This window comes from Pseudophryne corroboree, chromosome 3, assembly GCF_028390025.1.
Source record: "Pseudophryne corroboree isolate aPseCor3 chromosome 3, aPseCor3.hap2, whole genome shotgun sequence".
In the NCBI taxonomy this organism is placed as follows: domain Eukaryota; kingdom Metazoa; phylum Chordata; class Amphibia; order Anura; family Myobatrachidae; genus Pseudophryne; species Pseudophryne corroboree.
Window position 1 is genome coordinate 76,246,441 of NC_086446.1, and position 144,179 is coordinate 76,390,619.

A 144,179-nucleotide genomic window follows, 5' to 3' on the forward strand; every position below is an offset into this window, starting at 1 on the left:
CTCCCGCAACTGGGGGTGCGAGGAAAAGGCTCAGAATTCCGAGCCCACCCGCTGGCGGTGATGCAGGGCAGTCTGGAGCGACTGCTGATGCTGACATCTGGTCCTGACTGAAGGACCTGACAACGATTACGGACATGTCGTCTACTGTCACTGCATATGATTCTCTCCCCATTGAAAGAATGGTGGAGGATTATATGAGTGACCGCATCCAAGTAGGCACGTCACACAGTCCGTACTTATACTGGCAGGAAAAAGAGGCAATTTGGAGGCCCTTGCACAAACTGGCTTTATTCTACCTAAGTTGCCCTCCCACAAGTGTGTACTCCGAAAGAGTGTTTAGTGCCGCCGCTCACCTTGTCAGCAATCGGCGTACGAGGTTACATCCAGAAAATGTGGAGAAGATGATGTTCATTAAAATGAATTATAATCAATTCCTCCGCGGAGACATTGACCAGCAGCAATTGCCTCCACAAAGTACACAGGGAGCTGAGATGGTGGATTCCAGTGGGGACGAATTGATAATCTGTGAGGAGGGGGATGTACACGGTGATATATCGGAGGATGATGATGAGGTGGACATCTTGCCTCTGTAGAGCCAGTTTGTGCAAGGAGAGATTAATTGCTTCTTTTTTGGGGGGGGGTCCAAACCAACCCGTCATATCAGTCACAGTCGTGTGGCAGACCCTGTCACTGAAATGATGGGTTGGTTAAAGTGTGCATGTCCTGTTTATACAACATAAGGGTGGGTGGGAGGGCCCAAGGACAATTCCATCTTGCACCTCTTTTTTCTTTTATTTTTCTTTGCGTCATGTGCTGTTTGGGGAGGGTTTTTTGGAAGGGCCATCCTGCGTGACACTGCAGTGCCACTCCTAGATGGGCCCGGTGTTTGTGTCGGCCACTAGGGTCGCTTATCTTACTCACACAGTCAGCTACCTCATTGCGCCTCTTTTTTTCTTTGCGTCATGTGCTGTTTGGGGAGGGTTTTTTGGAAGGGACATCCTGCGTGACACTGCAGTGCCACTCCTAGATGGGCCCGGTGTTTGTGTCGGCCACTAGGGTCGCTTATCTTACTCACACAGTCAGCTACCTCATTGCGCCTCTTTTTTTCTTTGCGTCATGTGCTGTTTGGGGAGGGTTTTTTGGAAGGGCCATCCTGCGTGACACTGCAGTGCCACTCCTAGATGGGCCCGGTGTTTGTGTCGGCCACTAGGGTCGCTTATATTACTCACACAGTCAGCTACCTCATTGCGCCTCTTTTTTTCTTTGCGTCATGTGCTGTTTGGGGAGGGTTTTTTGGAAGGGACATCCTGCGTGACACTGCAGTGCCACTCCTAGATGGGCCCGGTGTTTGTGTCGGCCACTAGGGTCGCTTATCTTACTCACACAGTCAGCTACCTCATTGCGCCTCTTTTTTTCTTTGCGTCATGTGCTGTTTGGGGAGGGTTTTTTGGAAGGGCCATCCTGCGTGACACTGCAGTGCCACTCCTAGATGGGCCCGGTGTTTGTGTCGGCCACTAGGGTCGCTTATCTTACTCACACAGTCAGCTACCTCATTGCGCCTCTTTTTTTCTTTGCGTCATGTGCTGTTTGGGGAGGGTTTTTTGGAAGGGGCATCCTGCGTGACACTGCAGTGCCACTCCTAGATGGGCCCGGTGTTTGTGTCGGCCACTAGGGTCGCTTATCTTACTCACACAGTCAGCTACCTCATTGCGCCTCTTTTTTTCTTTGCGTCATGTGCTGTTTGGGGAGGGTTTTTTGGAAGGGCCATCCTGCGTGACACTGCAGTGCCACTCCTAGATGGGCCCGGTGTTTGTGTCGGCCACTAGGGTCGCTTATCTTACTCACACAGTCAGCTACCTCATTGCGCCTCTTTTTTTCTTTGCGTCATGTGCTGTTTGGGGAGGGTTTTTTGGAAGGGCCATCCTGCGTGACACTGCAGTGCCACTCCTAGATGGGCCCGGTGTTTGTGTCGGCCACTAGGGTCGCTTATCTTACTCACACAGTCAGCTACCTCATTGCGCCTCTTTTTTTCTTTGCGTCATGTGCTGTTTGGGGAGGGTTTTTTGGAAGGGACATCCTGCGTGACACTGCAGTGCCACTCCTAGATGGGCCCGGTGTTTGTGTCGGCCACTAGGGTCGCTTATCTTACTCACACAGTCAGCTACCTCATTGCGCCTCTTTTTTTCTTTGCGTCATGTGCTGTTTGGGGAGGGTTTTTTGGAAGGGCCATCCTGCGTGACACTGCAGTGCCACTCCTAGATGGGCCCGGTGTTTGTGTCGGCCACTAGGGTCGCTTATCTTACTCACACAGTCAGCTACCTCATTGCGCCTCTTTTTTTCTTTGCGTCATGTGCTGTTTGGGGAGGGTTTTTTGGAAGGGACATCCTGCGTGACACTGCAGTGCCACTCCTAGATGGGCCCGGTGTTTGTGTCGGCCACTAGGGTCGCTTCTCTTACTCACACAGTCAGCTACCTCATTGCGCCTCTTTTTTTCTTTGCGTCATGTGCTGTTTGGGGAGGGTTTTTTGGAAGGGCCATCCTGCGTGACACTGCAGTGCCACTCCTAGATGGGCCCGGTGTTTGTGTCGGCCACTAGGGTCGCTTATATTACTCACACAGTCAGCTACCTCATTGCGCCTCTTTTTTTCTTTGCGTCATGTGCTGTTTGGGGAGGGTTTTTTGGAAGGGACATCCTGCGTGACACTGCAGTGCCACTCCTAGATGGGCCCGGTGTTTGTGTCGGCCACTAGGGTCGCTTATCTTACTCACACAGTCAGCTACCTCATTGCGCCTCTTTTTTTCTTTGCGTCATGTGCTGTTTGGGGAGGGTTTTTTGGAAGGGCCATCCTGCGTGACACTGCAGTGCCACTCCTAGATGGGCCCGGTGTTTGTGTCGGCCACTAGGGTCGCTTATCTTACTCACACAGTCAGCTACCTCATTGCGCCTCTTTTTTTCTTTGCGTCATGTGCTGTTTGGGGAGGGTTTTTTGGAAGGGGCATCCTGCGTGACACTGCAGTGCCACTCCTAGATGGGCCCGGTGTTTGTGTCGGCCACTAGGGTCGCTTATCTTACTCACACAGTCAGCTACCTCATTGCGCCTCTTTTTTTCTTTGCGTCATGTGCTGTTTGGGGAGGGTTTTTTGGAAGGGCCATCCTGCGTGACACTACAGTGCCACTCCTAGATGGGCCCGGTGTTTGTGTCGGCCACTAGGGTCGCTTATCTTACTCACACAGTCAGCTACCTCATTGCGCCTCTTTTTTTCTTTGCGTCATGTGCTGTTTGGGGAGGGTTTTTTGGAAGGGCCATCCTGCGTGACACTGCAGTGCCACTCCTAGATGGGCCCGGTGTTTGTGTCGGCCACTAGGGTCGCTTATCTTACTCACACAGTCAGCTACCTCATTGCGCCTCTTTTTTTCTTTGCGTCATGTGCTGTTTGGGGAGGGTTTTTTGGAAGGGACATCCTGCGTGACACTGCAGTGCCACTCCTAGATGGGCCCGGTGTTTGTGTCGGCCACTAGGGTCGCTTATCTTACTCACACAGTCAGCTACCTCATTGCGCCTCTTTTTTTCTTTGCGTCATGTGCTGTTTGGGGAGGGTTTTTTGGAAGGGACATCCTGCGTGACACTGCAGTGACACTCCTAGATGGGCCCGGTGTTTGTGTCGGCCACTAGGGTCGCTTATCTTACTCACACAGTCAGCTACCTCATTGCGCCTCTTTTTTTCTTTGCGTCATGTGCTGTTTGGGAAGGGTTTTTTGGAAGGGACATCCTGCGTGACACTGCAGTGACACTCCTAGATGGGCCCGGTGTTTGTGTCGGCCACTAGGGTCGCTTATCTTACTCACACAGTCAGCTACCTCATTGCGCCTCTTTTTTTCTTTGCGTCATGTGCTGTTTGGGGAGGGTTTTTTGGAAGGGACATCCTGCGTGACACTGCAGTGCCACTCCTAGATGGGCCCGGTGTTTGTGTCGGCCACTAGGGTCGCTAATCTTACTCACACAGCTACCTCATTGCGCCTCTTTTTTTCTTTGCGTCATGTGCGGTTTGGGGAGGGTTTTTTGGAAGGGACATCCTGCGTGACACTGCAGTGCCACTCCTAGATGGGCCCGGTGTTTGTGTCGGCCACTAGGGTCGCTTATCTTACTCACACAGCGACCTCGGTGCAAATTTTAGGACTAAAAATAATATTGTGAGGTGTGAGGTATTCAGAATAGACTGAAAATGAGTGGAAATTATGGTTTTTGAGGTTAATAATACTTTGGGATCAAAATGACCCCCAAATTCTATGATTTAAGCTGTTTTTTAGGGTTTTTTGAAAAAAACACCCGAATCCAAAACACACCCGAATCCGACAAAAAAAATTCGGTGAGGTTTTGCCAAAACGCGGTCGAACCCAAAACACGGCCGCGGAACCGAACCCAAAACCAAAACACAAAACCCGAAAAATTTCAGGCGCTCATCTCTAGTGTCATATCAAATAACCAACATTTCGAGGCCTGTAGCTCCTTTGTTCACGCTTTGACAAAGGGGCTACAGGCCCAGAAACGTTGGTTATTTGATGTGACACCCAAATATATTTTTTTATACATAGAAAGCAAACACCTGGACAAAGGGGCATTTGGCCCCGAAACGTTGGTGTATTGTATGCTTTTTTAATACATTTTTGACCTGGCTAAGTCTCTTGAGTGCCGCTGCTTTTTCTATGTACTTGTACTTGGCTATTTTCCATTGAGGGCACTGGAGCAACTGTATTTATCTAGAGGAAGTGCCGGTCCAATATCGTATATACATATATATATATACACAAATCCAGAGTGAATCGCACACACTTTCCTAATATCAGATGGGTGCCCGGTGAAACAATCATGTATAGGCAAATGCGGAGTTCCCACATAGACCAGCACACCAAAACATAGCAGCAAGTTGAGTTAGTACTTTTTAATCCATTTTAATCCATCAGAACTCCATATAAAGTGCAATGTGCAAGCATAGCCATAGGCAATAAAAAGAATTGGTACTTAGCAGTTCAGCATATCAGCATCTCAGAACGAGTGGCAGCTCCTACAGCTGTTTCGGTGCCGTAGCACCTTCATCATGGGAAAAAGCCATCGGCGTATCATGCCACAGCCAACCATCACATATAAATACCATGCAAATAATCAGCAAATTACATACACCTGTACCATTAGAAAAAGTGCTCACCAATCAGTCATAGGAGAGAGGATCCCCCACTCCTCCCCCATCATCAGCCACGCCATCTCTGCCTGGCTTTCCGGGTGGCACGCGCCGTCGACCGGCACTCACTTCCGGTGTCTGGAACAAAAACACAGGTCAGGATCTCAGGGACAGTATTGCGGGCCGCCCACTCGGAAGTGACTCGGACTCCGCTCCTCCGTCCACTGCGTCATCTCCCGTGTGATTGTAGACACACTGGAGTTGCCAGGCAAACGCTAACGCCCCCACCCTTGCCTGCCGGCCAATGGCGCGGCTCAAACAGGCCGGATGGGTTGGCACATCCTGTCTCCCATGGCAACAATAAACATAGCGACGCGCTAAACAAGCGCATCACATAATCCATAACCTAATAAGTAAGTGACATACCAGGTGAAACAACAATTAAAATAGAGTGGACCATAGGATCACACCCAATAAGGACTTAAGCATCATGTTATAAACCACAGGGAATTAAATTAGATCCCTGCTGTCATATTGTTTTACATGAGTATACTAGATCACTGGGGGGCCCATCAGATAAACCAGCTAAGTAAGTTGTCAAATCAGATAAATGAGTGGAATGACAGTTCCTCATTTAACCCCTGAGGGGCCATTGCTTGTAGATTATATATCCATTTGCATTCTCTCTGTAATAGGTGTCTGTTCCTATCACCTCCCCTACGCGAGGGCGGTACCTGTTCAATTGGCATCACCTTCAGATCCTTCATGGTATGCTTTGCTGCTGCAAAATGGCGTGCTACTGGTGGTGTGCTGGTATCTGTTTTAAGTAATGCTTTTTTTATTGAACTGTGATGCATCGCCACTCGTTCTTTTAGCATTCTCTGGGTCTTTCCAACATATATCAAATTACAAGGGCACCAAATCACATATACGACGTATTTTGTGTCACACGACATCCGTTGTTTTATTTGGTAGTTTTTATTTGTAATAGGATTTAGGAAATGAGTCCCAGTCTGAAGAAAGCCACAGTTCGCACATCCTGTGCACTTATATACACCTTTCTGAGGTTGCAGCCATCCTGTACCAGTCATGACCCTGGGGCTGATATCTGAGTAGACCAATTGGTCCCTCAAGTTATTGTTTCTTTTATAACAAAAGAGTGTTTTTTCCTTACAGAACTGGTTAAGTACCGGGTCACTCTGAATGATGTGCCAATGTGACAAGATGGCCCGTCTGACCGCTCCCGATGATATGGAATAAGTATTGGACAGTAGCATCCTCCCACTTTCAACTTTTTTCTCTTTGGGGATTAGGAGTTCCTTTCTGTCCAGTAATAAACACCTTTGTATGGCCTCATTAACCTCATTCTTATCGTAACCACGTTGTAAGACTTTGGTTCCCATCTGATATAATGCCTCAGGAAGTTTGTGAGGATCCGAAGTCGCCCTGACCACCCTAATCAACAGCAGGCCTTTCTTCAGAGGTTGTGGGTGGAAACTGTCAAACTGCAACAATGTATTTTTATCCGTCGGTTTACGGAATATTTCAGTAGAAAACTGACTATCCTGAATGCTAACCTTCACATCCAGAAACTCAATGCTGGTAGAACTGCTGGTATATGTAAATCTGATGGACCCCTCAGTGCTATTGAGCTTAGCAACAAAAGTGTCTAACAATTCGCTCCCCCCTGTCCATATCAGAAATAAATCATCTATGAAACGGGTGTAAAATTTCACATATTTGGAAAATGTGGGGTCACCATGTATGTGTACTGCTTCATGTTCATGCATGAACAGGTTAGCGTATGATGGGGCCATGTTGGACCCCATCACTGTACCCCGTAACTGTAAATAAAGTGCATTGTTGAACATGAAGTAGTGTTTATGGAGTACTATCTCCATAAGGAGCACCAGAAATTCCACTGGTGGGCCTTTGTACCGTGTATTTCAAGAGATTACTGCTCTGACCGCATCCATTCCTTCCTGGTGACCTATGTTAGTGTATAGGCTATTAACATCAAGTGTCACCAGCAGACAGCCTTTTGGAGGTGTACCAAATGATTGTAATTTATTGATAAAATCAGTGGTATCTCGTATGTACGAAGGATTACTTTGAACAACAGGTTGTAGATAAATGTCTACAAATTGAGACAGTGGCTGACCTAAAGAACCTCTAGAAGAGATTATAGGCCTGCCCGGGGGTTTTGTCTTTGATTTATGTACCTTGGGTAGTATGTATAGGATGGGTACCTTGCGAAATTCCTGAGTTAAAAACCCAGCAGTGTCTTCATCAATCCACCCATTAACAACACCCTTGGAAATGATGGCATCAATCTCATGTTTGTAAGATCCTGTAGGATCAAATGTGAGCTTCTTGTAACATAAAGTGTCATTCAATTGGGACATAACCTCAGTAATATAATCCAGGCGGTCCAGGAGGACAATCCCCCCTCCCTTATCTGCAGGGCGTATGATCACTTGACTATTATTGCGCAGTTCACACGCTGTCTTTGCCTCCTGTATACTCATATTCTGATGTTTTTTCTTCATAGAGTTAATAATGGGTAATGTGTCCCTCCTGACCAATCTAACAAAAGTCTCTATAGACGCATTATTACTTGGGGGATCAAAGGTCCTCCTTGGTTTAAACACCCGTTCCTTTGTGGCCGTTGTTTCATGTTTACTGAAAAAATCCCTCAGGCTAAATTGCCTGTAAAAGCGATATAACTCAGTTTCCCATTGGAACGCTGTCTGCTTAAACGTGGGCACAAATGTTAACCCCTTAGATAGTACCGCCATTTCCACTGGTGTGAGAGTGTGATTGGATAAATTAAAGACCACTATCTCTTGTTCCCCTTTGTGTGTGTCCTCTCTTGCTCTCTTTCGATGTTTAATCCCCCCTCTCCTACAAGGTCTCTGCCTCCCTTGTGTTGACTTCTCGTGTACACGCGCTTCCGAAAAAAAGGCCGTCTGCTGGTGGAGGGTTGATCAGAATCACTAGGAGAAGTTTGGGAATCTAAGTCGGTGTAAGTCCTATCTCCCCTCCTCCTACCCCTATTAACTTGACCGCCTCTCCACACCTGTCTCACCCCTGGATTGGTGAGCCACGGGTAGACCCTAAGCTCCCTATAATCCTCTTTCACTTTTCTGAACTTATTTTTCTTAAATGACAGCAGGTCAGACCTAAAACTGGCAACACTAGCTTCCAATTTCGTGAGCCAATCTCCACCTACATCAGATTGTAAAACTGAAAGCCCTGTGGATTCACAAACAGCCAATTCCTTATTGAGTGCTTCAATTTCAGTATTAACCTGTTGAATGACTAAGATCATAAGACACCATTGCCTACAAAATTCTGTATTATTGCGCCCTATAGTGGGCTGGTTTCTGATACGGAATCCCCTGGGTATATATTTGTCTTTGTGATACTGCGATAACGTAAGTCCATGAAGTTCTAATTCAGTACGTCTTTTCTTGAGCTTTAACAAATCAGTATAAACCTCATTTGGACTGTCGGTATCAAATGCCAGTTCATCCGTAGCTGGAAACAACATTTTGAAAATGTCCTTTTCAAGGAAACGTTTGGTGCCTATCAGGTCGCCAACATCTAGATCCATGGTCTCACAGGTGAATGTGCAAATAGCATAAATGTGCAAATAGCATAAATGTCTCCACAATTTTCATATATCAAAATCTTCATTCATTTACTTGGTGGTGCAATTCATGTACCCAATCAAAGGCAAATAGACAAATCCAGAGTGAATCGCACACACTTTCCTAATATCAGATGGGTGCCCGGTGAAACAATCATGTATAGGCAAATGCGGAGTTCCCACATAGACCAGCACACCAAAACATAGCAGCAAGTTGAGTTAGTACATTTTAATCCATTTTAATCCATCAGAACTCCATATAAAGTGCAATGTGCAAGCATAGCCATAGGCAATAAAAAGAATTGGTACTTAGCAGTTCAGCATATCAGCATCTCAGAACGAGTGGCAGCTCCTACAGCTGTTTCGGTGCCGTAGCACCTTCATCATGGGAAAAAGCCATCAGTGTATCATGCCACAGCCAACCATCACATATAAATACCATGCAAATAATCAGCAAATTACATACACCTGTACCATTAGAAAAAGTGCTCACCAATCAGTCATAGGAGAGAGGATCCCCCACTCCTCCCCCATAACTTGAGGGACCAATTGGTCTACTCAGATATCAGTCCCAGGGTCATGACTGGTACAGGATGGCTGCAACCTCAGAAAGGTGTATATAAGTGCACAGGATGTGCGAACTGTGGCTTTCTTCAGACTGGGACTCATTTCCTAAATCCTATTACAAATAAAAACTACCAAATAAAACAACGGATGTCGTGTGACACAAAATATGTCGTATATGTGATTTGGTGCCCTTGTAATTTGACATATGTTGGAAAGACCCAGAGAATGCTAAAAGAACGAGTGGCAATGCATCGCAGTTCAATAAAAAAAGCATTACTTAAAACAGATACCAGCACACCACCAGTAGCACGCCATTTTGCAGCAGCAAAGCATACCATGAAGGATCTGAAGGTGATGCCAATTGAACAGGTACCGCCCTCGCGTAGAGGAGGTGATAGGAACAGACACCTATTACAGAGAGAATGCAAATGGGTATATAATCTACAAGCAATGGCCCCTCAGGGGTTAAATGAGGAACTGTCATTCCACTCATTTATCTGACTTGACAACTTACTTAGCTGGTTTATCTGATGGGCCCCCCAGTGATCTAGTATACTCATGTAAAACAATATGACAGCAGGGATCTAATTTAATTCCCTGTGGTTTATAACATGATGCTTAAGTCCTTATTGGGTGTGATCCTATGGTCCACTCTATTTTAATTGTTATTTCACCTGGTATATCACTTACTTATTAGGTTATGGATTATGTGATGCGCTTGTTTAGCGCGTCGCTATGTTTATTGTTGCCATGGGAGACAGGATGTGCCAACCCCTCCGGCCTGTTTGAGCCGCGCCATTGGCCGGCAGACAAGGGTGGGGGCGTTAGCGGTTGCCTGGCAACTCCAGTGTGTCTACAATCACACGGGAGATGACGCAGTGGACGGAGGAGTGGAGTCTGCGTCACTTCCGGGTGGCGCGGCCCGCAATACTGTCCCCGAGAGCCTGACCTGTGTTTTTGTTCCGGACACCGGAAGTGAGTGCCGGTCGATGGCGCGTACCACCTGGAAAGCCAGGCAGAGATGGCATGGCTGATGATGGGGGAGGAGTGGGGGATCCTCTCTCCTATGACTGATTGGTGAGCACTTTTTCTAATGGTACAGGTGTATGTAATTTGCTGATTATTTGCATGGTATTTATATGTGATGGTTGGCTGTGGCATGATACGCCGATGGCTTTTTCCCATGATGAAGGTGCTACGGCACCGAAACAGCTGTAGGAGCTGCCACTCGTTCTGAGATGCTGATATGCTGAACTGCTAAGTACCAATTCTTTTTATTGCCTATGGCTATGCTTGCACATTGCACTTTATATGGAGTTCTGATGGATTAAAATGGATTAAAATGTACTAACTCAACTTGCTGCTATGTTTTGGTGTGCTGGTCTATGTGGGAACTCCGCATTTGCCTATATATATATATATATATATATATATATATATTGTGACAAGAACACTGGGATAGTGTTTCAGGGCAGGTATTTTGTCCCAGGTTCTTGTCTTACATGTTTTGTTAGAACCTTTTCAGTTTGCTGGAAAAGCTGGATAAGGGCCCTGAGAGAGATAGGGCGAGTTCCAGACATTGGGCCCAGTTCGGATCTTTGGCCTCACAGAGGGCTAATCAGGGCTTTCAGCTGTGCAAGAGTCTTATAGGGCTTCTAGCCTGATTAATGTGTGCAGACTGCCTGGGAAGACTGCAGGATCTCTGTGAGAGAAACACGCTTCCTAATACAAGTGAGCTATACAGTGTTTACTGGAGAACTCTGTGTTTTTGTTTAGTGATAGTTAGGAACATCTTGTGTTTAGTTAGTGCCGGACAGGCAAGGTATTTTCTTTTGCTGTTTGTTTTATTTTCTGTATAATAAAACTGGCTGGGGCCAGTTGTACCAGAAACTGGACTTGTGTGGTTCCTCAGCTGCTGCATGCTGCCATTTATCCCAGGAAACGGCACCTTGTACCCTTACAGTGTTACAACATGGTGGAGAATGCGAGCATGCTGTTCTGCGCATAAGTGAAAGCAGCAGCTTTGTGAGGCCTGCAGAAAACGGTTGTTTATGCAGATACAGCCCAGTGTGAAGTTACTGAGACTCGCCCTGAGGATTTGATATATGTCCTGGGTGAAAGCATCTACAAAGCCGCCTGAAAAATCTGTCGACATGGAGTAACTGCTTAAAGCTTTGCTGCAAGCTACAGCGGCTCAGCAGGAGGCCAACAGACAGCAGCAGGTGGCAATGGAGGAAAATTGGAGACAGCAGCAGGTGGCAATGGAGGAAAATAGGAGACAACAGCAGGCAGCTGTTTATGAACTTTACAGGCAACAGCGTCAGGATAGAGAGGCCTTAACAGAAGTGGTGCAGAGCCTTGCAGCCCGGATTGGAGATGTTGCCGTCAGTGCTCCGACCAGCTCTAGTTCTATACGGGCCAATCACTTCCTGCAGAAAATGACAGAGGCTGATGATGTGGAGGCCTACCTGACCACGTTTGAAAGGACTGCCGAGCGTGAGAACTGGCCGAAAGCACAGTGGGCCAGTCTGCTGGCACCTTTTCTGTCAGGTGAGCCCCAAAAAGTGTACTTTGATTTAAGCCCTGCTGAGGCTCGGGACTATGATAAACTAAAGAATGAGATCCTGACCCGCCTGGGAGTCACGCTGTCAGTACGAGCACAACGGGTGCACCGTTGGGTGTACGCCATGGAGAAGCCTCCTCGCTCCCAGATGCACGACCTTATTCAGCTAACAAAAAAATGGTTACAGCCAGAGACATTAACTGGTCCCCAGATGGTTGAAAGAGTCGTCATGGACCGCTACTTGAGATCTTTGCCCATGGTCCTGCGCAAGTGGGTGAGCCATGGAAACCCGGGTACTGCTGACCAATTAATGGACATGGTAGAGAGGTATTTGGCAGCAGAGGAACTACTGATGACCACCCAACAACCCATAGATCCTCGACAGCGCCCTTCAGTAAAGACTGGTAAGACTGTTCCGTGGGAAAATGTTGCTGGGCGGTTAAGAGAACGCAAGGCTGGAGAGACTGTAAACACTGGCCCTGGAGACAGGCCAATGGGGCTAGAACGGTCTATGCTGCCCAAACGGGTTGATAATCGTGTGGTTAAATGTTTTAGGTGTGGTATGCCAGGTCATGTTATTGCCAATTGCCCAGTCACGCAAGAAACCATGCAATGTGATGCTGCCTTTGAATGTCGCAGAATGTCTTTCTTTGCTAGGTTAGCCTGTACTGTGGTACCTTCACCTGAGCTGGAAAAACAAATGTGTGATGTGTTCTTAGAGGGTAACCCGGTAGAGGCCTTGCTAGATTCAGGAAGTTTAGTTACCCTCGTGAAAGCGGGGTTAATGAACCCCTTAAAGGTCCAGCAAATACCTATTGGGGTAACTTGCATACATGGGGATACCCAACATTATGTCACTGTTGAAGTGAATATAGAAACTTGTTGTGGGTCAGCAAGTGTTAAAGTAGGACTGGTCCCCACCTTGGTGCATGTGGCCATAATAGGGAGGGATTTTCCTCATTTTTGGAAACTGTGGGAATCACGTTTATCAACAGATGTGAGAAGTAAAGAGCCAGTTGATAATACCGGTGATTTCATGGATGTACGTGTGTCTTCGGAACTTTCTGACCCTTTGCCTTTTGCTAGTTTGGTTGGGGAAGGGACAGATGGGGAATACAGTGAAGACCCTCTTGCTGGGAACAGAGACATAGTAGTTAGAACTGAAAGCGTGCCTGACCTGGAGGTAAAGAAGGATCTGTTTGCGTCTGAACAGTTAAAGGATCCTACCTTGATAAAGGCTAGAGAGAATGTTAAGATTGTTAATGGGGAACCTGTGGTACCAGGTGACAGGGTTACGTATCCCCACATGGCCATCTGTAATGAGCTTTTGTACCACATTGTCAAAAGGGGTGAGGATGTGGTGGAACAGCTGGTAGTTCCCCAGCCTTATCGGAAAACGGTACTAGATTTAGCTCATAGTCACGTTACTGCAGGACATTTAGGGGCATAAAAAACCACTGAAAGAGTTTTACAAAGGTTCTTTTGGCCAGGGGTTTATAAAGAAGTGTCTGAATATTGTTCTTCCTGTCCTGAATGCCAGTATCATGCCCCTAGACCCCATTTCAGGAGCCCACTAGTTCCCATGCCTATTATAGAGGTCCCGTTTGACAGAATAGCCATAGATTTCGTGGGGCCCTTGTTAAAGTCTGCTTGGGGCCATCAGTATATCCTGGTAATTATGGACTATGCCACTCGATATCCTGAGGCTGTCCCTTTACGCACTTTCACAACCAAGGCGATAGCTAGGGAGCTGGTGCAGGTTTTTAGTAGAGTGGGAATACCAAAAGAAATGTTGACTGACCAAGGTACTCCATTTATGTCAAGGATCATGAAAGAATTGTGCAAATTATTTAAGGTCACTCACCTCAGGATGTCCATCTACCATCCCCAAACTGACGGGTTGGTGGAAAGGTTTAATAAAACATTAAAAAGTATGTTAAAAAAGGTTGTTGAGAGAGATGGGAAAAACTGGGATTGTTTGTTGCCCTACTTGTTAATGGCCATCAAAGAAGTTCCTCAGTCCTCTACAGGGTTTTCTCCATTTGATTTGTTGTATGGTAGACACCCCAGAGGGCTGTTGGACATTGCCAAAGAGACGTGGGAAGGACAGTCCACTCCTTATAGAAGCGTTATTGAACATGTAACACAAATGCAGGATAGGATTGCAGCCGTGGTACCTATTGTCAGAGAGCACATGGAACAGGCCCAAAGTGCTCAAATTCCCGTAACCGGAGTGCCAAGATACGGGAATTTGCTCCTGGAGATAGAGTTCTTGTTTTGGTACCCACTGTGGAAAGCAAATTCCTAGCTAAATGGCAGGGTCCATTTGAGATTAGGGAAAAAGTGAATGAGGTTAATTACAAAGTATACCAGCCGGGAAAGAGAAAACCCGAACAAATCTACCATGTTAACTTAATCAAACCCTGGAAAGATAGGTTGTCACTGTCAGCGGAGCCTTGCCCTTCGGTGTCTTCACCTCGGTTGCTTCCCGCAGTAAAGGTGTCAGAGACATTATCAGCTGATCAGAATAATCAGGTTAAAGAATATCTCATCCAAAATAGGGAGATATTTTCAGAGCTGCCTGGCCGAACGACTATAATAAAACATGACATTGTCACAGAACCAGGGGTCAGGGTTCATTTAAAGCTATATAGGATTCCTGAAGCACAGCGAGAAGCTGTTTCTAAAGAAGTTAAAACCATGTTAGAACTTGGAGTCATAGAGGAATCTAACAGTCCCAGTCCCATAGTTCTCATCCCGAAGCCCGACGGTAGCATACGCTTCTGTAATGACTTTCGTAAGTTAAATGAGGTGTCCAAGTTTGACGCATACCCCATGCCCCGTGTGGATGAGCTTATAGAAAGGCTGGAAACAGCCAGGTTTCTCACCACGTTGGACCTGACCAAAGGTTACTGGCAAATACCTTTATCTGATAGCGCAAAAGAAAAAACAGCCTTTTCGGTTCCGGAGGGGCTGTACCAGTATAAGATGTTACCCTTTGGGTTGCATGGGGCTCCAGCAACCTTTCAACGGGCGATGGATAAAATTTTGAGGCCCTATAGAAAATATGCAGCTGCCTATTTGGATGATGTGGTAATTCACAGTACAGACTGGGGGTCCCACTTGGTTAAAGTACAAGCAGTACTGGACTCAATCAGAGAGGCAGGGTTTACTGCTAACCCAAAGAAGTGCTGCCTCGCAATGGAGGAGGTCAAATACTTGGGCTTCACCATAGGCAGAGGTCTGATTAGGCCCCAATTGAATAAAATTGATGCTATTCAAAACTGGCCTCGTCCAGTGAATAAAAAACAGCTAAGGGCTTTTTTGGGAATTACTGGGTACTATAGACGGTTTATTCCCAATTTTTCAGCCACAGCGGTGCCGTTGTCAGACCTTACCAAAGGGAAGCAGTCAAATATGGTGAAATGGAACCCTGATGCAGAAAAAGCATTCCAAGCGTTAAAAGTGGCTTTGTGTTCACAACCGGTATTGATAACACCAGATTTTTCAAAAGAATTTGTGGTACAGACAGATGCCTCAGAGGTAGGGATAGGGGCTGTGTTGTCCCAAACCAGAGATGGGGACGAACACCCTATCATTTATTTGAGTAGGAAACTCAATGAGCATGAAAAAAGGTATGCCATTGTGGAAAAGGAGGCTTTGGCCATTAAGTGGGCACTAGATACCTTGAGATATTACCTCTTGGGTAGACAATTCAGACTAGTGACAGATCATGCCCCTTTAAAATGGATGTATGTAAATAGAGGCAAGAATGCTCGTGTAACTAGATGGTTTCTAGCGTTGCAGGATTTTAAGTTTACTGTCGAACATAGACCGGGTACACAATTGGCCAACGCAGATGCATTGTCCCGCATCTTCTGTCTGGGGGCTACAAGTGTTCCGGCCCCTAGGTCGAAACAGGGGAGGGGGATATGTGACAAGAACACTGGGATAGTGTTTGAGGGCAGGTATGTTTGTCCCAGGTTCTTGTCTTACATGTTTTGTTAGAACCTTTTCAGTTTGCTGGAAAAGCTGGATAAGGGCCCTGAGAGAGCGATAGGGCGAGTTCCAGACATTGGGCCCAGTTCGGATCTTTGGCCTCACAGATGGCTAATCAGGGCTTTCAGCTGTGCAAGAGTCTTATAGGGCTTCTAGCCTGATTAATGTGTGCAGACTGCCTGGGAAGACTGCAGGATCTCTGTAAGAGAAACACGCTTCCTAATACAAGTGAGCTATACAGTGTTTACTGGAGAACTCTGTGTTTTTGTTTAGTGATAGTTAGGAACATCTTGTGTTTAGTTAGTGCCGGACAGGCAAGGTATTTTCTTTTGCTGTTTGTTTTATTTTCTGTATAATAAAACTGGCTGGGTCCAGTTGTACCGGAAACTGGACTTGTGTGGTTCCTCAGCTGCTGCATGCTGCCATTTATCCCAGGAAACAGCACCTTGTACTCTTACAGTGTTACAACATATATATATATATATATATATGTGGGGCTTACCAGGCGATTCCTGTTCCACATGAGCTGTCATCTCCGACTTCACCCGGTACAGGTGTCCTGATGGATCGGTCGCTGTAGCTGGTGCGGTGCGTGGTCCCAGATCCAGGTGCAGCGGGCTGCAGCTGTTGCCTCGTGGTTTTACTTTTCATGTGATACACAGCCCACAGAGTGGGCTATCAGGGTACGAGTCCACTGCTATTCATTTGCCCTAACCTGTGTATATATGTGGTTTATGAATTAAATTGATTTGCATTATGAGCGCATTCTCCTTCTTTTGCTATTTCCATATATATATATATATATATATATATATATTGTGACAAGAACACTGGGATAGTGTTTAAGGGCAGGTATGTTTGTCCCAGGTTCTTGTCTTACATGTTTTAGAAAATGAAAACTTCTAGGAAAAATGCTTTTGTTTTGTCAGAACCTTTTCAGTTTGCTGTAAAAACTGGGTAAAGGCTCTGAGAGAGAGATAAGGCGAGTTCTAGACATTGGGCCCAGTTCGGGTCTTTGGCCTCACAGAGGGCTAATCAGGGTTTCAGCTGTGTAAGAGTGTTATAGGGCTGCTAGCCTGATTAGTATGGGCAGACTGCCTGGGAAGACTGGAGGGATCTGTGTGAGAGAAACACGCTTCTGGATACAAGTGAGCTATACAGTGTTTACTGGAGAACCCTGTGTTTTTGTTTAGTGATAGTTAGGAACATCTTGTGTTTAGTTAGTGCCGGACAGGCAAGGTATTTTCTTTTGGTGTTTGTTTTATTTTCTGTTTCAATAAAACTGGCCGGGGCCAGTTGTACCAAAAACTGGACTTGTGTTGTTTCTCAGCTGCTGCGTGCTGCCATATTCCCCAGGAAGAGGCGCCTTGCACCCCTACAGTGTTTCAATTTGGTGGAGAATGCGAGCATGCCGCTCTGCGCATAAGTGAAAGCAGCAGCTTTCTGAGGCCTGCAGAACACGGTGGTTTATGCAGATTCAGCCCAGTGTGAAGTTGCTGAGACTCACCCCGAGGGTTTGATATATGTCCTGGGTGAAAGCAGCTACAAAGCCGCCTGAAAAATCTGTCGACATGGAGGAACTGCTTAAAGCCCTGCTGCAAGCTACAGCGGCACAGCAGGAGGCCATCAGACAGCAGCAGGTGGCAATGGAGGAAAATTGGAGGCAACAGCGTCAGGATAGAGAGGCCTTAGCAGAAGTGGTGCATAGACTTGCAGCTCGGGTTGGAGATGTGGCCGTCAGTGCTCCGACCAGCTCTAGTTCTATACGGGCCAGTCACTTCCTGCAGAAAATGACAGTGGCTGATGATGTGGAGGCCTACCTGACCACGTTTGAAAGGACTGCCGAGCGTGAGAACTGGCCGAAAGCGCAGTGGGCCAGTCTGCTGGCACCTTTTTTGTCAGGTGAGCCCCAAAAAGCGTACTTTGATTTAAGCCCTGCTGAGGCTCGGGACTATGATAAACTAAAGACTGAGATCCTGACCCGCCTGGGAGTCACGCTGTCAGTACGAGCACAACGGGTGCACCTTTGGGTGTACGCCATGGAGAAGCCTCCGCGCTCCCAGATGCACCACCTTATTCAGCTAACAAAAAAATGGCTACAGCCAGAGACATTAACTGGTCCCCAGATGGTTGAAAGAGTCGTCATGGACCGCTACTTGAGATCTTTGCCCATGGTCCTGCGCAAGTGGGTGAGCCATGGAAACCCGGGTACTGCTGACCAATTAGTGGACATGGTAGAGCGGTATTTGGCAGCAGAGGAACTACTGATGACCACCCAGCAACCCATAGATCCTCGACAGCGCCCTTCAGTAAAGACTGTTCCGTGGGAAAACGTTGCTGGGCGGTTAAGAGAACGCAAGGCTGGAGAGACTGTAAACACTGGCCCTGGAGACAGGCCAATGGGTCTAGAACGGTCTATGTTGCCCAAACGGGTTGATAATCGTGTGGTTAAATGTTTTAGATGTGGTATGCCAGGTCATGTTATTGCCAATTGCCCAGGCATGCAAGAACCCATGCAATGTGATGCTGCCTTTGAATGTCGCAGAATGTCTTTCTTTGCTAGGTTAGCCTGTACTGTGGTACCTTCACCTGAGCTGGAAAAACAAATGTGTGATGTGTTCTTAGAGGGTAACCGGGTAGAGGCCTTGCTAGATTCAGGAAGTTTAGTTACCCTCGTGAAAGCTGGGTTAATGAACCCCTTAAAGGTCCAGCAAATACCTATTGGGGTAACTTGCATACATGGGGATACCCAATATTATGTCACTGCTGAAGTGAATATAGAAACTTGTTGTGGGTCAGCAATGGTTAAAGTAGGACTGGTCCCCACCTTGGTGCATAAGGCCATAATAGGGAGGGATTTTCCTCATTTTTGGAAACTGTGGGAATCACGTTTATCAACAGATGTGAGAAGTGAAGAGCCAGTTGGTAATACCGGTGATTGTATGGATGTACGTGTGTCTTCGGAACTTTCTGACCCTTTGCCTTTTGCCAGTTTGGCTGGGGAAGTGACAGACGGGGAGTCCAGTGAGGACCCTCTTGCTGGGAACAGAGACATAGTGGTTAGAAACGAAAGTGTGCCTGACCTGGAGGTAAAAAAGGATCTGTTTGCATCTGAACAGTTAAAGGATCCTACCTTGATAAAGGCTAGAGAGAATGTTAAGATTGTTAATGGGGAGCCTGTGGTACCAGGTGACAGGGTTACGTATCCCCACATGGCCATCTGTAATGAGCTCTTGTACCACATTGTCAAAAAGGGTGAGGATGTGGTGGAACAGCTGGTAGTTCCCCAGCCTTATCGGAGAACGGTACTAGATTTAGCTCATAGTCACGTTACCGCAGGACATTTAGGGGCAGAAAAAACCACTGAAAGAGTTTTACAAAGGTTCTTTTGGCCAGGGGTTTATAAAGAAGTGTCTGAATATTGTTCTTCCTGTCCTGAATGCCAGTATCATGCCCCTAGACTAGAGATGAGCGGGTTCGGTTTCTCTGAATCCGAACCCGCCAGAACTTCATGTTTTTTTTCACGGGTCCGAGCGACTCGGATCTTCCCGCCTTGCTCGGTTAACCCGAGCGCGCCCGAACGTCATCATCACGCTGTCGGATTCTCGCGAGGCTCGGATTCTATCGCGAGACTCGGATTCTATATAAGGAGCCGCGCGTCGCCGCCATTTTCACACGTGCATTGAGATTGATAGGGAGAGGACGTGGCTGGCGTCCTCTCCGTTTAGACACTTGATTTACTAATTTTGGGGAGCATTAGGAGTACTCAGTAGTGTACAGTGCAGAGTTTTGCTGATAGTGACCAGTGACCACCACTTTTATTTATAATCCGTTCTCTGCCTGAAAAAAGCGATACACAGCACACAGTGACTCAGTCACATACCATATCTGTGTGCACTGCTCAGGCTCAGGCCAGTGTGCTGCATCATCTATTATCTATATATAATATTATATATCTGTCTGACTGCTCAGCTCACACAGCTTATAATTGTGGGGGAGACTGGGGAGCACTACTGCAGTGCCAGTTATAGGTTATAGCAGGAGCCAGGAGTACATAATATATTATATAGTGAGTGACCACCAGACACACAGTGCAGTTTATTTAATATATCCGTTCTCTGCCTGAAAAAAGCGATACACACAGTGACTCAGTCAGTCACATACCATATCTGTGTGCACTGCTCAGGCTCAGGCCAGTGTGCTGCATCATCTATATATATTATATATCTGTCTGACTGCTCAGCTCACACAGCTTATAATTGTGGGGGAGACTGGGGAGCACTACTGCAGTGCCAGTTATAGGTTATAGCAGGAGCCAGGAGTACATAATATTATATTAAAATTAAACAGTGCACACTTTTGCTGCAGGAGTGCCACTGCCAGTGTGACTAGTGACCAGTGACCTGACCACCAGTATATATAATATTAGTAGTATACTATCTCTTTATCAACCAGTCTATATTAGCAGCAGACACAGTACAGTGCGGTAGTTCACGGCTGTGGCTACCTCTGTGTCGGCACTCGGCAGCCCGTCCATAATTGTATATACCACCTAACCGTGGTTTTTTTTTCTTTCTTTATACATACATACTAGTTACGAGTATACTATCTCTTTATCAACCAGTCTATATATTAGCAGCAGACACAGTACAGTGCGGTAGTTCACGGCTGTGGCTACCTCTGTGTCGGCACTCGGCAGCCCGTCCATAATTGTATATACCACCTAACCGTGGTTTTTTTTTCTTTCTTTATACATACATACTAGTTACGAGTATACTATCTCTTTATCAACCAGTCTATATATTAGCAGCAGACACAGTACAGTGCGGTAGTTCACGGCTGTGGCTACCTCTGTGTCGGCACTCGGCAGCCCGTCCATAATTGTATATACCACCTAACCGTGGTTTTTTTTTCTTTCTTTATACATACATACTAGTTACGAGTATACTATCTCTTTATCAACCAGTCTATATATTAGCAGCAGACACAGTACAGTGCGGTAGTTCACGGCTGTGGCTACCTCTGTGTCGGCACTCGGCAGCCCGTCCATAATTGTATACTAGTATCCAATCCATCCATCTCCATTGTTTACCTGAGGTGCCTTTTAGTTGTGCCTATTAAAATATGGAGAACAAAAATGTTGAGGTTCCAAAATTAGGGAAAGATCAAGATCCACTTCCACCTCGTGCTGAAGCTGCTGCCACTAGTCATGGCCGAGACGATGAAATGCCAGCAACGTCGTCTGCCAAGGCCGATGCCCAATGGCATAGTACAGAGCATGTCAAAACCAAAACACCAAATATCAGTAAAAAAGGGACTCCAAAACCTAAAATAAAATTGTCGGAGGAGAAGCGTAAACTTGCCAATATGCCATTTACCACACGGAGTGGCAAGGAACGGCTGAGGCCCTGGCCTATGTTCATGGCTAGTGGTTCAGCTTCACATGAGGATGGAAGCACTCAGCCTCTCGCTAGAAAACTGAAAAGACTCAAGCTGGCAAAAGCACCGCAAAGAACTGTGCGTTCTTTGAAATCCCAAATCCACAAGGAGAGTCCAATTGTGTCGGTTGCGATGCCTGACCTTCCCAACACTGGACGTGAAGAGCATGCGCCTTCCACCATTTGCACGCCCCCTGCAAGTGCTGGAAGGAGCACCCGCAGTCCAGTTCCTGATAGTCAGATTGAAGATGTCAGTGTTGAAGTACACCAGGATGAGGAGGATATGGGTGTTGCTGGCGCTGGGGAGGAAATTGACCAGGAGGATTCTGATGGTGAGGTGGTTTGTTTAAGTCAGGCACCCGGGGAGACACCTGTTGTCCGTGGGAGGAATATGGCCGTTGACATGCCAGGTGAAAATACCAAAAAAATCAGCTCTTCGGTGTGGAGGTATTTCACCAGAAATGCGGACAACAGGTGTCAAGCCGTGTGTTCCCTTTGTCAAGCTGTAATAAGTAGGGGTAAGGACGTTAACCACCTCGGAACATCCTCCCTTATACGTCACCTGCAGCGCATTCATAATAAGTCAGTGACAAGTTCAAAAACTTTGGGTGACAGCGGAAGCAGTCCACTGACCAGTAAATCCCTTCCTCTTGTAACCAAGCTCACGCAAACCACCCCACCAACTCCCTCAGTGTCAATTTCCTCCTTCCCCAGGAATGCCAATAGTCCTGCAGGCCATGTCACTGGCAAGTCTGACGAGTCCTCTCCTGCCTGGGATTCCTCCGATGCATCCTTGCGTGTAACGCCTACTGCTGCTGGCGCTGCTGTTGTTGCCGCTGGGAGTCGATGGTCATCCCAGAGGGGAAGTCGTAAGCCCACTTGTACTACTTCCAGTAAGCAATTGACTGTTCAACAGTCCTTTGCGAGGAAGATGAAATATCACAGCAGTCATCCTACTGCAAAGCGGATAACTGAGTCCTTGACAACTATGTTGGTGTTAGACGTGCGTCCGGTATCCGCCGTTAGTTCACAGGGAACTAGACAATTTATTGAGGCAGTGTGCCCCCGTTACCAAATACCATCTAGGTTCCACTTCTGTAGGCAGGCGATACCGAGAATGTACACGGACGTCAGAAAAAGACTCACCAGTGTCCTAAAAAATGCAGTTGTACCCAATGTCCACTTAACCACGGACATGTGGACAAGTGGAGCAGGGCAGGGTCAGGACTATATGACTGTGACAGCCCACTGGGTAGATGTATGGACTCCCGCCGCAAGAACAGCAGCGGCGGCACCAGTAGCAGCATCTCGCAAACGCCAACTCTTTCCTAGGCAGGCTACGCTTTGTATCACCGCTTTCCAGAATACGCACACAGCTGAAAACCTCTTACGGCAACTGAGGAAGATCATCGCGGAATGGCTTACCCCAATTGGACTCTCCTGTGGATTTGTGGCATCGGACAACGCCAGCAATATTGTGTGTGCATTAAATATGGGCAAATTCCAGCACGTCCCATGTTTTGCACATACCTTGAATTTGGTGGTGCAGAATTTTTTAAAAAACGACAGGGGCGTGCAAGAGATGCTGTCGGTGGCCAGAAAAATTGCGGGACACTTTCGGCGTACAGGCACCACGTACAGAAGACTGGAGCACCACCAAAAACTACTGAACCTGCCCTGCCATCATCTGAAGCAAGAAGTGGTAACGAGGTGGAATTCAACCCTCTATATGCTTCAGAGGTTGGAGGAGCAGCAAAAGGCCATTCAAGCCTATACAATTGAGCACGATATAGGAGATGGAATGCACCTGTCTCAAGCGCAGTGGAGAATGATTTCAACGTTGTGCAAGGTTCTGATGCCCTTTGAACTTGCCACACGTGAAGTCAGTTCAGACACTGCCAGCCTGAGTCAGGTCATTCCCCTCATCAGGCTTTTGCAGAAGAAGCTGGAGGCATTGAAGAAGGAGCTAAAAGGGAGCGATTCCGCTAGGCATGTGGGACTTGTGGATGCAGCCCTTCATTCGCTTAACAAGGATTCACGGGTGGTCAATCTGTTGAAATCAGAGCACTACATTTTGGCCACCGTGCTCGATCCTAGATTTAAAGCCTACCTTGGATCTCTCTTTCCGGCAGACACAGGTCTGCTGGGGTTGAAAGACCTGCTGGTGACAAAATTGTCAAGTCAAGCGGAACGCGACCTGTCAACATCTCCTCCTTCACATTCTCCCGCAACTGGGGGTGCGAGGAAAAGGCTCAGAATTCCGAGCCCACCCGCTGGCGGTGATGCAGGGCAGTCTGGAGCGACTGCTGATGCTGACATCTGGTCCGGACTGAAGGACCTGACAACGATTACTGACATGTCGTCTACTGTCACTGCATATGATTCTCTCAACATTGATAGAATGGTGGAGGATTATATGAGTGACCGCATCCAAGTAGGCACGTCACACAGTCCGTACTTATACTGGCAGGAAAAAGAGGCAATTTGGAGGCCCTTGCACAAACTGGCTTTATTCTACCTAAGTTGCCCTCCCACAAGTGTGTACTCCGAAAGAGTGTTTAGTGCCGCCGCTCACCTTGTCAGCAATCGGCGTACGAGGTTACATCCAGAAAATGTGGAGAAGATGATGTTCATTAAAATGAATTATAATCAATTCCTCCGTGGAGACATTGATCAGCAGCAATTGCCTCCACAAAGTACACAGGGAGCTGAGATGGTGGATTCCAGTGGGGACGAATTGATAATCTGTGAGGAGGGGGATGTACACGGTGATATATCGGAGGGTGAAGATGAGGTGGACATCTTGCCTCTGTAGAGCCAGTTTGTGCAAGGAGAGATTAATTGCTTCTTTTTTGGGGGGGGTCCAAACCAACCCGTCATATCAGTCACAGTCGTGTGGCAGACCCTGTCACTGAAATGATGGGTTGGTTAAAGTGTGCATGTCCTGTTTTGTTTATACAACATAAGGGTGGGTGGGAGGGCCCAAGGACAATTCCATCTTGCACCTCTTTTTTCTTTTCTTTTTCTTTGCATCATGTGCTGATTGGGGAGGGTTTTTTTGGAAGGGACATCCTGCGTGACACTGCAGTGCCACTCCTAGATGGGCCCGGTGTTTGTGTCGGCCACTAGGGTCGCTAATCTTACTCACACAGTCAGCTACCTCATTGCGCCTCTTTTTTTCTTTGCGTCATGTGCTGTTTGGGGAGGGTTTTTTGGAAGGGCCATCCTGCGTGACACTGCAGTGCCACTCCTAGATGGGCCCGGTGTTTGTGTCGGCCACTAGGGTCGCTAATTTTACTCACACAGCTACCTCATTGCGCCTCTTTTTTTCTTTGCGTCATGTGCTGTTTGGGGAGGGTTTTTTGGAAGGGACATCCTGCGTGACACTGCAGTGCCACTCCTAGATGGGCCCGGTGTTTGTGTCGGCCACTAGGGTCGCTTATCTTACTCACACAGCGACCTCGGTGCAAATTTTAGGACTAAAAATAATATTGTGAGGTGTGAGGTATTCAGAATAGACTGAAAATGAGTGTAAATTATGGTTTTTGAGGTTAATAATACTTTGGGATCAAAATGACCCCCAAATTCTATGATTTAAGTTGTTTTTTAGTGTTTTTTGAAAAAAACACCCGAATCCAAAACACACCCGAATCCGACAAAAAAAATTCGGTGAGGTTTTGCCAAAACGCGTTCGAACCCAAAACACGGCCGCGGAACCGAACACAAAACCAAAACACAAAACCCGAAAAATTTCAGGCGCTCATCTCTACCCTAGACCCCATTTTAGGAGCCCACTAGTTCCCATGCCTATTATAGAGGTCCCGTTTGACAGAATAGCCATGGATCTCGTGGGGCCATGGTTAAAGTCTGCTCGGGGCCATCAGTATATCCTGGTAATTATGGACTATGCCACTCGATATCCTGAGGCTGTCCCTTTACGCACTCTCACAACCAAGGCGATAGCTAGGGAGCTGGTGCAGGTATTTAGTAGAGTGGGAATACCAAAAGAAATTTTGACTGACCAAGGTACTCCATTTATGTCAAGGACCATGAAAGAATTGTGCAAATTATTTAAGGTCACTCACCTCAGGACGTCCATCTACCATCCCCAAACTGACGGGTTGGTGGAAAGGTTTAATAAAACATTAAAAAGAATGTTAAAAAAGGTTGTTGAGAGAGATGGGAAAAACTGGGATTGTTTGTTGCCCTACTTGTTAATGGCCATCAGAGAAGTTCCTCAGTCCTCTACGGGGTTTTCTCCATTTGATTTGTTGTATGGTAGACACCCCAGAGGGCTGTTGGACATTGCCAAAGAGACGTGGGAAGGACAGCCCACTCCTTATAGGAGCGTTATTGAACATGTAACACAAATGCAGGATAGGATTGCAGCCGTGGTACCTGTTGTCAGAGAGCACATGGAACAGGCCCAAAGTGCTCAACAGAGGGTCTATAACCGGAGTGCCAAGATACGGGAATTTGCTCCTGGAGATAGAGTTCTTGTTTTGGTACCCACTGTGGAAAGCAAATTCCTAGCTAAATGGCAGGGTCCATTTGAGATTAGGGAAAAAGTGAATGAGGTTAATTACAAAGTATACCAGCCGGGAAAGAGAAAACCCGAACAGATCTACCATGTTAACTTAATCAAACCCTGGAAAGATAGGTTGTCTCTGTCAGCGGAGCCTTGCCCTTCGGTGTCTTCACCCCGGTTAATTCCCGCAGTGAAGGTGTCAGAGACATTATCAGCTGATCAGAACAATCAGGTTAAAGAATTTCTTATCCAAAATAGGGAGATATTTTCAGAGCTGCCTGGCCGAACGACCATAATAAAACATGACATTGTCACAGAACCAGGGGTCAGGGTTCATTTGAAGCCATATAGGATTCCTGAAGCTCAGCGAGAAGCTATTTCTAAAGAAGTTAAAACCATGTTAGAACTTGGAGTCATAGAGGAGTCTAACAGTGAGTGGTCCAGTCCCATAGTGCTCATCCCGAAGCCCGACGGTAGCATACGCTTCTGTAATGACTTTTGTAAGTTAAATGAGGTGTCCAAGTTTGACGCATACCCCATGCCCCGTGTGGATGAGCTTGTAGAAAGGCTGGGAACAGCCAGGTTTCTCACCACATTGGACCTGACCAAAGGTTACTGGCAAATACCTTTATCTGATAGCGCAAAAGAAAAAACAGCCTTCTCGGTTCCGGAGGGGCTGTACCAGTATAAGATGTTACCCTTTGGGTTGCATGGGGCTCCAGCAACCTTTCAACGGGCGATGGATAAAATTTTGAGGCCCCATAGAAAATATGCAGCTGCCTATTTGGATGATGTGGTAATTCACAGTACAGACTGGGGGTCCCACTTGGTTAAAGTACAAGCAGTACTGGACTCAATCAGAGAGGCAGGGTTAACTGCTAACCCAAAGAAGTGCTGCCTCGCAATGGAGGAGGTCAAATACTTGGGCTTCACCATAGGCAGAGGTCTGATTAGGCCCCAATTGAATAAAATTGATGCTATTCAAAACTGGCCTCGTCCAGTGAATAAAAAACAGGTAAGGGCTTTTTTGGGAATTGCTGGGTACTATAGACGGTTTATTCCCAATTTTGCGACCACAGCGGTGCCGTTGTCAGACATTACCAAAGGGAAGCAGTCAAATATGGTGAAATGGAACCCTGATGCAGAAAAAGCGTTCCAAGCGTTAAAAGTGGCTTTGTGTTCACAACCGGTGTTGATAACACCAGATTTTTCAAAAGAATTTGTGGTACAGACAGATGCCTCAGAGGTAGGGATAGGTGCTGTGCTGTCCCAAACCAGAGATGGGGACGAACACCCTATCATTTATTTGAGTAGGAAACTCAATGAGCATGAAAAAAGGTATGCCATTGTGGAAAAGGAGGCTTTAGCCATTAAGTGGGCACTAGATACCTTGAGATATTACCTCTTGGGTAGACAATTCAGACTAGTGACAGACCATGCCCTTTAAAATGGATGTATGTAAATAGAGGCAAGAATGCTCGTGTAACTAGATGGTTTCTAGCGTTGCAGGACTTTAAGTTTACGGTCGAACATAGAACATAGACCGGGAACACAATTGGCCAACGCAGATGCATTGTCTCGCATCTTCTGTTTGCTACAAGTGTTCCGGCCCCTAGGTCGAAACAGGGGAGGGGGATATGTGACAAGAACACTGGGATAGTGTTTGAGGGCAGGTATGTTTGTCCCAGGTTCTTGTCTTACATGTTTTAGAAAATGGAAACTTCTAGGAAAAATGCTTTTGTTTTGTCAGAACCTTTTCAGTTTGCTGTAAAAGCTGGGTAAAGGCTCTAAGAGAGAGATAAGGCGAGTTCTAGACATTGGGCCCAGTTCGGGTCTTTGGCCTCACAGAGGGCTAATCAGGGTTTCAGCTGTGTAAGAGTGTTATAGGGCTGCTAGCCTGATTAGTATGGGCAGACTGCCTGGGAAGACTGGAGGGATCTGTGTGAGAGAAACACGCTTCTGGATACAAGTGAGCTATACAGTGTTTACTGGAGAACCCTGTGTTTTTGTTTAGTGATAGTTAGGAACATCTTGTGTTTAGTTAGTGCCGGACAGGCAAGGTATTTTCTTTTGGTGTTTGTTTTATTTTCTGTTTCAATAAAACTGGCCGGGGCCAGTTGTACCAGAAACTGGACTTGTGTTGTTTCTCAGCTGCTGCGTGCTGCCATATTCCCCAGGAAGAGGCGCCTTGCACCCCTACAGTGTTACAATATATATATATATACACATATATACATATACACATATACACATATATACATATATAGATGGTTGGTGGGGGGGCCAGAGATATCAGTGTACAGGGTCCCAAAATTTCTGTTGCTAAAAGTTCAAAATTAACACCCCACAAACCTAAAAAAAAACTCATGTTGACCTTTCATGTGTAGACTATTTTCATGTCAACCTTTTTCTCATGTCAACCTTGTGCAAGTTGACCTTTTGGGGTCGACCTACAGATGTGTCCTTTTACATCCTTGCTGCAGGCTGTTCTAGTCACGTCATGCTGTATGACTTGTTAGCACCGAGCGTCTTTATGTGCAACTTTTTCCATTAAAATTCATCTTAGTTGCATTGCTATGTGAATAGGATGTACGAGCAGCTCATGCTGATTAAAATGGTGGGGGTAATTCCAAGTTGATCGCAGCAGGAATTTTGTTAGCAGTTGGGCAAAACCATGTGCACTGCAGGGGAGGCAGATATAACATGTGCAGAAAGAGTTAGATTTGGGTGGGTTATTTTATTTCTGTGCAGGGTAAATACTGGCTGCTTTATTTTTACACTGCAAATTAGATTGCAGATTGAACACACCACACCCAAATCTATCTCTCTCTGCACATGTTAAATCTGCCACCCCTGCAGTGCACATGGTTTTGCCCAACTGCTAACAAAATTCCTGCTGCGATCAACTTGGAATTACCCCCGATATGCGGCATGCCTATGAGGGTCATTCCCAGTTGTTCGCTCGTTGCCGATTTTCGCAACGGAGCGATTAAGGCAAAAATGCGACTGCGCATGGTTCGCAGTGCGCATGCGCTAAGTATTTTAGCACAAAACTTAGTAGTTTTACTCACGTCCGAACGAAGAATTTTCATCGTTGAAGTGATCGGAGTGTGATTGACAGGAAGTGGGTGTTTCTGGGCGGAAACTGGACGTTTTCTGGGAGTGTGCGGAAAAACGCGGGAGTGTCTGGAGAAACGGGAGAGTGGCTGGCCGATCACTGGGCGTGTGTGTGACGTCAAACCAGGAACGAAACGGCCTGAGCTGATCGCAATCTGTGAGTAGGTCTGGAGCTACTCAGAAACTGCTAAGAAATTTCTATTCGCAATTCTGCTAATCTTTCGTTCGCAATTCTGCTAAGGTAAGATACACTCCCAGAGGGCGGCGGCTTAGCGTGTGCAATGCTGCTAAAAGCAGCTAGCGAGCGAACAACTTGGAATGACCACCTATATTCTGTGTGTGACCGTGGCTGTATCTACATACAAAATGCTACGTTACAGTGATTTCCAGAAAAGCACTGTAATGTAGCATGTCGTATGCAGATACAGGCACGGTCACACACAGAATACAGGCATGCCGCATATGTGGTCAATTTTTTGCACATGGACCCCTAATTAGTGTACTGTGGCCCTCATTCCAAGTTGATCGCTCACTGACGATTTTCGCAGTGCAGCGATCAGGTAAAAAAAAACGGCAAAACTGCGCATGCGTATGCGCCGCAATGCCCATGCGCGTCGTACGGGTAAACATAGAAACATAGAATTTGACGGCAGATAAGAACCACTTGGCCCATCTAGTCTGCCCATTGCAATGGTTCTAGCGAAGAATCCATTCACATAGCCCATCGCAAGGAGATTGACAGGAAGAAGGCGTTTGTGGGTGTCAACTGACCGTTTTCTGGGAGTGGAAGGAAAAACGCAGGCGTGTCCAGGCGTTTGCAGGGCGGGTGTCTAACGTCAATTCCGGGACCTCCGTCGCTGGATTCATCGCACAGGATAAGTAACTACAGGGCTTTTGTTTTTGTACCGCTCGGCTGCAAAGGCATTCGCACACTTGCAAAGCGAACATACACTCCCCTGAGGGCGGCGACAATGCGTATACACGGCTGCTAAAAGTAGCTAGCGAGCGATTAACTCCGAAAGAGGGCCTGTATCCCCTTGCGTGGCTCACTTTGCTCGCCATGCTTCGGGCAAGGTGCTTTGCTCCACTACTGCTGCTCTCGGCACAGGTTACCAGTCCCAATCGTAGTCCACGTGGATGGTAAAATATGAAAAGGTTATAAAAGTGATAACAAATTGTGAAGAACTCATGTCGACTACATGCTGTGATGACCATTTTCTTGTCAACCTTTTAACCATGTCGACCTAATGCATTTTGATCCATAGCGGTGGGAATAAGATGCATTTTCGGCAATAAAAGACACCCAATGTTAGAAGGGCTGTCGGCTCACTCACGCCAGGCATCTCGCAGTGCATGGCGTATTGAGGCTAGTTGAATGAAGGCACATCTGTAGACACTGTTGACCTATATACTGCCGACCTACTGAACTATACCCATGGTAGTTACTGCTCTGTTACATTTCCACAGACACGCCTCCCTGCTGGAACACAAGCGTTTCCTGACCTGTGGAATACAAGCCTGCTGGTCTCCATGGCAACACAAGCCACGCCTCTAGGGTGGACGTCACACTGCTCTCTGATCAAAAGGGCAAAGTCTGCCTTGTCTATGGTACTGCATGCAGCTGTAGAGAATTTGCTTACAGTCATTGAGTGATTTTTTTACTTGTGATCCTGATGAAAAAGCAAAATACTGTATATGTACACAGAAAAACTTGGTGAGTAATCTAATTTCAATATTTAATACCTGATTAGTTCTGCTGCTTCTAATTAAGAGGCAAATAAAAGTGCAAGCAACGTTTACTAAGAGGCACTGCTCAATTAGGTTATAAACTAACAGACATTATCATAGTAAAGCAAAAAAATGTATTTATTAAAACATATATGTATGGCCAAGCAATAAAACAAAAATGATGATAATATATATATATATATATATATATATATATATATATATATATATATATTTATATATATAATTTTTTTTTTTAAATATGTATCAATGCAGTTGCTCTGGTTGTGAGTGTCCCAAGATCAGGGGCGGATTGGCCCACCAGGACACCATGACAGATTCCGATGGGCTGGTCCCACATCCCCCTCAGCCAGGCTGATTCACACTCAGGCTGGGCTGGCTCACACTGCTTCCAGTACTTGCGGTTCATTGGCACGCAATTCGTAAGTTAGGCTAGAAAGGACTTCCAGGTGCCGCTAGCCATAAAAAGTGGTGAAGCTGTTCTACCAACGGGGGGACCTGGAGAAAGTTAACCAGCGCAGCAGCATGCTCTCCCTGACCCCGGCCAAAGGTCTATTCAATGAGCCCGGCCCGGGAGCAGCAGCATAGCGATGGTCGGAGCCGGGTTCACTACACCCACAGAGACGTTATTTTTAATGACATTATTTGCATTATCATGTTGGTGTAAGGGTTAGGGCGACCCCGGTCACACTGTATGGTTTGGGGACTGAACAGAACCTTGTTCTCAGGATGTCATCTGATCAGGCAGCACTCACTGGCAGCCCTGGGACAATCTCTAATGCAACGTCCTTCAGCCCTATAGCTGCCCAATGTCTGTCCATGGTGATGGGACTATTTATGTAATGCAGTGGCTACATATGTAATGCAGTGGCTACATATGTAATGCAGTGACTACATATATAATGCAGTGGTTACGTATGTAATGCAGTGTCTACGTATGTAATGTGGTGCTATTTGTATAATGAGGTGCTCTTTGTATAATGCGGTGCTATACGTGTAGTGCGGTGCTATTCGTGTTATGTGGTGCTATTCGTGTTATGTGGTGATATTTTTGTAGTGCAGTGCTATACATGTAATGCAGTGCTATATGTGTGATGTGGCTATGTATATAATGTGGTGGCTATGTATATAATGTGGTGGCTATGTATGTAATCAGGGGCGGATTGGCCACTTGGACAGATTCTGATGTGCTAGTCCCGTGTTTGTGTTTCACTACTTGTGTGTGCTCCCTCCCTGTACTGTGCTGTATGTAGTGTGTGCACCCCCTCCCTGTACTGTGCTGTATGTAGTGTGTGCTCCCTCCCTGTACTGTGCTGTATGTAGTGTGAGCTCCCTCCCTGTACTGTGCTGTATGTAGTGTGTGCACCCCCTCCCTGTACTGTGCTGTATGTAGTGTGTGCTCCCCCTCCCTGTACTGTGCTGTATGTAGTGTGTGCACCACCTCCCTGTACTGTGCTGTATGTAGTGTGTGCTCCCCCTCCCTGTACTGTGCTGTATGTAGTGTGTGCTCCCCCTCCCTGTACTGTGCTGTATGTAGTGTGTGCTCCCTCCCTGTACTGTGCTGTATGTAGTGTGAGCTCCCTCCCTGTACTGTGCTGTATGTAGTGTGTGCTCCCTCCCTGTACTGTGCTGTATGTAGTGTGTGCTCCCCCTCCCTGTACTGTGCTGTATGTAGTGTGTGCTCCACCTCCCTGTACTGTGCTGTATGTAGTGTGTGCACCACCTCCCTATACTGTGCTGTATGTAGTGTGTGCTCCCTCCCTGTACTGCGCTGTATGTAGTGTGTGCTCCCCCTCCCTGTACTGTGCCGTATGTAGTGTGTGCTCCCTCCCTGTACTGTGCTGTATGTAGTGTGTGCACCACCTCCCTGTACTGTGCTGTATGTAGTGTGTGCACCCCCTCCCTGTACTGTGCTGTATTTAGTGTGTGCTCCCCCTCCCTGTACTGTGCTGTATGTAGTGTGTGCTCCCCCTCCCTGTACAGTGCTGTATGTAGTGGGTGCTCACCCTCCCTGTACTGTGCTGTATGTAGTGTGTGCTCCCTCCCTGTACTGTGCTGTATGTAGTGTGTGCTCCCCCTCCCTGTACTGTGCTGTATGTAGTGTGTGCTCCCCCTCCCTGTACTGTGCTGTATGTAGTGTGTGCTCCTCCTCCCTGTACTGTGCTGTATGTAGTGTGTACTCCCTCCCTGTACTGTGCTGTATGTAGTGTGTGCTCCCTCCCTGTACTGTGCTGTATGTAGTGTGTGCTCCCCCTCCCTGTACTGTGCTTTATGTAGTGTGTGCTCCCTCCCTGTACTGCGCTGTATTATCTTTTTTCAATGAAATATATGTTTTAAAACTCTTTCAATTATATAGTATATATCTAAAATTAAAATTTTGTCCCTGAAGAGGTTAAGGAACATTTAGGGGTATTTATCAAAGAGAGGTAAAATTGTGAGATTACATGCGCAAATGCAGGAGTTTTAGAGGGGGGGTTCAAAAAGCAATCCACAATCTCCCGCTCTGCATAACATTGAAGCAAGTGCCGGAGTCTGGTGGAGTGGTTGAAGAATCTAATACAGACCTTGAACATACATATATTTCTCTGACGTCCTAGTGGATGCTGGGTACTCCGTAAGGACCATGGGGGTATAGACGGGCTCCGCAGGAGACTGGGCACTCTTAAAAGAAAGATTAGGTACTATATCTGGTGTGCACTGGCTCCTCCCTCTATGCCCCTCCTCCAGACCTCAGTTAGAATCTGTGCCCGGCCAGAGCTGCATGCACCCTAGGGGCTCTCCTGAGCTTCCTAGAAAAGAAAGTATTTGTTAGGTTTTTTATTTTCAGTGAGATCTGCTGGCAACAGACTCACTGCTACGTGGGACTGAGGGGAGAGAAGCGAACCTACCTGCTTGCAGCTAGCTTGGGCTTCTAAGGCTACTGGACACCATTAGCTCCAGAGGGATCGAACACAGGCCCAGTCCTCGGTCGTCCGGTCCCGGAGCCGCGCCGCCGTCCCCCTTGCAGAGCCAGAAGAACGAAGAGAAGTTGAAAATCGGCGGCTGAAGACTCCGGTCTTCATTAAGGTAGCGCACAGCACTGCAGCTGTGCGCCATTGCTCCCTTAGCACACCACACACTCCGGTCACTGATGGGTGCAGGGCGCTGGGGGGGGCGCCCTGGGCAGCAATTAGATTACCTTACTTGGCGAAAAGCACATAATACAGTCTGATAAACTGTATATGTACAGTAACCCCCGCCATTAAAGTACATAAAAGGACAGAAGCCCGCCGCTGAGGGGGCCGGGCCTTCTTCCTCAGCACACCGGCGCCATTTTCTCTTCACAGCTCAGCTGGAAGGAAGCTCCCCAGGCTCTCCCCTGCAGTATCCTGGTACACAAAGGGTAAAAAAGAGAGGGGGGCACATAAATTTAGGCGCAAAACTGTGTATATAAGCTGCTATAGGGGAAAAATCACTCAGTATAGTGTACATCCCTGTATTATATAGCGCTGTGGTGTGTGCTGGCATACTCTCTCTCTGTCTCTCCAAAGGGCCTGGTGGGGGAACTGTCTTCAAATAGAGCATCCCCTGTGTGTGTGGTGTGTTGGTACGTGTGTGTCGACATGTCTGAGGTAAAAGGCTCCTCTAAGGAGGTGATAGAGCGGATATGTGTGTGGGAGGGTGTCTCCGTCGACAACGCCGACACCTGTTTGGATATGTGTAAGTGCTGAGGTAAAATTATTGCACAAAAGGTTAGGGAACAGAAAGGAAATCTACCCTGGTCTGTCCCTATGTCACAGAGTCCTTCAGAGTCTCTCTATGTTCACTATCCAAAATAACAAAGTATCGACACGGAGTTTAACTCCACTGTCGACTACGATAATGCAAAGTTACAGCCAAGAGGGCTAAAAGATATTCAATATATGATTATTGGAATAAAATATGAATTGCATATCACTGATGACTCATCTGTCCCTGACACGAGAGTACACATGTTAAGGGGAAGAATGCTGAGGTAAATTTCCCTCCTCTCATGAGGAAAAAGAGCGGGAATCTCCAGACAAGAGACGGCAGCTTCCCACAAGAGAATTCTCAGGTTGTATCCTTTCCCCACTAGGGCCAGGATGTGTTGAGAATCTTCCCCTTGGGTGTCCTGTTTGCACTAGCTATTCTCAGGGATCCTGCAGATAGTGTGCACATTCTAGTATACTACCCAGACCGGCGATTGTGTCGGCATGGGTTTATAGCGCTGTGGCAGCGTGGACAGGTACCTTATCAGCAGAGATTGAGACCCTAGTATGCATATAAATATTTTAAGATGCTGTCTTAAGTGATAGATATATAATTATAAAGCATGCCCAAAGGGACATGAGTATACTGGGTCCTAGAGACAAAATCTATGTTGATTTCTGCTTGACGTGTCCTGTAGAATATACATTGGACAGATGATGCCGACTTAAGAGGCATATGGAAGGCTGAGGATTGTGTGGAGAAAGGTTCTCGGGCCTGGTCTCCACAGCTATAGCTGGTAATTCTGATATTTTGCCTTATATTCCTGCACAGCCTAGGAAAGCACGACATTATTAAATACAGCTTTTCGAATAAAGAAACAAGAAAGTCTGAGGTGCGTCCTTTCTTGTCAGAGCCGGGGGCAGAGGAAAGAAGCTGTACAACACAGCTAGTCCCCAGGAACAGAAGTCCTCCCCGGCCTCTACAAAAATCCACCGCATGTCGCTGGGGCTCCACAGGCGGAGCTAGGCCCGGTGGGGACACGCCTTCGTAAGTTCAGCCACAAGTGGGTTCACTCCCTGTTAGATCCCTGGGCAATAGAAATTGTATCGCAGGGATACAGGCTGGACTGTGAGAAGATGCCCCCTCACCGAGAACCCGGCGGGCTTCCCCCCAAGAGAGAGAGCCAGTGTTAACTGCAATTCGTAAATTGTATCTTCAACAGGTGGTGGTCAAGGGTCCCCTCCTTCAACAAGAGGGTGTTATTATTCGACCATGTTATAATCCCGAAACCAGACGGTTCGGTTAGACCCATATTGTATTAAAATCCCTGAACATATACCTGAAAAGGTTCAGGTTCAAGATGGAATCGCTAAGAGCGGTCATTGCAAGCCTGAAATGAATCGGGACATAAGGGATGCATACCTTCGTGTCCCCATTTATCCACCTCATCAGGCGTACCTCAGAATTGCGGTACGGGATTGTCATTACCAATTTCACCAAGGTAATGGCGGATATGATGGTGCTCCTGCGGAAGCAAGGTGTGACTATTATCACATACTTGGATGATCTCCTCATAAAAGCGAGATCAAGAGAGCAGTTGCTGGACAGCATATCACCTTCTCTGGAAGTGAAACGGCAACACGACTGGATTCTATATATTCCGAAGTCGCAGTTGGTTCCTACAGCTCATCTGCCTCGCCTAGGCATGATCCTAGACACAGACCAGAAGAGGGTTTATCTCCCGATAGAGAGAGCTCAGGAGCTCATGACACTGGTCAGGAATCCATTGAAAACCAAAACAGGTGTCAGTGCATCACTGCACTCGAGTCCTGGGAAGGATGATGGCATCATACGAGGCCATCCCCTTCGGCTGGTTCCATGCAAGGACAATGGAACTTACTGGACAAGTGGTCCGGATCACATCTTCAGATGCATCGGTTAATCACCCTATCCCCCAGGGCCAGGGTGTCTCTCCTGTGGTGGCTGCGGAGTGCTCACCTTCTCGAGGGCCGCAGATTCGGCATTCAGGACTGGGTCCTGGTGACCACGGATGCAAGCCTCCGAGGGTGGGGGGCAGTTACACAGGGAAGAAAATTCCAAGGTTTGTGGTCAAGCCAACAGACTTGCCTTCACATCAATATCCTGGAACAAAGGGCAATATACAACGCCCTAAGTCAAGCGGAGTTCCTGCTTCGCGACCAACCGGTTCTGATCCAGTCAGACCGCAGGGGCTCATGTAAACCGCCAGGGCGGCACAAGGAGCAGGGTGGCGAGGGTAGAAGCCACCAGAATTCTTCGCTGGGCGGAGAATCAAGTAAGCGCACTGTCAGCAGTGTTCATTCCGGGAGTGGACACGACCTCCACCCGGGAAAGTGGTGACTTCATCAGGAAGTCGTCACGCAGTTTTGCAAATTGATGGAAACTGCCTCAGGTGGACTACATGGCGTCCCACCTCAATAAAAAGATAAAAAAGGTTTTACGCTGGGTCAAGGGACTCTCAGGCGATAGCTGTGGTCGCACTAGTAACACCGTGGGTGTTCCAGTCGGTCTATATATTCCCTCCTCTTCCTCTCAGACCCAAGGGCTGAGAATTGTAATAAACGGAGGAGTGTGAACAATATTCTTTGCTCCGGATTGGCCAAGAAGGACTCGGTACCCGGAACTGCAAGAAATGCTCTCAGAGGACCCATGGCCTCTGCCTCTCAGTTGGGACATGTTGCAACAGGGACCCTGTCTGATCCAAGACTTACCGTGGCTGCGTTGGACGGCATGGCGGTTGAACGCCAGATCCTAGCAGAAAAGGGCATTCCGGATGCAGTTATTCCTACGCTGATAAAGGCTAGGAAAGACGTGACAGCAAGACTTTTTCACTGTATATGGCGAAAATAGGTTGCTTGGTGTGTGGCCGAGAAGGCCCTACAGAGGAATTCCAGAGGGGTCGATTCCTGCACTTCCTACAGTCAGGAGTGACTATGGGCCTAAAATTAGGATCCATAAAGGCCAAGATTTCGGCCCTATCCCTTTTTCTCTCAAAAAGAACTGGCTTCACTGCCTGAAGTTCGGACGTTGTTACAGGGGTGCTGCATATTCAGCCCCTTTTGTGCCTCCAGTGGCACCTTGGGATCTTAACGTGTGTTGGATTCCTAAAATCCCACTGGTTTGAGCCACTTAAGACCGTGGAGCTAAAATATCTCACGTGGAAAGTGGTCATGCTTTTGGCCTTAGCTTGGACTAGGCGTGTGTCAGAATTGGCGGCTTTGTCATGTAAAAGCCCATATCTGATCTTCCATATGGAAAGGGCAGAATGGAGGACTCGTCCCCAATTTCTCCCTAAGGTGGTATCATCGTTTCATTTGAACCAACCTATTGTGGTGCCTGCGGCTACTAGGGACTTGGAGGATTCCAAGTTGCTGGACGTAGTCCGGGCCCTGAAACTTTTTGTTTCCAGGACGGCTAGAGTCAGAAAAACTGACTCGCTATTTATCCTGCATGCACCCAACAAGCTGGGTGCTCCTGCTTCAAAGCAGACTATTGCTCGCTGGATCTGTAGCACGATTCAGCTTGCACATTCTGCGGCTGGACTGCCGCATCCTAAATCAGTAAAAGCCCATTCCACGAGGAAGGTGGGCTCTTCTTGGGCGGCTGCCCGAGGGGTCTCGGCTTTACAACTTTGCCGAGCTGCTACTTGGTCGGGTTCAAACACTTTTGCAAAATTCTACAAGTTTGATACCCTGGCTGAGGAGGACCTTGAGTTTGCTCATTCGGTGCTGCAGAGTCATCCGCACTCTCCCGCCCGTTTGGGAGCTTTGGTATAATCCCCATGGTCCTTACGGAGTACCCAGCATCCACTAGGACGTCAGAGAAAATAAGAATTTACTCACCGGTAATTCTATTTCTCGTAGTCCGTAGTGGATGCTGGGAGCCCGTCCCAAGTGCGGACTCTCTGCAATACATGTATATAGTTATTGCTTAACTAAAGGGTTATTGTATGAGCCATCTGTTGAGAGAGGCTCAGTTATTGTTCATACTGTTAACTGGGTATAGTTATCACGAGTTGTACGGTGTGATTGGTGTGGCTGGTAAGAGTCTTACCCTGGATTCCAAATCCTTTCCTAGTAATGTCAGCTCTTCCGGGCACAGTTTCCCTAACTGAGGTCTGGAGGAGGGGCATAGAGGGAGGAGCCAGTGCACACCAGATATAGTACCTAATCTTTCTTTTAAGAGTGCCCAGTCTCCTGCGGAGCCCGTCTATACCCCCATGGTCCTTACGGAGTACCCAGCATCCACTACGGACTACGATAAATAGAATTACCGGTGAGTAAATTCTTATTATATACACACACATTGGTCCTTTTGTACAATGGCTGTTGTATGGAATACAGTATTAATAATTAACACTATAGATGGTCTGTACTATAGGCTGTATAAAACATATTTAAGACATATAATTAACATAAGTGGTCAGGGAAAGTTTAAACATCCCATAATAAATTAATTCACTCATACACAAACATAGTAGAACCAGTAGAAGACAGAACTGCACTTTCTAAGTACACATTCTCCCACCTCATGGTAAGGCTCCTGTCTCTTCTTCTTGGTAGCTACTCTCTGGTCCAGTGCACTGATTGAGCACTCAGATCCACACACACAGCAAACTTGATAGAAGAAGCTGCTACCACTGGGCATGTACAGCAGCTCTGCTCTGTCCCTTATACTGCATGTTATGTCGGCAGCTCTAGTAATCGGATTATTTACTATTGCTATTGTGGTTATAATTTGAGCTGCAGGCTAAGTGGAGGAGGGTTTCCGGGCAACTGGAAACCACCGCTGTGTTTGCCCATGGATAAAGTACCAGTCAATCCACTCCTAATTTACATGTTACAGACTGTGTTTGAAAAATGACAGTCAGGAGCTGATTAATGTCTATCTGAATATATCATTGCAGCTCATGCATACACAGTGATTGCTGGTCTTATATGTCATGCTAATTACATTTCTTGCATGTAAAGAATAACTCTGTGCCAGATAAATGCACAAAATATGTATATTCCCCTAACACAAAACACAGCAATCTTCCTGGAAAAACTGCATTTGGTAGAATTATGAGTCTGTGAATGTTCTGTGTAATTGAGTAATGTACCTAGAAACTTGCAATGAGATTATCTGTTACAATTTATATATATGCCATGAGCGTGATATAAGGAGAGTTTTAATAGTATTAGCATCAGAAAGATTTTCCTGTAACAATAGTAACACTGGCTATGAGGCTGTTATAAGAAAAGGCTGCATCGTTATACCCGATTGCCTACATCTGAATGCAGTTTGATGGGTTCGGTATGAATGACCGTCAGACGGGATGCTGGTGGTCAAAATACTGACGCTGGCATCCCGATGTACAGTATGTTATCCCAACAGGGTGGAGTTTACTAATTTTATCCCTGTCCCCTACCCCCTAACCCTCCCTTTCCACAGCCTAACCCTAACCTCTCCCCAGTGGTGCCTAACCCTAAACACCTCCTGTCCCGCAGCCTAACCCAACCACTCCCCGGTGGTGCTTAACCCTAGCCACCTCCTGTTCCACAGCCTAAACCTAACCTCCCCCCTTAGAGCCTACGCCTAACCTCCCTGTGTTGGTGCCTAACCCTAACCCCCCTGTCCGCAGCCTAACCCTAGCCACCCCCCCCCCCCCCACCCCCCACCCCCCCCGGTGGTGCCTAACCCTAACCTCACCCCTGGTGGTGCCTAACCCTAACCTCCCCCTGGTGCTGCCTAACCCTAACCACCTCCTGTCCCACATCCTAACCCTGACCCTCCCCACATAGTGCCTAACCCTAACCCCAGGGCCGGCTCTACCATTAGGCAGCTTTAGGCGGCTGCCTAGGGGGTGCCAGTCACTGGAGGGCACCACTGAATTCATCTACCAAAAAACTGAAGGATGTGTCTGTATGCGGGTTAGTAATGAACTTGCAGATGTGGGGTTGGAACACAATAAGAAGCATACAAATATATGTATGTGCGTATATATTTATGTATGCGCACATATAATTAAAGGGGCATCCTGAATATTAGTGTGTCGGAGAGGTTTTGGGTTAGGCTGCGGGGAGGTAGGGCTAGGGTAAGGTTAATTAATTTCATTTAAAATGTCGGTATTATGGTTGTCAGGATGCTGCTGTCTGTATTCTGACTGGCGGCATTCCGTACCCAGCCCTAATTAAATACCCACACCAGACCCCATATACAGTGTTATACAGCATATAAAGAATGGACGGCACTTAAGGACTTTAAAGTGAAAGTATATTGTGAACAAAGTCACTAAATTTTGTAACTTGTTTACAATATATTTTATCACTTTAAAAGTCCTTTTCTCTGTATATCTATAATGATGCAATTCACCACAGCCCACCTAGTGGCCACCTGCATCACCCCTGGGAGGTGGGGGGGAGGGGGTTTTGCAGGTTAGGGGGCACTAGGGTGAAGATTTGCCTAGGTTGCAGGGAGTCCTTGCACCGGCCCTGCTTAATCCCCCTGTCTGCAGCCTAACCCTAACCTCCCCCGCCCCCCCCCCCCCCCCCCGGTGATGCCTAACCCTAATCTCTCCCCTGGTGGTGCCTAACCCTAACCTCCCCCTGGTGGTGCCAAACCCTAACCACCTCCTGTCCCACGACCTAACCCTAACCCTCCCCACATAGTGCCTAACCCTAATCCCCCTGTCCGCAGCCTAACCCTAACCTCCCCCCCCCCCCCCGGTGGTGCCTAACCCTAACCTCTCCCCTGGTGGTGCCTAATCCTAACCTCCCCCCGGTGGTGCCTAACCTTAACCACCTCCTGTCCCACAACCTAACCCTAACCTCCCCCTGGTGGTGCCTAACTCTAACCACCTCCTGTCCCACAGCCTAATCCTAACCTTTTCCCCCCCAGGGGTGCCTAACCCTAACCACCTCCTTTCCCACAGCCTAACCCTAACCCCCCCCCCCCCCGGTGGTGCCTAACCCTAACCTCCCCATGGTGGTGCCTAACCCTAGCCCCCTCGTCCGCAGCCTAACCCTAACCTTCCACCCCCGGCAGCATAACCCTAACTTCCCTGGTGTCAGTTAAACCTAACAACCCCCCCCCCCCCTCCCTCCCAGCAAAAATGAGTAATCTATGCTGGTATACTCACAACGGCCGGGATCCCGGCTGTCGGAGTTCCAGCATTGGTACCATGAACCTGTTGGAATTCTGAATTTTAACGGGTGTTGGGATTCCGGTGTCGGTTTTTTCGGCAGTCAGGATATTAACCGCCTCCCAGTTTTTCAGTACTGTGGAAGCTGCAGTACAATAAATTGTTTGATTTTGTCATCAATTCTTGCATATTAGATATGAATGTTATGTAAGTGGGTATAAGACCCATATACATTTTTTGTTTTCTTTTTTAAACTATAGGCCTTATATGTCCTAAAAACATGAATTTACCTAAAGAAAAACTACTCAAACACTTCACCATCGCAGTTAGGGACCACACAATCAATTTAGATTCCACAAACCTGTATATATTGACACTTCAAAACAAGGGAATAAACTCTATTAACTCCAATGTACATAAGGTTTGAGATGGTATACTGTCGTCAACAATATTGCTGAGATTTAGACAAGAGGTTAGTACACAGTCAAAATGATAGAGTCAAATAAATGAAAAAACACCAAAAATAAGTAAATCTAAAGTGACAAACTTATTTAACTTTTTATAACAGGTTTACAAAGATAACATTTTCAACCAATCAGAAACCTTTCAATCAAGAGTGCCCCTAAAAAAAGAGTATTTTTTTCTCCCCTGAACAATACATAGAATATATAGGCTTACCATACTGTCCTTTTAAACTGGGACCCTCATGACTTCCACAGGCTCTGTGGCTGGCTGACTTCAAGCCTGCATTTCACCTGGTATTTGTTTGCAGAGTGTATTGGGCTATCTGGTGCAGTGAAGTCAGTGCACACACTTAAAGACTTAAACAGTAATGCAGGTTTATTTAGTGTACACAGGTGACTCAGATGTAACACTGATAGGAGGAGCATATACTGTATATCACACAAGGTAACAGCATTAGGTAGTGGTACTTATCAGGAGATGTCTGTGGTGGTGAAGCATGGAGGACTGCATGACTCCCAGTGGTAGAGAAGATGATGCAGCATGCACTGGAACACTGTGAGTCTCTGTAGCTGAGATCTGCTCCCAGTCTCAGCTCTGCACACTTGTACACACAGGACTCTGTCTTTCAGTCTCTCACTGTGTGTCACACTCTCCACACTCTGAGATGGAGTAACAGGAACTTACATCATATAACTCCGCCTCCGAGTGACTCCTGGCACTAGAGGTCTGACACTAGGGGATGCACTCATAGACTGGTACACAGAAGGAGACAGGTACAGAGTGCACCATGGCCCTCATTCCGAGTTGTTCGCTCGCTAGCTGCTTTTAGCAGCATTGCACACGCTAAGCCGCCGCCTAATGGGAGTGTATCTTAGCATAGCAGAATTGCGAACGAAAGATTAGCAGAATTGCGAATAGAAATTTCTTTGCAGTTTCTGAGTAGCTCGAGACTTACTCCTCCACTGCGATCAGTTCAGTCAGTTTCGTTCCTGGTTTGACGTCACAAACACACCCAGCGTTCGCCCAGACAATCCCCCGTTTCTTCAGACACTCCCGCGTTTTTCCCAGAAACGCCAGCGTTTTTTCGCACACACCCATAAAATGGCAAGTTTCCGCCCAGAAACACCCACTTCCTGTCAATCACACTCCGATCACCAGAACGATGAAATTTCTTCATTAGGCCGTGAGTAAAAAAACAAACTTTTTAGCAAATTTACTTGGCGCAGGCGCACTGCGAACATTGCGCATGCGCAGTTTGCGACTAATCGCTCCGTTGCGAAAAAAACTAATGAGCGAACAACTCGGAATGAGGGCCCATATCCTAACACTCCCCCTCGCTTAAGACTGTCTCCGGTCACAAATTCAAAGAACATGACATTTTATCAAAAAAATCAATAAAGTCACTCCTGTAACTGAAAATATAATGTGAAGCAAAAACAGTAAGAATAAATCAACATTAACCATATTCTAGTCCACATTCCATCAGGAATGCAAGTAGCAAGTATGATGACAGTCCTTTTGTCAACATGTCAGCTATATTTTCTTCACTTGCAACATATTCCACATTGACGGACTTGTTTTCCACCAACTCACGAATAATATGATGTCTTATAGCAATGTGCTTAGACCGTCCATGATGCTTTGTGCTACAAGAAAGATCAATTGCTCCCTTGTTATCACACTTTATGTTGATGATCTCACTGTGGTAAAGAAGACCTAATTCACATAAAGTCTCTCTTATCCAAAGCGCTTCTTTTGAAGTTTCTGTGAGCGCCATGTACTCTGCCTCTGTTGTAGAAAGAGCAACTGTGGGTTGTTTCCTACTTGCCCAGCTTACAGCTGCACCTGCTAGTGCAAACAGGTATCCAGTATAAGAATGTCTATCATCCTCATCTAATCCCCAGCTGGCATCACAGAATATTTTTAAGCTGGTATCTAATAATCTTGTAAATTTCAGCTTTAGTGAACTTGTAGCTTTGAGGTACCTTAGTATTCTCTTTACTGCAATCCAGTGTTGTCTCCTAGGATTATTTGCGAACTGGCTTGGTGACATGGCCTTGACCATCTTTGTACTTTTATCAGTGGGAGTACTTACTGGTTTTGCATCTGTTATTCCGTACATGGAAATTATTGCCTCAATGTATGTTTGTTGGTCAATTGTGACAGTTCCCTCTTGCAGGTTTTGTACAATTTTCATACCTAATAGATGAGTTGCAGGGCCTAGATCTTTCAACTTGAATCTTTGTTAAAGCTGGTGCCTGACGTCAGTGATGTGATCTTCTTGACCTGCCAAAAGTAAATCATCCACATAGACAGCTATGATGAACAACTTTTCTTTGATGGTTTTGTAGTATAGGTAGTGATCAGTCTCTGACCTAACAAAGTTCATTTCTAGTAAAGCTGCATCCAACTTTACATACCAGCAACGACCACTCTATTTTTGAGGCCGTATAGCGACTTCTTTAAGAGACAAGCTTTCCCAGTTTGGAATATGTCCATATCATAATGTTCAGGTGGTTCCATATAAATTTCCTCAATCAATTCTCCATTAAGGAATGCGGAATCAAAGTCTAGTTGATATGTAGTGTTGACAGTTCTGTATCAATTGCTGACTTCCACTCTGTCCAATCACTGCTTGACTTTGCTTCCTGTATGCTTTGAGGTTCACAGTAAGCTATGTTTGCATACTCCTCACTGTTTTTCTTGGCTGGAACATCTTTGTTGCTCCTTGTGGAACTTCTGTTCTCTGACTTGTCTTCTTTGACACTCTCAGATTCAGACACGCTTTCTGCTGCCTGTACATCCAATGATACATTTTCTTGTTTCTCCACTGCTCCAGTTAGTGGTGCTGTCTCGTAGAATACCACATCTCTGGATTTAAGAAGACGTTTGCGTGTAACATCCCAAAGTCTGCTTTGCTCCCGAAGACACAAAGATGACTGATACTTGGATTTTTCCTGGACCACACCTCAAGTGTCATTTTACCTTTGACACCCACTGTGGGTGCTCGTTTCTTTAGGTATACTACAGTAGATACTGCTTCTGCCCAAAACTTATCTTCCAGGCCAGCATCACTTAACATAGTTCATGCTCTTTCAACAATTGTGCGGTTTGCCCGCTCACTCACGCCATTCTGTTCTGGTGTGTAGGCAATAGTTAGCTGATGCTTTATGCCATATTTCCTAAGGAATGCGGCTAAGACTTTGTAATCATACTCTCCACCGTTGTCTGATCTCAGGATCTTTAGTTTCAAACCTGTCCGATTCTCCACCAGGTTTTTGTACTCCACCACTTTGTTGACAACTTCACTCTTCTCCTTAGGAAGTACACTGTGAGTCTCTGTAGCTGAGATCTGCTCCCAGTCTCGGCTCTGCACACTTGTACACACTGGACTCTGTCTCTCACTGTGTGTCAAACTCTCCTCACTTTCTCTCTGGGATGGAGGAACAGGAACTTACATCATATAATTCTACCTCCGAGTGACTGCTGGCACCAGAGGTCTATCATTAGAGGATGCACTCATAGACTGGTACACAGAAGGAGACAGGTACAGAGCACATCATATCCTAACAGTTTTAAGCAGGTAGAGAACCTACATAATTCATTAGTGTTCTGATTTAAAGGGATAGTATGGTAAGCCAAAGTACACATACCAACAGTGCCAACTCTCCCTGATTACCAGGGAGACTCCCTGAAATAGGAGCAATCTCCCTGACTCCCTGAAGAGTCTTACAATCTCCCTGATTGCACCTTACCCCCATTATGTAGCTGTTATGTTATTCTTGGGGAGGGGGGTGGTCAAATCAGAGATGTATACATTTCCCTGCATTGGTTATAAGGCACAGTGATTCATGTGGCTATATGCATTTTAAACTAAGGTTCATTGTGGGCACTTATATAGAACCACTTGTAATACACAATACATGAGCAAGCCCAGAAAGTATCAGTGTATTTTCATCAAATAGTAGATCTTACTAACTGCTTTGGGTCACATTTATATTTATATGTAAATTATTTTTGATAGGACTCAGATGTAGCAGTGCACGTCCACTTTAACACCATGCTTAGGTTTTGCTTTCCCATCCTCCCTTAAATGTATGTACGGGGTAAGTTATTCCCCAATCCTCCAGTTTTGGGAGGTTGGTGGTATTGGCGGCAGCTGTGCCCATTTAGCCACCCCGCAGGGACCGTGTCCCTTGAGTACCTGCATAGAGAGCACCCTCCAGCTCCTCCATGGACAGTCTCTTCATGTGAGACGCCAGCTTCTACACTTTGCCCCGGTTGGAGAAGTCAGAGTCTGCCCGGGCAGATGTACAGGAGGCAGCCAGCGAGCAGTGGATGAGCATGCAGAGGTCAGCCATCTTCCCCGGTCCCATGGTTCTCTGCAGCCGAACTACTGCAACAAACCTCTTTGGGGAAAGTTCTCAGTCCTGCATTGATCTAGACTCTGGCATGGGTGGCTGTTGTGGGCCGAGGACACTGCTGGGCAGGGAGCACACTAGTCCTCATGGGTGAGATGATCAGGCTCTGGATCTGCAAGAGTCCCTGGGAAAGTGCAAACTGAGGAGGCTGTGTGGAAGGAAGGTGAGCAGTGGGGGGTTGGTGGTATCGGCGGCAGGTGGCATTGCTATCAGCCGTAGGCCCTTTGAATCCTGGGGTCCTTGGGCAACTGCCCATTTAGCCAATAGGTAAAGATGGCCATGGCAGCACTCACGGTTCATTTGATTTCCTGTAGACATTTATTGAAACATTTCAGCAAGATCACAAGATGTCCCTCCCAACATCTGTTTCGATAACAATTATAATAGTAAGCAAGTTCCCGAGGAAGCACTGTAAGTTATAACATCAATGGTGGAGAACCATATGACCTCCGCTATCGGTCAAAACCATCGGTCATCCCTAGGAGCAAAGACAGAAAAAACTCAGGCAGTTGTCAGTTCTCTTAATTACTTTTTAAGTCCATAGAAGAATTTTATTTTGGATTTGGTCAAATACCGGAAACCAATGTAGGGACGGAGGGCCGGATTCAGAGATGTCAGCAATCCCAATGGTTCAGGTACATCTCCGATGTTTTCAGATATATGCATGTGCAGATCTGCCTGTGATGCTGGTGGCAGTGCTCCCTAAGCTGCAGCTTGTTTGACTTGCTGAGGCCGTTGAAGGGTGGTGATGGACAGGGGTCGAGAAATATGGGGGGAGAGGAGGGGGGGTCGCTCCCATTTTTTGGCCATGCCAAGTCCAGTGCCTGTGTCCTTGGACATAGCTTCACTGACATATACGCACAGATTTATGTTACAAACAAAAAAATAATATGAAATACTGTATGTGCTAAAAATACATATAGGAAATATTAATATACACAGGAAAAGATAATGAGATATATTGCATACATGCTGTAACATGCTCTCCTGCTGATAGTGACTATGCTGAAAATCGCTGCAAAACACTGGTGGGGACGGAGACATGACAATGTGTTTTTCTGTGCCAGGTCTCCAGTCCACCCTAATGGCCATTAGTGATTCTGGCTATATTGGCAAGTATGACTTTACCAATATGCTTCCCTCTTACTAGCACATATCTGACAAAAGTCCTGATTTTAAGAGGGGCAGTCCCGATGTGCAGACCTCAGAAGAGGCAGGGACTACATGAAAATTAGTAGCATTTTACCCAAGGATCAGGCAGGGTTTGGTAAGACTGGGCATGTCTGGACTTCTCGTGTCTAAATGTTGGGAGGTATGCTAGTGAGCTGTGATGCACAGCAGTTTTATCTCATTACCCTGTTTATATCCTAGAGAAGACCAGTTCCCTAAGCATTAAGAATTCTCTGTTCTATATAATGTTCTCTGTCTTGTATTTCTAGGTGATGCTACATACATCCTCCATATCTCTATTAGAGGTCACCCGTCTATTGGTAAAAAAATACAAATCAGATAATCGGACTCTAAGGATGGCTGATGAACGGCTTCAAATAACTGAGCGGATTGTGAACCTCACCCTGGAGATCATTTATCTGTTGAATGGGGAGGTGAGGGAGTCTGAAAATGTCACAGTGACATCACTCTTATCTCTATTACTAACACAGGGACCTGACTGGGGATGTGAGGGAGTCTGGGAGTGTAACAGTGACATCACTCATCTCTATTGCTAACACTGGGACCTGACTGGGGAGGTGAGGGAGTCTGGTAGTGGTCACAGTTGCATCACTATTATCTCTATTACTAACACAGGGACTTAACTGGGGAGGTGAGGGAGTCTGGGATTGTCGTAGTGACATCACTATTATCTCTATTACTAACATAGGGCACCTGACTGGGGAGGTGAGGGAGTCTGGGAGTGTCACAGTGACATCAATCTTATTTCTATTGCTAACACAGGGACCTGACTGAGGGATTCTGAAAATGTAATTTATGCAATTCATGGGGAATAATTTTAGAAGTATTATTATATGCTGATTGCAAATATCCTCGTCAAGTAATATTTAGTATTTTCTGTTTTGACTAACAGCATTTGGCAGTTTTCAAGCACTGTCATGAGCCTGAGAGACCCAAACGCCGCCATTCCTATGTGTCAGAGGGTTTTAGTAAGACTCAGAGTTCCATCGCGGAGCCTCTACCTCACTCAATAATACATGATAGAGGCAATCAGCAGAAGATCCAGGAACTCGCCAACAAGATCATTCAGCTGCTGACTGGAGAGGTGACTGCTGGAAATTGGACATTATACCAGAGGTTCTCAAATGCGGTCCTCAAGGCACCCCAATGGTCCAGGTTTTCATTATATCCATGCTTTATTACCCGTGTCATGCGCTAGCCCAGGGAGACAGAGGGAGATTAGGGAGGAAAATGTGTGGCTTAGAGACTGGTGCAGGAAGAAGGGATTTGGTTTTTTGGAACATTGGGCTGACTTCTCGGTCAGGCGCCATCTTTATTGTCATGATGGATTGCATCTGAATGAGTAGGCGGCAGCAGTGCTTGGGGGAAGGACGGTCAGAAGATTGGTGGAGATTTTAAACTAGGCGGCAGAGGGGAGGGAACAGCAAGAAATTATGAACGGTTCAGTGAGAGCAGTAAGGAGTGAAGCATTAAGAAAAATGGGGGTGGAGAGGAGGGAAGGGGAATAAAAGCCAAAAATAGTAAACCAGGGAAAGCACAAAAATTTACATAATTTCTATCAAGCAATATGACATCATAGGTATTACTGAGACATGGTGGGATGATTGTCATGACTGGGTAGTACATTTGGAGGGCTATACTCTTTTCAGGAGAGACAGGGCAAATAAAAGCGGAGGAGTATGTCTTTATGTTAAGCCAATCTTAAAACCGTACTTAAAGAAAGGTATGTACAAGGGCACTGATGATAACATAATCATTATGGGTGGAAATATCCAGTGGCATCACAATGGGGGTGCGGGGAGGGGGTACGACTCGCAACCGGGTGTCACCCGCCAAGGGGTGTCACCAAAGTGTTGGGACCTGCTAGTGACAGGAGCTGGGTGCTGCACTGTAACATTACGTGCAGTGCCCGGCTACTGTCACCGTGTAGAAGCTGGTACTGCAGACTCAGGGGTAAGCCAGCACCTCCCATAACCCTCCCCCCCGTAGTGATAGAAATAGAGGTCGGGAAGTGTAGCTATGCCCCCTTATGACGGCACCCCAGAATGCCACACCCCCTTCTGACAGCACACGTGAAGCCATGCCCCTTTTTTTATAGAATCCGCACCAGAGGTTACATATGTAAGTGACGCCTTTAAAAATATCAAGTGGCGGTAAATGTTCAAAGAAGCTACTAATAGGGACATGCTATAAACCGCTAGATATTAGTGTGACTGAGGAAGCGCAACACCTACAGCAAATTGAAAAGGCTGCAGCAATGGGGGAAGTGTTAATTATTGGGAACTTTAATTATCCAGACGTAAATTGGTTATATGAGTCGTGATATAGCCAGGGAAAATAGGTTTTTAAATATACTAAAACAGGCATGTCAAACTCAAAATCCCAACTGGGCCGAATAATCAAGGTCTAAAGGCCCATACACACTTGACGATGCACACATCGTTAACGACCATCGTTAACGACTTCCCTTGAACTTCCCTTGAACAGCTGAGCAAACGACATGAGCATACAAACTACCAACGACCAAAGATGAAAGACCAAAGACGAAAGACCAAAGACGAAAGACCAAAGACCAAAGACCAAAGACCATAGACCATTCATCGTTGAAGCATCCAAGCTGAACAGTTTATTAAAATAATGAGCTGGGAACAGGACTGGTGAACAGTGGCTTGGTCGTTGGTCGTTGGTCTGTCACACCATACACATTCAACGACGTCTCTGGTCGGTAACGACCATAGTGGAAATTGAGCATACATGCTCCACAGATAAGCGAGGGTCGTTAACGTCCCGCGGGGCCGCGCATCGGTGGTCGTCGGATGCATACACACTTGACGATATAATGAGTGACGTCGTTGATGAGGGCTGAAATGAACGACGTCGTTCATTTTATCGTCAAGTGTGTATGGGCCTTTAGTCTGGTGTGGGCCGCAAGAAAAAGAAAGCGTCTCATATGCAATTTTCAAAAGTTTTTTAGAAAAACCAACAATAATGTATAATCAAAGAGATGTCAAGTTTCGTGAAGCAAACATTTACTTTAATGCAGTGGTGCAAGTAGGAAAAAATTGTTAGTGGTACTATGGGGGTCATTCCGAGTTGATCGCTCGCTAGCAGTTTTTAGCAGCCATGCAAACGCTATGCCTTCGCCCACTGGGAGTGTATTTTAGATTAGCAGAAGTGTGAACGGTTCTATCGCAGAGCGGCTACAAATTTATTTTGTGCAGTTTCAGAGTAGCTCAAAACCTACTCAGCGCTTGCAATCACTTCAGACCATTCTGTTCCGAATTTGACATCACAAACACGCCCTGCATTCGCCCAGCCACGCCTGCGTTTTTCCAGCCACGCCTGCGTTTTTCCAAGCACTCCATGAAAACGGTCAGTTGCCACCCAGAAACGCCCACTTCATGTCAATCACTCTGCGGCAGCCAGTGCGACTGAAACGCATCGCTAGACCCTGTGTAAAACTACATCGCATGCGCAGAACTGCCATTTTTTTGCATGATCGCTGCACAGCGAACAAATGCAGCTAGCGATCATCACAGAATGACCCCCCATGTGCGAACGCCGAATGCCAAAGAAATGGGTGTGTGATACACATATGGGGCTAGATACAAATATACCCTCAGTAGTGCAGTGCCAGATACACATATGCCCCAATAGTGCCAGGTACACATATGCCCCTAAAAGTGCCAGATACACTTATGCCCCCACAGTGCCAGATAACACACATCCCCCCACAGTGCCAGATACACATATGCCCCCACAATGAAAGATACACAGATGCAGGAGAAAAACCAATATACATTTATACTTAATTTAATTTACTTTTATTTGGCTGACTGTGGCTGGTGGCATCTTTGTGGCTCCAGGGTTGCAGGTTCCTTCTTCATATGGCTCCTCTGCATACTGCTGAGCTGTTTCTTCTTGCATGCAGAATGGGGGTTGGAGGCAGCGCTACACTGCCTGGAGCAGCTTGGGGCCAGGTGCGGGTTGCAGGGCCTGTCGGCTGTTTGGAGGGTGGAGACAAAGAGAGTGCCCTTCAGGCACTGAAGACTGAAGTTGCCACTGTGTACTCCCTAGCTTTGCAGTGTAGACATGATGGCGTCTCATACATGTAAGCAGCGCGCTAGTTGCAGGGTACCACTGCAGTATAATAGCAGGATCCGGCTTGTGATGTCCCCAGATCTCCCTTGGTCGCACCCTCCTTTCTTTGCACTGCCTCCTGCACTGTGGGGAGTCCACACAGTGCAGGGGGCAGTGCAAACAAATGGATGTGGAACCAAGGGAGATCCGGGGCACCACGGGCCAGACGCCACTATTCTATATCACACTGCAGTGGTACCCTGCAACTGGTGGCTGCTTACATGTATGGGACTGGCATACAGAGGCTGGGGGCCAGGTCTACACACAGCCCACGGGCCGCAAAATTAGGTGGTAGGGGCCGCATGTACATATCTGTACTAAAAGATTGCTACTTGTCCCAAGTAATTGATGAACCAACTAGAAATAGTACTATACTGGACCTATTAATAACAAATAATGTAGAGGTGATATCAAATATTAATGTAAGGGAGCCCTTGGGAAACAGCGGTCATAATATTGTCTCATTCGAAAATAAGTTTCCAAAAGCATCAATATAAGGGTTCAACTGACACTTAGATTGGATAAATTATTTAAAGGTAATAGCACTACAGAAATGTGGGACACCTTTAAAATGTTGCTGGACAAATTTACACATAAGTCCGTTCCCATGGGCAACAAAGGCCCATGTTGAAACCGATGTGGCTTAATAAGAAGGTAAAGGTAGAAATGGATAAAAAGAGGTGAGCATTTAATGGCTTAATAAGAAGGTAAAGGTAGAAATGGATTAAAAGAGGCGAGCATTTAAAGCGTTTAAATCTGATGGAAATGTGGAGGCTTTCCACTACTACAAAGAATGTAACAAAAAGTGCAAAAGGGAACTCAGAACTGCTAAAATAGAAAACTAAATGCAAATTGCAAACGAAAGCAAATCAAACCCCCAAAAGTTTTTTAAGTATATCAATGGAAAAAGGTTAAAAAAAAAGACAAAAGTGAGTTAGGTGAATTGATTAATGATGACAATTAAAAAGCAGAAAAATTTAATGAATTATTTTTGTCAGTATTTACTAGAGAGAAAGAAATGGTGGGAATACTATATAGTAACAGAAATGATAATGTTCCATCACTAAATATTTGTTTGAGTGAGGATGTGAGTGACTACATAAAATTAAGACTAACAAATCTCCGGGACCTGATGGACTACACCCAAGGGTTCTAATGGAGCTAAGCTCGGAAATAGCAAGTACCTTATACTTAATCTTAAAAGCTCCTATTATAACAGGCACGGTTCCTAGGGACTGGCGAATATGTAAAAGGGGAAGTAAAACACATCCTGGAAATTATAGACCAGTAAGTCTGACATCTATAGTGAGGAAAACATTGGAAGGTATAATAAGGGATAGCATTGAGGAGTACATGGGGTGCAACAAGATCATTAGTAGGAACCAGCATGGGTTTGTGTGGGATAGGTCATGTCAAACTAACTTAATTAGCTTCTATGAAGAAGTGAGTGAGAACATTGGGTGTGGTCTTTTTAGATTTTGCTAAAGCCTTTGACAAAGTGCCTCACATAAGGTTGATTTATAAATTAAGAGAGCTTGGTATAGAAAGCAACATGTGTAATTGGGTCAAAAATTGGTTGGAAAATAGGGAGCAGCGAGTGCTGGTCAATGGAACATTTTCAAGTTGGACTAACGTATTATGTGGTGTACCTCAAGGGCCTGTACTAGACCCACTTCTGTTTAACATATTTATAAATGACATAGGAGACAATCTTGAGAGCAAAGTGTCCATATTTGCAGATGACACTAAACTGTGTATGATAATTAAATCAGATCAGGTTGTAGAATCTCTGCAGAACGACATCATTAAACTAGAGGTTTGGGCAGCAAAGTAGAGTATGAGGTTTAACATAGAGAAATGTAAAGTTATTCGGGATGCGGTCAAGATCCTGTCGGATGGAATCCCGACGGTCGGAATACCGACAGCGGGATCTCGACTGGCACAATCCTGACATAGTCTCCCTCTGTGGGTGTCCACGACACCCATAGAAGGAGAACAAATTGCGTTGCGCTTGCCCCCCTGTCGGGATTGTGCCGGTCGCGATCCAAGTGTCTGTATTCCGATCGCCGGGATCCTGTCCGGCGGGATCTTGTACTGATCCCTGTTATTCATTGAGGGACCAGAAACAAACATGCAATCTATAAATTAAATGGGGTAAATGTAGGTAAATCGGTAATGGAAAAGGATTTGGGGGTGCTCATTGACAGTAGACTTAGCAGCAGTGCCCAATGTCAGGGAGCAGCAGAAAAGGCCAATAACGTATTGGCATGCATAAAACGGGGATTAGAGACAAGGGTGTAATCCTACCACTGTATAAATAATTTGTACGGCCACATCTAGAATACAGTGTACAGTTTTGGGCTCCACATTATAAAAAAGACTTCATGGAATTTGAAAAGGTTCAGAGAAGAGCTACAACATTGATTAAGGGCTTACAGTCAATGGATTATGAGGAAAGGCTTACTAGGTTAGATATGTTTACACTAGAAAAGTGGCGTCTAAGAGGAGACGTGATTAATATTTAGAAATACATTAGGGGTCAATGTATGGGATTATCAGGTGACTTGCTTATCAAGAGATCTGAACACAGGACACGCTGTCATCCTCTTAGGTTAGAGGAGAGGAGGTTTCATACCCAGCAAAGAAAGGGTTTCTTCACAGTAAGGGCAGTAAGGATATGGAATTCTCTGCCAGAGCAGGTTGTAATGGCTGACTCAATTGATAGATTTAAGAAAGGGCTTGACAAATTTTTAGCTGAAAAAGTCATCCAAGGATATAACCTTTAATATAAATGTATGGTAGTATCTGGGTCAATAAAAGTAAATCCAGAATATAGCAGTAGATAAATATAGGTTGAACTCAATGGACAATAATCTTTTTTCAACCTCAGCAACTACGTTACTGTGTACGTATGCTTTGCCACAGATGACTTAATTAGCACCTCATTCAATTCGATTTAACCATCTGTGCTGTGTGATAAATATACTAAAAACCTGGACCGTTGGGGTGCCTTGAGGACCGCATTTGAGAACCTCTGCATTATACAGTAACACCAGTGGAGGTGTCTTGGTAATGACTGTATCATTGTGTGTATCAGGTTCCTTTAAGGTGTCAGGACATCGCTGTCTATTTCTCCATGGAGGAGTGGGAGTACTTAGAAGGACACAAGGATCTGTACAAGGATGTGATGATGGAGAATTGCCAAAACCTTAGCTGTTTGAAGATGGATGAGGAGAGGAGTTTCATGACAGAGAGTGTATTAAATCTCACACTGGATATGTTCACACAGTTAACTGGAGAGGTGAGGGGTCTTGGAATATTTTAATGACATCACTCTTAACTATGGCCCTCATTCCGAGTCGTTCGCTCGGTATATTTCATCGCATCGCAGTGAAATTCCGCTTAGTACGCATGCGCAATATTCGCACTGCGACTGCGCCAAGTAATTTTACAATGAAGATAGTATTTTTACTCACGGCTTTTTCTTCGCTCCGGCGATCGTAATGTGATTGACAGGAAATGGGTGTTACTGGGCGGAAACACGGCGTTTCAGGGGCGTGTGGTTAAAAACGCTACCGTTTCCGGAAAAAACGCAGGAGTGGCCGGAGAAACGGAGGAGTGTCTGGGCGAACGCTGGGTGTGTTTATGACGTCAAACCAGGAACGACAAGCACTGAACTGATCGCAGATGCCGAGTAAGTCTGAAGCTACTCTGAAACTGCTAAGTAGTTTGTAATCGCAATATTGCGAATACATCGGTCGCAATTTTAAGAAGCTAAGATTCACTCCCAGTAGGCGGCGGCTTAGCGTGTGTAACTCTGCTAAAATCGCCTTGCGAGCGATCAACTCGGAATGAGGGCCTATATTACTAATGCAGAGACCTGACTAGGGAGGTGTGGGGTTCTAGTATTGTCACAGTGACATCAGTCACCTGTCATTATAAGTGCAAGTGACACTGCCTATGGTAGAGGCTTGCATAATATTCAGCTACTATTTGTCCTTTTTTATATTTTAGCACTGACCACCTCATTCACAAGGAAGCAGTTATTTCTTGTTAGAATAAGTATGGATTGCTCTTCTGATGTCTTGCAATGGGGTGGATTGGACATGCTGAGGTGATTGGATGGTTGGGGAATGTTCTACTGATGTTTTCTGATAGTATGAGTAAGGAATGTTCTTCTGATATCTTGTGATAAGTTGGAAATTTTGCAGTGACTGGGTGGTTATGGAATGCTCTTCTGTTGGGTTGGACATGTTGCAGTGATTGGATGGCTGGGAAATGTTCTTCTGATGTCTTGTAATAGGATGGGTTGGACGTGTTGAGGTGGTTGTGTAATGTTCTTCTAATGACTTCTGGTAGTATGAGTGGGGAGTGTTCTTCTGTTGTCTTGTAATAGGTTGAACATGTTGCAGTGAATGGGTGGTTATGGAATGTTCTGATGTCTTGTGATAGAATTGGATAGGCATGTTGCAGTGATTGGATTGCTGGGAAATGTTCTTCTGATGTCTTGTAATAGGATGTGCTGGACATCTTGAGGTGGCTGTGGATAGTTCTTCTGATGACTTGTCTTGTGATAGAGGGGGTCATCCCGAGTTGTTCGCTAGCTGTTTTCGTTCACAACGCAGCGATCAGGCAAAAAAAGTAACTTCTGCGCATGCGTATGGGGCGTAATGCGCACGCGTGACGTACTTTCACAACAGCCGATGCAGTTTCACACAAGGTCTAGCGACGCTTTTCAATCGCACTGCTGGCCACAGAGTGATTGACAGGAAGTGGGTGTTTCTGAGAGGTAACTGGCCGTTTTCGGGGAGTGTGTGGAAAAAACGCAGGCGTGTAAGATACAAACGCAGGCGTGCCTGGGGAAACGCAGGTGTGGCTGGCCGAACGCAGGTCGTGTTCGTGATGTCAAAACAGGAACTAAACAGTCTGAAGTGATCGCAAGGTAGGAGTAGGTCTGGATCTGCTCAGAAACTGCACAATCTTTTTTTGTAGCAGCGCTGCGAACCTTTCGTTTGCACTTCTGCTAAGCTAAGATACACTCCCAGAGGGCGGCGGCTTAGCATTTGCACGGCTGCTAAAAGCAGCTAGCCCGCGAACAACTCGGAGTGAGGGCCAGAATTGATTGGGGAATGTTCTCATGTCTTGTAGTGATAGCATACATCCCACAAGCTCTTCTGTTAGATATAATGTTCATGAATGAGCAGGAATAGGTCTGTGGATAAAAACTGACTCAAACAGCTAAAGTAATTTACCAGGTTCTATTCTTATTATTATATTTTAGCAAGAAAAGCACTCACCAGACTTGTAAATATTGCAGAACCAGTTTATCAAAAACCTCACATCAGCGGCAAACGCAGGGTCACACCAGGTTCTATTCTTATATATATTGTACACTATATATTGTACATGTTTATGTTTTAGAGGTACATATGTGTATTCATGGTGCTGCCCATTATCCTTACTGAATTTAGATGGAAATTTTGATGTCACAGAAAAAATGTATTTAAAAAAATGTAAATACACCATCCAAACATTGGGGGTGATTCCGAGTTGATCACACGCTGACGATTTTCACAGCGCAGCAATCGGGTTACTACTGCGCATGCGTATGCACTGCAATGCGCAGGTGCGTCATACGGGTACAAACAGCATCGTTGCTGTGCAAAGCTTCTAGCAACGAATCCATTCGCACAACTGATCGCAAGGAGATTGATAGGAAGAGGTCGTTTATGGGTGTCAACTGACCGTTTTCTGGGAGTGGTAGGGAAAACGCAGGCGTGTCCAGGCATTTGCAGGGCGGGTGTCTGACATCAATTCCGGGACCGGACAGGCTGAAGTGATCACAAGGGCTGAGTAAGTTCAGACCTACTCAGAAGCTGCAAAAAACGTTTTTGTCCCGCTCGGCTGCACAAGTGTTCGAACACTTGCAAAGCGAAAATACACTCCCCTAGAGGCGGCAACTATCTGATTGCTGCTCTGCAAAAAATAGCTAGCGAGCGATCAACTCGGAATGAAGGCCATTGTGAGAATGGTTTATTGTAAAGCGAAGGGGTACCTATAACCTGTATAGGCTAAGATTCCGAAATGGTCAAGCACTCATATACTGATATTGGCAATTTGTGTACATGTAATTAAAACAACTTTTATTCCTGTCAATAAAATAATTATGAGGCAAAATATAAAGACAATAAACAAACCTACAAAGTGAAAACACAATTACATTAAAAGATGTCCAAGTTCTGTCGCCATCCCCATAAATGAAACAAATTGTTACAGTTTCCCAATGCACTACAGATAAGCTGCTGGAATGAAGATAGACAGGACTTGTTACGGCATTTTTGGAATTCTGCTGTCCCCCATCTGCCGAAACATTGAATTGGGGATGAGGAGTTTGCTACTAATGCCAGTCCTTGGAAAAAGTAGTAGGGTCAGGAATTATGGAAACCGTTCATTTCTGCTTTTGGCTGTTGATAAAAATCAGTGCAGCCAATGAAAGAACTACTAGGTAACCTATATTCTGACTGAAATGAGAGGTAAGAGATCATTCACAATATGGTAATAATTGAATGGTTTGTCGTCTTCATATAAAGAATTGTCTGTATTGTTTTCATCATACACAGAATTATCCTACAAAAAATAATGCCGGTGAGCAGTCAAAATGCTCAAGCCATACCTGTGTACCAGGGGGATTAAACAGGACCAAGAGCCCCGTCACAGTGCCTCCACCTCACTCCCTGATACATGAGAGACACAATGACCAGAGAATCCTGGAACTCACCAACAAGATCATTCAGCTGCTGACTGGAGAGGTGACTGCTGGGAATGGGACATTATACGGTAACACCGGGGACTGTGTCTGGGAGCAAGGGTGTAGCTACCATGGGTGCAGGGAGACCAGCTGCTATGGGGCCCAGAGCTGAGAGAACCCCACCTTTCCTGTCACAGTTACATGTGTTATATACACCATTTTGTGATGCGTGGGAACTCTTACAAACTTTTGCCTTGGGGTCTGCAATATATCTAGGTTTGCCCCTGGACCTGCTCATTGTAATGTGGTATAAAATTAACTGGAGAGCATTATCATGTTACATAATATGAACTGAGGCACTTTAATGTGTCACAGTATAAACTGGGTACACTGGATGTCATTGTGTGAACTGGGGGCACTGTAATGCGGCATAATATGAAGCGGGGGAACTATAGTGTGGCATACAATGAACTGGGGGCACTGTAATGTGGAATAATGTGATCTGAGGACCCTGTATGTCATAACGTGAATTGCGGATTCTGTGCTGTGTAATGCATACTGGCAGCCCTACAATGTGACATAATATGAACAAGGATATAGAATATATATAATATGAACAAGGGCACTGCTATGGGGCATAACATTATCTAAGGCACAAGATTCAGAAAATAAACTAGGGCATTACCAGGGCCGGTTCGAATGCCCTCGGCGCCCCGGGCAGGGAATGGGGGCGTGGCTTACTACAGGGGGCGTGGTCAGTCACGCCCCCTGTACAGCAGGAGCGCCGATTAAATGCTGAGCGGTGCGCGATGACGTCATCGCGCACCGCACAGCAAAAGGTCCTCTCCGCGAAGGGAAACTAGACGCGTAGTGTCTTGTTCCCTTCGCGGAGAGGACCTTTGCTGTGCGGTGCGTGATGACATCATCGTGCACCGCTCAGTAATGGTCCTCTTTGCGAAGGGAAACTTGACGCTACGCGTCTAGTTCCCTTCACGGGACCAGAGCCGCAGGAGCCGGGGGGACACAGCGGGCAGCGGAGGGCACAGCAGTGGCGGATCTTGCCATGGTGCGGCGCCCTCCGGATGGCGCCAGCGCCCTCCGGAAGGCGGCGCCCCGGGCAAAAGTACTGCTTGCCCGTGGCAAGATCCGCTACTGGGCATTACTATGGGGTATAACATTAACAACTGCTGAAGAGAGGTGTCTCTCTAGAAGCATTGGGACAGGGGCCCCTTCAAAATGTTTCTTTAGGGCCCACAAAGTGCTGGCTACACCCCTGTCTGGGAGGCATCTGTGTGATAACATTATCATTGTGTGTGTCAGGTTCCTATAAGGTGTCAGGATGTCACTGTCTATTTCTCCATGGAGGAGTGGGAGTATATAGAAGGGAACAAGGATCTGTATGAGGACTTGATTAAGAAGAATTGCAGGACCCCCATGCCATCAGGTATGAAGTATAAGAAATATGAAACTGCTGGATACTTTTTTTTCTGCATGATGCATAAAGGTGTATTATTGTTTTCAAGGTACATTTGTGTTCCCATACACCGTTTCTGTAGGCGTGCCAAATCGCCCTGACTTTGCGACTTAGCCGCGCCAAGCACCTATTTTTCCTCAACAGTTGCATCTTATTCACACCTCAAAAACTACAAGAAGCAACAAAACTTCATTGCTAGCGTCATTGACCACTAGGGTTTGCTGTACTTCTGTGGGTGTCCACATCTCAAATCTGTTCAGAAAATGTTGCGATATGAGCAACTGCGACTGTTCCGCCACGTTTCCTTACGCTAATTCTGTGACTTTTTACGTATGTTTTAGACAAAAGTAGTAACCTAGCGTCTCTGTTACACTGTGAGTGGCTTGTGCAGCATGTGGCTAAGATGCCATATTTAGGGAAAAGTCCATTTTTCTATTGTGTCGCAACATCTAAGCTGTACTGAGCATCTTGCACATATGGCACTAAGATACTAGGCAAAGGGGACATGTCTGTATAGGAACGCACTCTGTATAGTAGTTGTAACATTGCTATTGTCTAAAGGGGAAAATGCAGGTGACACTACACTAAGAACACTGGTAATCAAAACAATTAGAATAAACTCTGCAATTTAACATGGAATAAAATTGGGGTTCCTAGTGTAAATTTTGGCCAAAAATATGGGCCCACATACCACGGTCAGGTGACCTCATCGGGTGGGTCCCTAACATTCCTAAGGTTCAAGTACAGAACATGGGACCTCCCGGGCCAGCGCAGCCCAACCGCCTTAAGAGGCATTATTATTGTAGCACTTATTTCAGGCATTCCCAACCTCAGTGCTCAAGGCACACTAACAGTCCAGGTTTTAGTGCTATCCATGCTTGAGCATAGGTAACTTAATTTGTACCTAAATTATTTAGATTAAATCATCTGTACTGAAGCCTGGATATCATGAAAACCTTCACTGTTAAGGGCCCTCTCTCACACGTCTATCTCCCCGCTCAGCACAGCACGATGTGTGCTGAGCGAGGAGGGGGAGGACAGGGTCCGCTCATTTCACCCAGCGGGTGAAATGAGCGACGTGCTAGATTGAGCTTGCATGCAGGCCAATCTAGCACCGGCGATAACGATGCGCTATAGCTGTGGGCGGTACACACAAGTGATCTGTGCTTAAAATCTAAGCAGTCTAGTCAGATTGCTTAGATTTTAAGCATGGATCTCTCCGTGAGTACCCCCCTTTAGTGTACCATGAGGACTTAGGTTGGTAACACCTGACTTAATGTAACAGTTTTTGACACAAAAACTACTTTTTCTGAGTTACACTTTTTAACACCTTAATTGCTACTGTATTTCTCACTTATGTAACACTTTTAGCACCTAAGCTGCTACTTCTTATTAATGCAACACTTTTAAATAGTTTGATGCTTTCGTCAGTTTGGGCTATGCTCTCCCGGGTGGTCCCCTGTTCTGGACTTGAATCTTAGGAATGTTAGGGACCCACCTGATGAGGACACATGGCTATGGTTGGTGGGCACATATTTTTGACAGAAATTAGCTAAGAACCTCAATTTTACTCCATGTTAAATTGCAGAATTTATTATAATTGTCCTGTTTACCAGTGTTCTTATTGCCTAGTGTGCACCTGTATTTTCCTCTTTTTTCAGTGTGGCACTACAACTCTCAGCATAGTAGTACTTTCATTATGTTTAGAATTAGGGTGTGCCATCCAGCCGCCCCCCCCCCCCCCCCCACACACACACACACACACACTCACACACACACACATGTATATGTATATATATATATATATGTATGTATATATATACAGAAAATTAAACTCCGGCACTTGGATATGTCCCTGTCGCGGGACTGTCTTGCTCAGGTGCCCTCCTCCGTGGACTGCGTCCACCTTAGATACAAACACGAAAAAACGAGGCGGCACTCGGAGTCCTCAAAATAGCAGCAAACTTTGTATTAGTGCAGATCAACGTTTCGGGGTCTCCCCCTTCGTCAGGATTAGTGCAATATGACAAATAGTGCAAATAAATGCCACTCACCCCCAATCAGAACATCCCCGCATGCTGATGTCGCTGGCCGCGGCCGCCGGACCTCCGGACTAACGTCACCCGCGTCTCAGCGGAAGTGACGCGCCAGGAGCCCGGCGGTGCGTCCATGGCAACGCACCCTGGTAACGGAGCTGTAAACAAACATTCAATTGAGAAACCCAGTGTCTGCCCCTAATGACAGCGTGACACAACCACTTAAAGTGCTCACTGCTATATGCTGCAGCTTCAAGTTTAAAAACATTCAGTGATAAACAAATATAATACCAGGTTGCTAAACGACATATCAGTGATAAAAACGAATATTATAATGAAAACATGATACACATGCAAACAGACTGAGATTTAAAAATGCACATTAATGACCTGCAACAAACCGGCAATTATTAGATACACATATATTTCTTAGTTATTATTGCATCTATCCCCTGAGCCAGGCATCTCATCTTAGATAAAATTAATAAGCCCTAGGTTATCATTAAGGCCCACCGGCCTAAGGGTGTTAAGCCTATGGATCCACCGAGATTCCAGCTGCAATAGCTTTTTCCCTCTGTTGCCACCTCGCATTGAATCAGGCACATGATCAATTATTCTATGTTTGAAGGTGGCCATCGTATGTCGGTGCTCCAAAAAGTGTTTGGCCACAGGTTGGTCGCCCTTCCCTGTTGACAGGGCATTCCTAATGGCCAATCGATGCTGTGCCATCCTGATCTTGAACTGGCACTCAGTTTTGCCTATGTAGTATCTGCCGCAGGGGCACATGATGGCATACACCACAAATTTAGTGGTGCACGTGAGAGGCCATCTAATCGGAAATTTTTTCCCCGAACAGGGGTGCACAATGTGATCGCCCACAGACATGTGCGAACACGTTGTGCACCCGGTGCATTTAAAGCAACCGTTCTTGCGTTTCAAAAAATGTTTCGGATCCTCTCTAAATTTAGCCATGTCTGTTTTAACAAGCATATCTTTAATACTGCGCCCCTTCACAAAGGTAGGCATGATGCGGTAATGCTTCAACATTGGCAACTCAGGGTCAGAGGTGACCACCGGCCAGAGCTTCTTAATCTGTTTTTGGATATGTTGACTATGTACGTTAAACTCGCTCACCCATGGGATAACGTCACCTAACTTTTTCTTCCCTGCAGGGGCCAAGCAGTCGATTCTATTTCTTTTTACTGCCTTATTACGAGCTTGGGTTAAAAGTTTTTGTGGGTACCCCCTAACTCTTAGTCTGGCCTCCATCTCATCCAGTTGTCTATCCCTTTCCTGAAGATTGCTGTTAATTCTACATACTCTTAACAGTTGGGCATAAGGAACACCCCTGACCGTGGGGCTTGGATGGCAGCTATCATACCTCAGGATTGTATTGCGGTCGGTTGGTTTTTTATATAAGGACGTGGCCAACTTACCATCCCTGATTTTAATGTTCAAATCCAGAAAACAGATCTCATCTGGACTACTGCTCAATGTTAATTTAACAGGGCTATCAGTGGCATTATGTGCCTCAATCATATTGGCCAAATCTGTTACATCCCCATGCCACATTAGCAACAACTCGTCTATGTATCTAAAATACAAAAACAATCTACTAGACACTGACCTGTTGGTAAAGAACAAACTGCGTTCGACCTCCCACATAAAGGCATTGGCAAACAAGGGTGCCACGGAAGATCCCATGGCACACCTCGTTTGCTGCCTGTAGAACTGCCCATCAAAACTAAAGAAATTGTGGGTGAGGGTAAATTCAAGCAATATCATAAAGAAATCAATGTCGGGGCCAACATATAAGCTATTCCCAGTAATCAAATGACGGGGCGATCACATTGTGCACCCCTGTTCGGGGAAAAAATTTCCGATTAGATGGCCTCTCACGTGCACCACTAAATTTGTGGTGTATGCCATCATGTGCCCCTGCGGCAGATACTACATAGGCAAAACTGAGTGCCAGTTCAAGATCAGGATGGCACAGCATCGATTGGCCATTAGGAATGCCCTGTCAACAGGGAAGGGCGACCAACCTGTGGCCAAACACTTTTTGGAGCACCGACATACGATGGCCACCTTCAAACATAGAATAATTGATCATGTGCCTGATTCAATGCGAGGTGGCAACAGAGGGAAAAAGCTATTGCAGCTGGAATCTCGGTGGATCCATAGGCTTAACACCCTTAGGCCGGTGGGCCTTAATGATAACCTAGGGCTTATTAATTTTATCTAAGATGAGATGCCTGGCTCAGGGGATAGATGCAATAATAACTAAGAAATATATGTGTATCTAATAATTGCCGGTTTGTTGCAGGTCATTAATGTGCATTTTTAAATCTCAGTCTGTTTGCATGTGTATCATGTTTTCATTATAATATTCGTTTTTATCACTGATATGTCGTTTAGCAACCTGGTATTATATTTGTTTATCACTGAATGTTTTTAAACTTGAAGCTGCAGCATATAGCAGTGAGCACTTTAAGTGGTTGTGTCACGCTGTCATTAGGGGCAGACACTGGGTTTCTCAATTGAATGTTTGTTTACAGCTCCGTTACCAGGGTGCGTTGCCATGGACGCACCGCCGGGCTCCTGGCGCGTCACTTCCGCTGAGACGCGGGTGACGTTAGTCCGGAGGTCCGGCGGCCGCGGCCAGCAACATCAGCATGCGTGGATGTTCTGATTGGGGGTGAGTGGTATTTATTTGCACTATTTGTCATTTTGCACTAATCCTGACGAAGGGGGAGACCCCGAAATGTTGATCTGCACTAATACAAAGTTTGCTGCTATTTTGAAGACTCCGAGTGCCGCCTCGTTTTTTCGTGTTTGTATATATATATATATATATATATAATCCTTGGTGTGGGCGGCACTCAGAGACTTTAATAAGCCATGTAAGTGAACAAGCCCCGCAGGGCAAACTTTAATGTGACATTTCAGGGTACAATCCCCTTCCTCAGACAACCAAAGCAAACAAAACAGTGCAATAAATAGACAAAGGGATAATCATCTTACCCTCCTCGCTCCAGTGTGTCCCCAGGCACTCATGGACGCCGTCCTGCAGTGGCACTTTCGGCCGCGGGTCTCCCTTGATGTGCTACTTATATGGTCAATTGTGCAAAATTAGTGTACCTTGTTAATATACTCATGTAAATTTCAATGTGAGTTTAAAATGAACTCCATAAAATTTGTCTCCTCTTCGCAGGAACTAAAAATATATATAGAATAGAATATCATTTCTATCACTTCTTGGTATAACTATAAGCCCTATACCAAGGAAAGCTGCGGTTCTGCCAAGTATTACTGCCCTCTGGTGGACAAATGTGAAAACTAAAAATATGTTAGAAAAATCTATCCTTTGATTATCACAAAACTAGTTTAATTATAAAAAGTGTGCTAAACCAAGAGTTTCGGTAAAGCCTTTTGGGGACAAACAGTCCAATCGAAAGATCTAAAGGGACTCTAGTTGTAGGAGTTTTTTTCACCTCGATCACCCCTATGACGTGATGGTGGTATATGGGGGGTCATTCAGAGTTGTTCGCTCGTTGCCGATTTTCGCTATGCTGCGATTTGTTGCTGACTGCGCATGCGCATGGTACGCAGAGCACATGCGCTAAGTTATTTAACACAAAACTTAGTAGATTTGCTGGTGTTCGTGCAACGTTTTTCAGTCGCACTGCTTATCGGTGAATGATTGACAGCAAAGGGGCGTTTCTGGGTGGTAACTGAGCGTTTTCCAGGATTGTGCAAAAAAACGCTGGCGTGACATTAAAGTTTGCCCTGCGGGGCTTGTTCACTTACTTGGCTTATCAAAGTCTCTGAGTGCCGCCCACACCAAGGATTGTATTAAGCAGAGGCAACTCTGAGGGCAAGGCACCTGAGCAAGACATACATAAGTCCGGAGTACCGGGGTCTTATCTTTGTTTATATTTATATATATATATATATATATATATATATATTCCAATAGATAAATGGCACTCAGGAGACTTGTAAATAGGGAAAAAAACGTATATATTATCAGTGGTACAATGTCAAACTTTTTCGGGGTCTCAGCCTCTTCCTCAGGACCACACAAGCGGTCAAGACAGACACCCACCCCACATAAATACCCCACAAGCACCACACTCACCTGTCCTGAAGTAGGCAATCAGACGCATTCCACGCCGCTGGTCTCCCCATCGCACTTCCGGTTATGCGAGAGTGGTATACATAGGAACCGCACTGACTGCGTTCCACCTGGCCCCATTTCCGCATTCCACTGGGGCATACACCGAGAACCAGTCCACAGGAGGCCATTTATAGCCGAGAAAGGACAGAAGGATAATACAGAATACATATGACAAAACCCCCCACGAAATATAGTTAAAACATAGACGAGAATAAACAATACTACAAATATCAAGCAGCAGATGACTTCAGCATCAATAACAATTCATATACATAAACTAAACCCAGGGTAACTATAACATGTTCCAATTAATTTTCTCATTGAGACCATTAGGGAAAATTGTCCCCAGCCTCATGATCCATTTGGATTCTTTCATCAATAACATTTTAGCCCTATCACCACCCCGTATAGAAGGGGGGACATGGTCAATCATAAAATGTTTAAAAGAAGCCAACGAATGATTAAATTCTTCAAAGTGCTTGGCTACAAGTTGATTAATCTTACGACCTGACAAGGTCAAATGTATGGCAGATCTATGGGCTGCCATTCTCACACTGAATTTACGGGTGGTTTGGCCCACATAGTAGAGACCACACGGGCTTACCACTATGTACACCACAAAGGCTGAACTACATGAGAGGACATACCGTATGTTATAGGTCTTGTTTACATGAGGATGTCTGAAAGATTTGCAGGCAATCATATGACTACAAGTGGTACATTGGCTGCATTTATAGCAGCCAGGTGGTTTAACATATACATTACTAGGCCTAAGATTATTTCTACCTGTAGTGTCTGCTCGTACCGTAGATTACGACCTCTCCTAATAGTGGTGACTGGTCTTAACTCACTGAAACACGGAAGACCCGGGTCAGATTTCACAATGGGCCACAAGGCCTGTGTTGCTCGTCTAACTATAGGACTAGCGGTAGTGAAATCGGAGGCCCAGGGAACAATTTTTTCATTGCTTTTCTTAGATGGACACAAAAGCTCCCTTCTGTGTAATAACATGACTTCCTGTTTTTGCCTTCGTAGTCAAGTCATATCCTCTAGCAACAAGTTTATCGATCAAAAGGTCTAGTTGTTCAGACACTTTCAAAGCGTCACTTGTGATGCGAGCACATCGCATCATCTGGGACCACGGTAAACCTTTTTTCAAAGATTCAGGGTGATGGCTTGATGCCGTTAAGAAAGTGTTTCTATCAGTTAATTTATGATGAACACAGCTTTCAAAAAAACATTAACATCCAAAAACACAGTTTGAGAGGTATTGCATTTGTAAGTAAATTTTATGGGGGAATCCAACAAATTGATATCCTCCATTAGCTTCACAAACCACCTTACCTCCTGTCCAAAGTAAAAAAATATATCTGGAATACCAAAATTTATAGTGGTTGACATCCAAATTCTCCAAAAACATTTTATCCTCCTATGCAGCATGAATATATTAGCATATGAGGGGGCCACGTATGAACCCATGGCACACCCTCGTAGCTGAAGTCCGAACTGTCCATCAAACAGGAAATAATTCCTGCTTAGCGTCAGCTCTAACAAATGAAGAAACAGATCACGGTTAAATGACAAACATGGAAGATATACTTCCAAAAAATCTCTCATTGCTATCATACCCTCATAATGAGGTATTGAAGTACACAGACTTGATACATCAAGACAGCACATGAGGGTATCAGAAGGAACATCTTTTAGTTCCATTAAATGATTTAAGAAAGCAGTAGTATCCTTTAAAAAGGATTTCTTCTTAGATAATAACGGTTGGACAATGCAATCAAGCAGCTGAGAAACAGGCTGAAATAATGAATTGCGGGCTGAGATAATGGGGCGACCCGGGGGGGCAAGAGTTGTTTTTGAGTAATTTGGGGAGAGTATATAATACAGGCACTAATGGATATGGTACCATAAGAGCATCGTATACTTTATAAGAAATTAAATTATCTAGTGCCGATTTCAAAACCTGATTAAGCTCCCTTTGATAACTGACTGTAGGGTCATTCTGTCATCTTTTATACACCTCAGTGTCCCTCAGTTGCGACATGATCTCAGCCCGATAAGTATCCAAGTCTTGAATTACTATAGCCCCGCCTTTATCCGTGGGGTGAATTACAATGTTTACATACGATGCCAGGTCTTGTAGTGTTTTGGTCTCAGCTTTAGATAAATTATGACAAATTTTTGCCAGTGCCGATGTAAATTTATGCACTGACTCATCCAAGAGCCTATTGAATGTTTTTAAAGATGCATTATAGGACACTGGATCAAACCTGGACCTACATGAGGACCGGAGAAAAGCCTCAAATATAGTAGGACTAGACTGTTGTTGTTTATAATGAAAAAATTCTTTGAGCCTGAGCTTTCTTGCAAAATTATGGGAAACACGTGTCCAATTCAACTCATCATAACGTTCACTTCTGGTTCCGTCATGGGAGAGTGAGTAGCTTCTCCCTGCAGCTCCATCCCCTTGCTAGATCACCCTGCATTAAAACTGTCAGCAAGGGCAAGTTTCTAGGAGCTCCACCTCCAGCCAAGCAGACTCCCTCCCCGCAACAACAACGCCAGGAGATGCACTGTGGAGAACACAATATGGCGCCGGGCTCAGACAGCACCCAGGGGACACCAGTGGCGAAGAAGCCGATTTCAGACCCAGAGAGTGATCCTAGCAGTGGCTTTGACCGCAAAGTTATTTCTTCCTTCTCCTATAATGATTTAGTCACAGCTATACAGACCCCTATGGCGCCCTTACTCAAGAAAGCTGTTACAGACATTACTGCACAACTTGGCCATCTCTCTGAACGTATGACAGTAGCTGAGACGCATATAAGGAGAAATATGGATGATATTCATAATATGCAGAAAACTGTACGCACATTAGAACTTGACAACAGACGCCTCTCAGAAAAACTAGATAATATTGAAAATATGGACAAGGCGCAATCATTTGCGGATTACCGGCTTGCCTGAGACCATCAACGTGCATCAATTGGAGCATTTTATTCGTAACATGCTCCCTAAGTTGCTCCATATTGAATCAACCTGCGCAGACATAGTAATAGAGAGAGTCCACAGACTTGGTGAATTGAAGCATCAAACACAACAAAAACCTAGAGTGGTTATATTTAAAACGCTGAATTATTTACACAAGCAAGCTTTGTGGGTTGCATCTCGAAAAAAATGAACCCTATTAACTGGGAAGGCAATTCTCTACGTTTGTTTCAGGACTTCTCAGTTTAACTTTCATGGGCTCGTCGTTCTTTTTCATCTGTGTGTACTGCCTTGGTACAAGCAAAGCATAAATTTTATATGATGTTTCCAGCACGACTCAGAATCTTCACAGAGTCGGGCTTTGTTGATTTCACCAATGCTGCAGATGCTGAAGTCTATATAACTGAGGATGCTGAGGGGAATGGGTCTGGAGACATTACAGATTTTCCTAATGTTTAACCCTATTTTTCCTTATTCTTTAATTAGGATAATCATCCTGTGCTGAATGCTGTTTCCTTTATTTGATACACTCTTGAAGTACCTTCTATATGCAATGTATTCTGATTAATAATTGCTTATGGGTATGAAATGTTGCTATTATTATGTGTGTTTGTGTAAGAAGTCATAGTTGACTTTTCTACTTCAATTTACTTCATTCATATTTTTTATTTATTTATTTTAATATACTTACCTAGATTTGGCTATTAGTTAGAGATGTGCGGCTGGCACTTTTCGTGTTTTGTGTTTTGGATTTGGTTCTAATTCCACTTTCGTGTTTTGGTTTTGCCAAAACCTCCCTTTCGTGTTTTGGTTTTGGATCTGGGTGATTTTTAAAAAAAAACATAAAAACGGCTAAAATCACAGAATTTGGGGGTAATTTGATCCTATGGTATTATTAACCTTAGTAACATTAATTTTCACTCATTTCCAGTTTATTCTGAACACCTCACACCTCACAATATTGTTTTTAGGCCAAAAGGTTGCACCGAGGTGGCTGTATGACTAAGCTAAATGACACAAGTGTGCGGCACAAACACCTGGCTCATCTAGGAGTGGCACTGCAGTGTCAGACAGGAGGGCAGATATAAAAAAAGGCCCCAAACAGCACATGATGCAAAGAAGAAAAAGATGTGCACCGAGGCTGCTGTATGACTAAGCCAAGTGACAGAAGTGTGCGGTACAAACACCTGGCCCATCTAGGAGTGGCACTGCAGTGTCAGACAGGATGGCACTTTTCAAAAACTAGGCCCCAAACAGAACCTCATGCAAAGATGTAGAAGAGGTGCAATAAGGTAGGTAGCTGTATGACTAAGCCAAGTGACACAAACAATTGGCCCATCTAGGAGTGGCACTGCAGTGGCAGACAAGAGGGCAGATATCCAAAAAAAAAGGCCCCAAACAGCACCTCATGCAAAGATGTAGAAGAAGTGCAATGAGGTAGCTGTATGACTAAGCCAAGCGACACAAACAATTGGCCCATCTAGGAGTGGCACGCAGTGGCTAAATGTCGAGAGTGGTCTGCAATTGTTCGGTCCACTGACAGCATCGCCAGCACACACCTGTCATTTTAAAAAAAAATCTGCAACAATTGGTGGACTTATAGGGCAGTACCCCAGGACTAATACAGCAGTACCCCTGGACTCATATGACAGTGTCAGAGAGTATGGCACTTTTCAAAAACTAGCACCTCATGCAAAGATGTCGAAGAGGTGCAATGAGGTAGCTGTATGACTAAGCCAAGCGACACAAACAATTCCAACTGGAATTATACATCCAAATCACTGGAATTATACGTCCAAATCACTGGAATTATACTTCCAAATCACTGGAATTAAATGGCAAAATAACTGGAATTAAATGGCAAAATCACTGGAATTATACGTTCAAATCACTGGAATTATACGTCCAAATCAGTGGAATTAAATGGCAAAATCACTGGAATTATATGTCCAAATCACTGGAATTAAATGTCCAAATCAGTGGAATTAAACGTCCAAATCACTGGAATTATACTACAAAATCACTGGAATTATACGTCCAAATCACTGGAATTATACGTGCAAATCACTGGAATTAAATGGAAAAATCACTGGAATTATACGGCAAAATCACTGGAATTATACGTCCAAATCACTGGAATCAAATGGCAAAATCACTGGAATTATAAGTCCAAATCACTGGAATTATACTGCAAAATAACTGGAATGAAATGGCAAATTGGAGGTTGAGGGCTTCTATCGTCATGTGAAGCTGCACCACTAGTCATGAACATAGGCCAGGGCCTTAACTGTTCCTTGCCACTCTGTGTCGTAAATGGTATATTGCAAAGTTTACGTTTCTCCTCAGACGATTTCAATTTCTTTTTTTGGGTCTTTTTACTGAACTTCGGCTTTTTGGATTTTACACGCCCTCTACTATCACATTGGGCATCGGCCTTGGCAGACGACGATGGCATTTCATCATCTATGTCATGGCTAGTGGCAGCAGCTTCAGCACTAGGAGGAAGTGGTTGTTCTTGATCTTTCCCTATTTTCTCCTCCAAATTTTTGTTCTCCATTATTTTTTTGGAGTTATATAACACAATGGGGTTAATTCTGAGTTGATCGCAGCATGAATTTTGTTAGAAGTTGGGCAAAACCATGTGCACTGCAGGGGAGGCAGATATAACATGTGCAGAGAGAGTTAGATTTGGGTGGGTTATTTTGTTTCTGTGCAGGGTAAATACTGGCTGCTTTATTTTTACACTGCAATTTAGATTGCAGATTGAACACACCACACCCAAATCTAACTCTCTCTGCACATATTATATCTGCCCCCCCCCCCTGCAGTGCACATGGTTTTGCCCAACTGCTAACAAAATTTCTGCTGCGATCAACTCAGAATTACCCCCAATATGCGGCACAGGAAAGACTGATGGCTGATGCACAGGACACTACCACTGGTCTGATACAGGACAACACAGCAACACTGTAAGGGACTTGTTGTTGTTGTTATTATTATTATCATACGCTAGCAGTGGACATATAGCAGCAGCGTACACCACTGTGACTGCCTGGTCACTGGAATGGCTGATGGCCAGGACACTACCACTGGTCTGATGCAGCACAACACAGCAACACTGTGAGAGACTTGTTGTTGTTATCATTATTATACGGCAGCAGTGGACATATAGCAGCAGCGTATACTACTGTGACTGCCTGGTCACTGGAATGACTGATGGCCAGGACACTACCACTGGTCTGATGCAGGACAACACAGCAACAATGTAAGGGACTTATTATACAGCAGCACTGGACATATGGCAGCAGAGCACACCACCACTGTGAATGGTCACTGGACTGACTGATGCCCAGGACACTAGCACTGGTCTGATGCATGACAACACAACAACACTGTAAGGGACTTATTATTAGAGATGTGCACTTGAAATTTTTCGGGTTTTGTGTTTTGGTTTTGGGTTCGGTTCCGCGGCCGTGTTTTGGGTTCGACCGCGTTTTGGCAAAACCTCACCGAATTTTTTTTGTCGGATTCGGGTGTGTTTTGGATTCGGGTGTTTTTTTCAAAAAACACTAAAAAACAGCTTAAATCATAGAATTTGGGGGTCATTTTGATCCCAAAGTATTATTAACCTCAAAAACCATAATTTCCACTCATTTTCAGTCTATTCTGAATACCTCACACCTCACAATATTATTTTTAGTCCTAAAATTTGCACCGAGGTCGCTGGATGACTAAGCTAAGCGACCCTAGTGGCCGACACAAACACCTGGCCCATCTAGGAGTGGCACTGCAGTGTCACGCAGGATGTCCCTTCCAAAAAACCCTCCCCAAACAGCACATGACGCAAAGAAAAAAAGAGGCGCAATGAGGTAGCTGTGTGAGTAAGATAAGCGACCCTAGTGGCCGACACAAACACCTGGCCCATCTAGGAGTGGCACTGCAGTGTCACGCAGGATGGCCCTTCCAAAAAACCCTCCCCAAACAGCACATGACGCAAAGAAAAAAAGAGGCGCAATGAGGTAGCTGTGTGAGTAAGATAAGCGACCCTAGTGGCCGACACAAACACCGGGCCCATCTAGGAGTGGCACTGCAGTGTCACGCAGGATGTCCCTTCCAAAAAACCCTCCCCAAACAGCACATGACGCAAAGAAAAAAAGAGGCGCAATGAGGTAGCTGTGTGAGTAAGATAAGCGACCCTAGTGGCCGACACAAACACCTGGCCCATCTAGGAGTGGCACTGCAGTGTCACGCAGGATGTCCCTTCCAAAAAACCCTCCCCAAACAGCACATGACGCAAAGAAAAAAAGAGGCGCAATGAGGTAGCTGTGTGAGTAAGATAAGCGACCCTAGTGGCCGACACAAACACCGGGCCCATCTAGGAGTGGCACTGCAGTGTCACGCAGGATGTCCCTTCCAAAAAACCCTCCCCAAACAGCACATGACGCAAAGAAAAAAAGAGGCGCAATGAGGTAGCTGTGTGAGTAAGATAAGCGACCCTAGTGGCCGACACAAACACCGGGCCCATCTAGGAGTGGCACTGCAGTGTCACGCAGGATGTCCCTTCCAAAAAACCCTCCCCAAACAGCACATGACGCAAAGAAAAAAAGAGGCGCAATGAGGTAGCTGTGTGAGTAAGATAAGCGACCCTAGTGGCCGACACAAACACCTGGCCCATCTAGGAGTGGCACTGCAGTGTCACGCAGGATGGCCCTTCCAAAAATCCCTCCCCAAACAGCACATGACGCAAAGAAAAAAAGAGGCGCAATGAGGTAGCTGTGTGAGTAAGATAAGCGACCCTAGTGGCCGACACAAACACCGGGCCCATCTAGGAGTGGCACTGCAGTGTCACGCAGGATGGCCCTTCCAAAAAAACCTCCCCAAACAGCACATGACGCAAAGAAAAAAAGAGGCGCAATGAGGTAGCTGTGTGAGTAAGATAAGCGACCCTAGTGGCCGACACAAACACCTGGCCTATCTAGGAGTGGCACTGCAGTGTCACGCAGGATGGCCCTTCCAAAAAATACTCCCCAAACAGCACATGACGCAAAGAAAAATTAAAGAAAAAAGAGGTGCAAGATGGAATTGTCCTTGGGCCCTCCCACCCACCCTTATGTTGTATAAACAGGACATGCACACTTTAACCAACCCATCATTTCAGTGACAGGGTCTGCCACACGACTGTGACTGAAATGACGGGTTGGTTTGGACCCCCACCTAAAAAGAAGCAATTAATCTCTCCTTGCACAAACTGGCTCTACAGAGGCAAGATGTCCACCTCATCATCATCCTCCGATATATCACCGTGTACATCCCCCTCCTCACAGATTATCAATTCGTCCCCACTGGAATCCACCATCTCAGCTCCCTGTGTACTTTGTGGAGGCAATTGCTGCTGGTCAATGTCTCCACGGAGGAATTGATTATAATTCATTTTAATGAACATCATCTTCTCCACATTTTCTGGATGTAACCTCGTACGCCGATTGCTGACAAGGTGAGCGGCGGCACTAAACACTCTTTCGGAGTACACACTTGTGGGAGGGCAACTTAGGTAGAATAAAGCCAGTTTGTGCAAGGGCCTCCAAATTGCCTCTTTTTCCTGCCAGTATAAGTACGGACTGTGTGACGTGCCTATTTGGATGCGGTCACTCATATAATCCTCCACCATTCTTTCAATGGTGAGAGAATCATATGCAGTGACAGTAGACGACATGTCCGTAATCGTTGTCAGGTCCTTCAGTCCGGACCAGATGTCAGCATCAGCAGTCGCTCCAGACTGCCCTGCATCACCGCCAGCGGGTGGGCTCGGAATTCTGAGCCTTTTCCTCGCACCCCCAGTTGCGGGAGAATGTGAAGGAGGAGATGTTGACAGGTCGCGTTCCGCTTGACTTGACAATTTTCTCACCAGCAGGTCTTTGAACCCCAGCAGACTTGTGTCTGCCGGAAAGAGAGATCCAAGGTAGGCTTTAAATCTAGGATCGAGCATGGTGGCCAAAATGTAGTGCTCTGATTTCAACAGATTGACCACCCGTGAATCCTTGTTAAGCGAATTAAGGGCTCCATCCACAAGTCCCACATGCCTAGCGGAATCGCTCTGTGTTAGCTCCTCCTTCAATGTCTCCAGCTTCTTCTGCAAAAGCCTGATGAGGGGAATGACCTGACTCAGGCTGGCAGTGTCTGAACTGACTTCACGTGTGGCAAGTTCAAAGGGCATCAGAACCTTGCACAATGTTGAAATCATTCTCCACTGCGCTTGAGACAGGTGCATTCCACCTCCTATATCGTGCTGAATTGTATAGGCTTGAATGGCCTTTTGCTGCTCCTCCAACCTCTGAAGCATATAGAGGGTTGAATTCCACCTCGTTACCACTTCTTGCTTCAGATGATGGCAGGGCAGGTTCAGTTGTTTTTGGTGGTGCTCCAGTCTTCTGTACGTGGTACCTGTACGCCGAAAGTGTCCCGCAATTCTTCTGGCCACCGACAGCATCTCTTGCACACCCCTGTCGTTTTTTAAAAAATTCTGCACCACCAAATTCAAGGTATGTGCAAAACATGGGACGTGCTGGAATTTGCCCATATTTAATGCACACACAATATTGCTGGCGTTGTCCGATGCCACAAATCCACAGGAGAGTCCAATTGGGGTAAGCCATTCCGCGATGATCTTCCTCAGTTGCCGTAAGAGGTTTTCAGCTGTGTGCGTATTCTGGAAAGCGGTGATACAAAGCGTAGCCTGCCTAGGAAAGAGTTGGCGTTTGCGAGATGCTGCTACTGGTGCCGCCGCTGCTGTTCTTGCGGCGGGAGTCCATACATCTACCCAGTGGGCTGTCACAGTCATATAGTCCTGACCCTGCCCTGCTCCACTTGTCCACATGTCCGTGGTTAAGTGGACATTGGGTACAACTGCATTTTTTAGGACACTGGTGAATCTTTTTCTGACGTCCGTGTACATTCTCGGTATCGCCTGCCTAGAGAAGTGGAACCTAGATGGTATTTGGTAACGGGGGCACACTGCCTCAATAAATTGTCTAGTTCCCTGTGAACTAACGGCGGATACCGGACGCACGTCTAACACCAACATAGTTGTCAAGGCCTCAGTTATCCGCTTTGCAGCAGGATGACTGCTGTGATATTTCATCTTCCTCGCAAAGGACTGTTGGACAGTCAATTGCTTACTGGAAGTAGTACAAGTGGGCTTACGACTTCCCCTCTGGGATGACGATCGACTCCCAGCAGCAACAACAGCAGCGCCAGCAGCAGTAGGCATTACACTCAAGGATGCATCGGAGGAATCCCAGGCAGGAGAGGACTCGTCAGAATTGCCAGTGACATGGCCTGCAGGACTATTGGCATTCCTGGGTAAGGAGGAAATTGACACTGAGGGAGTTGGTGGGGTGGTTTGCGTGAGCTTGGCTACAAGAGGAAGGGATTTACTGGTCAGTGGACTGCTTCCGCTGTCACCCAAAGTTTTTGAACTTGTCACTGACTTATTATGAATGCGCTGCAGGTGACGTATAAGGGAGGATGTTCCGAGGTGGTTAACGTCCTTACCCCTACTTATTACAGCTTGACAAAGGCAACACACGGCTTGACACCTGTTGTCCGCATTTCTGTTGAAATACTTCCACACCGAAGAGCTGATTTTTTTGGTATTTTCACCAGGCATGTCAATGGCCATATTCCTCCCACGGACAACAGGTGTCTCCCCGGGTGCCTGACTTAAACAAACCACCTCACCATCAGAATCCTCCTGGTCAATTTCCTCCCCAGCGCCAGCAACACCCATATCCTCCTCATCCTGGTGTACTTCAACACTGACATCTTCAATCTGACTATCAGGAACTGGACTGCGGGTGCTCCTTCCAGCACTTGCAGGGGGCGTGCAAATGGTGGAAGGCGCATGCTCTTCACGTCCAGTGTTGGGAAGGTCAGGCATCGCAACCGACACAATTGGACTCTCCTTGTGGATTTGGGATTTCGAAGAACGCACAGTTCTTTGCGGTGCTTTTGCCAGCTTGAGTCTTTTCATTTTTCTAGCGAGAGGCTGAGTGCTTCCATCCTCATGTGAAGCTGAACCACTAGCCATGAACATAGGCCAGGGCCTCAGCCGTTCCTTGCCACTCCGTGTGGTAAATGGCATATTGGCAAGTTTACGCTTCTCCTCCGACAATTTTATTTTAGGTTTTGGAGTCCTTTTTTTACTGATATTTGGTGTTTTGGATTTTACATGCTCTGTACTATGACATTGGGCATCGGCCTTGGCAGACGACGTTGCTGGCATTTCATCGTCTCGGCCATGACTAGTGGCAGCAGCTTCAGCGCGAGGTGGAAGTGGATCTTGATCTTTCCCTAATTTTGGAACCTCAACATTTTTGTTCTCCATATTTTAATAGGCACAACTAAAAGGCACCTCAGGTAAACAATGGAGATGGATGGATACTAGTATACTTATGGATGGACTGCCGAGTGCCGACACAGAGGTAGCTACAGCCGTGGACTACCGTACTGTGTCTGCTGCTAATATAGACTGGATGATAATGAGATGAAATCAATATATATGTATATATAATATCACTAGTACTGCAGCCGGACAGGTATATATTATATATTTATTATGTAATGACTGATGACGGACCTGCTGGACACTGTCAGCTCAGCAGCACCGCAGACTGCTACAGTAAGCTACTATAGTAGTATGTATAAAGAAGAAAGAAAGAAAAAACAACCACGGGTAGGTGGTATACAATTATGGATGGACTGCCGAGTGCCGACACAGAGGTAGCTACAGCCGTGGACTAACGTACTGTGTCTGCTGATAATATAGACTGGATGATAATGAGATGAAATCAATATATATGTATATATAATATCACTAGTACTGCAGCAGGACAGGTATATATTATATATTTATTATGTAATGACTGATGACGGACCTGCTGGACACTGTCAGCTCAGCAGCACCGCAGACTGCTACAGTAAGCTACTATAGTAGTATGTATAAAGAAGAAAGAAAAAAAAAACAACCACGGGTAGGTGGTATACAATTATGGATGGACTGCCGAGTGCCGACACAGAGGTAGCTACAGCCGTGGACTAACGTACTGTGTCTGCTGATAATATAGACTTGATGATAATGAGATGAAATCAATATATATGTATATATAATATCACTAGTACTGCAGCCGGACAGGTATATATTATATATTTATTATGTAATGACTGATGACGGACCTGCTGGACACTGTCAGCTCAGCAGCACCGCAGACTGCTACAGTAAGCTACTATAGTAGTATGTATAAAGAAGAAAGAAAGAAAAAAACAACCACGGGTAGGTGGTATACAATTATGGATGGACTGCCGAGTGCCGACACAGAGGTAGCTACAGCCGTGGACTAACGTACTGTGTCTGCTGATAATATAGACTGGATGATAATGAGATGAAATCAATATATATGTATATATAATATCACTAGTACTGCAGCCGGACAGGTATATATTATATATTTATTATGTAATGACTGATGACGGACTTGCTGGACACTGTCAGCTCAGCAGCACCGCAGACTGCTACAGTAAGCTACTATAGTAGTATGTATAAAGAAGAAAGAAAAAAAAAACAACCACGGGTAGGTGGTATACAATTATGGATGGACTGCCGAGTGCCGACACAGAGGTAGCTACAGCCGTGGACTAACATACTGTGTCTGCTGATAATATAGACTGGATGATAATGAGATGAAATCAATATATATGTATATATAATATCACTAGTACTGCAGCCGGACAGGTATATATTATATATTTATTATGTAATGACTGATGACGGACCTGCTGGACACTGTCAGCTCAGCAGCACCGCAGACTGCTACAGTAAGCTACTATAGTAGTATGTATAAAGAAGAAAGAAAAAAAAAACAACCACGGGTAGGTGGTATACAATTATGGATGGACTGCCGAGTGCCGACACAGAGGTAGCTACAGCCGTGGACTAACGTACTGTGTCTGCTGATAATATAGACTGGATAATAATGAGATGAAATCAATATATATGTATATATAATATCACTAGTACTGCAGCCGGACAGGTATATATTATATATTTATTATGTAATGACTGATGACGGACCTGCTGGACACTGTCAGCTCAGCAGCACCGCAGACTGCTACAGTAAGTTACTATAGTAGTATGTATAAAGAAGAAGAAAAAAAAAAAACACGGGTAGGTGCTAGGTGGTATACAATATTATATATATATATTATATACAATTATATATATATATATATATATATATATAATATATATTAAACTCATAAACTGGTGGTGATTATTAAACTGGTGGTCAGGTCACTGGTCACACTATCAGCAACTTGCAAGTAGTACTCCTGAGTCCTAAGCAGACAATCACAATATATATTATACTGGTGGTCAGTGTGGTCACAATGGCAGTGTGGCACTCTGGCAGCAAAAGTGTGCACTGTACGTTATATGTACTCCTGAGTCCTGCTCTCAGACTCTAACTGCTCCCCACTGTCAGTGTCTCCCCCACAAGTCAGATAATACAGTCACACTATCTCTATCACTTCAGCAAGTACTAGTAGTAGTAGTACTCCTCCTAATGCTCCCCAAATTACTACTGTGTCTCTCTCTGTCTCACTCTCTTCTCGAATCTCTATAAACGGAGAGGACGCCAGACACGTCCTCTCCCTATGAATCTCAATGCACGTGTGAAAAATGGCGGCGACGCGCGGCTCCTTATATAGAATCCGAGTCTCGCGATAGAATCCGAGCCTCGCGAGAATCCGACAGCGTGATGATGACGTTCGGGCGCGCTCGGGCGGGTTCGGATTCCGAGGAACCGAACCCGCTCATCTCTACTTATTATACAACAGCACTGGACATATGACAGCAGAGGACACCACCACTGTGACTGACGCAGCACAACACACCACCACTGATCTGATGCAGCACAACACACCACCACTGAACTGATGCAGCACAACACACCACCACTGATCTGATGCAGCACAACACACCACCACTGAACTGATGCAGCACAACACACCACCACTGATCTGATGCAGCACAACACAGCACCACTGGATAGCACTGGACATATGGCAGCAGAGGACACAAGCACTGTGACTGGACAGATTCAGCACAAGACACGGACACTGAGAGAACGGAGACACGTCCTCTCTCTACACTCTCCAATGCCGGAGTGAAAATGGCGGGGACGCGCGTCTCCTTATATGGAATCCAAACCCCATCTGACAGCGGGATGATGAGGTTTTGCCTCGTTCTGGTTTCCGAGTCAGGCGGGAAAACCTGAGCCTGGCTCGGAACCAGGCTCCAATGGTGAAGTTTGGTACGGTTCGGTTCTCTGAGAACCGAACCCGCTAATCCCTACTATCAGTACTTTCTTTTCGTGTTGCTTATTTTAGTGAGTTTGGCTGGGGTTCCGGAGCCTTGCCATTTTTCAGATTAATGAGTGTTTTGATATAGTACCTATCATTTGCTGTCCTGGTGATGCAAATACCGGGTTATTTCGGGAAGTCCTCGTATAATTTACTACATTATTGCTTCTCTTTTATGTTTTGGATTTTTGTCTCTTGTCTATTCCTCCCCTCATGTTTTCTCCTACCCCCATCCTTTCCCTCTATTTGGCAGTCTGCATTTATCTATCATCTACCATTCTTCATTAATGTCTATTAAAATAGGTTCACTAAATGTAAGGGGCATTCATACCCCAGCTAAGCGTAGACGACTATTAACATATCTTAATAAAAAGGATGTTGACATTATATGCTTACAGGAAACACACTTAATGCAAAACGAAGTAAAAAAATTGCAATACTAGCGATACTAGCGATACTAGCGAAAATAACTTTAAATGTCCAAGTAGATTCCAATTGTGTTGATCCTCAGGGTAGATATATGATCATAAGATCATGATCATGAGAATAACCCTGGCTGGTCTCACTTTTACTATTTGTAATATTTATGCACCTACTCAGTATAAAAAAACTTTTTATATTGAAATTATAACAATGTTGCACGATTATGATCCGTCCACACTGATAATTTGTGGCGATCTAAATTTGGTGTCCTCTCAATTTTTGGATAGATCTCCTCCACCTAAAAAATTATTTCCTTTACCGAAAATAGGAGTTCCTTAATTTATTAAATCGTCAAAGGCAATCATTTCGTGGAGAAGTAATAGCATTCATTTCACATACTAAGAAGCAGCAGAAACATACTTACCTGGATTTACAAAATAGGTTGTCAGAAGCCTTCCAATTATTTAAATTATATCCTTCAGCTGAGAATAAATCTAATTATCAGGATGCTAAATTACATTATAACGAGTTTCTTCAGCTCAATGGAGACAAATATCTCTTCAAATGTCCATTCCAAATTTGATAAATTTGGGAATAAGGTTGGAAGGCTTCTCACCAACTTATTACAGGGGTCTCGGCCACAAATGGTTGTACACCCTCTTTTACAACCAGATGGTTCAATGACTGAAACTGATGTCCAAATAGTAGATCAGGCTTTTTCAACCAGTGTGCCGGTGCACACTAGTGTGCCGCGACCAGTTGCAAGGTGTGCCGCGGAACCAGAGCAGCTTCCTGCCCCTTCAGAGTGAACTGTTGGCCCGGGCTCTCCTTAGAGGATCAGTCATGCTTTGTCCATAACCTGTACCGCGGTGTGATATCATAGGTCACGGCCGCCGCGTCTCACCACTTAGCCAGCCCACCCGCCTGCATCCACATCTTCCAGTTCCCGCCTGCATCCACAGCTTTCCTTGCCCACTCACATCCACACCTGCCTGACCGCCCACTGCTCAGTGCAGCACTCCACTATGAACAACCCCCGCCACTGAGGGACAGAGAGGAGGACAGCTGACCGGTAGGGTCTAATATTTGTTATTTTATTTCTCCTGTGGAGAGCAATAGGATTTATGGGGGGATCAATGTGAATAATTCATGTGGGAAGCAATAGGATTTATGTGGGGAGCAATGTGATTGTTTTTTCTGTGTAGGCCAATGTATGTGTGGATTTGTTTTTTACTGTGAGGGCCAATGTGTGTGTTTTTTTCTGTGGGGAACTGATGGTGTGCCTTGGCAATTTTAAAATTTTGTTCGGTGTGCCGCGAGTAAAAAAAGGTTGAAAATCACTATAGTAGATGTATGAGAAATTTCTTTGAAAATCTCTATTCACCTCCAGAGATGGTCCAGAATGAGTCAATTCGAGATTCTACTTCTACTTCCTCATCCCTTTCCTCTACTACTCCTTCTCACACTTCTTACTGGGATTCGTTACCTTTACCTCAACTTCCTGACTCACTAGATTGAAGTCTATTTTACCTAATTTGATCCATAAAGACCAGACAGGATTTGTTTCTGGAAGACATTCTGTAGTAAATGCACGAAGAGTACTAGCAACTATACAACATATTTATTCTTCTTCTTCTACTTCTCCTTCTACCTACACCTTTTTAAAAATTTAAAAAATGTTGGTTTTCCATCCCATTTTATACATATACTTCATACTTTATACTCTCCCCCCAAAATCATATATAGCTGGTAGTGGTCATCTTTCTTCTCCTTTTACATTAGGTAGGGGTACCAATCAGGGATGCCTCTTATCACCCCTCCTCTTCGATATTGCTATAGAGCCCCTTGCTGTGGCAATACGTACTTCTCCTCTTATACAAGGGATTACTATTAATTCTGAGGAATTAAAAATTGCTTTGTTTGCAGATGACACCCTTATATTTCTGTCTAATCCTTTTCATTCTTTGCCAGCTTTACTTCATCTCATTGACTCTTTCGGGTTGATTTCGTGGTATAAGGTTAATTTATCAAAATCCAAAATATTATTATTAGGAAATGCTAATCCAGACTTTTTGAAATCTCTCCATATCCCGCTTACTTTGTCCCCCTAATCATTTTAAATATCTCGGTGTACAGATATATTCTAATTTATCCCAAATTTACTAAATTAGATTCTTGGAAGGACCTTCCTGTTTCGTTATTAGGTAGAATTGCCATTATCCAGTCAATTATCTTTCCCCAAAATTTTTATTTTATGCAGATGTTACCTATTGCTCTACAGAAATCAGATATTGCTAGATTAGATACTCTGTTTTCAAAATTCATTTGGCAGAATAAAAGACCAAGGATTGCTACAGCCAAACTTAAAACCCCTAAAGTGCATGGAGGACTGGGATGTCCTGATTTGCTGTCTTATTCATCAGCAATATTTTTTAGATATATTAGCGACTGGATTTTAAATAAAGCTATCTATACTGATTCTGCTTTAGATAAAGCCATTTTCTCGCCGTATGCCCCTGGAGCTTTGATTCAGACCAAATTGTCTAACATACCTGTAGCGATTAAGACACACATTTTATTCAGGGATACATATACTGCTTGGATCCATATGAATAAGCGTTGCAGTAGGAACCCTCATATATCTCAATTTATATCACTCTGGGGTAATCCTTCTTTCCCCCCAACATTGTCAAAATTTTGTTTAATCTTTGGAAAACTAAGGGTTTAGACTCTTCCCATAACGACTTTGACCCAGGTGGCCATATTTTCACCTTTTTGGATTTATCACAACGTTATTTATTATCTCACTCACATAGGTTTATGTATTTTCAAATGAGACATTACTTAACTAGACCATTCCTTAGCTCTCCTCCTATCACTCTGTCCCAAGTTGCCACTGTTGATATGCTAGTTAGTTATTTGTTGAATAAACAATACAAAGTAAAATACTTGTACTTGATACTTATGAACATGTATTATAAAGATCTTCCACAATGGACATTATTGTTAAATAAATGGAAATGTGATATCCCGTCTATAACAAAGCTGGATGATATCATGTGCTTCCAACATTTCTCTTTGAAAACAATACAATCTAGCTACCCCAAGACATTTATATTCATACCCTTCACAGAGCTTATATCACTCCCAGAGACAACATATGATAACTGAAGAAGATGGATGCTGTCTTAAATGCGGAATGGTGAAAGCTGATTTTTCTCATTGTATGTGGGAATGTTTTAAGCTAAAAATATTTTGTTGTAAAGTCTTCTCTTTTATTCATTTTATTTTCCACACCAATTTCATCCCTGACCACTAGCTTGTACGGGACTCAGTTTTCATGATTTGAGTCAAGAAGGATACATTTCCACTTCTTATATCGAATCTTACAGTGGCTAGAAAATGTATACTGATACACTGGACAAAAAATCTGATCCACAATTAGTTGAAGTAAAACAAAAATGTCTACAAATATTATACTTTGATAGAAAGTGTGCAAGGTTAGATATGCACTCAGGTACACGCAAATTTTACCAAAAATGGTCTTTATTTATTGAAGTACTAGATATTCAAACAAAAACAAATATATTTCAACAGTATTTAAATAATCTTAAACTACGCATATTTAATTTTCCTAATATCAGTGAACTTTAATTAATATGGTATATATAAAAATGTATGTGTTGTCATAGAGACTTTCCTCTCTCCTCTATCCACTATGACCTGTCCCAACCAGGCAGCCTCCTTCTATAACTCTTCCCTAACCGCCGCTCTCGACTCTGTGACCCTCCCCCCTCCTCTGTCCCCCTCCACCGCTCCAAACCCCAACCCTGGCACACCACACTAACACGTTTCTTACAAAAATGCTCACGCTCCGCTGAACACTCCTGGAGGAAATCTCATCTCTACCGGACTTCCTCCATTTCAAGTCTATTCTCTCCTCCTACAGCTCTGCTCTTTCGCTCGCCAAGCAATCCTTTTTCCAAGTACTCATCTCTTCTCAGTCCTCCTGTCCATGCCGTCTCTTTGAAACTTTCAACATTCTCCTTCGCCCCCTGCCTCCTCCCCTCCTCCCTCACTGCCACTGACTTTGCCTCCTTCTTTATCTCCAAAATTGAGAACATCCGACACGACATCTCCCACCGTCACCCCTCTGCTACCCCACTGCCCCCATCATCCCTCTTCTCCATCTTCTCCATCTATCCCACCCTGTCCTCCTTCCGTCCCACTTCTGACAAGGAAGTCCACTCCCTTATCTTATCCTCCCCCCTCCACCTGCCCCCTTGACCCCCTTCCCTCCCGTCTTCTCCGCTCCCTCTCCCTCACTGCCTGCTCCCACCTTGCTCACCTCTTGACCCTATCACTCTCTACCGGCATCTTCCCCTCATCATTCAAACATGCTCTGGTCTCACCTATCCTCAAAAAACCCAACCTCAACCCTTCATCACCCACTAACTACCGCCCCATCTCTATTCTCCCGTTCGCCTCCAAATTTCTTGAACGACTGGTCTACAGCCATCTCACAAGCTACCTCTCTGAGAACTCCATCCTTGATCCACTACACTCCACTGAGACTGCCCTGGTGAAAGTCACCAATGACCTGCTTTCGGCCAAATCCAGGGGCCACCACTCTCTGCTTATCCGTCTGGACCTCTCTGCTGCCTTTGACACCGTGGATCATCCTCTCCTCCTCTGCACACTCCAAAACGCTGGCTTCTCTAGCACTGTCCTTGACTGGTTTTCTTCTTACCTTACTAACCGCTCCTTCTCTGTGTCTGCCTCTGCCACCACCTCACACCCTTCCATCCTTTCTGTTGGTGTCCCTCAGGGTTCTGTCCTTGGCCCCCTTCTGTTCTCCATGGACACCACTTCCCTGGGTGCGCTCATTAACTACTTTGGCCTTCGATACCACCTCTACGCTGATAACACACAACTCTACCTCTCCTCTCCTGATCTGTCCCCCTCTGTCCTCTTTCAGGTTTCCAGCTGCCTCTCCGCAATCTCCTCCTGGATGTCTGAGCACTCCCTGAAGCTCAACATGGACAAAACTGAACTCATCATCTTTCCCCCATCCAGAGTAACACCCCCGACCAATATCTCTATCATTGTTGACAACACCACCATCTCCCCCATTCCCCAACTCCACTGCTTGGGCATCACTCCTGACTCCTTCCTTTCCTTTGCACCACACATCCAAGCTCTGGCAAAATCCTGTTGGTTCCAGCTATGCAACATTGCTCGTATCAGGCCATTTCTCTCCCAGAGTGCAACTAAACTTATCATCCACTCACTGGTCATCTCACGACTCAACTACTGCAATGTTCTCCTCACTGACCTCACTTGCTCCCATCTTGCTCCCCTCCAATTTTTCCTGAACTCCGCAGCTAGGCTTATCTTCCTCGCCCGCTGCTCCACATCTGCCACTCCCCTTCGACAAAATCACTGGCTCCCATTCCCCTACAGAATCCTCTTCAAACTCCTCACGCTCACATACAAGGCCATCTCTAATTCCACTTCTCCCTACATCTCCAACCGCTTCTCCCTTCATATTTCCTCCCTCCCCCTACGCTCGACCAATGACCATCGCCTCTCCACCGCCCTGGTCACTACTTCCCATGCTCTAGTTCAAAACTATGCCCGTGCTGCACCCCTTCAGTGGAATGCACTCCCCTGCTCCATTAGACTCTCCCCTACCTTGCAAAGCTTCAAACGGGCACTAAAAACCCACCTATTCATCAAAGCATACCCTCCCGATGCATAACCTACTCCTGAGGCTGCTCCTCCATCCCCCTGCCTCATGCCTTGAACATCTCAGCTTTGCTTGCATACTGCCATCAGGCTACTTTCCGCTTGCTTGCACCTCATGTCATCTGTCTGTCGACCCTTCTCACTAGATTGTTAGCTCTTGAGCGCAGGGCCCTCTTTCCTCTTGTTATCTAAGCCATCTTCTTGACACATTTCACTCGAAGCTCTCCCCTACTCATCTTAGCTGTATTATGTCTTGAGAATGTGTGGTGATCCTTGTTACCTGTACTCTATTTTTGTTATTTATTTACTGTAGTGATAAGTTTGTCTCCCTGTACTGTCCTGGCGCCTTATAAATAAAATGTAATATTAATAGCATGGCAGACTTGTCAGATATTCTCCCTACCCTCACCCCCCTCTCCCTTTTTCCTCCTTACCCTTTGTCCAGTGTCTTTTCATATGATTTCTCTCCATGTCAGTATATTTGTTATAATTGTTATATTTACCTTTTTGAAATATTTAATGCTGTGTACACAGGCTAATATAAGCAATTTTGAATGTCTTTCAACACTTGCTTCTATTCACATGGATTTTCTGTATCATTTTCATGTTATTGGATATTCTTTTACTTTGACTGTGGTACACATTGTGTACTCTTATGTTTTTGCATCTAGCAAAAATCTTGAATACATACAATTTTTTTTACATTTTTTTTAAACCTCATCATAACGATTGGTAGGCACAAAGCTTAGTCCTTTGTTAAGAACTGTCACCTCTAAGGGCTCCAGTTTTCTCTTAGACAGACTACTCACTAGGTCTTCTTTTTGTCTGCTGCTTTGCGACCTCCTCTGGTTCTGAACCCCCCCCCCCCCCCCACCCACCCACCCCCCCCACCCTGACTGTGCTGCTATATTGCTTTTTTGGCTATTCTTAAAGGGACTCCAGGCATTTTAGATGGATCATCAGACTCAGATATAGCAGTCACTGTCATTATTTGATGTATGCACATCTGATTTAGAGGCTTGACCCTTTCTTTGTCACGGTCTATGCCGTCAGTATACATTATAATCATGTCGTGATGTATCCGTGCCTGTCAACCACTTGTATCCTCATAGTCATTGTCCACCATATAATTTTCACCTTTCTTAAATTTGATGAGATTACGTCTATATTGCTCACATTGTACTTCAATTTTATTAAGTCAATCCTGACTTGTTTGCTCCTCCAAGGTTTTCAAATGCTCTTTTTCAAAAGCAAAGAAAGGGTCAAGCCTCTACATCAAATAATGACAGTGACTTTGCTATATCTGAGTCTGATGATCCATCTAAAATGCCTGGCATCCGTTTAGGAAAAGCCAAAAAAGGCAGTAAAGCAGCACAGTCAGAGCTCCCACCCGCAGGGGGGGGGGGGGGGGGCAGAACCAGAGGAGGTCGCAAAGCGGCAGACAAAAAGAAGACCTAGTGTGTAGTCTGTCTAAGAGAAAATTGGAGCCGTTAGAAGTGACAGTTCTTAACAAAGGACTAAGCTTTGTGCCTACCAATCGTTATGATGAGTTTAATTGGACACGTGATTCCCATAATTTCGCAAGAAAGCTCAGACTCAAAGAATTTTTTCAGGATAAACAACAACAGTCTAGTCCTACTATATTTGATGCTTTTCTCCAGTCCTTATCTAGGTCCAGGTTTGATCCAGTGTCCAATAATATATCTTTAAAAATGTTCAATAGGCTCTTGGATGAGTCAGTGCATAAATTTACATCATCACAGGCAAAAATTTGTCATAATTTATCTAAAGCTGAGACCAAAGCACTACAAGACCTGGCATTGTATGAGGACATTGTAATTCACCCCTCGGATAATAGCGGGGCTGTAGTAATTCAAGACTTGGATACTTATCAGGCTGAGATCATGTCGCAACTGAGGGACACTGAGGTGTATAAAAGATTGCAGAATGACCCTACGGTCAATTATCAAAGGGAGCTTAATCAGGTTTGGAAATCAGCACTAGATAATTTAATTTCTTATAAAGTATACGATGCTCTTATGATACCATATCCGGTAGTGCCTGTATTATATACTCTCCCCAAATTACACAAAAACAACTCTTGCCCCCCCCCCCCTGGTTCGCCCCATTATCTCAGCCCACAATTCATTATTTCAGCCTGTTTCTCAGCTGCTTGATTGCATTGTCCAACCGTTACCTAAGAAGAAATCCTTTTTAAAAGATAATACTACTTTCTAAAATCATTTAATGGAACTAAAATATGTTCCTTCTGATACCCTCATGTGCTGTCTTGATGTATTAAGTCTGAATACTTCAATACCTCACTATGAGGGTATGATAGCAATGAGAGATTTTTTGGGAAGTATATCATCCATGTTTGTCATTTAACTGTGATCTGTTTCTTCATTTGTTAGAGCTGACGTTAAGCAGGAATTATTATCTGTTTGACGGACAGTTCTATCTTCAGCTACGAGCATGTGCCATGGGTTCATCCGTGGCCCCCTCATATGCTAATATATTCATGTTCGCACAGGAGAATAAAATGTTTTTGAAGAATTTGGATGTCAACAACTATATATTTTGGTACACCAGATATATTGATGATATTTTTTACTTTGGACAGGAGGTGAGGAGAGGTCTGTGAAGCTTATGGAGGATATCAATTTGTTGGATTCCCCCATGAAATTTACTTACAAATGCAGTACCTCTCAAACTGTGTTTTTGGATGTTAATGTTTTTTTGAAAGCTGGTGTTTTTAAAACTACTGTTGATCATAAATTAACTGATAGAAACACTTTCTTAATGGCATCAAGCCATAACCCTAACTCCTTGAAAAAAGGTTTACCGTGGTCCCAGATGATGCGATGTGCTCGCATCACAAGTGACCCTTCGAAAGTGTCTGAACAACTAGACCTTTTGATCGATAAATTTGTTGCTAGAGGATATGACTTGACTACGTTAAGAAGGCAAAAACAGGAAGTCACGTTATTACCCAGAAGGGAGCTTTTGTGTCCATCTAAGAAAAGCAATGAAAAAATTGTTCCCTAGGCCTCCGATTTCACTACGGCTAGTGGCCCATTGTGAAATCTGACCCGGATCTTCCGTGTTTCAGTGAGTTAAGACCACCGCTTTTAGGAGAGGTCCTAATCTATGGAACAGATTGGTACGAGCAGACATTAAAGGTAGAAATAATCTTAGGCCTAGTAATGTATATGTTAAACCACCTGGCTGCTATAAATGCAGCCAATGTACCACTTGTAGTCATATGATTGCCTGCAAATCTTTCAGACATCTTCATGTAAACAAGACCTACGACATACGGTATGTCCTCTCATGTAGTTCAACCTTTGTGGTGTACATAGTGGTATGCCCGTGTGGTCTCTACTATGTGGGCCAAACCAGCCGTAAATTCAGTGAGAGAATGGAAGCCCATAGATCTGCCATACATTTGACCTTGTCAGGTCGTAATCAACCTGTAGCCAAGCACTTTGAAGAATTCAATCATTAGTTGGCTTCTTTGAAACATTTTATGATTGACCATGTCCCCCCTTCTTTTAGGGGTGGTGATAGGGCTAAAATGTTATTGATTAAAGAATCCAAATGGATCATGAGGCTGGGGGCAATTTTCCCTAATGGTCTCAATGAGAAAATTAATTGGAACATGTTATAGTTATCCTGGGTTTAGTTTATGTATATGAATTGTTATTGATGCTGAAGTCATCTGCTGCTTGATATTTGTAGTATTGTTTATTCTCGTCTATGTTTTAACTATATTTAGTGGGGGGTTTTGTCATATGTATTCTGTATTATCCCCCTGTCCTTTCACGGCTATAAATGGCCTCCTGTGGACTGGATCTCGGTGTATGCCCCGGTGGAATGCAGAAGTGGGGCCAGGTGGAACGCAGTCAGTACGGTTCCTATGGATACCACTCTCGCATAACCGGAAGTGCGATGGGGAGACCAGAGGCGTGGGGTGCGTCTGATTGCCTGCTTCAGGACAGGTGAGTGTGGTGCTTGTGGGGTATTTATGTGGGGTGTGTGTTTGTCTTGTACGCTGATGTGGTCCTGAGGAAGGGGCTGAGACCCCGAAAATGTTTGAGATTGTACCACCGACAATATACCTTTTTTTGCCTATTTACAAGTCTCCTGACTGCCATTTATCCACTGGAATCTGTATGCTGCTCAAATGTGCACCTGGAGCTGTTGTATTGTATCGAAGGAGTGCCGACTGCCATTGGACTTTATATATATATATATATATATAAACATAAAATTCAGCACTAGCCATAGCAAGCTCCTCACAACTTCAATAAATAAATGATGGGGGTTTAGTTAGTGAATTGGCCAATGCACGGAAGCCTGCAGACTGCTCACCAAGGTACCCCATCTTCTTGCAGGTCCTACACTATCACAGAGTCTTAAAAATTAAAACCTGGCAACTGTATCACACATAATATAACTGCAGATATGCCTACTAGGTTAAATGTGTACCTGTCATGTACCTTATGGCTTTTAAAGGTACACTAGTCACCTGACACTGGCTGATAAATTACTAAAGAGCAGCTGACACAGGTTTAGAACAATTGAGTTTTCATAGGGGTGCATTAAAAAGCTTGTGGCCGCATTTAATAAGAGTTAACCAAAGATTAACCCTGCAATATGCAAACAAATATAAAACCACAGCACTCGCCACCCCAGAAGCGGGGTCAGTGCCAGATTAAGGTCCACAAGGGCCTGGAGCTGAAATTGTTGAAGGGCCTATTGTTTGCCACCGCAGGGGTGTGACTAGTGATGTGGGGCAGCATCCAGGGGTGTAAAGTAATTCCAGTGGCAAATTAGAATTTGGAGCTCATGTGCTCCTCTATGTCCGTATGTGCCTACAGTATGCATATATGTGCTCCTCTATGTGCCTAGGTCTATATGTGCCTATGTCTGTATGTGCTCCTCTATGTCCATGTGTCTATGCCTTTATGTGCTCCGCTATGCCTGTATGTATGTGCTCTGTTATGTCTGTATAGGCTCCGCTATGTCTGTATGTGCTTCGCTATGTTTGTATGTGCCCTGCTATGTCTGTATGTGCCTATGTCTGTATGTGCTCCGCTATGTCTGTATGTGCTCCACTATGTCTGTATGTACCTATGTCTATAAGTGCCAATCTATGGGTTGGGTACAGGATCCCAACAGTGAGAATGCTGGTGGTCAGAATACTGACACTTTTGGTAAGTAGTGCAACCCTACCCTTTACCCTTTCTCTAACCCTCCTCTCATGTAGCCTAACCCTTACCTTAGCTTCCCGCAGCCTAGCCCTAACCTTCCCTGGAATACTTATGTTAGGGAAGAGAGAGAATGGGGAGACACAGAGACAGAGAGAGAAGGGGGAGACACAGAGAGGGAGAAAGAGGAGAGAGGTGAGAGAGGGAGAGTGAAAGGGGAGGGGTGAGAGAAACAGAAAGAGAAGGGGTAGACAGAGAGAGCAGGGGAGAAGTGGGAGAGAGAGAAAGGGGGAGAGAATGGGAAGTGAGAAAGAGGGAGAGAGAAGGAGAGAGAAGGGGGCATAGAGAGAGAGAGAGAGAGAGAGAAGAGGGGGAGGCAGAGAGAGAGAGAATGGGGAGACAGAGAGAGAGAAAATGGAGGAGACATAGCGAGAGAGAGAACGGGGGAGACTCAGAGAGAGAACAGGGGAGACGCACAGAGAGAAAGGATGGGGGATACACACAGAGAGACAGAACAGAGGAGACACAGAGAGAGAGAGAGAACGGGGGATACACAGAGAGAGCAGGGAGACACAGAGAGAGCGGGGAGACACAGAGAGAGAGAAAACGGGGGAGACGCAGAGAGAGAGAGCTGGGGAGAGCGGGAGTGAGAGAGAGGAGAGAGGAAAGGGTAAAAGGGAAGACAGTGAGATGGGGAGACAGAGAGAGAGAAGGGGGAAGATACAGAGGGGGGGGAAGGTGAGTGGGGAGAGTGTGAGAGAGGAGAGAAAGAGAACGGTAGGTAGAGACAGAGAAAGAGAAGGGGGAGAAAGGAGAGAAGGAAGGGGTATACAGAGAGAAAGAAGAGGGGGAGAGAGAGAGCGAGAAGGAAGGAGACAGAGAGAAGGGGGAGACAGTGAGAGAGAGGGGAGAGAGAGAAGGGGGAGATATAGAGAGACAGAGAAGGGGAGGAGTCAGAGAGAGATAGTGAAGGGGGAGTATCACTGACCTGGTTTGGGAGTGTTGTGGACTCGGGGCTTCTTCCGATGACCGGGAAGAGGAACCGCCACTGGGTCGTAGTAGAGATGGCCGGATGTAGGTCTTCCTCATGCAGAACTAAGACGGCAGGCGGGAGGCCCAGAGGAATTCTTGTAGGTCTCCTGTAAGACAAGACTTGTAGAAATAATGAAGGCTGGGGTACTGAGATATTGGAGACACTGTGGTATTGAAGGCACTGAGGTACTGGGAGTACAGGGAGTGCTGGGAGACCCTTGGAGGCACGGAGGTGTTTGGAGGCACGGAGGTGCTTGGAGGCACGGAGGTGTTTGGAGACACCGAGGTGTTTGGAGGGACGAGGTGCTTGGAGGCACGAGGTGCTTGGAGACACGGAGGTAACTGGAGGCACGGAGGTGCTTTGAGGCGCGGAGGTGTTTGGAGGCACGGGGTGCTTGGAGGCACGAGGTGCTTGGAGGCACGGAGGTGCTTGGAGGCACGGAGGTAACTGGAGGCACGGAGGTAACTGGAGGCACGGAGGTAACTGGAGGCACGGAGGTGCTTGAGGCGCGGAGGTGCTTGGAGGCACGAGGTGCTTGGAGGCACGAGGTGCTTGGAGGCACGGAGGTGCTTGGAGGCACGGAGGTGCTTGGAGGCACGAGGTGCTTGGAGACACAGAGGTAACTGGAGGCACGGAGGTGCTTGTAGGCACAGGATGCTTGGAAGCACAGGTTGCTTGTAGGCACAGGATGCTTGGAAGCACAGGTTGCTTGTAGGCACAGGATGCTTGGAAGCACAGGTTGCTTGTAGGCACAGGATGCTTGGAAGCACAGGATGCTTGCAGGGACAGGATGCTTGGAAGCACAGGATGCTTGCAGGGACAGGATGCTTGGAAGCACAGGATGCTTGCAGGGACGAGGGAGCTCTGGATCATAGCTTCCACAGGAGAAACGAAGATACTCAGGCATCGGATCTCTGCCTGGTATCTGATTTTAAATTCCCCGCCCTAGCCTGATTGGCGGAGCAGGCAGGTGACGTCAGACCTGCTCCGCCTCCTTGCCCTTGCTTGTGATGGCGGCGCCCTTGCTTCCGGGAAGCCGCCGGAGAGCAGCGCCGACCCGCCGCTGAAGCCGGAGACTGACAGGGGAAGAGAGGCGCCGGGCAGACCAGGCCACCCGCAGGGACAAGCGCGGTCGCCGCTGCCCGAGGTTCGTGACAGTACCCCCTCCTCCAGGAGTGGCCCCTGGACACTTCCCGGGCTTAGTCGGATGTCTGGAGTGGAAGATCCGAATCAGACGAGGAGCCGTTACTTCAGTAGCCCCAATCCAACTTCTCTCCTCAGGTCCATAACCCTTCCAGTCCACCAAGTACTGTAATTTTTTATGAAGATAACGAGAGTCCAGAATAGCTTTGATTTCAAACTCCGCTCCAGCTTCTGCCACTACGGACGTTGGCCTTGGGAGTGCTGAGTGGAATCGATTCAGTATGAGGGGACGGAGTAGAGAAACATGGAAGGCGTTAGGTATGCGAAGATGGGCAGGCAAACCCAGTTTACAGACCACAGGATTTAAGACTTGTAGCACAGGGTAAGGACCGATGAACCTTGGAGCGAATTTCATGGTGGGCACCTTCAACCGGAGATTCCGTGTGGACAGCCATACCCTGTCCCCAACTTTATATTGAGGTGCGGCTTGCCGTTTCTTATCTGCAAAGAACTTGTACCGAACAGAAACCTGCTTAAGATTAGCATGAACCTTTCTCCAAATTTGTCCAAAGTGTCGTAGAGTGGACGCTACAGCAGGAACCTCTATTATCGGAAGGCTTGGAAATTCCGGAACACGGGGATGGAACCCGTAGTTGACGAAAAATGGTGATTCCCCAGTGGAAGAATGAAACAAATGGTTATGGGCAAACTCCGCCCAAGGCAACAACTCCACCCAGTTGTCCTGTGAAGGAGAGAGATACAACCGAAGAAAAGTCTCTAGATCTTGATTGACTCGTTCCGTTTGTCCATTTGTTTGGGGATGATAAGCCGACGAAAACTTAAGTTTAATGTGTAGAGTTGAACAAAGGGCTTTCCAAAACCTGGCGGTGAACTGTACTCCACGGTCAGAAACAATCTCTTGTGGCAACCCATGCAAACGAAAATGTTCTCGGATAAACAATAGAGCCAGTTTCGGTGCTGTCGGAAGACCAGTCAAGGGCACAAAGTGTGCCATCTTCGAAAAACGGTCAACGATAACCCAAACGGTGTTGCAACCCTTGGAACAGGGCAAGTCAGTGATGAAGTCCATGGAAATGTGAGTCCAGGGTCTCACAGGGATAGGCAGAGGACGAAGTAACCCTGCAGGAGGCAGACGAGGAGATTTATGTTGTGTACATTGGGGACATGAATTAACGCAATCTTGTACATCCTTCCTCATGGTGTTCCACCAGTAAGACCTTTGCAGAAACTTGTACATCTTCTGAGCGCCGGGATGACCGGAAAACTTGGAGTTATGGACCCACCGTAGTATTCCTGGGCGGAATCTAGCTGGTACGGACATTCTTCCAGGAGGAGGAGCTGGAGTAGTTAAAGCAGCAGAGACAGAAACTGGATTCAGAATTAAACCCCGCTCCGGAGGTTCATCCTCGTCTGTGGGAACCTGTGAACGGGAAAGCGCATCTGCTTTAATATTGAGAGTCCCGGCACGGTACTTGATAATGAACGAGAATCGGGAAAAGAAAAGTGCCCATCTCGCCTGGCGAGGATTCAAACATTGTGCGGATTTGATGTACAGTAAATTCTTGTGATCCGTGTAGATGGTAAACACATGTTTAGCCCCTTCTAGAAGATATCTCCATTCTTCCAAGGCAGATTTGATTGCCAAGAGTTCCTGGTCTCCAATAGAGTAATTTCGTTCGGCTGGAGAGAATTTACGAGAGTGGAAGCCACACGGATGTAATTTCTTATCAGAGGAATGCTGGGAGAGGACAGCCCCCACCCCGACTGAAGATGCATCAACTTCTAAGAAGAAGGGTTCCTCGAAATTTGGTTGTTGGAGAACTGGGGCCGTCGTGAAAGCTAACTTTAAGCGAGAAAAAGCTACAATGGCTTCCGGAGGCCACAAACTAGGATTAGAACCCTTTCTCGTCAGGGCAGTAATGGGTGCAACAATGGTGGAGAAACCTTTAATGAATTTCCTGTAGTAGTTCGCAAAGCCCAGGAACCTTTGTATTGCTTTCAGGGAAAGAGGCTGAGTCCAATCACGAATGGCCGACAACTTTTCCGGATCCATGCGAAGCTCCGTCCCCGAGATGACATAACCGAGGAACGGAATAGATGTTACTTCAAAGGTACATTTGGAAAGCTTGGCGTAGAGATGATTCTCTTGTAAACGGTGTAGCACCTCTTTGACTTGAGTCCTGTGTTCGACAAGATTCTTGGAAAAAATCAGTATGTCGTCCAGATATACCACAACGCTCTGATACAGCATATCACGAAAGATTTCGTTGACGAATCCCTGGAAAACCGCGGGAGCATTACTAAGACCAAACGGCATCACCAAGTATTCGTAATGCCCATCTCGGGTATTAAAGGCAGTCTTCCATTCATCCCCCTCTCGGATGCGTATAAGATTATAAGCTCCTCTCAAGTCGAGTTTTGAAAAAATGCGGGCACCACGAACCCTATCAAATAACTCTGTGATTAGTGGCAAGGGGTATTTATTCTTAATAGTAATGTCGTTTAGGCCGCGGTAGTCGATGCATGGTCTCAACCCCCCGTCCTTTTTCTTCACGAAAAAGAAGCCTGCACCAGCAGGGGAGGAAGAGGGGCGAATGAATCCCTTGAGCATATTGGACTTAATATACTCCGACATGGCTTGAGTCTCGGGAAGAGACAGAGGATATGTGCGACCACGAGGTGGCGTCTTCCCTGGGACAAGGTCAATAGGGCAGTCCCAAGGCCTGTGAGGTGGTAACAGGTCAGCAGCTTGTTCCGAAAATACGTCCTTGTACCCTTGATATGCCTCCGGAATGTGCTCTTCATCCGTTTTGGAGGTAACACGGAGCGGACAAACAGGAGTAAGACAATTAGTGTGACAAAAGGAACTCCAGGACAGAATTTGTGACGACTTCCAATCGATGTGGGGGTTATGACTTTTCAGCCAAGGCATTCCAAGAACCAGATCATGGGGCATTTCTGGGATTACCAAGAGTTCCAAATCTTCCTGATGTAGAGCCCCGACCCGCAGCTTAACTGGCCCCGTGCGCCATATTATGAGACCTTTGGAAATTCTAGTCCCGTTGATAGCCGTCAGTGAAATTGGCCGCTCGATAGGCCGTAACTTTAAACCCAAACTTTGGGCACAGAAGGAAGAAACGAAGTTCCCTGCAGCTCCGGAATCCAATAGGGCTTCACAAGACCTGGAGACTGAATTGGAGACTAGAGTTACTGGAAGCAAGCAGTCCGAAGTTGGAGAAGCTTTTGTCGTAACTCCCAGCTTGACTCCTCCGGAACAAGCTAGGTCTGCCCGTTTCCCGGACGGACTTTACAAGATTTAAGAAAATGATCTGCGGCTCCACAGTAAAGGCAGAGTTTACCCTCACGACGACGCTGTCGTTCTTCCGGAGACAGTCGGGAGCGGTTAATTTGCATGGGCTCATCTGAGCTAGGTGAGGCCACCGGCCTAGGAGTAGGATTCCGGAACCTGGAACGATCCGAACGGTTACGTTCTCTTCCACGCTCCTGCATCCGAAGATCCACCTTGACGCAAAGGGAAATCAAATCTTCTAATGGATCCGGCAGATCTCTAGTAACCAGCTCGTCTTTCAGCCGGTCGGAAAGACCGTTCCAGAAGGCAGCTCTCAGGGCATCATTATTCCAGCGTAGTTCGGAAGCAATGGTCTGGAAATGAACCACGTACTGGCCCACGGAACGGGCGCCCTGCCGAACACGGAGCAAATCGGAAGAAGCAGTGGTCATTCTGCCGGGCTCGTCGAAAATCCTTCGAAAGGACGAGATGAAGTTGGTGTAGTTGGAAACCATGGGATCAGATCGTTCCCATAATGGAGACACCCAATCCAAAGCAGAACCTTCCAACAGAGAAATAATATATGCTACCTTGGACCGGTCTGTAGGAAAGTTGTGTGCAAGTAGCTCGAAATGTACCTCGCACTGGTTCAAGAAACCACGACAATTTTTGGGATTCCCATTATAGCGGGACGGAGTAGGCAACTGAAGGCGTGGAGTGACACCGGCCGATGGTTGAACATTGCTGGCAACGGCAACTGGTGCGACTGCTGGAACAGGAGCCGGAATTACTGAGGCCAGAGACGCCTGAATCTGATCCAGACGCCCGGACAACTGCTGGAGGTACTGCATCACCTGACCTTGTGCTGCTTCCTGACTTTGCACTCGAGAAGCCAGGTTCTGGATGGCACTAGAGTCCGTGTTCCGATCCCCCGAGTCCATGAGGCCTGAGTATACTATCACTGACCTGGTTTGGGAGTGTTGTGGACTCGGGGCTTCTTCCGATGACCGGGAAGAGGAACCGCCACTGGGTCGTAGTAGAGATGGCCGGATGTAGGTCTTCCTCATGCAGAACTAAGACGGCAGGCGGGAGGCCCAGAGGAATTCTTGTAGGTCTCCTGTAAGACAAGACTTGTAGAAATAATGAAGGCTGGGGTACTGAGATATTGGAGACACTGTGGTATTGAAGGCACTGAGGTACTGGGAGTACAGGGAGTGCTGGGAGACCCTTGGAGGCACGGAGGTGTTTGGAGGCACGGAGGTGCTTGGAGGCACGGAGGTGTTTGGAGACACCGAGGTGTTTGGAGGGACGAGGTGCTTGGAGGCACGAGGTGCTTGGAGACACGGAGGTAACTGGAGGCACGGAGGTGCTTTGAGGCGCGGAGGTGTTTGGAGGCACGGGGTGCTTGGAGGCACGAGGTGCTTGGAGGCACGGAGGTGCTTGGAGGCACGGAGGTAACTGGAGGCACGGAGGTAACTGGAGGCACGGAGGTAACTGGAGGCACGGAGGTGCTTGAGGCGCGGAGGTGCTTGGAGGCACGAGGTGCTTGGAGGCACGAGGTGCTTGGAGGCACGGAGGTGCTTGGAGGCACGGAGGTGCTTGGAGGCACGAGGTGCTTGGAGACACAGAGGTAACTGGAGGCACGGAGGTGCTTGTAGGCACAGGATGCTTGGAAGCACAGGTTGCTTGTAGGCACAGGATGCTTGGAAGCACAGGTTGCTTGTAGGCACAGGATGCTTGGAAGCACAGGTTGCTTGTAGGCACAGGATGCTTGGAAGCACAGGATGCTTGCAGGGACAGGATGCTTGGAAGCACAGGATGCTTGCAGGGACAGGATGCTTGGAAGCACAGGATGCTTGCAGGGACGAGGGAGCTCTGGATCATAGCTTCCACAGGAGAAACGAAGATACTCAGGCATCGGATCTCTGCCTGGTATCTGATTTTAAATTCCCCGCCCTAGCCTGATTGGCGGAGCAGGCAGGTGACGTCAGACCTGCTCCGCCTCCTTGCCCTTGCTTGTGATGGCGGCGCCCTTGCTTCCGGGAAGCCGCCGGAGAGCAGCGCCGACCCGCCGCTGAAGCCGGAGACTGACAGGGGAAGAGAGGCGCCGGGCAGACCAGGCCACCCGCAGGGACAAGCGCGGTCGCCGCTGCCCGAGGTTCGTGACAGGGAGACAGAGAGCAAGAAGGGGGAGAGAGGAGAGAAAGGGGAGATAGAGAGAGAGAGAGAGAAGGGGAGAGGTTGGAGAGAGGGAGAAGAAAGAGTTGGAGGAGAGAAAAAAAAGAGAAGAGAGAGAAAGGGAGAAAGAAAGGGGGGTCAGTGAGACAAAAAGGAAGCGAAAGGGAGAAAGAAAGAAAGAAAGAAAGAAAGAGAAAGAAAGAGAGAGAGAGAGAGAGAAGTGGGAGAGATAGAAAGACGGGTGGGGGACACAGAGATGGTGAGATGGGGGATAGAGAAAGGGGAAGCACAGAGAGAGAGAGAGAAGGGTGGAGGACACAGAGAGAGAAGGGGGAAAAACAGAGATAGAGAGAGAAGGGGGGAGAGAGAGAGAGAAGGGTGGCAGACAAAGTGCGAGAAGGGGGAGACACAGAGACAGAGAGCAAGAAGTGGGAAAACAGAGAGAGAGAGAGAGAGAGAGAGAGAGAGAGAAGGTAGAAGAAAGAGAAAATGGGGAGACACAGAGGAGTCAATTCAATTCTGCGCGGATTAAATAGCGCTGGGAATTAGCACCCGGGGCTATACAGTTCAGCCAGGGCCGGTTCAAGGGCGCAGAGCGCCCCGGGCAGGAAAGGGGCGTGGCCTAATACAGGGGGCGTGGTGAGTCACGCCCCCTGTACATTGAAAGCGCCGCTTGAATGCTGAGCGGTGCGCGATGACGTCATCGCGCACCGCACAGCAAAAGGTCCTCTCCACGAAGAGAAACTAGACGCTATGCGTCTAGTTCCCTTCGTGGAGAGGACCTTTGCTGTGCGGTGCGCGATGACGTCATCGCGCACCGCTCAGCAGTTACTCTCCACGAAGGGAAACTAGACGCATAGCGTCTAGTTCCCTTCACAGGAGGCGCCGAGGACGGGGACGGCAGCGGGCAGCGGAGGCGGACGGGGGACACAGCGGGCAGCAGTGGCGGATCTTGCCACGGTGCGGCGCCCTCCGGATGGCGCCAGCGCCCTCCGGAAGGCGGCGCCCCGGGCAAAAGTCCTGCTTGCCCGTGGCAAGAACCGCCACTGAGTTCAGCGCAATGCTAAGTCAGGTAAGGCCGTTTCTTGCTGACTAAACATGGTGTTTTGTCGCGAGAACCAGCATTCTCCAACATAAGTGCCCAGCATGATGCTGTTTCCGCCGTGCTAAGGGTAGAAATCAGCACTGCGCCAGCACTTTTGTTGGATTTCTTCTCGCACCCACGTTGGTTGTCACTGCGCACTGAATTGAATAGACCCGGGAGCTAATTCCTGGTGCTATTAAATCTGCGCAAAATTGAATTGACCTCAGAGAGATAGAGAGGGGTGAAAGAGAGAGGGGAGAGTCAGAGAGAAAAAGCGGGAGACAGAGAGAGAGAAAATGTGGGAGACAGAGAGAGAGAAGGGGGAGACAGAGAGAAAGGAGAGACACAGAGGGTAGAGAGAGATGGGGAGAGAGAGATAGAGGGAAAGAAGGGGATAGACAGAGAAGGGGTTGAGACAGAAATCCCCTAAAAGCCCCCGCCTCCGCCCCACCTACAGTCAGCATTGTGTATCCCCTCTCCTCATCAGGACAGGCGGCTCTTTGTACCCTTGACAGAACCAGATCTCCATCTTTAGATCCGGCGGCAGCGGGTCCCCGTACTTAGATCTGGTGGTAGCGGGTCCCTGTCTTCAGCTGCGGAGGCAGCGGGTCCCCGTCCTTAGATCCGGTGGCAGCGCGTACCCATCATTTGTATTCCGCGCCAGTGAACCCCTGCAATAGGAGCAGCGTCCCAAGGGGAGGCGGTCGGTAAAAGGAAGGGGAGGAAATGTGAGCGGAGGGGAGGGTCTGGATGCCTCGGCCAGCGGCTAGCCCACTTGATCTGCACGTAACACTGCGCTGCACTTATGGGGTGTATGTGGGCACTGGGTGGGTTGGAGGGGTGAGGGAGTGAGTGGGCAGGGCCTCGGATTGTCATTGATGGTGACGGAAAAAAGTATTTTATTTTTCTTGTTATCAAAGTCTCCTGGCACTGGCTGGGCCTAATTTCTTGGGGGGCCTGGAGCTGCAGCTCCACCCACCCCATTGTTAATCCGGCCCTGAGCGGGGTGCAATGTCTGCACTCACCACTCGTAGGGTGGGGTGCATGTAGGCCATGGCCACCTACCCAAATACATACAAACAGAAGATTCAGCACTCACCATATCAAGGTCACTTATCCTCACAACTTCAATAAATAAATGATGGGGGTTTTGTTAGTGAATTGGCCAATGCACGGAAGCCTGCAAACTGCTCGCCAAGGTACCCCACCTTCTTGCAGGTCCTACACTATCACAGAGTCTTAAAAATTAAAACCTGGCAACTGTATCACACATAGTATATATAACTGCAAATATGCCCACTATGTTTAAACCCCCATCATTTATTTATTATATTTGTTTGTATATTCCAGGGTTAATCTTTGGTTAACGCGTATTAACTGTGGCCACAGGCTTTTTCATGCATCCCTATTTAAACTCAATTATCCTAAACCTGTGTCAGCTGCTCCTTAGTAATTTATCAGCCAGTGTCAGGTGACTAGTATGCCTTTAAAAGCCATAAGGTATGTGGCAGGTACACATTAAACCTAGTGGGCATATTTGCAGTTATATTATGTGTGATACAGTTGTCAGGTTTTAATTTTTAAGACTTTGTGATAGTGTAGGACCTGCATGAAGGTGGGGTACCTTGGCGAGCGGTCTGCAGGCTTCCGTGCATTGGCCAATTCACTAACTAAACCCCATTATTTATTTATTGATGTTGTGAGGATAAGAGTGCTGTGGTTTTATATTTATAAAGCAAAATATAAAGCAATTGACTGTGTGCCAGCGTCTCATCGGGGCGGTAATCGGGGCAAAAAGCTGTTACAACTTGAGTCCCGATGGATTTTTAGATTGGATTGCCTAGCCCCGAAAGGTCCCAATGAAACCCTTGGGTTATCTCATTTTTTATAAAGCATATCCATTAGACTCATTTTATATAGGTTTAAATTAAATAAAATTAAATTAAATGAAAACAAGCACCTTATTAAAATCAGTTTAAAATCTAAAATAAAAAATTCAAAAAATAGAGAACTAATATATGTGACTTCCAGCCCCTAGGTGGCAGCAGGTCTATGCAGTATGCCAGTTTTGCTACTATACAAAAGTTATATGAATTTCCTGACACATATATGATGATATTTTGTTGCTTTAATCGATTTTAATTTTTTTGCACACTTGAAGGTTTTTATAAATGTTTTTCATCGTATCACTGCCACATATATGTATTTTTTGTGGCAACTGTTTGTATATTATATTTTGCAGAATAACATGTTCACTAGATGCCTGAGAAATGAAGTACTTAAATGCCTTCACAATATGCTAATACATTATGTATGTTTGGTAATATACACTGTTTTCTTTACAGTGTGTTCGCATGACAACCGGAGCCGGGCGGGTGACGTCACTTCCGGCGCGACGGGAGACCCGCGACCGGAAGTGCCACTCCGGGACGGCGGCCGGGAGCGTGACACACACACTGGTTTGCACCGGAGGGTCACAGGTTAGATTTACTTATAAATATCACTGTTTTTTGCTTGTTTGATTGTCTGAGGAAGGGGATAATACCCCGAAACGTTACCATTAAATTGGCCCGGTGGAGTCTTTTTGCACTTAACTTGCCTGGTGAAAGCCTCTGAGTGCCGCCCATACAAAGGAGATAGATATATATATATATATATATATATATATATATATCTAAAATTCCAAAGTAATCGGCACTCACAATTAAATTCACAACTGCCTCGGTGCCATCCCTTGCTGCATGCAAATATATCCTGAGGAAACGGGTGGCACTCAAAGAGGACTAAAACAGCCGAAATAACAACAGAGACTGTGCTCTTGTTTCAAGGTAACGTTTCAGTTATGTAATAACTTTCGTCAGACCAATATTACAAATACAATTACATACCTTTATACCACACCAAGCACTAACATGCAGCGTCCTCCTGGCCCGGCGCGCCGGCGGGAATGGATAACGTCATTGCTCAGCGCCTGTGCAACGCGCTTACGTCCTCTGCCGCGTTCCAGTTACCCTGGACACCAATAAACAAAATAACAATACCGCATGTGTGATGAATGGATCATTTCCATCAGGCAGAGCAATAACTGCAAAAGTTGTTAAGTAAATTATGATGACAAGTACGCTAAAACTGCATATTCACATTAATACTGAATAAGTAACAACATATAAATCAACAAAACTATTAAAAAAGAATCAAGTAAAACAATTCAGTGACAGTTGTTCATTCAGACCCCCAGGCAGTGGCGGAACTAGCGCCTGAGCAGGCAGTGCCTTGCACTGGGGCCGGCCACTGTGAAGGGGCCCAAAGCCAGAGCAGAATGAAATGCGTCAAACTGTCTCATTACATGCTGCCTGGCTGCCACTGTCGGGTAGAGGGGCGCACCGGCTATGGGGGGGGGGGGCAAGAGGAGGAGGGAGGTGAAGGAGGGAGCCGCAGTAGCGCTATGTAATTGGTGGAGGCGCTGCTGCTGCGTTCCCTCTCCTTAACCATAGGCTGCCCTCCACCGCTATGAATGCTGGGATGTGCTTCCCAGCATTCACAGCGGTGGAGGGCAGCCTATGGTGAAGGAGAGGGAAAGCAGCAGCAGCAGTGCCTCTGCCAATTACACTGCGCTGCTGTGGCTCCCTCCTCCTCCTTCCCCCCCTGCCCGGGATCTCTGCTGCCAGAAGCTGCACGAGAAGCCTGAGCCAGCGGAGACAGTAAGTATGTCTATTCTATCTATCTATCTATCTTTCTGTCTGTCTGTCTGTCTGTCTATCTATCTATCTATCTATCTATATCTATCCTGTCTGCCTTAATGTGTAAAAAGGGGGATGCTGTTTGCTGTAATGTGTAAAAAAGGGGACGCTGTTTGCCGTAATATGTAAAAAAGGGGACGCCGTCTGCCGTAATGTGTAAAAAGGGGACGCTGTCTGCCGTAATGTGTAAAAAGGGGACGCTGTCTGCCGTAATGTGTAAAAAAGGGGACGCTGTCTCCCGTAATGTGTAAAAAGGGGACGCTGTCTGCCGTAATGTGTAAAAAAGGGGACGCTGTCTGCCGTAATGTGTAAAAAGGGGACGCTGTCTGCCGTAATGTGTAAAAAAGGGGACGCTGTCTGCCGTAATGTGTAAAAAGGGGACGCTGTCTGCCGTAATGGGTAAAAAAGGGGACGCTGTCTGCCGTTAAGTGTAAAAAGGGGGACGCTGTCTGCCATAATTTGTAAAAAGGGGATGCTGTCTGCCGTAATGTATAAAAAGGGGACGCTGTCTGCCATAATGTGTAAAGGGGACACTGTCTGCCGTAATGTGTAAAAAAGGGGGCGCTGTCTGCCGTTATGTGCAAAAAGGGGATGCTGTCTGCCGTAATGTGTAAAAAAAGGGGACGCTATCTGCCGTAATGTGTAAAAAGGGGACGCTGTCTGCCGTAATGTGTAAAAAAGGGGACGCTGTCTCCCGTAATGTGTAAAAAGGGGACGCTGTCTGCCGTAATGTGTAAAAAAGGGGACGCTGTCTGCCGTAATGTGTAAAAAGGGGACGCTGTCTGCCGTAATGTGTAAAAAAGGGGACGCTGTCTGCCGTAATGTGTAAAAAGGGGACGCTGTCTGCCGTAATGGGTAAAAAAGGGGACGCTGTCTGCCGTTAAGTGTAAAAAGGGGGACGCTGTCTGCCATAATTTGTAAAAAGGGGATGCTGTCTGCCGTAATGTATAAAAAGGGGACGCTGTCTGCCATAATGTGTAAAGGGGACACTGTCTGCCGTAATGTGTAAAAAAGGGGGCGCTGTCTGCCGTTATGTGCAAAAAGGGGATGCTGTCTGCCGTAATGTGTAAAAAAAGGGGACGCTATCTGCCGTAATGTGTAAAAAGGGGACGCTGTCTGCCGTAATGTGTAAAAAAGGGGACGCTGTCTGCCGTAATGTGTAAAAACGGGATGCTGTCTGCCGTTAAGTGTAAAAAGGGGAACGCTGTCTGCCGTAATTTGTAAAAAGGGGACGCTGTCTGCCGTAATGTGTAAAAAGGGGAATTTGTCCGCCGTAAGGTGTAAAAGGGGCTCTACCTGGTGTAGTGGTGCTACCGTGCGGCGTAATTTGAATAATGGAGACTACTGTGCACTGTTATATGAATTGGTATTATTTTGTGGCCACACCCCTTCCCAACGAAGCCATGCCCCTATTATTGGTTCACGCCTGCGGTGCGCACTGCCCCTGTTTTACATAGATGGGTGGGTCTATGATGCCGTTTCTTGCAGACAGCGCTAAAATGACTAATTACGGCACTGTTGCTAGGTATCCATTTCCCTGGCCCTGAGCAGGTCCCCCTCACCAGATCCTCTCCAGGAGTGAGGGGTTGGACTTGGATGGGGGGGGGGGCAAAGCATTTTGTTGCACATGGGCCCGCCGCTCGCTAGTTCCGCCACTGCCCCCAGGGGCTATTGTTGAGGCAATGAATCCATCTCGCCTCACGTTGTAGCAATAATTTATTTCTGTTGCCACCCTGAATGGTGTCCGGTTGCTGATCTATGATTTTGTATTTTAAACTTGACAAATTATGTTTATACTTCGCGAAATGGCGTGCCACTGGTTGTGCCTGGCTCTCTCCTACCAGTACCGCCCTAATGGCCGACCTGTGCATGGCCATTCTCTCACAAAATTGTCGTGTCGTCTTTCTGACATAAAACAACCCTCAGGGACACCGTATGTAATATATAACATGGGTGCTAGTGCATGTCAGTATTTTATCTATTTTTACAAACTTCCCTGAGTGAGGATGTGAGAAGCCGGGTCCTACTTCCATATAGCTACATGTTGTGCAGCCTATACATCTGGAGCAACCCGGCTTCTTGGTCAAAAAGGTCTGAACCGGATCTGGTTTGTAGCCTGAAATATCATTGAAACATACTCGGTCGCCCATTAGGGGAGAGCCAGGCACAACCAGTGGCACGCCATTTCGCGAAGTATAAACATAATTTGTCAAGTTTAAAATACAAAATCATAGATCAGCAAGCGGACACCATTCGGGGTGGCAACAGAAATAAATGATTGCTACAACGTGAGGCGAGATGGATTCATCGCCTCAGCACAATAGCCCCTGGAGGTCCGAATGAACAACTGTCACTGAATTGTTTTACTTGATTCTGTTTTAATAGTTTTGCTGATTTATATGTTGTTACTTATTCAGTATTAATGTGAATATGCAGTTTTAGCGTACTTGTCATCATAATTTACTTAACAATTTTTGCAGTTATTGCTCTGCCTGATGGAAATGATCCATTCATCACACGTGCGATATTGTTATTTTGTTTATTGGTCTCCAGGGTAACTGGAACGCGGCAGAGGACGTAAGCGCGTTGCACAGGCGCTGAGCAATGACGTCATCCATCCCCGCCAGCGCGCCGGGCCGGGAGGATGCTGCACATTAGTGTTTGGTGAGGTATAAAGGTATGTAATTGTATTTGTAATGTTGGTCTGACGAAAGTTATTACATAACTGAAACGTTACCTTGAAACAAGAGCGCAGTCTCTGTTGTTATTTCGGCTGTTGTAGTCCTCTTTGATTGCCACCCGTTTCCTCAGGAGATATATAGATATAGATATATATATATATATATAATTTAATATATATACTATTGTCTTTATAAAGGTCCTTAGTAACAGTATTAGTATTGTATTGTTATCTTTATAAAGGTCCTTTATTCAGCCAAACCTTTGTTTGACTAAATAAAACACGCTTGGCTTTGACACTGTACCTAAGCGTTTGGAAAACTGGGGATAACGTATTTTTACACAGATCTAACCACAATGATTTTCTTTCCATCAGATTTACCTAACAATGTAGCAGCGAAAGCTCCAACTACACAAGGAAGTTCCCCCCTGGGCGACAAACCATTCAGTTGTTCAGATTGTGGGAAGTGTTTCAAAGATAACGCAAAGCTTCGTAAACACCAAATAATCCACAGAGGAGATAAACGGTTTTCATGCCCCAGCTGTGGGAAACGTTTCCTTTATAACGCACAACTTGTCACACACCAGCTACGTCACACAGAGGAGAGGCCCTACGCTTGCTCCAAATGTGGGAAATGTTTCAAACATACAAAAAACCTCATTAAACACCAGATGATTCACGTGGAAGAGAAGCCATATAAGTGCTCTGTATGTGAGAAGCGGTTTGCCAGAGTACAAGCGCGTGTCCTACACCAGAAGATTCACACAGCAGAGACGTCATACTCTTGCTCTGAATGTGGGAAATGCTTCAGTAACAATGCCCATCTTATTAGACACCAGAGAACCCACACCGGAGAGAGACCGTACCAGTGCCCTGAATGCGGGAAACAGTTTGCCGATAAACAGTATCTTGTCAGACACCATAAAACCCATGTAGAGGAGAGACCGTTTTCATGCAGCGAATGCGGGAAAAGCTTTATCAGCAATTGGAACCTAGCAATACATCAGAAAACCCACAGGGGGGAGAGGAACTATCAGTGCACGGAATGCGAGAAAGGCTTTATCACTAAAGAAAGTCTTGTTGATCATCAGAGAACTCACACCGGAGAAAAACCCTTTTGTTGCGAAGAATGTGGAAAATGTTTTAATAGTAAATCCTCCCTCGCTGCACATATGAGACATCACAAAGGGAAGGTTTTTACTTGCCCAGAATGTGAGAAAAGCTTCCTCAGAAACTCAGCGCTTAGCACGCATATGAGACATCACACTGGAGAAAAGCCCTATTCTTGCTCAGAGTGCGGGGATTCATTTTTCAACAAATCGATTTGTGCTAAACACATGAAGATCCATGTAGAGTAGATTAGAGGCCACATTACTGCACCGAATAGGGGATATATTTAATTTTCAAAAATTGAGATTGTTCAACAGCAGAAATTCCACAATGGACAGATCCTGTATTTTGGCACTGAGTCTGGGGAGATTCATCTCTACTCCAGCATCAGAGACTGCAAAACATAACCTGTCCCTGCTTCTTTTGCAGATCTTTATCAAGCCAAAATATTAGCTCTGTAGAAAACCTATTAGCACACTGATTGTGCGTATTGTTTTGTAAGGAAAGAGTATGAGGCTTGACATGGACAGTCCCTCAGGTAGAATTCTTTTCAACTGTAATACCATAGTACAGTGGTTCCCAAACTGTGTGCCGTGGCTCCCTGGAGTGCCTCGGGACACTTGCAGGGGTGCCTTGGATTGGTGGTCCAGGACCAATTCAAAATATTTATGGTCAATATAATAGGCAAACCTAGTGCTAGCAGCTGTCAGTCATAAAATATAGGGACAAACAGAAGCAAATCTTGTCCTTCACCACACAATTGAGCCTAAGGATGAATATATACACAATCTACTTAATTTAATATTTCTTTCTAAATTTCTCAATAAGTAATTTTTGGGCTAGGGGTGCCGTGAAAAAAATTCTGATACTTTAGGGCGCCGTGATTCAAAAAAGTTTGGAAACCACTGCCATAGTAACATAGTTTCTGAGGTTGAAAAAAGAAAATTTGTGGTCTCCTACTCAATTATTTTTAGGACTAATTTTGTCTCCTCTCCTCCAATCTAAGCGGGTGTCCACGTGTCCTCTGTGTTGATCTTACCAAAAACAGATCCCCCGCAAGCTCTGTACATTGCCCCCTTATATATTTGTAAATGTTGATCATGTCCCCTCTTAGTCTCCCATTTCCAGTCTTGCAAGCCTTTCCTACTGTTTCAGCATCTCTATCCCCTTAATTAGATTGGTCGCCCGCCTCTGAACCTTTTCTAGTTCCAGGATATGCTTTTTGTAGTATGGTGCCCAAAATTGTGCACAGTATTCAAGATGTGGCCTCACTAGGGATTTATATAATGGGAGTATAACACCCGCATCCCTTGCGTCAATTCCCCTCTTTATACATGCTAATACCTTGTTAGCCTTCTTTGCTGCAATCCTACTTTGGGTACTGCTGCTTAGTTTGCTCTCTATGTCACCTAAGTCTTTTTCCAGAACAGAACCCCTTAATTTTACCCCATTTAGTATGTAGGTGTTATTTTTATTCTTGCTACCAAAGTGCATTACCTTACACTTGTCTGTATTGAAGCTCATTCTCCATTTTACTGCCCATGCTTCCAGTTTAACTAAGTCGTTCTGAAGAGACTCAGCTTCTCCCTCCGTATTTCTAACCTTACAAAAGTTGGTATCGTCTGCACTATTCCCTCTAGATCTACTGCTACTGTAGATCATTAATGAAATGTTGAACAATAGTGGTCCAAGTACAGACCCCTGGGGCACACCACTTAGTACTTCAGTACAATTAGAAAAAGTTCCATTTACCACAATTCGCTTCTCCCTATTATCTAACCAATTTCTGACCCAAGTGCATATTGTGCTCCCTAGTTCTTGTAACTTATAGATAAGTGTCATGTGCGGTACTGTGTCGAAAGCGTTAGCAAAGTCTAAAAAGATTACATCCACCTCTTTACCCTGATCAAGGTTCGCACTTACCATTTCATAAAATCCTAGTAAGTTTGTTTGACATGATCTAGCCTTCACAAATCCATGTTGGTTCCTATTAATAACCTTATTGGCTTCAATTAATACTTTCCCTTAGAATACCTTCCAGTACTCTCCCTACTATAGATGTAAGACTAACTGGTCCATAATTACCCAGTTCAGTTTTACTTCCCTATTTGAATATAGGCACTAATTCCGTTAAACACCAGTCTTTGGGAACCATGCCTGATGTAAGTGAGTCATTGAAGATCAAAAATAGCGGTCTTGCTAGTTCATAGTGAAGCTCCATAAGAACCCTTGGGTGAATTCTGTCAGGACCAGTTGACCTATTAATCTTAATATTTTTTAATCGGTCACAGACTACCTCCTCACTTAAATAAGCACTTAGCGGTGGGACATTATTTTTGTTGCGATTGTGTGTTAATCCCTGCATCTGGTCCTCTCTTGTGAATACCGATGAGAAAAACTCATTTAATTTATCTGCTATGTCTTTATCGTTTTTGATTAAGACTTCCAGCTTGTTCTTTAAAGGGCCTATACTCTCCTTCTTTAATCTTTTGCTGTTGATAGAAGAAAAAAAAATTGGGTTTGATTTGCTTTCCTTTGCTACTAGCTTTACAGTTTCTACTTTAGCCGCTCATTTCTTTTTTTAATCTTTTGTTACAATCCTTATAGTGCTGGAATGACACAGCATTCCCATCTGATTTGTATTTTTTTGAATGCTCACCTTTTTTTGCCCATTAGTTCCTTAATCTTTTTGTTAAGCCACATTGGTTTTGAATTTGTAGTCCTTTATTTGCTGCCCATGGGAATAAATTTGTGAGTATTACTAATGAGCAGTGATTTTAATACCTCCCGTTTCTCCATAGTGTTTTTTTTCCTTGAAACAAGATTTCCCATTCAATGTCCCTTAAAGCTTCCCTCGTCATGTCAAAGTTGGCTTTGCTAAAGTTTGGAGTCCTAGTTGAGCCAATATAGGACTGCTTATGAAAACTGATATTGAATGTGACCATATTGTGGTCACTCTTTTCTATGCGCTCTCATAGTATAATTTTTTATATAAATTCCCCATTGTTAGTTAATACCAGGTCTAAGATTGCATTGTTCCTAGTTGGTTCCTCAATTAGTTGAAGTAGTTGTAATTTAGTGTGTTTAAAAACCTATTACCCCTGGCAGTATCACATGAATCATCTGTCCAATTTATCTCTGTGTAGTTAAAATCTCCCATCCCTATTACGTCACCTACTCCTGCTGCTCTTTCAGTTTGCTTCAGTAACATTTCCTCATCAGACACATTAATACCAGGTGGCCTGTAGCATAGCCCCGATACTATCTTTTTTGTTCCCTTTCCCCCACATGCAATTTCTACCCATAACATCTCAACAGTATTTCCAGTCCCCTTGTGAATATCTTCCTGTATATCAGGTTTTAAAAATGGCTTTATGTAAAGACACACCCCTCCACCCTGTTTATTTCATCTATCTCTCCTGAACTGCCAATCATGAGATTCGCCCCACCAAGTTTCAGTTATGCCTATAATATCATACTGTTTGCTTGCTGCAAGGACTTCTAGTTCCCATTTTTACCTGTAAGGCTTCTAGCATTTACATACAAACAATTAAGATAAGTATTTCCCCTTGTGCTAGGGACATAATTTTTTATATGCAGTAATGATGACCCATAATCGTCGTTAGTTAGTGTTTTGACAATACCATTGGTAATACCCTTGTTAGTACCCATGTTAATATCCCTTGCCGACTGCTCTTTCCCTTCCCCTTCTCCACCCCCATTTTGTTCACTACCTCCATCCTCACTATTCTCACTGCATGACCCGTAGTTTCTAGCTAACCCCCCCCCCCCCACAAGCATCTAGTTTAAAAACTCCTCCAACCTTCTAACTATCCTTTCCCCCAGCACTGCTGCCCCACCTCATTCAGGTGTAATCTATTGCGACAAAGAAGATGGCACCTGACTGAGAAGTCCACCCAGTGTTCCAGGAACACAAACCCCTCTTTCCTACACCAGTCTCTAAGCCACACATTTACCTCCCTAATCTCCCTCTGCCTCCCTGGGCTAGCGCGTGGCACAGGTAATATTTCGGAGAATATTACCTTGCCTTTAGTTTTTGGCCTAGGTCCCTATAATCTTTCTTAAGGACATCCCACCTACCACTAACTTTGTCATTAGTGTCAATGTGCACCAAGACCGCCGGGTCTTTCCCAGTCACTCACAACAATCTTTCTACCCGGTCCATGATGTGCCATACCCGATCACCCGAGAGACAACAGACTGTATGGCGATCATGGTCCGGGTAGCAGATTGTCCTATCTGTCTTGCTGATAATAGAATCCCCTACCACCACCATCTGACTAGGTACCTCGCTTTCTTTTGTCGCATCTGAGCCAGAGGGACCACTCCTCCGTTTGCTATAGGGAAAAGTCTCCTCCAGCACTGTCATTTCCTCACTACCATCCTCCGAAACTTCGTCCAATCGGGCAAATTGATCGGGGTTTGATAGTTCAAAGATGTTGTGCCTCCCCCTCTTTTTCTTCCTTCTAACTGTGACCCAGCTGGCTACCTGGTTGTCCTCATCTACCGGTGTGTCCCCCCCCCCCCCCACCCCCCCGCAACTCCTCCACTGCTCTATCTAAGCTTTGCTTAAGATTGTGAATACTCCTCAGTTGCGTAACGGTTTGCAGGGCAGCCATTCGCGCAGATGTATTCACACTGGGACGGTTGCTCCAGGTGCGCATACATCATGCACTGACTGAGATTCTCAATCACGGCCCCACCCATTTTGTTTGTAAAGTCTAACTCCTTGTTACCTTCAGAAAAAAACAATTCAATCAATGCAATACAATACAGTACTATATCCTAACTGTGAAGAGAAGCAATATTCAACAGAAGGACAAAAAATAACCAGTCACTTATACAGTAATCTACCCTTGTGCGCCCCCTGATCTTTTTCCTTTTTGCAGCAGCAGTCCCGGGCTCTCTGCAGCAAGCTCCTCAAGTAGTAGAACCAGCAACGGCAGCAGTCTCCGGCCCCCTCCGTCACGCTCCTCTGATAGCTGCAGCAGCAATCTCCGACCCCCTTGTGTAGCTCTTTCTGACAGCAGCAGCAGTAGGCTCTGACCCCTCAGGCAGGCTGTTGGGGCAGCAATTTGCGGCTCGGCCGCAGCAGTGTCACCGGGCAGCCCATAGCACACACTCACACACAAAGTCGCATCCACTCACACAAAAACAAAAACGCAGCCCCCTCACACACACAATATCTCAGCCCCTCACACACTCACCCAAAAAAATGCAGCCCCTCACACACTCACACACACACAAAAATGCAGCCCCTCGCACACTCACAAGGTACAAGCCCCTCACACAACTTTCATAAAGAGCGGCAGCTCTTATTCTTGCTGCATACTCAACTTAGCACTGGCCCCCCTCTCTGGCGTCAGCGGTCCCCTCTCCGGCACCTGCTCCAACCAGCAAAGGCACAGGCACTTGCACATGCTCCTACGTGTGTATGTTTTACAGGACTGGATCTCCCATTGGCCATGGAGCACTGTAACCCAGTTTTAGCTGTTGGAGTGATGGAGGGGTCAAACATAAGGAGAATAAGAAGGTGTTTGTATGACTCAATCTCATATCTAGGTGGGTTATGACATAATTGCTATGGATTCCAATACAGAGAATACAGTGGGGTAAATTAAGCTACCAATTTTGTTTACCAATTAACATTATTTTTTTGTGCATGAAATTTGGGGGTTTAACATTTTTATATATTGGTTTGTTTCCACCACAGATGCTTTGTTAATTAGGATTCAACAATAAATAAGGAAAATTATTTTGTTCAGATTACTGTCTGTGAATGTCCGCCTCAACCCCAATCTTCATGTATCTAAGTGGCTTGGCTACACCACCCCTTTAATTGATACTGGCCACATACAGGAGCGGATATAGACACGGGTAAGCTGGGCGGGTGTCCAGGGCACTGCGGCCTGCGGGCGCCGCCGCAGACACCCTGCAGGCACCCGCATCTTGCATATCGCAGTCCCCATCTGCTGTATGCATCATGGGCTGTGTGGGCGCACACTGCAGCTGGCGCCATTGTCAGACGCTAGAGGTCCTAATTGACCTCTAGTGTCTGTGCAGCGCTATGGGAGAGATGTCATGACCTCTCTCCCATAGAGAGGATTGGGCAGTCAGAGAGAAGGAAGGCAGCGGCAGCTGCGGTCGGGTGCAGTAGCGGGGCTGGTGAGTATTGGAGTTTTTTTTTATTTTGTGTTTGTAGGTGGCGCTTTTAGGGGGTACAACTACTGGGGGCACAAATACTGGGGGCACAACTAGAGGAGCCACGCCCCTATTCTTTGGCGCGCACCAACCCTGTTTTACCTGTTGGGGGAACGCCAAAGGAAACTTTCGCCCTGGGCGCCACAAGGTCTAGAAGCGGCCCTGGATAGGTTTGTAACTGTGAATACTGTGTTCTGTGTTAGAAAATTCCAGTACATAAGTGATAAAGCAGTAATAGAAAATTCCAATACATAAGTGATAAAGCAGTAATCCAATTTTTATTTTCTTTAAATAGCAAATTAGTACTTTTTAAGTATCCATGTGTCCTAATAAAAATCATATTTCCTTTATAGAATCTTTCTGCCACTGAGACATGGTCACTGGCCATAATCATTATCATTTGGCAGCTTCCACCAGGCATGGTTCTAGATTCTGTGTTAAAGATGATGGCCTGAGTTTTGTGCCGAAAGTAATTATGAGCCAGGTTTCAAGGAGATATGTTGAATTAGATATATAATTGTGGACAGGTATGCCATAATTAATGCAGCTTTCTGTGTATGCGGAACTCATACGTTTACAGTTGAGTTGTCAAAGTTAAGAGGGTTAAGGTTTAAGAAAAATAAATAATGCTTTTTAATATTATTAAACTTCAACCAAATCATTTAAATATTAGCAAATTTGTCGCTGGTTTTACGGATTGGACTCTTTTGCTTCTTGTTTTGCCAAAAATGTGTCATAGTCTCAACTTGATGAGACTAGGACTTATTAGGAGACTGAGCTGTTACACTTGTATATCTGTGTGCGCCTGAGTCACCGAATCTCTATACAAAGTGCTATGATACAGTGGTCATGGCTTTTCTCAAGGCCAAGTTCCATTGTGCTCCGTATACAGACTCAGTCGCACACAAACATACAAATGATATCAAATAAATCAGCAGTCTCCTCGAGCATTCTAGTAGCATTACATTGTGACTAAGACGTATTTTCAGTAAAAATATTATGCCCAACATAATATTATGCCCAACTGGCTGCTCAAGGTGTTTTGAGGCTTGATGTATGACAACACATCTGTATACAGTACTGAAACTCCATTATTAACATATTTTCTGGACATGCCCTATATTAAGACCCTTCTAGGAGGAAGTCTACAACTTAGTTAGCAATGTTCTTTATTGCAACCTCACTCCCTACACATCTCCACAAAGAAGACATCTATATACTGAGTCATAGATGGGCCAAGTGGTTCTTATCTGCCGTCAAATTCTATGTATCTATGTTTCTATATCCTTATGGCAGCACTGCTGCTTTAGCTCAGCAATGAAAGGATCCCCTACCCTCCATTGTTAAGTAAGGTCCAACCACAGGAGTCCCTTACTCCACTTTTGCTGCTTCCCCGCTCATGAGGTGGTTTAGCTGGCAGGAATGCACCACTGATGGTGTGGACCATTCCATTGTAGTGGACCAATCCCTGCTCCCTGTTATGTTCTGATCATATCTGTTGCTACTGTACCAATATATTGTTGCTGGTCTTCCCGTTGCACCTTCCCTCTGTTTGTGTTATTGTTCTACCGTGTTACTGTATGTTCATTTACCCCTCCTTTGTTTCTATTCTGTACCCCATAAAATTAATCTGTTCCAATAAAAAAATGATTGAAGGTTAAATGACTAAACTTCCACATTCAATTTTACACATGGTTACTGATGGTTTCTCTAATTGAGATCATAATTTATAAGAGTTGTAAAGAGGAACAGCAATTTAATCTGAAAAGTTTTTATTTTATTTTAATTACCTGTCCTCTTACAGGAAAATAGGAGAAATTGACAAAAGTACTCTGACCAAATGGCTAAAAAAGCCTCTGCTATGTGATGATGTACCATGCAAAACTATGGCCAGTGTCCAATTCCCTGCGGTCATGTACTCCGGAATAAGAAACAAATAAATCATGCAATAGTGTAATACTGTTAAATCCCAAATGAGAGAGTGGTCTACTCAATATAGCAGACTCAGGACCGGATGTACTAAGACTTCTCTATTGATCAGAAGAATCCATTGTACCTTTTGAAGACTCCAAGTTATATTGGTTATCTGTAGCACCTGTGGATCCAGTGGTGACTTTATTTATCCACTTGCAGGGATTATTCATCCTCCCATGAAGGATCCAGGTGAGGCAGCCATTTTAGGCACACTACATAGGATTATACTGGCAGTACAGGCAGTGGCCGCAACTGAAGACAGATAATGTGCGAGATAAAATGAAACAGCAAGTTCCTTGCAAGTTTATCAGAACCATGCATGTTTTGCAATATAAAGCATAAAAGGGTAGCTGCTCAGTCAGATACCCCACAGGTGCTGATAGGGAGGGGTTGTTCCAAACTAGAAGGGTACCCAAAACATATTTTCCCCAGCACACCAAGAGGCATTAGTAATAACATTTGAAAAACCACATGGTAGTAGGTAATTCAAAGATCTTAGTTACATATATTTGCAAAGATATGGTAAGCCTTTAGGCCAAATGTCAAAACTTCTCTGATACTGGAGGTCCCTACACTGCATGATAACAGTACCGACACTGTGACATATAATTGTTCACTGTAAGGCTACATGATAATAGCACAAACAAAAATACATCTAAATTGAGAGCCAACTTAACAGCAGTCACCCCTAGGTCCTTCGAACGGCACTACAGGAACCAGCATGCCCTCCAAATGTAGGTCCCACCCATGTCTCTCCAAACTAAAGTATAAAATTGAAGCTACTCGGCCAAATTAGTAATATCCATGGATTACTGGTACCTGCATTTGGAAGGAATGCTGGTTCCTGTAGTACCATTTGGAGGACATTGGGGTGACTCCTTGTAAAATGGCTCTCAATTTAGATATATTTTTTATGCTTATTTATTGCACTGTGAAAAAAATTATAATTTGAGTCATTAGCTAACATGATATACACAATAATTGTATGTACAAAATAATAATAATTATCAACCAACCACCAGACTTTGATAGTTAATACTATTCCTCTAATCCTAAATTCATCAATACCTAGTAAAATATGTGTTGTGTGTAGTTGTCTGTCTGTCTGTCTATCTATCTATCTGTCTATCATTTCATTAATATGTCCTAAAATGAATACCTATTTTCTATAAACTGGAGATGGCTTGCAAAGGTTATAAATCAGAGAGGCCAACAAATCTAAGAAAATGTATGGTAAAAAAAAATGCAGAATCTACATTTTCCACTTTATTTTAATAATAATTAATCATCATGAGATTATTGAAGAAGATATTTAAAAAATATCCTGCAGGACTAGAAAGAAAGTATATTAATGTATTCACCTCACTAAAGCCATAGAAGTCTGTTGTATTGAGATAATATTGGTATATATCAAGTGTTCCAACAATGGTATATTAATATCAAAATATTATTGTAATGTCATCTACATATGGTGTACAGACACTGGGCCTAAGTCAGACCTGCAGCAGCAAATTTGTTAGCTAATGGGCAAAACCAAGTGCACTGCAGGAGGGGGAAGATGTAACATGTGCAGAGAGAGTTAGATTTGGGTGGGTTATATTGTTTCTGTGCAGGGTAAATACTGTCTGCTTTATATTTACACTGCAATTTAGATTTCAGTTTGAACACACCCCACCCAAATCTAACTCTCTCTGCACATGTTACATCTGCCCCCCCTGCCGTGGGATGGCACTTGATATGCCGGCTGTTGGGATCCCTGTCCTCAGAATACCGGCTCCAGAATCCCGACAGCCGGCATACTAACAACTATTTTCCCTCTTGGGGTGGCCACGACACCCCTGGAGGGAGAATAAATAGTGTCAGCGTGGCGAGTGCAGCGAACCCGCAAGGGGCTCTATTGCACTCGCCCCGCTGCCGGCATACTGTGACATCAAAACAGGAACTGAATGGTCTGAAGTGGTCGCAAGCGCTGAGTAGGTATTGAGCTACTCTAAAACTGCAACAACAAAAATATGCCGCCGCTCTGCGATCCTTTCGTTTGCACTTCTGGTAAGCTAAAATACACTCCCAGTGGGAGGCGGCATAGCGTTTGCACGGCTGCTAAAAACTGCTAGCGAGCGAACAACTCGGAATGACCACCATAACTAGAAGGCATAATGTGTGTAGGTAATGGGCAGGTATGGCCTGGGCACTTGACAGGCCTGTAAAGTGCTGAATACAAATGAACATTCTCAAAAAGACAAAAGATGAAGAATAAAGATTATTTGCCACTGTAGGCACATAAATAGAGGGCATAATGCTTGTACATTTAGCCTAACATACACCCCCATTTGTAGAAATGGCTGAGGTAATGGCCAGGTATGGGCCGGACACTTGACAGGCCTGTAAAGTGCTGAATACACTATAACATTTTCAAAAAGAGAAAAGATGAAGAAAAAAGATTATTTATAACTGTCTGTAAGAAGTGCTGCCCAGTGGATGATTCTAAGAAGTGCCATCTGGATAAGTATACACAGTGCCATGTGGCGTATTATTCCCTGTGCCATCTGGACTATTATGCACAGTGCCTTGTGGAGTAGTATTAGGTGATTTGAGGGGTTTGTTTCCATAAACTGCATGCCTCTGCTATGATGCTGGAAGTTGGAAAAATGGCCCTCAGAATAGTGAGGAGGATACACTGGATAAGGGTGTGGAGGGTGCGGATTGTGTAATCTAGACACCAGACCGTTAAGAAAGGACATCTGTGCCTCTCTGTTTTCCATAGAAATGCGTTCATGCATACCCACAAGTTGCGTGAGAAATGAATTTTGTAACTCTTTCTCATTGTCAAAAAAGCGTTGGAGTCGGGCATCCTCCTGTGCCTGCATTTCAGCATCGGAATCTTGCAGCTGATTGACCAGGATTCTTGTCATTATGCGCGTAGCTTGCTCCATCTTTGAAGTTTTTTTCTTCCGTTCAGGTACGTCAAAGACTAGAAATGGAGGGAAAAAAATGTAAAAAATCAAATAGCAGTGATGTCAGCATATATGTGCTTGAGGCCTTCTTCCTCATGCGCACTTGCTTCACACTGCAACATATACATTTTGAGTATTGGTCAAGACAAAGATATCATGTGTGAGTTATGGAAGTGCGCAACTGTACAAACACTGCATGCTATGCACAATCTATCTTTTCTTTTTTTTTTAAACATAACTTTTTTATTGAAGAGTTTTCACACAGAAATGGGGAACAGAAAAAAGAGATAAGGGAAACACAGGGGTAGTCTGGAATGGTTACCATAATCAAACACAAACAACGCACAGTTGGATGAATATACAATTGGTTACATTGGGCATTCAGATACAGGAAGAAGAGAAAGCACAGAGAAAAGACATAACAAAAAAAAAACAAATACAATATAAATAAAAAATATCTGATATCACAACATTCTTGAAGAGGTCAATCTAGGTGGGGCAAAGCACACAGAGCCGACCTTAGGCATAGGCAAACTAGGCAATTGCCTAGGGCATTTGGTATGCTTAGGGGCACCAGCAGCTTCTGCTGATTAAAATGATATATGGCATGCCTATATTCTGTGTGTGATTGCGGCTGTATCTGCATACGGAATGCTACATTGCAGTGTATTCCTGGAAATCACTGTAATGTAGCATTTTGTATGCAGATACAGCCACAGTTGCACACAGAATATAGACATGCTGCATATAATTTTAATCAGCAGAAGCTGCTTGTGCATCCTAGCCACATAGTAATGCAAATAACAAGATGCATTTTCATAAACAAAAGGCGCCCGACGTTAGCAGAGCTACCAGCTGACTCATGCCAGGCATCTCCTGCAGAACTAGCGGCGGTGCTAGGGGTCACCAACCAAAATCTTGCCTAGGGCATCAAATTGGTTAGGGCCGGCTCTGACTCCTCCTATATAATACAGCTGCTCCCCAGTCCCCACAATTAAGCAGTGTGAGCACAGATATATGCAGCACACTGAGCACAGATATGGAGTGTATTTCAGGCAGACAACGTATAATATTGGTGGTCACTGGTCAGCAAAACTCTGCACTGTACTCCTCCTATATAATACTGCTGGTCCCCAGTCCCCACAATTAAGCAGTGTGAACACAGATATATGCAGCACACTGAGCACAGATATGGAGTGTTTTTCAGGCAGACAACGTATACTGGTGGTCACTGGTCAGCAAAACTCTGCACTGTACTCCTCCTATATAATACAGCTGCTCCCCAGTCCCCACAATTAAGCAATAAGCAGTAGCACAAATAGTATTAATAAACGGAAAGGACGCCAGTCACGTCCTCTCCCTAACATTTCCAATGCACGAGTGAAAATGTCGGCGACGCGCAGCTGCTTATATAGAATCCAAATCTCGCGAGAATCCGACAGCGGGATGATGATGTTCGGGCGCGCTCGGATTAACCGAGCCATACGGGAGAATCCGAGTATGCCTCAGAACCGTGTAAAATGGGTGAAGTTCGGGGGGTTCGGTTTCTGAGGAACCGAACCCGCTCATCACGAGTGATATGTGCAAGGTGATAAAGGCACCAGCCAATCAGATCCTAACTGTTAATTTACATACTGGAGCTGATTGGTTGGTGCCTTTATCACCTTGCACATATCACTGGTTTATCACTTCCTTATGCCTTCTCCAAGTTAATACATCTGCCCCCCTGTCCCATACCTCCCTACTTTCTCCTTGGGCAAAGCGCGCGCTCCCGAAAAGGGGTGTGGCCTATGAAAAGGGGGTGTGGCTTTGCGGAGGACCTGCGCTCGCGAGCCACGCCCCTGTTTTAGTCACTGAGGGGGCATGCCAAGCGCTCCGTGAGCTGCTGGCATGACCCTTCTCCTCCTGTCTGTACTGAATAGACGCTGTGCGTGTTTCTGGGCGGAAACTGGGTTTCTGGGAAAAACGCGGGAGTGGCTGGAGAAACGGTGGAGTGTCTGGGCGAACGCTGGGTGTGTTTGTGACGTCAAACCAGGAACAAAAAGGACTGAACTGATCACAGTTGCAGAGTAAGTATCGAGCTACTCGGAAACTGCAAAGAAATTTCTGATCGCTATTCTATTCGCTATTTTGCAAATCTTTCGTTCGCTAATCTGCAATGCTAAGATTCACTCCCAGTAGGCGGCGGCTTAGCGTGTGCAAAGCTGCTAAAAGCAGCTAGCGAGCGAACAATTCGGAATGAGGGCCCTTGTGTGAACTGGTTTTGCATGGAGACACAAGTTGCTGCTAAATCAGATTGTGTTTTATGAATGCAAACTAGTGGGTTTCGTTTACCAACAGTTTGATGTAAAATTTCTTAGGCTGCATTATGTGTGATGCAGATTATGTTTAATTTACAGTATAAGAACGTTGTCTATGTTGACATGCAAGTTACATTTACATTTGAGAAAGAGACAGGAACATGGAAATCAGATTGTGTGTGGGAAAGCACACTGGTTTGGTTATATATGAAGAGGAGCAGGAATGTGCTTTATCTAATTCTTAACTTTTGAAATGTAACTTGTATTTATTTATATTTTCTGCGATAACCTGATTGGTTGGAGAAGACAGGGAGGGCTTATCCCCCTGTGGTACTGTGTGTAGAACTGAGATAAAAAGAGGATGCCTGTGAGCCTCCAAGTGTATTATACCAACTATTTTCTGCTGTAAACATCTTGCTGTACTGCTGAGCCTTTTTGAAGGCTGTATTTGGGCAAATAAAGATCTTCTGCCTAAAGACGACGCTTGATCTTGTGACCTGCAGGCCTATGCAAAACATAGCCCCGTTCTTCGGCTGTCCAGGGAGCACCCCAACGTCTCCAAGTTCCGCCTTCCGCCAGCTACCGGTAGAGGACTAGTGGGGATTCGTCAATACCACACAGGTGTGGTAAGGCAGTGTGTCGGCACATACAGAGCAGAACCGTGGTTCCAAACGCCACGGCAGGTTAGGAGTTTGGTGGTGGCAGCATAAACCCGCCCACAACGCAGTGGGTGGAGTCAGTAACAGGCGGTTACTGACGGTAAGCGGCAATTCCTTATGTGGCCAGGTCCCGTGTGACCTAACCTTCCATTCTGTGCACAGGGGACGGGACGCGAAAGCGGTGAGTGCTTTCGTACGGAACCGTCCTGTCACACTTCTAAACAATGAACATAATGAAAAATAGTAAATAACATTGCTGCCACTCTCAGTGAGAAATGAACTTTTGAAAACACACAAAAAAAAAGGTAAAATTAATTTTTTTATATTGGAAGTGGATGACTTCTTTTTCAAATTATGGGCGATGCCTCTCAGAAAGGTCATGGTGTCCACTGAATCCCTGCTGTGGATACATGTCTCCAATGCCCTTTTTCTAATTTCATTGGATTTACGTTGAGGTGTTCTTGCTGTTACGTTCCTGATGCTCAGAACTAGAGAGATGTTGCGAAGTGAGTCCAGAGCACCAGGACGTGACGCTGAAATAAGGGGTGGTACGGGAATAGCCCCTAGCACCCTACCTCCGTTCTTTTACCTGTGTGGTCAGTCCACGCCTGAGTGACTATGGTTTCTTGGGCCCACGGCAGCCGCGTTTGAAGGGCGGATTAGGTCTGACCAACTCCGATGCCCCCAGGTCATAGAGTGAGACAAAGCGTGAACCGAGACAGGATAATAACAAGGGGACCTCTAACTAAAGCAAACAGAAGCTAGGGGCTACTAACTACCCTAAAAACGAAATATATGTGCGGCATGCCGCCAAAGGAAAAGAACAACAAAAGATACCACTGTCCACTCCCCCACACCGGACCGCCGAGTTCCGGGGAGGACAGTGAAAAGCGGAAACCTCCCCAAAACCACCAACACAAAAGTAACACAAGGACTAAGCAGCCTAGGACGCAACATGCGGCAGAAGCCGCTACTCACGAAACCGGGAGAGAACCCCAACAAGCGAGAACCACCAGATGACTGTAACAGGTTCACTTGGACAGGAAGGATTCCCAGGACCGGCTTCAGAACTCAGGAGCACAGTGAGCAGGATCGACCAGATACAGCTGACCAGGAACAGACGTTGCAAGGCAGGAACAGCATACAGGAAGCTATCACCGGCGAGGCTGCAGTGTGCTGGCTCCCATAAAAAGACCCTGCTGGCCAATGACAGGAGGGCCAGCAAGACCAGCCCCCAGACCCTAATTACTAGTTGCCGTGCAGCTGCCCTGCTGCACGAGCAACTAATCAATCCTATCTGGCAACGGGGAACGCGGTCCGCCAATGGCGTCCCCGTTGCTATGGACCCAGCAGCTGAGGACGCCCGGCGTCCTAGCATTGCCAGGGACCCGGCGGCTACAGTACGCATGGCGTCCTGGCGTTGCTAGGTGCTGGGCGGGCAGGGAGGGAGGTGCAGCGGCTGTGAGCGTCGCTCGGAAGCAGACCGAGCGGCGCCGCGGACCGCAGCACCTAACAGTGCCCCCCCCCCTTGAGGAGGGGTTAAAGAACCCCTAAAGCCGGGTTTCTGAGGAAATTCCTGAAAGAACAATCTCTTAAGTTTAGGGGCATGTAAATTGTTATCCAGGACCCAAGACCTTTCTTCCGGGCCATAGCCTTTCCAGTGAACCAAAAAATAAAGCCGGCCCTGAGAAACTTTGGAATCTAAAACCTTCTTCACCAAGAACTCTTGTTGCCCCTGAACATCCACCGGAGGTCTACCCTGGGAAGTCTTCCGAGGGAATCTCCTGGAAGAAAAATACTGCTTCAGAAGGGAACAGTGAAAAGTATTGCCAATTTTGAGTGATTTAGGCAAGTGTAGCCGAAAAGCAACTGGGTTGACCTTCTTAACGATAAGGAACGGTCCAATAAATTTGGTTCCCAATCTAGCCGAGGGTTGTCAGAGCTTGATGTTGCGGGTTGACAACCACACCTTATCTCCCACCTTAAAAGTGCATGGGCGTCGGAACCTATCAGAATTTTTTTTTTCTCGGAAGGCAGCCTTCTTAAGTGCAAGGTGCACCTTTTTCCAAATCATTCTGAGACGGGAAGTTAAGGTCAACGAGGAGACTGGAAAATGAGGGTAAAAAGAATTGGCTCTAGGATGAAAGCCCAAGACTGAAAAGAATGGGGACTCCTTGGTGGAAGAATGATAAGAGTTATTATAGGCAAACTCGGGCAAAGGAAGAAATTCAGACCAATCATTCTGACGTTTGGACGAATATAGCTGTAAATACTGTTTTAATGACTGATTAACACGTTCAGTTTGTCCGTTAGACTGTGGATGGTACCCAGATGTTAAAGAGAGTTTCATATTTAATGAGGCACAAAAACGTTTCCAGAAACGGGCGATGAATTGCGGTCCCCAATCAGAGACAATATGCCTGGGTAAACCATGGAGCCTGAACACATGGTGGAGAAATAAAACTGCCAACCCTTGAGCAAAGGGTAATCGGGGGAGAGCAATGAAGTGGGCCATCTTACTAAAACGGTCTACTACCACCCAAATGACTCGAAATCCAGCTGAAAGAGGAAGGTCCACCACAAAATCCATGGATATATGTGACCATGGCCTGAGAGGAACGGCTAAAGGCATGAGTTGCCCGACCGGCAGCGATCGAGATACCTTGTACTGAGCACAAACCTGACAGGAATGGACAAATTCATTTACATCTTTAGAAAGATTAGGCCACCACACTGAGCGAGAGATTAACTCCAAGGTCTTAGTGATACCCGGATGACCAGAAGCCTTATTATCATGAAACTCAGCTAGAACAGTGCCTCTCAGAAATTCAGGGACGAAGAGACGATCTGCAGGAGTGACTTTGGGAGCCTGCTGCTGAAGCTGGACTAGCTGTGTAAATAAATCCTGTGTGAGGCCAGCCCGGATGACAGACGATGGGACTATGGGGGTAGTAGCTGGGTGGTTATTGTGAACCGGAAGAAAACAACGTGACAGGGCATCGGCTTTTGTATTCTTGGAACCGGGCCTGAAGGTGATAATAAACCTGAAACGAGTAAAAAACAGCGCCCAACGTGACTGTCGAGCATTAAGCCGTTTAGCTGATTCAATATACTGCAGGTTCTTGTGGTCAGTAAACACCGTAATGGTATGCCTTGCTCCTTCCAGCCAGTGCCTCCACTCCTCGAAAGCCCATTTAACTGCCAACAATTCTCGATTACCAACATCATAGTTGGATTCTGCGGAGGAGAATTTTCTGGACATGAAGGCACATTGGTGTAATTCCTGAGACTCCGGGTCTTCCTGAGAAAGGATAGCCCCCACTCCAACCTCTGAGGCATCTACCTCGACAATAAAGGGGAGATCCGGGTTAGGGTGTCTGAGTACTGGAGCTGAGACAAAGGCCTGCTTTAAGCCCAGAAAGGCAAACTTGGCTTCAGGTGACCAATTGGAAGGGTCCGCTCCTTTTTTAGTCAATGCCACAATAGGAGCAACCAAATCTGAGAAGGTATGAATAAAACGCCTATAGTCATTTGTAAACCCTAAAAAGCGCTGAATTGCTTTTAAGTTCGTGGGTTGTGCACAATTTAGGATGGCCTGGAGTTTTTTTGGTTCCATGAAAAACCGCTTAGGAGAAATAATATACCCCAGGAAGGACACTTCTGTGATGTGGAAATCACATTTCTCCAGTTTGGCGTATAAATGATTTTCCCGTAACTTCTGAAGTGCCAGTCGCACATGGGTAATATGTTGTTCAAAAGACTCAGAGTAAATCAAAATGTCGTCTAAATAAACGACTACGAACTTTCCTAGAAAGTCGCGAAGGACGTCGTTAATGAGATCTTGAAATACAGCAGGAGCATTAGACAGCCCAAACGGCATCACCAGGTATTCATAATGTCCCGACTGTGTGCTGAAAGCCGTCTTCCACTCATCCCCAGATCTTATTCAGATGAGATTGTAAGCCCCTCTAAGATCGATCTTGGAAAAGATAACGGCAGTCTGGAGCTGATCAAATAGTACTGAAATCAGTGGCAAGGGGTAGGTGTTTTTAACAGAAATTTTGTTCAGAGCCCGATAATCAATACACGGTCTGAGCGACCCATCTTTTTTCTCAACAAAAAAGAACCCTGCACTCAATGGAGATTTCGAGGGCCTGATGAAGCCTTTTTTTAGGCTCTCCTATACATAATCATTCATTGCCGTAGTTTCCGGCCCAGACAGGGCATATAGTCTCCCCTTAGGCAAAGAGGCATCGGGAACTAAGTAAATAGCGCAGTCATAGGACCGATGAGGAGGCTGAATATCTGCATAACCCTTGGAGAAAACGTAGTCAAAGTCCTGATATTCCAAAGGAATAAGTTCTGGGGTGACTGCCGCAACCCGGACTGGATGGGAAATACATTCCTTAACACAAAAGGGACCCCATCGGGAAATCTCCCCAGACCGCCAATCTATGGTGGGATTATGAAAGGCAAGCCAGGGGTGACCCAAAACTACGGGGACAGCCGGACAATGGGTAAGGTAAAATTCGATTTTCTCAGAATGTAGGGCCCCCACTGTCAGTTGTACTGGAGGTGTGCGGTGAGTGATTACCCCATTAGAAAGCGGACCACCATCCAAGCCGTGCATGGTGATACGTTTAGCCAAAGGTATCTGTGGAACGCCCAAAGTCTGAGCCCAACCAAGATCCATGAAATTTCCCGCAGCTCCACTGTCGATGAAGGCCGACACCAACGAACTGAGACTACCAAAGGAAATTTTTACAGGAACTAATAAGGAATCATTAGAGGAGATTAACTGCAGACCCAAGTGAACCCCCTCACAATTCACTGGTTCAGAGCGTTTCCCTGCTTATTCGGGCAATTACGTGCGATATGTCCCTTGCCACCACAATACAATAAAGACCAGAATTTAGCCTTCTGGTTCTTTCCTCTGGGGACAGCCGGGAGAGACCCATTTGCATGGGCTCCTCGACGTCCTCAGGGAAAGTATACACACATGGACTAGGCCTGAAACTAGCTCCTCTTTCAGCCCTCTGCTCCCGGAGACGATGATCAATTTTAATAGCAAGCTCCATGAGTTTGTCTAAAGTCTCTGGAGCAGGGTACTGAAGGAGACTGTCTTTAATAACTTCAGACAAACCGAGGCGAAACTGACTGCGCAGGGCCGGGTCATTCCAGCCACAGTCGTTCGACCAACGGCGAAACTCGGTACAATATGCCTCTGCTGGATTTTTCCCTTGCTTAAGTGCACACAGGTGGCTCTCAGCCGACGCTTCTCTATCAGGGTCATCATACAAAAGGCCTAAGGACTTAAAAAAGGCATCTACAGATAGCAAGGCAAAGTTTGCGGATCGCCTTGTAGTAATGACATCACAATCCCGACCCGTTGAGACTCAGTACCAGAGGATCGGGGCCTTAAACGAAAATAAAGCTTACAAGCTTCCTTGAAATTAAAAAAATCCTTTCGGTTACCCGAAAAACGGTCAGGTAGATGCATCTTTGGTTCTGGAATCATACTCAGGGAGGCTCGCAAAAGATCTTCCTGCGATCTCACCCGAAGAGTAAGATCCTGAACCATCTGAGTTAGTTCCTGAATCTGGTTGGCCAAAAGCTGGCTGGGATTCGGTCCCAAAACTGCCGGATTCATGAGGCCGAATTTCAAGGCCCACCAAAAACAAATAACTCCTTATATTATTTTTTTTTTGTGTGTGTGTGTGGCCGGTGATAATGTTACGTTCCTGATGCTCAGAACTAGAGAGATGTTGCGAAGTGAGTCCAGAGCACCAGGACTAAGGAAATAAGGGGTGGTACGGGAATAGCCCCTAGCACCCTACCTCCGTTGTTTTACCTGTGTGGTCAGTCCACACCTGAGTGACTATGGTTTCTTGGGCCCATGGCAGCCGCGTTTGAAGGGCGGATTAGGTCTGCCCAACTCCGATGCCCCCAGGTCTTAGAGTGAGACAAGGTGTGAACCGAGACAGGATAATAACAAGGGGACCTCTAACTAAAGCAAACAGAAAATAGGGGCTACTAACTACCCTAAAAACTAAATATATGTGCGGCATGCCGCCAAAGGAAAAGAACAACAAAAGATACCACTGTCCACTCCCCGACACGGCACCGCCGAGTTCCGGGGAGGACAGTGAAAAGCGGAAACCTCCGCAAAAACCACCAATACAAAAGTAACACAAGGACTAAGCGGCCTAGGCCGCAACATGCGGCAGAAGCCGCTACTCACGAAACCGGGAGAGAACCCCAACAAGCGAGAACCACCAGATGACTAACAGCTTCACTTGGACAGGAAGGATTCCCAGGACCGGCTTCAGAACTCCAGAACTCAGGAGCACAGTGAGCAGGATCGACCAGATACAGCTGACCAGGAACAGACGTTGCAAGGCAGGAACAGCATACAGGAAGCTATCACCGGCGAGGCTGCAGTGTGCTGGCTCCCATAAAAAGACCTGCTGGCCAATGACAGGAGGGCCAGCAAGACCAGCCCCCAGACCCTAATTACAAGTTGCCGTGCAGCTGCCCTGCTGCACGAGCAACTAATCAATCCTATCTGGCAACGGGGAACGCGGTCCGCCAATGGCGTCCCCGTTGCTATGGACCCAGCGGCTGAGGACGCCCGGCGTCCTAGCATTGCCAGGGACCCGGCGGCTACAGTACGCACGGCGTCCTGGCGTTGCTAGGCGCCGGGCGGGCAGGGAGGGAGGTGCGGCGGCCGTGAGCGTCGCTCGGAAGCAGACCGAGCGGCGCCGCGGACCGCAGCACCTAACACTTGCCACATTTGTAATCACTCTTTGGAAATGGATTTGAGTATTGCGCTGCTCCTTAATGATATAGATAATGAGATGATATACTCCGAGTTTTCTTTGGCCTAGAATGGTGTTAACATTCCTATGCCATGCCTCCAGTTTATTTTGAGTACGGGGTATACCCAGTTGATTATTTTCAGCGACAGACCAAAGTGAGGGGGGATAAGAAGGAGAAACTCTCGATGATTTGCTCCTTGTCCTAGTACAACTTTTCCCAAGGACATATGCCCTCATTCCGAGTTGAACGCTCGCTAGCTGCTTTGAGCAGCATTGCACACGCTAGGCCGCCGCCCTCTGGGAGTGTATCTTAGCTTCAGTGATGTGCGGTGAGGTCAGGGGCTGGGGAGGCACCGTAGCTAAACACCCCCCCCCCCCCCCCCCCCCGAAAAAAAAGTGCAGTCTCCCCACACCACTGAAACCAGCACCAGGCAGAACCAGCCAGGGGGGATAATGCCATAACAGGGGAGACGCTCAGTGTGGGGTCCCCCTGCATGCCATTAAACACCCCCCAAACCAGTCAGCCCAGGGCTGGAATTCCTCGGAAAGTGGGGCCCCCAAAAAATCAAAATGGGGTCCCCCCCTCCCGAGCAACAACCAGCACTGGGCTGATAGCCCAGTGCTATGCCCCGCACCCCTGGTGGCGGTGGGTGCGGGGTTCATTGTATGCTTAAACTGTTCTTTACAGGCGGCCTACAGATCCCAGCAAGCCTGCCCCAGCACGCTGGCACTTGGAGAACCACAAGTGCCAGCATGCCCGGACATAAATGGCCCACTGGCACCTGTAGTCCACCTGCAAAGAATAGTAATATTGTTCTTTACAGGTGGCCTACAGGTCCCAGCAAGCCTGCCCCAGCATGCTGGCACTTGGAGAACAACAAGTGCCAACATGCTGTCAGGCCCGGGTGTTCTTGTGAATCCGTTAACCCGGAACCAACCACAGGTGTAGGTGCTGGGGTATGAAGAAAGCAGGGAGGACGAAGAAAGTTCCGCTTCATATATTTATTAAATAACAATTCAGTAAGGAGTTAAATGACTAGTTGTTAATCATCATTATACTGAAATATTGCAAGAATGGCAGAAATAATATGCAAGAGAAAACTCAAAAATAAATAAAAGAAATGTTCATGGAAACATATGCAAAAACAAGCTGAAGAATAAATGTTGAATTGTCCAAATATAAACAAGCTTTGATGCAGAACTGCAGATTGTGTTTAACTGGTTAATGCAGACATGGTGAATTAACTGTAAGAATTTGCAATGGAGTTTTGAGGGTTAACTGAGAAACTGTGATGAATTATCCTTGTAATGACAACATAGCAAATAAAAGTACTGAATTGGGTTACTTGCGGGTTCCGGAGATCACTGTGAAACTGTAGTAGAAGACAAGGTGATGAATGGGTTAAATGCAGAGTTGAACAAACGAACAGCTGAGAGAAACAGAATCCTCCAGACTTTGAATGATAGGCAGACTGACAAGGTAACCTCATGCAGGACACTGGGAATCCAACTATTTCCAATAGGAGTGCAATTAACTGACAGCACAGCGGAGAGCCGGTGGATCTTTCAGCAGTGAAGGCTGCAGACGGACCTCTGGGAACGGAGGCGATATCTGGACCACGGGAATCACACAGGAATGCACGGAGAGAGCTCAGAGCTAGAGCACAGCTTTGATACAACAAAGCACTGGCCCAGAGTAACATAATCCCAGCCTACTTAAAGGCAGCACAAGCACGGGATTGGCTTACACCTGCCCACAGGTGTTTTCACAAGTGCTCAGTATTAGCTATTTGGTCTCCAACATGGCCACCTCCTATACAGCAGACACACCGCAGTGCCTTAGGCCATTTGGTCCCCGCACTCACAGTTCCCAGACTCTGCATTACCTGTGCCATTGATCACGCCGTGTCCCCACACGGGCGCACAGCACCGCGAGCAACCGCACTGGCAACGGATGAACCCCAGAACCCGCAAAGGTGAGAGACCGGTTCGTGACAGTACCCCCTCTTCTACGGGTGGTCTCCGAACACCTTTGAACCTTGTCAGGATTTTTGGAGAAGTATTTCTGTACCAGTCTTGGAGCATGAACATCTTCAGAGAAAACCCAGGATCTCTCCTCCGGACCGTAACCCTTCCAGTCGACCAGAAACTGTAAACGTCCATATCGGGAACGTGAGTCCACAATCTCTTTAACTTCAAATTCCTCATTCTGCAAAGAGTGAACTTTAGGAGGTTTGGACTGGGTAGTACGGAACTTATTGAGAATCAAAGGCTTCAGTAAAGATGTATGAAAGGCGTTAGGAATTCTCAAAGACGGTGGCAACTTGACTTTGTATGACACAGGGTTGAGTACCTTTACAATGGAAAATGGACCAATAAACCTGGGAGCAAATTTCTTAGAAGGAACTTTGAACTTGAGATTGCGCGTAGAAATCCAAACTTGGTCTCCCACTTTGTAATTCGGTACAGCTTTACGTTTTCTATCTGCAAAAGATTTATAACGAGCGGAAGTTTTGACCAAGGACTTACGTACACAACTCCAGATGCTAGATAGACGTTGAAGCTCTTGATCTGCCGCTGGAACCTCTAGGGCTGGCAATGGATGAAACTCTGGCACACGAGGATGAAAGCCGAAGTTAATATAAAAGGGCGTAGATTCTGAAGATGAATGGAAGAGATTATTATGAGCAAATTCTGCCAATGGAAGGTAGTCAACCCAGTCATCCTGTGAGGACGATATATATAGCCGGAGAAATGTTTCAAGGTCTTGGTTGACTCTCTCAGTTTGTCTATCTGTCTGAGGATGATATGCAGAAGAAAAGTTCAACTTGACATTTAAAGATGAACAAAGCGACCTCCAAAACTTGGCCACAAACTGTGTTCCCCGATCAGAGATGATCTCTCGAGGAAGGCCATGCAACTTGAAGATTTCAGAGATGAACAATCTGGCTAATAAAGGGGCTGATGGTAACCCAGTTAATGGAATGAAATGTGCCATTTTCGAAAATCGATCCACTATCACCCAAATGGTATTTCGCCCTTTTGATGGAGGTAGATCGGTCACGAAATCCATTGAGATATGAGTCCATGGTTGTTTGGGTATGGATAATGGATGTAATAAACCTGGTGGAGAACTTCTTGGACTCTTATGTTGGGCACATTTAGGACATGCTGCAATAAACTCTTAGACATCGGCTTTGAGACGTGGCCACCAATAAGACTGTTGAATAAACTTGAGAGTCTTTAGAACGCCAGGATGACCCATGAAGGCAGAGGAGTGAGCCCAGGTAAGCAGCCGTTTTCGAAGACTTGTGGCGACAAAGGTCTTGCCAGGCGGAGGAACTGGAGAGGTTCGAGTCATTAAAAAGGACGTAGGATTCACAATGGCTTGATTCATGGTAGCATCATTTAATTCAGAAGAAGCAAAGGACCGGGAAAGGGCATCTGCCTTTTTGTTCTGAGACCCTGGACGATAGGTGAGCTTGAAATCAAATCGTGTGAAGAAAAGCGCCCATCGAGCTTGTCGTGGATTCAAACACTGAGCTGACTGCAGATACAGAAGATTCTTATGATCAGTATAAACTGTAATGCGATGTTGTGCTCCTTCTAGAAGGTATCTCCACTCCTCAAATGCCAACTTGATGGCAAGTAATTCTTGCTCACCGATTGCATAATTACGTTCGGCCGGGAGGAACTTACGGGAGAAATATCCGCAGGGATGGACCTTTTTATCTTCAAAGACTTGTGATAACACAGCTCCTACTGCTTCTGTAGATGCATCCACCTCTAGTAGAAAGGGACGATTCAAATCAGGCTGTCGAAGAATGGGTGCTGACCCAAAGGCTTGCTTTAAATCAGAGAAGGCTTTGATTGCTTCAGAAGACCAGTTCGTAGGATTTGCTCCCTTGCGAGTTAGGGCTGTGATGGGAGCAGCTAACGTAGAATAATTCTTAATGAATCTCCTATAGAAATTAGCAAAGCCGAGAAATCGCTGAATCCCCTTGAGAGTTGTAGGAGTGGACCAATCTCGGATAGCTTGTACCTTACCGGGATCCATACATAGCTCTGATCCAGAAATGATGTAACCAAGGAACGGTATGGAAGATACTTCAAAAGTGCACTTCTCTAACTTACAATAAAGTTGATTTTTCCTCAAACGTGTCAGTACCTCTTTAACTTGGTGACGGTGAGACTTTATATCCCTAGAGAATATTAGGATATCATCCAGGTACACTACTAGACACTTGTAGAGAAGATCACGAAAAAGTTCATTCACATAGCTTTGAAAAACTGCAGGTGCATTACAAAGACCAAAAGGCATTACAAGGTATTCGTAATGCCCATCCCGGGTATTAAAAGCAGTCTTCCACTCGTCCCCTGCCCGGATGCGGATTAAATTGTAGGCCCCTCGGAGATCCAGTTTTGTAAACACAGTAGCTCCTTTTACCCGGTCAAATAATTCTGGAATTAAGGGTAATGGATACTTGTTTTTCACAGTGATCTCATTGAGTCCACGGTAATCTATGCATGGTCGTAACCCACCGTCCTTCTTCTTAACGAAAAAGAATCCGGCTCCTGCAGGTGAAGAAGATGGTCTGATAAATCCTTTGGTTAGATTTTCCTGTATATAATCAGACATAGCTTGCGTCTCTGGGATGGATAGCGGATAAATTCGTCCCCTAGGAGGTGTTTTACCCGGAACCAGGACAATTGGGCAGTCCCATTCGCGATGAGGAGGTAGAGAGTCTGCTGCTTGTTTACTGAAAACATCCGCAAAGGATTGATACACCGGAGGTAGGTCGGGAAGGCTAATTGACCGGAGAGGTACAATTGAGGCTAAACAGTCCTTGGTACAAGATTTACCCCATGAAAGGACTTCCATGGTTTGCCAATTAAGTTGAGGATTATGTTTCTGCAGCCAAGGTAAACCAAGTATCACATCTTGAGAGGCTTTGGGAATCACGTAGAAGGAGAGGTATTCGGAATGGAGCACACCAACTTTCATCTTGAGACATACGGTTCGATGAGTAATTATACCATCTGGAATTCGACTTCCATCCACTGCTGTAACGGCAACTGCTGCTTCCAGAGGCATGGTTTGAACTTTAGACCGTATGACAAAGGCTGAGGAGATGAAGTTCTCGGCTGCCCCGGAATCTAGGAGAGCTGAAACTTTCACTGTAGAACTTGGAACTTCTAATTGAATAGACAAGGTCGGCTCTTTCCCAGAACGTGATTCTAGAGTAACTCCTAGCTTAACCTCTCTTGAATAAGCTAGGAGCGAGAGTTTCCCGGTCGGAGTTTGCAGAATTTAACTAAGTGTTCGGAGGACCCACAGTACATGCAGAGGTTACCCTGTCGACGACGAAGTCGTTCCTCTTCTGTGAGGCGAGAGCGCCCAATCTGCATAGGTTCTTCTGTCATTACCGGAGACTGTGAAGAAGAGTCTTGTCGAGGCCTAGGATGATAACGTGGACTGGATCGCTCTGCCCTGGATTTCTCTAAACATCGCTCCCTGTAGCGTAGGTCAAGTTTGTTACAGAGAGAAATCAATTCATCCAGTTTAGTTGGCACGTCCCGGATAGTTAAATCATCCTTGATTCTCTCTGAAAGTCCATTCCAAAACGCGGCGATCAGGGCCTCCTCATTCCAGTTTAACTCTGAAGACAACGTGCGAAACTGAATAATATATTGACTGACAGGACGTAAACCTTGACGTAGACGGAGAATCTCCAAGGATGCTGAGGTGGTCCTGCCTGGTTCGTCAAAGATTCTCCGGAAGGAAGATACAAACTCTTTGTAATTAGAGAGGATAGGATCACCTCTCTCCCATAATGGTGATGCCCACTCCAGAGCCTGACCAGAGAGGAGGGCAATAATATATGCGACCTTAGAACGAGCTGATGGGAAACTGGCGGACATCAGTTCGAACTGGATCTCGCATTGATTCAGGAATCCTCTGCAAAGTTTTGGAGTCCCGTCAAACTTACTTGGAGAGGGTAACTGCAAGCGGGACGTAGGCAGCATCACAGGAGAAGCTGTAGTGGTAACTGGGACAACCGGAGTTGGAATCTGAACTTGAGACGTTTTAATAGCTGTATGAAGAGTCTCTAAACGGTCTGCCATAGTTTGCATAAACTGCACTATTTGTGTCTGTATAGACTCCTGGTTTTCCAGACGGGAAAGGATATCTGACGTAGCACCGCCTCCTGCGAATTGGTCACTTGACGGATCCATGTGGCCAGTGCTTACTGTCAGGCCCGGGTGTTCTTGTGAATCCGTTAACCCGGAACCAACCACAGGTGTAGGTGCTGGGGTATGAAGAAAGCAGGGAGGACGAAGAAAGTTCCGCTTCATATATTTATTAAATAACAATTCAGTAAGGAGTTAAATGACTAGTTTTTAATCATCATTATACTGAAATATTGCAAGAATGGCAGAAATAATATGCAAGAGAAAACTCAAAAATAAATAAAAGAAATGTTCATGGAAACATATGCAAAAACAAGCTGAAGAATAAATGTTGAATTGTCCAAATATAAACAAGCTTTGATGCTGAACTGCAGATTGTGTTTAACTGGTTAATGCAGACATGGTGAATTAACTGTAAGAATTTGCAATGGAGTTTTGAGGGTTAACTGAGAAACTGTGATGAATTATCCTTGTAATGACAACATAGCAAATAAAAGTACTGAATTGGGTTACTTGCGGGTTCCGGAGATCACTGTGAAACTGTAGTAGAAGACAAGGTGATGAATGGGTTAAATGCAGAGTTGAACAAACGAACAGCTGAGAGAAACAGAATCCTCCAGACTTTGAATGATAGGCAGACTGACAAGGTAACCTCATGCAGGACACTGGGAATCCAACTATTTCCAATAGGAGTGCAATTAACTGACAGCACAGCGGAGAGCCGGTGGATCTTTCAGCAGTGAAGGCTGCAGACGGACCTCTGGGAATGGAGGCGATATCTGGACCACGGGAATCACACAGGAATGCACGGAGAGAGCTCAGAGCTAGAGCACAGCTTTGATACAACAAAGCACTGGCCCAGAGTAACATAATCCCAGCCTACTTAAAGGCAGCACAAGCACGGGATTGGCTTACACCTGCCCACAGGTGTTTTCACAAGTGCTCAGTATTAGCTATTTGGTCTCCAACATGGCCACCTCCTATACAGCAGACACACCGCAGTGCCTTAGGCCATTTGGTCCCCGCACTCACAGTTCCCAGACTCTGCATTACCTGTGCCATTGATCACGCCGTGTCCCCACACGGGCGCACAGCACCGCGAGCAACCGCACTGGCAACGGATGAACCCCAGAACCCGCAAAGGTGAGAGACCGGTTCGTGACACATGCCCGGACATAAAGGGCCCGCTGGCACCTGTAGTCCACCTGTAAAAAAAATATTTAAAAAGAAAAAAAACACTACACATTCTTTAAAAAAACCTTTATTAAACTGGGTCTTCACCTGGGGGTGGCGGCCTTTAAGCTCTTTTGCGTGGCTGCCACCTTCCCAGGACTTCCGGCATCTTCACCTAGGGGGGCGCCACCTCCCCAGGCCTTCTGGCGTCTTCCTCCGGCGTCTTCACATGGTGGGCGGCGGCTGCTAAGCTCTTTTGCATAGCCGCCGCCCATCCAGGACTTCCAGCGTCTTCACCTGGTGGGCGGCGGCTGCTAAGCTCTTTTGCATAGCCACCACCCATCCAGGACTTCCACGACGTCGATCTTCAGGAGCTCTTCTCTGCTCCTCCTCCGCCGTCGGACTAACAGCCGCTGCCTCGCGCTGACTTATATAAGTCAGCGGGAGGGGGCGGGGCGATGACGCGGCAAGCCATGATTGGCTCGCGGCGGCCATCTTGAATTTCAAAAATGACGCTGAGGCGCCATTTTTGAAATGGGTACCGCTTCCGCTGCCAAACTCTGCTCATAAGCCTGAATGCCGCGTCCCGCCGCCGCCCGCATCTCCGCCGCCTACCGCATAGCCGTCGCCAGCACCTCCGCCGCCCGGCCCGCCGCATCCCGCACCTCCACCGCCCGCACCTCCGCCGCCACCGACGCCCACACAGTGATTGACAGCGGATCCAGTGACGGATCCGCTGGCCAATCACTGTAGCCTCACTCACAGGGACGTGCTTTCATAGGTTGAAAGCACGTCCCTGTAGGAAAGCGGCACCTCTAATGGTGCCACTTTCCCATGTTATTTCAATGGGCTTTTCCTGCCCATTGCTAGGCCCCGCCCGCGCCCGCCCCCTGCTCCCATATCTTTTCCCAATCACTACGGGAGGCACCACGATCGGTGCCTCCCAAACTGATTAGGAACAGTTTAATGATGAACAAAATAATAAAGAAGATACTTATGTGTCATAAGTATCTTCTTTGTATTATTTTACTCATTAATGACAGGGGAGGCACTGCCTCCCCTGCCTCCCCTGACTGCACGTCCCTGCTTAGCTTAGCAGAATTGCTAATGAAAGGTTAGCAGTTCTGCTATTAAATATTTCTCTGCAGTTTCTGAGTAGCTCCAGACCTACTCCTAGATTGCGATCACTGCAGACTGTTTGGTTCCTGGTTTGACTTCACAAACACGCCCTGCGTTCGGCCAGCCACTCCCCCGTTTCTCCAGCCACTCCTGCGTTTTTCCCTGGCAAGCCTGCGTTTTTTAGCACACTCCCTGAAACGCCAAGTAACCACCCAGAAACACCCACTTCCTGTCAATCACTCACCGATCAGCAGAGCGACTGAAAAAGCGCCGCTCTAACCTGTGTAAAATTGCTTCATTTGTTGTGAAATTACTTTGCGCGTGCTCACTGCGGCCCATGCGCATGCGCAGAAATGCCAATTTGTGCTGCGAAGAAACGACAGAGAGCGATCAACTCGGAAAGACCACCATAGTTTTCTTCAAAATATTGAATCACTGGGGAAGCATTACTGGGCATATTAGCTTTGACTTCCAAAAAAGCTGCAGGTATCTCGCTGTCATGTAAGAATGCCAAAGCCTGTAACAATCTCATTTGTTTACAGAATTCTGAGTCAGCTCCATATTGGTCAACTAAACGATGATAAATGAAAAAGGCACACTGTCTGCAAACTCAATTCTTGAAGCATTTATTGCTGCTAATTCAAAATCGTTAAGTATATACTGGGGAGCGAGCTGGATATAATTTTCCTCAGCATAATCTTGTAAATCAGAAAAAAAAATGTTTATAACACTCCTCGCTCTTACTGGATAGTAACCCATAAACAAGGGGGAGAAATCTTTGTGTTGATTGATCAGTCCCGACCACATGTATTTTGTACAATTGCCTGAACATGGGAGGTCATTCCAAATTGTTTGCTCGCTAGCTGCTTTTAGTAGCATTGCACACGCTAAGCCGCCGCCCTCTGGGAGTGTATCTTAGCTTAGCAGAATTGCGAACGAAAGATTAGCAGAATTGCGAATAGAAAATTCTTAGCAGTTTCTGAGTAGCTCCAGACCTACTCACAGATTGCGATCAGCTCAGGCCGTTTCGTTACTGGCTTGATGTCACAAACACGCCCTGCGTTCGGCCAGCCACTCCCCCGTTTCTCCAGACACTCCCGTGTTTTTCCCTGACACGACTGCGTTTTTACGCACACTCCCAGAAAACGGCCTGTTTTCGCCCAGAAACACCCACTTCCTGTCAATCACACTACGATCACTTCAACGATGAAAATTTTTTGTTCGGACGTGAGTAAATCTACTAAGTTTTGTGCTAAAATACTTAGCGCATGCGCACTGCGTATCATGCGCATGCGCATTTTTGCCTTAATCGTTCCGTTGCGAAAATCAGCAACGAGCGAACAACTCGGAATGACCCCCGTTGTTTTAATTCTGCTTTGGCAAAAGCTATGTCGGTTTGTTCAGCACATGGGGCGTGATTGTGTTCTCCATGTGAGCTCACTACTGGTGACCCGAATTCTATTGTGCTGGCATATAAGGAACAAAGGGGCAGATGTATTATCCTGGAGAAGGCACAAGGAAGTGATAAACCAGTGATATGAGCAAGGTGATAAAGGTACCAGCCAATCAGATCCTAACTGTTAATTTACATAATGGAGATGATTGGCTGGTGCCTTTATCACCTTGTACATATCACTGGTTTATCACTTCCTTATGCCTGCTCCAGGTTAATACATCTGCCCCAAAATCCAATTCCAATAACATACATCTCCACGTTGTTTGTTTTTGGCAAACAAATATCCCTGTATGTTTAAACTAGAGATGAGCGGGTTCGGTTCTCCGAGATCCGAACCCCGCCGAACTTCACCTATTTTACACGGTTCCGAGGCAGCCTTGGATCTTCCCGCCTTGCTCAGTTAACCCGAACACAGCCGAACGTTATCATCCCGCTGTCGGATTCTCGTGAGATTCGTATTCTATATAAAGAGCCGCGCGTCGCCGCCATTTTCACTCGTGCATTGGAGATTGAACGGAGAGGACGTGGCTGCGTTCTCTCCCTGAAAAGCTCCTGTGCTCAGTGTGCTGCAAATATCTGTGCTCAGTGTGCTGCAAATATCTGTGCTCAGTGTGCTGAAAATATCTACGTTCTCTGCCTGAAAACGGTCCATATCTGTGCTCAGTGTGCTGCAAATATCTGTGCTCAGTGTGCTGCATTGTGGGGACTGGGGACCACCAGTATATAATTATAGTAGTACAGTACAGTAGGCCATTGCTGTATCTTGCAGCTCTGTGTCAAGTATACTGTCTCTGTGCTGCATTATTGTGAGCAGTATATAGTAGGACAGTGCAGCATTTGGTGACCAGCAGTATACATATAGTACAGTACAGTAGACCATTGCTGTATCTGGCAGCTCTGTGTCAAGTATACTATCTCTGTGCTGCATTATTGTGAGCAGTATAGAGTAGAACAGTGCAGCATTTTGGTGACCAGCAGTATACATATAGTGCAGTACAGTAGGTCATTGCTATATCTTGCAGCTCTGTGTCAAGTATACTATCTCTGTGCTGCATTATTGTGAGCAGTATATAGTAGGACAGTGCAGCATTTTGGTCACCAGTAGTATACATATAGTACAGTACAGTAGGCCATTGCTATATCTTGCAGCTCTGTGTCAAGTATACTATCTCTGTGCTGCATTATTGTGAGCAGTATATAGTAGAACAGTGCAGCATTTTGGTGACCAGCAGTATACATATAGTACAGTACAGTAGGCCACTGCCGTATCTTGCAGCTCTGTGTCAAGTATACTATCTCTGTGCTGCATTATTGTGAGCAGTATATAGTAGGACAGTGCAGCATTTTGGTGACCAGCAGTATACATATAGTACAGTACAGTAGGCTATTGCTGTATCTTGCAGCTCTGTGTCACTTCTAGTATCCTGATCAGTGCTCAATATCTGCTGCATTGTTGTGACCAGTATGTATACTGTACTGTGCGACGTGTGTTATAAACCTGGTGATTTTATACATCCTGTACTGAGCGATGTGTGAGATACACCTGGGGATTTATACATCCTGTATACTGTACTGTGCAACATTTGTGATACACCTGGTGATTATACACCCTGTATACTGTACTGTTTGATGTGTGAGATACACCTGGAGATTATACACCCTATATACTGTACTGTGTGATGTGTGAGATACACCTGGGGATTATACACCCTATATACTGTACTGAGCGATGTGTGAGATACACCTGGGGATTATACACCCTATATTATTATTATTATTATTATTATTATTATTATCCTTTATTTATATGGCGCCACAAGGGTTCCGCAGCGCCCAATTACAGAGTACATAAATAATCAAACAGGAAAACAGCAATTTACAGTCAATGACAGTATAGGACATGTACAGGGTACATAAATATAGTTACATCAGCAGATGACACTGGAATAAGTATCAGGTGGCAGAAGCCTGCTGGATGTGGTACAGTTGAAGATTATTAAAGTAAGACAAAGGATAAGCACATGAGGGAAGAGGGCCCTGCTCGTGAGAGCTTACAATCTAAAGGGGAGGTGTAGACAGACATGGGTGACACAGATGGGGTACATAGAGAACGTGGAACAGAGAGTTAGGATGAGATTTGGCTGGGTTTGGTGAAGAAGTGGACCCCCAGAAGGCACAAGTCAAAACTTAACATTGCAATATTTTACTAGGCTATGCAGGAGAAAATTAAAAATAGGGGAAAATAAAAATAAAGAATCGATAACTTCTACCGCTTTCAAAAAGGTCAATGGAAGCTGAAATAATGACAACTACCTCATGGAAGCCAGATACAGTATACCAAACAGTACTTAGCAGAGTTAGGAATGAGTGCTTATGAAATACAGTAACATTTTGTCATAATATTTCAGAAACTGCATGGCTGGTCTCTTGCACTCTTTTGCTCTAATACACCACCTGCTTTAGGATGAATATTCAAAAACATTATGTCTCCATAATCCCAAAAACGTCAGTCTTCTTGGAAAGTGGTTTGTTCCTTTGTAAGGGAAAGAGAACAAACGATCTCAAACAACAGTTTCTCAATTTATTTTTCCTCTGGGAAGGGATTGTGGATTTGCAGGAATATCTGAGCATTCTGTAATCAGAAAGCAGCGACTTTCTACAAATGTTTACATTAGTTTACTTTTGCCAACAAAAAAAAAGTACAGAATCCCATTTAGGATGTCTTCACCAAATCGTAGACATAAATATGGAAATCGTTATCAAACTTATTGAAGTACACAGATGGTTTAGCTTCAACTTGATGAATAACCATGCCCAGGGCAGGATTAACAATGGGGCGAATGGAGCTGCAGCTCCAGGCCCCCCATTGAAAATAGGCCCACAGGAGACTCGCTGACAGCGTTGACAGGAAAAAAAACTTTTTCCTGTCACACACTGCCAGCGGAAGCGGCTGCCCCCTCTCCCCTACCTTTCGTCCTCCAGCTGCAGCAGTCTCTGAGATCAATCACAGAGAGCCGTCCAGGCAGTGTGGTGGCCACCCCTCCCCTCCAGTATATCCTTCTACAGGACATGGAGTGAGAGGACTCGGAGCAGGCAGCATGAATGCCAGGCTCAGGGAGAATTGGAGGAAGTCTCTACTGCTGCATTAGCACCATCTGGTGTCAGTGGAATAGCTGTGGGTGCTGGGGCCCTGGGGGTGCACTCACCAGGTGAGACATTGTAGCAGGCAGTGGTTCCATAATTATCCATGACTGTTCTAATTATTATTTAGAAACATTCTGCATATGATCATATTGTTCCCATCATCCAGCATCTGCCCCAGCTCGCTCTGTCCCGCCTTCCCCCGTACCCCTGCTTTATCATGGCTCCATCCCTATCGATCTGTCTTGTCCCCCTATCTCTGGTCCCTTACTCCATTACCTCCCCTTTTTGGTCTGTCCCATATCCATCGCAATGGGAGCAGTTGGAGCGTATGCGCAAGCTTTATCTGTGCACGCATAAAGGAGACGTGACACTGGGACTCACTGCCTCTCTGTCTCCCACTATCTCTCCCCATCACCCTCTCTATCCCCATCACTCTTTCCTGTCACCCACTGCCTCTCCGTCTCTTCCTATATCTACTTGTCACCTTACTCCCCTGTCACCGATGGCCTCTCCTCGTTATCCTCTATGTCACCCACACCCTGGCATCACCCAATGCATCTCACTATCACAATCTCCTGTCACCCTCTGCCTCTCCCTGTCACCCTCTGCTTCTCCCCTGCATCACTATCTCCTCATCTCTCCATCACCCTCTCTCCTGGCACTCTCTTTCTCCACAAGGTATCACCCTCTACCTCAGGTTTTCTATTGCCAGTTACTGCTGCAATAAAAAACTGCCTTACACCGTGATTTACTGGTATAATTACAAAGCAGTGTACTTTCAACCCCCTAAATTTACCCCCTCGCTACCCCCAGCATTTCCTCTGTACTGTCTGCCCCTAACCCACTCCTTGCCCCAATACTGCCCCAGCTGCAATCTACCACTGTCCCCAGTACTGCCCCCAGTACCTACCTACAGTTACACCCTTCCTGTCCCCAGCATTGCCCCAGTACTGACCCTTCTGCTGTCTTTCCTTACCCTCTCCTGCATGCCCTTATCTCCCTCTACCCCAACTGCTACCCACTCACGGCACTTCTCAAACTGTTGCCTGCTCTTACCTCCTCACTACCCCTAGCACTGCCCGCCCTTAACCCCCTCCCTGCCCCAAGTGTTCCCTGCCTCAACCCCAACTGCTGCCTTCACCCAGCACTGCCTATAATGCATAAATTGTGATGGGACCCAGAAAAAGTGGCGTAGGACCCCAATATCTTAAAGTGAGGAGTCCCTGAGACCCACAACTTTTTTCATTCAGCGCGATCACTGCACCCCATGCCCCCCATATCACTAGCCATATCACTTGTTGCCGCACACAATTAGGCCCTTTGTCAATTTCAGCTCCAGGCCCATGTGGACCTTAATCTGGCACTGACCATGCCAGTCCTTTTTGAGCCATCTTCTTTGGCATATTCCACTTGCTTGCCCACCAGGCTGTCCACAACCTCCCCTGGTTCTCTTTCAGCTGGAGGGGAATCATTTGAGTCTGGCATGATCCGAAGATCTCCTTCTTTATAGTCATCTAAAAGATGATACATATATAAGACTGGGTCCTTTTCTTAGGTTATATAATAATAAAACCATGTGTTCATAATAGGTGCTCGTGCTAATACCATCCCTCGCCACTCATCCTTGGAACCATCCTCTGTTTCAAACATATACTCCACTGCTTTATCAATCATTGTGTCAGCCAAATGGGCATCGCTGATTCGGGATGAGGCAACTCTGTCTGGTAGAACTTCAAGAGCAGACACCCTTTCATCTTTGTGAAGCTCAAGTCCAT

At 45.9% G+C, this 144,179-nt stretch overlaps 1 protein-coding gene across 1 annotated transcript; it reads left to right on the plus strand.

Moving 5' to 3' along the window:
• The first annotated feature begins 30,656 nt into the window (after positions 1 to 30,656).
• LOC135054796 (oocyte zinc finger protein XlCOF22-like) lies at positions 30,657 to 116,266 on the plus strand. Its single transcript, XM_063958132.1, has 8 exons — positions 30,657 to 30,756; positions 47,990 to 48,154; positions 48,634 to 48,825; positions 54,979 to 55,182; positions 58,502 to 58,690; positions 59,950 to 60,073; positions 103,209 to 103,343; positions 107,659 to 116,266. The coding sequence occupies exons 2-8, from the start codon at positions 47,993 to 47,995 to the stop codon at positions 108,639 to 108,641; spliced, it is 1,989 nt and encodes a 662-aa protein (XP_063814202.1). The 5' UTR covers positions 30,657 to 30,756; positions 47,990 to 47,992; the 3' UTR covers positions 108,642 to 116,266.
• The last annotated feature ends 27,913 nt before the right edge of the window (positions 116,267 to 144,179 follow it).

Excerpts from the sequence above, each read along its gene's own strand:
- LOC135054796 (XM_063958132.1), top strand. The coding sequence starts at position 47,993 with ATGCTACATACATCCTCCATATCTCTATTAGAGGTCACCCGTCTATTG. Across the intron at positions 48,155-48,633 it reads TTTATCTGTTGAATGGGGAG|CATTTGGCAGTTTTCAAGCA; the intron begins GTGAGGGAGTCT and ends TTTGACTAACAG. Across the intron at positions 60,074-103,208 it reads CAGGACCCCCATGCCATCAG|TGTGTTCGCATGACAACCGG; the intron begins GTATGAAGTATA and ends TTTTCTTTACAG.